This window comes from Eptesicus fuscus, chromosome 9, assembly GCF_027574615.1.
Source record: "Eptesicus fuscus isolate TK198812 chromosome 9, DD_ASM_mEF_20220401, whole genome shotgun sequence".
NCBI lineage: Eukaryota > Metazoa > Chordata > Mammalia > Chiroptera > Vespertilionidae > Eptesicus > Eptesicus fuscus.
This window is the reverse complement of record NC_072481.1, coordinates 96177953-96322131: the sequence shown is the minus strand read 5'-3', so window position 1 is coordinate 96322131 and position 144179 is coordinate 96177953. Positions and strand designations below refer to the sequence as shown.

The 144179-nt window shown below is 44.5% G+C and overlaps 1 protein-coding gene and 1 pseudogene across 6 annotated transcripts; both read left to right on the top strand.

Moving 5' to 3' along the window:
• Nucleotides 1-15503: 15503 nt before the first annotated feature.
• Nucleotides 15504-16772, top strand: LOC103297408 (elongation factor 1-gamma-like; annotated as a pseudogene).
• Nucleotides 16773-32358: 15586 nt separating this feature from the next.
• Nucleotides 32359-94953, top strand: DUSP22 (dual specificity phosphatase 22). Of its 6 annotated transcripts, XM_054721579.1 has the most exons (9): nucleotides 32392-32817; nucleotides 33194-33261; nucleotides 42624-42657; nucleotides 51688-51770; nucleotides 77432-77481; nucleotides 89814-89888; nucleotides 91990-92161; nucleotides 92639-92711; nucleotides 92800-93802. In XM_054721579.1, exons 4-9 carry the CDS (start codon nucleotides 51762-51764, stop codon nucleotides 92916-92918), a joined length of 498 nt encoding a protein of 165 aa, XP_054577554.1. In that variant the 5' UTR covers nucleotides 32392-32817; nucleotides 33194-33261; nucleotides 42624-42657; nucleotides 51688-51761; the 3' UTR covers nucleotides 92919-93802. The 6 variants fall into 6 exon arrangements, with proteins under 6 accessions (XP_054577553.1, XP_054577549.1, XP_054577550.1 ...); XM_054721574.1 differs by lacking the exon at nucleotides 33194-33261 and having other exon boundaries at nucleotides 32389-32817; XM_054721576.1 differs by lacking the exons at nucleotides 33194-33261; nucleotides 92800-93802 and adding an exon at nucleotides 94470-94953 and having other exon boundaries at nucleotides 32394-32817.
• Nucleotides 94954-144179: the final 49226 nt, after the last annotated feature.

The window sequence follows — 144179 nt, the reverse complement described above, 5'->3', positions numbered from 1 at the left end:
TTTGATTTTTTTACAGAGAAGAAGGGACAGGGACAGAGATTTAGAAACATCAATGAGAGAGAAACATTGATCAGCTGCCTCCTGCACACCTCCTACGGGGGATGTGCCCGCAACCAAGGTACATGCCCTTGACTGGAATCGAACCTGGGACCTTTCAGTCCACAGGGTGACGCTCTGTCCACTGAGGCAGACCAGTTATGGCTGTTGCTTTCTCTTGAGTTCAAAGAGCATGTTACGTTAAAGTTAAAGTTGTAAATACTTTATCTCAAGGGAAATTAGTCAAGCACTCTGAAAGTGTTTTTACTCTTAATGTGGTATACAGGGAGATATTAGAATAAGTTTAATCACTTTATCAGTCATTATTTGCATCAATGTTGTTTTTATATTACGAGTTTGTTATTGTTGTTATATCATTTTGTTATTGTTTAGTTATTAATAAAATTATGTATTATTTTCCTATACATTGTACTCATTTCCTTTTATCTCTCACACTTTTATTATGGAGAAAGGGCAAATAGCAATATTAAAATATTTCATCTAATTAATTCCCTTTCAATGTGCACAAATTTCGTGCACCGGACTACTAGTTTAATTATATAAATATAAAAAGATCTATCCAAGACACATTTTATGCATACTGTAAAAAATAAATGACAAAAAAATTATCAAGGCAGCCAGGGAAAAAAATACTGTAACCTATAAAGAAAACCTCATTAGTTATCATCATTTTTTTAATGGAAACATTACAAGCCAGAAAAAAGGGATCAGCCAAGGATAATTTATCCAGAAAAGTTATCCTTTAAATATGAAGAAGAAATGCAATCTTTCCCAGACAAATCAAAGTTGGGGGAATTTTCCTCCACAAGACCTGCATTACAAGAAATGTTGAAAGGACCGCTTCTGCTGGAAACAAAAAGACAGAAGTATGCAAAACTTTGACAGAGCAGAAAATTGTGACTTTACTTCAGAATAAGATATTAAACAATTATAACATAGAAATTAAAAGGGGGGAAGAGGCATATAAAATAACTATAAATAATGAAATTTGTTAATGAATGTATAACATTACAAAGAGATAATTTGTGACAAAATCATAAAAGGGGAAGTGGACAATAACAACATGTAGGGGTGACTGAAGATTAAAAGCAATCAGAAGAAAAACGACTATTCCATGTATGAGACATCTAACTGAAACCTAATGTAACCACAAAATAAAAATCCAGAGCTGAGACATGAAATATAAAAAGAAGAAATGGAGAAAAAAAATAACAGAAAACTGCCAAAATAAAATAGCAGAATCACCAGAGAGAAGAAAAAAATAGATATAAAGAGCAACCAAAAAACAAAAGATAAAATGACTGTAAGTTTGCATGTATCAATAATCACCATTAATGTAAATGAACTGAAATCACCTATCAAAAGACACAGAGTAGCAGGATGGATTAAAAATCAAGACCCAATTATATGTTGCCTACAGAAGGCTTATTTCAGCTCCAAAGACAAATATAGGCTCAAAGTGAAATGGTGGAAAACTCCAAGCAAATAGCATCCAGAGAAAAGTGATTGTAGCCATGCATATAAGCAACAAGATAGATTTCAAAATAAAAGGTAATAAGAGTCAAAGATGGACATTTTACAACAATGGAGAGGACAATTTATCAAGAAGACATAACACTTATCAATATATATGCAACCTAATCCTGGAACATCAAAATATATAAAGCAATTACTAACAGACCCAAAGGAAGAAACTAAAAAAGTACAATTATGATAGGGGACCTGAATATCCCAGTTATAGCAATGGACAGATCACCCAGGCAGAAAATTGATAAGGAAATACAGACCTTAAATAGCACATTAAACCATAAAGACTTAATTGATATTTTGGAATGTTCCATCCCAAAATGAAAGTATACACATTTTTCTCAAGTTCACATAGAGCATTCTCAAAGACAGACCATATTTTGGGGCACAAAACTGGACTCAACAAATTTAAGAAAACTGAAATCATACTAAGTATATTATGTAAAAAAAATGGTATGAAACTAGGAATTAACTACAAGAAGAAATATGGAAAAATTACAAGTATGTGAGGATTAAACAAAATGCTACTGAACAACTATTGGGTCAAAGAAGAAATAAAAGAAGACATCAAAATATACATAGAAACAAATGAAAATAAAAATATGTCCCAGTGCCACAAGTCCCTGCCCCCGTCCCTGCTAACCAGCTCCTGTGCTCATGAGCCTGGTTGTGACTATGACACCATTAGGACCAATTAGCATATTACCTCTTTATTATATAGATTATTATATAGATGGTGTTGACAGAAAAGCAGACACATGGACCCCTGGAACAGAATTGAGAATCCTGAAATTGCCCCACATATATTAGTACCATATATGGCATCTAATTTCCAACAAAAAAGAAAAAATACAATAGAAGAAAGTCTCCTCAATAAGTAATTTTGGGAAAATTGGAAATCCACATACAAAAGAATGAAACTAGACTTCTATCTGAAACCATACATAAAAATTAACTCAAAATGGATTAAAGATTTGAATATTAGACCTGAAATAATAAAGTACATAGAAAAAAAAACATAGGCTCTACACTTATAGACCTTGATCTCAGAGTGGTTTTGTGAACTTGACCCTAAATGGATGGGACTACATCAAACTAAAAAGCTTCTGCACAGCAAAAGAAACAGAACAAAAATGCAACCAACTGAATGGGAGAAGCTACTTCCAATCAGAGATTAATAGCTAAAATATATTAAAAACTCATATAAATCAATAACAACAAAAAACCCCCACAAATAATCCAATTTAAAAATGGGCAGAGGCCCTGAACAGACACTTCTCCCAAAACATACAAAGGGCTAGCAGATATATGAAAAGATGCTCAACATTACTAGGTACAAGGGAAATGAAAATCAAAACCACAATGAGATACCACTTCACGCCTGTTAGAATGGCTATTATCAATAAAAGAAAAAATAAATGTTAGAGAGGATGTGGAGAAAGGCAACACTTACATACTGCGGGTGGGAATGTAAATTGGTGCAGCCACTATGGAAAACAATATGGATGCTCTTCAAAAAGTTAAGAATAGAGCTACCATATGACCAGGATTCCTCTTTTGAGTATCTACCAAAAAAAATTGAAAACACTTTTTTGTAAAGATTAATGTACCCTTATGTTCATTGTAGCATCACTTCCAATAGCCAATACATGAAAATAGCCTAAGGGTTCTTTGATAACTCCTATATAATAAAAGGGTAATATGCAAATAGACCAAATAGCAGAACAACCGAACAACCAATCAAAGCGTAATATGCTAATGTTATGCTAAGGCTGCTCAACTGCTCTCTATGATGTGCACTGACCACCAGGAGGCAGACAGTCAACTGGTCGACCAGTCACTATGACATACACTGACCATCAGGGGGCAGATGCTCTGACTGGTAGGTTAGCTTGCTGCCAGGGTCTAGCTGATCGGGACTGAGCAAGATGGGCCAGACATGCCCTGGAGCCCTCCCACAGTCCCTCCCCAGCCCATCGGTGGGGTCCCTTAGCCTGGCCTGCACCCTCTTTCAATCCGGGACCCCTCGGGGGAAGTCAGAGAGCTGGTTTCAGCCCGATCCTGCAGGCCACTCCCCTTGGGAGGGCGCCAGATACAGGGCTCATGGCTGGTGAGCGCTGCTGTGGCAGCACAAGCCTCTCCCAATCAATCACGGCAGGCACAGTGGGGCCGGGATGAGCAGGAGCAGCAGGTAGGAGCTGTAGGCAGTGTTGGACTTCGTGTTTCGGCCAGATCCCTGCAGGCCACCCAGAAGGACACCACCCATGCATGAATTAGTGCACCAGACCTCTAGTAGTTATATAAAGAAGTGGTACATAAATACAATGAAATACCACTCAGCCATAAAAAAGGTTAAATATTGCCATTTGTGACAACATGGATAGATCTTGAGAATATTATGCTTAGTGAAATATCAGACGTAAAAGAACAAGTACTACATATATTATTTCACTCATAAGTGGGATAAAAAAAAAAGCAAAAAGTGAACAAACAAAATAAATAAATATAAAAATGGACTCAAATACTGACAATAAAATGGTGGTAACCACAGGCGAATGGGGTTGGGGAAGGAAGAAGAGGGTAAAGAGGATCAAATATGCATATCCTATATAATAAAAGCCTAATATGCTAAGTGTTGGGTCATCCGGTCGGCCATTCAACCAATCAAAGTGTAATATACTAATGATATGCTAAGGCCGCTCAACCACTCACTATGACATGCACTGACCACCAGGGGGCAGACAGCCGACCAGTTGACCAGTCACTATGATGTGCACTGACCACGAGGGGGCAGACACTCCAACTGGTAGGTTAGCTTGCTGCTGAGGTCAGGCTGATTGGGACTGAGCAAGATGGGCTGGACACACCCTGGAGCCCTCTTGTGGTCCCTCCTTGGACCTGACTGTGCACCAGTGGGGTCCCTCGGCCTAGCCTTTGCCCTCTCGCAATCTGGGACCCCTCAGGGGATGTTGGAGAGCTGGTTTTGGCCTGATCCCGCAGGCCAGGCCGAGGGACCCCACTGGTGCATGAATTCATGCACCGGGCCTCTCGTGATAATGTAAGTAGACTGGACTTCAGGTAGTGAGCACATAATAGACTATACAGATGTCATATTATAAAGTTGTACACCTGAAATTTATTTAATGCTATTAACCAACAAAATTCGTGCAAGGGGCTTGGCCCCCGCTGCCCGCCACGGCAGCGGGCCTCTGCCTTGGCCCCTGCACACCGTGGCTTCGTCCAGAAGGAAGGACATCTGGTCTAATTAGCATATTATGCTTTTATTATTATAGATGTTATCCTAATAAATTTAATTAGCAAATAAATTGTAAAAGTCAATGATTTTGATATTCACTAAATTGTGCAATCATCATCACAATCTAATTGTAGAACATTTGCATTACCTAAAAAAAAACAAAAAGTACCCTCAGCAGTCACTCCCCATTCTCATCATTTGATCCCCTGCCCCCAGGCAACTACTGATTTATTTTTGTTTTGTACAGATTTGCCTATTCTGGAAATTTTATATGAATTGAATTACACAATATGTATCCTTTTGTGCCTGGCTTATTTCACTTAGCATAATGTGTATAAGGTTCATCCATGCCAACGCATATATCAGAATTTCATTTTAAGGCTAAATAATCTTCCATTGTATGCTATGCTTACCTATTCATCTGTTAGTGGATATTTGGGTTATTTCCAGCTTTTGGCTATGGTGAAATCAGGGACTTGAACAAATATCTGTTCAAGTCAAGTCCCTGATTTCAAGACTTTTGTGTATATACTCAGAAGTGGAATTGCTGAATCATATGGTAATTCTATTTAATTGTTTTAGGAACTGCCATACTGTTTTCCAGTGTGTACACCTTTTTTCTTGCCTAATTGCTCTGGCTACATTATATTGTAAACTGAATGCCCCCTCCCCATCAAATTCTTATGTTGAATCCCTAATCCCCAATGTGATGGTATTTGGAGGTGGGGCTTCTGGAAAGTATTATGCTTATGAAGGTGACATCCTCTTGAATGGGATTAGTGCCCTTATAAGAAAAATCACAAGAAAGATAGTCTTTCCCTCTCTTCAGTAGGAGTAAACACAAGAAGGAGGTCATCTGCAAACTGTAGAAAGCGCTCACCAGGTACTGAATTGTCAGACACCTTGATCCTAGATTTCCCCTATACCCAATTATGAGAAATAAAGATCTGTTGTTTAAGTCACCACTTAAGGGTATTATGTTATAGTATCCCAAACTGAATAAGACAAGCCAGAGCTTTTAATGCTTTATTAAATAAAAATAGTAAAAATGAACATTCTGGTCTTGTTACTAATTTTATTTTTTTATTTTTATTGAATTTATTGGCTTGGCATTGGTTAATAAAATTATATAGGTTTCAGGTGTACAATTCTATAACACATCATCTGTATATTGTATTGTGTGTTTCTTGTTACTAATTTTAGAGGAAAGCTTTCATTTCCACACACACACACTGAATATGAGATTAGCTGTGAGTTTTTACATATGCTCGTTTTTATTTTCAATTATTTCCTTCTATTCCCAGTTTGTTACGTGTTTTTATCCTTGAAAGAGCATTTAATTTTGTCAAATGCTTTCTTCTGCATAAGTTGAGATGCTTGTTTAATATTTTGCCCCTTCATCCTGTTAATGTGGTTTATTACATGACTGATGTTCATATATTGAAGCATCTTTGCATTGCAGGAATAAATCCTACTTGGTCCTGGTGAGTAGTCTGCTGAATTCAGTTAGATAGTATTTTCTTGAAGATATTTCACATCTATATTGTAAGGAATATTCACTGTAGTTTTCTTTCTTCTAATGTTCTTGTCTGGCTTTGATATCAGGAAAATGCTGGCCTCCTAAGATGAGTTAGGAAGTGGTCCCTCATCATCAACATTTTGAGTTTGAGAATTATTGGTGTTATTTATTCTTTAAATGTTTGGCAGAATGTACTAGTGAAGCCATCTGGTCCTTGTCTTTTTTGTAGGGAAGTTTTTGATTACTGATTCAATATCTTCATTAGTTAGAGGTCTATTTAAATTTTCTATTTTTTTTTCATGATTCAGTCTTAGTAGATTTTGTGTCTCTAGGATTTTGTCCATTTTACATAGGTTATCCAATTTATTGGCATGCAGTTATTCATAGTGCCTTCTTATAATCTTTTCTATTTCTGTAGAATTGGTAGTAATGTCCCCACTTTTATTTCTGATTGTAATAATCTGAGTCTTCTCTCTTTTTGTTTTAGTCCATCTAGCTAAGATTTATCCAATTTATTGATTTCTTTGAAAAAACTAACTTTTGGCTTTATTGAGTTTTTTTTCTATTATGTTTCTATTCTCTATTTTATTTATCTATGTTTCAATCTTTATTATTTCCTTCCTTCTTCTAGCTTTGGGGTTAGTTTGTTCTTCTTTTTCTAGTTCCTTAAAATATAAATTTAGATTGTTGACTGAAGATCCTTATTTTTAATGTAAGTATTTACAGTTATAAATTTTCCTCCTTACAGTGCATTCTTTAAGTTTTGGTATGTCAATATTTTTATTTTTATTCATTCCTAAGTATTTTCTAATTTTCTTTGGATTTCCCCTTGACCTAGATACATGCCCTTGACTGGAAATCAAACCCACAACTCTTTGGTGCATGGCCAATGCTCTAACCACTGAGAAACACTGTCCATGGCACTCCCTCATTTAAAAAAAAATCATTATTGTTGAGAGTATTATTTAAGTCCCCTTAGCCCCATTGACCTCTTCCAGCCTGCTCCTGCCCCCCACCGCAGGCCCTCACCACCCCATTTTCTATGTCCATGCATTATGCATATATGTATACAAGTTAATTTGTTGATCTCTTCCTGCCCACCCTCCCCTGCCTTCCCTCTGAGGTTCTGCTTCTATGTCTCTGGGCCTATTTTTGTTCATCAGTTTACTTTGTTCATTATATTCCACTTATGAGTGAGATCATGTGATACTTACCTTTCTCTGACTGGCTTATTTTGATTAGCAAAATACTCTCCAGGTCCATCCATGCTATTGTAAATAGTAAGAGTTCTTTCTTTTTTACGGCTGCAAAGCATTCCATTTGTAAATGTACCGCAGTTTTTTTTATCTGCTCATCTGCTGATGAACACTTACTCTGTTTCCAGATCTTAGCTATTTTAAATTGCATTCCTAAGAACATAAGGGTGCATATATTCTTTCTGATGAGTGTTTTGGGTTTCTTGGGATATGTTCCTAAAAGTGGGATCACTGGATCAAGTGAAAGTTCCATTTTTATTTTTTTGAGTAACACAGGCCATGGTTCAAGTTTCTGCATAATACCTTCTTTGGAAACTCACACTAGCTTAATACAAGTGAAACACCCACTTCAAATTGATATGTTGTATGTAGGACATCCACTGCATCTTCACTACACAGTGAGCATCAACAGTTTCATCCCAGGTTTTCACTTTCTAAGCACAGATCTTGCTGTGATTGTGGAGATGGTTGTCGAGTACCTGATTCCCTCCCAGAAACTCTGGCTATTGTTAATGCAGTGCCCTGATTTGCTTTGGATGAACAGTGAATTTTAAGCTCTCTCCTGGATGCTACCCTTACCTCCGTGATTGGAGACAATGCTGTGAAAGATCTTTCATCTTGCTTGGTAGCAGTGTTCTTTTGGCGGCCAACATGACTCTAGTACTCTGAGTTACAACACGCAATACTGAAAACCATTACTTGGTATGAAATATAACGTGTATCCTTAAAATTACATTTTAGCCAACAACTTTAAGCTCCTATAACCAGAGTATCCAGACTGTGGGATGGGGATAAACAAAAGAAACGAAAGGTATAGTTTTTGACTACATTCTAGCTTCAGAGACTGAATTTACAAACTGCAGATGCTTGTGGAACAATTTCTCAATGAGTGCAGATTCTTGTTAAACCATTTGTATGACTATATATCATGTTGCAATAGCTTAAGAGATAACAGAATTCGGTGGAGTTAATTGGGGAAAACTTGAAAAAGCATCATTAATCCAGATTTGAAGGAGACCAGACTTTGGACAAGTGGAAGAGTGAGCATTTTCTTGGCCTATATCTCTTCCCTCTTTGTCTTGTTTAAAAAGTATTTTAAAACTTAATCCTATATTATTTTGTCCTCTGACAACTGAGGTCTGATTATAATTAAATTAATAACATTCTAACAAAGAATCTCTGACAAGAAAAGGAAAATATTTGTCCAATGATGTCAAATAAGTGAAGAAAATAGGAAGTAGGGCCTACAATGTCTGGAGATACTTTCTGCCTGACAAGAGTTAGCTCTTTGCTCATGTGTCCCATTCCCTCACAGCAGCACTTGGCCTTGACACTTAGAATTCGCTGCAGGAAGTGTCGCCCACTTGCAGCACATGAGCTGAGGCAGCTAGGGTTGAACCTCAGAACTGAGCTGAGTCTTCCAACACATCATGAGCCACATCACAAGACCTCTGCAGTCCTTGGTACCACTTTCTACAGAGCTTCAAAGCTTGGAACCCTTAAGGGTAGGCATTCTCTTCTGTGCTCCTGGGGCTATCTGGGTCCTAGTCCCAAGTTCCTGTCTTCAAGAAGCAGCTACCTTAAATCCTAAACCATGCTCTGTACTCACCAGCGGCTCCCACACTCCTCTGTGTTGGGAAATAAAACACCTAGTCCTTGCTTTCTGTTTTTTCCCTAAGCCACTTCAGTGGGTCCACAAAAGAATTGGTAGGGCAGTGAGAACGGCTATACGTGAGTACTAACGTGAACTTTCCAGAGCCCGGGAACCGCTCTTGTGCTTGTCAAAGCGCCCTAACTGGAGGCCTTTTGGACTGCAGATGCAGCCTAGGGAGAACTAGAGAGGCAGCAGGCCACTGTGAGGCTATTGGTCTTGGACGTGTATGGGCATGCTTTGCTTTGATGGCAAATACCTCCTTCTCTCATACACTCAAAAACACTGAGTCATGTATCCAACTTCTTCACTTAAGGGAAGTATTCCATTGGGTTCACTTTTTTCATATCATTGATTTGCTGTTCAGGCACGAAAACTTTTACATCATTTTTAACAAACTCTTTAGATTGCATTACAAATTTTCCTGCCTTCTTAAACAGAAAGTATGTATTGAACGTGATTTTAACATTGGATTAATGACTCAAGGTCATCAGCTATTACCACTAGTAAAATCATGCAATTTACAGTTTACCCCAGGAAAAGGGCATGCGTTCTTTTTGTAGGCAGTCACTCAGGATCAAAGTGCATCAAGAGTCATGTGCAGAACTGTTCAGGTAGAACTTGGGGAATGCCATGAAATACTTGCATAATTAATTCTATTACATGAACAAGCAGTTTACTAATGAAAATGTTGTATATGTTCAGGTCAGTTTTTAAAAACAGAAAAAAAAAATTGCTCTGGCAGGTATGACTCCGTGGTTGGAGCATTGGTCGTGCAGTAAGGGATAGCAGGTTCTATTCCCTGTCAAGGGCGTGTACCTGGGTTGCAGATTCAATCACCAGCCCCAGTCAGGGTGCATGCAGGAGGCAACCAATTGGTGTGTCTCTCTCACACTGATGTTTCTCTCTGTCTTCCACTGTCCCTAAAAATCAATGGAAAAATATCCTTGAGTGAGGATTAACAACAACAAAAAATTTAAATACAGGAAATCTTATCCATTAACTTCTTTTTCTGGGTGAAAAACAAACAAACCAAATGCATCATGTTCTTGTAGCTTTTAAACACCTTGCCCATAGGGTCAGGATTTGGGAACCACTCTATTAGTGTATTGAACAGATCAGTCCCATTTGTAAACAAACGGCCTCATCATGTAAAAAAGGAATGTTCCGTGCTGTCTCTTCAGCTTGCTTGTGGGCACTTCTAGAGCAAGGACCATGTCATACTCCTTTTTGCATCCCTGACACAGTGCGTGAGACATCATAAATACTAAATAAATATGGTTGAATAAATGATGATTAGTGTTATTTATGGATTAGGGAAGCATGTACCTATCTAAGTAAGCTATAAAAAGTATTGAATATTTACTATAAATATATATTAACATAAAAAATAACTCAGAAGGTCTGTGTAACCCTGGAAGACTATCACCTCTATGAAAATTATCCATTTTGGATTCTGTAGAGCAATTAGAAAAATGAGTTATTTTGAGATTTGAAGAAAGTGTTCTTTCTATCGTCACTTTGTTCAACAGTAAAACTTTATTTTCAGTGTCTCTGCTCTATATTGTTTACATTTTTGAGGATTTTTAAAAAATCCTCTACAATCTGTAAATAATGTGTATATTTTTTAAAGCATCTCAGTTTGAAAAGACAAGGTTAAACTTCATCTTTTTTTAAATTTCTTTATTGGTTAAGGTATTACATGCATCCTATTCCCCCACCCCCCCCAACTCATACCCTCACACCCCTGTTGTCTGTGTCCATTGGTTAGGCTTATATGCATGCATACAAGTCCTTTGCTTGATCTCTCCCCCTTACTCCCACCCTCCTCTACCTTCCCTCTGAGGTTTGACTTTCTGGTCGATGTTTCTCTGTCTCTGGATCTGTTTTTGTTGATCAGTTTATGTTGTTCATTATATTCCACAAATGAGTGAGATCATGTGATGTTTATATTTCTCTGATTGGCTTATTTCACTTAGCATAATGCTCTCCAGTTCTATCCATGCTGCTGCAAATGTTAAGAACTCCTTCTTTTTTACCACAGTGTAGTATTCCATTGTATAGATGTACCACAGTTTTTTAATCCACTCATCTGCTGATGGGCACTTAGGCTGTTTCCAAATCTTAGCTATTGTAAATTGTGCTGCTATGAACATAGGGGTGCATATATCTTTTCTGATTGGTGTTTCTGTTTTCTTGGGATATATTCCTAGATGTGGGATCTCTGGGTCAAATGGGAGTTCCATTTTTAGTTTTTTGAGGAAACTCCATACTGTTCTCCACAGTGGCTGCACCAGTCTGCATCCCCACCAGCAGTGCATGAGGGTTCCTTTTTCTCCACATCCTCGCCAGCACTTGTCGTTTGTTGATTTGTTGATGATAGCCATTCTGAGAGGTGTGAGATGGTACCTCATTGTCGTTTTGATTTGCATCTCTCGGATGATTAGTGACTTTGAGCTTGTTTTCATATGTCTCTTGGGAGTGCACTGGCCACCAGGGGGCAGCTCCTGCATTGAGCGTCTGCCCCCTGGTGGTCAGTGTGCATCATAGCGACCGGTCATTCCTCCATTTGGTCGATTTGCATATTAGCCTTTTATTATATAGGATAATGAACATATTATGTATTCATTTTAGGTGTACAACATAATTATTTGATATATGTGTACGTTGTGAAATGATCACTACAGTAAGTTTAGTGTATATCTTTCACCATACATAATTACAATTTTTATTGTGATGAGAAATTTTAATCTACTCTCTTAGAACTTTAAAATATGCAATACAGTATTTTTTCACTATACTCACCATGTTATACATTATATCCCCAGAACTTATTTACTTTATAACTGGAAGTTGGTACCTTTTGACCACCTTCACTCATTTCTTCCATCTCGATTCTCTGTTTCTATGAATTCTGTCTTTTAGATTCTACATATATGTAAGATCACACAGTATTTGTTTTTGTCTGACTTGTTTCACTTATACCCTCAAGGTCCACCCATGTTGTTACAAAAGGTAAAATTCCTACTTTTTTAATGGCTGAATGATATTCCATTTTATATATATGAATATATTCTTTAACTATTTATCCATCGGTGAACACTTAGGTTGTTTTCATGTCTTGGCTATTTTTAAAATGCTACAGTGAACATGGCAGTGCAACTATCTTTTCAAGATAGTAATTTTATTTACTTCAGATATATACTCAGAAGTAGAATTGCTCAATCATATGGTATTTCTATTATTATTTTTTTTAGAAACTTCTATGCTGTTTTCCAATTTACATTCCCATCAACAGTACACAAAGGTTCCTTTTCTTTACATCCATCATTTATTTCTTGTTCTTTTTATAGCAAACATGCTAACATAGGTGAGGTGATATCTCATTGTGGTCTTAATTTGCATTTCCCTAATGACTAGTGATATTGAACATATTTTCATGTTGGCCATCTGTATGTCTTCTTTGAAAACACGTCTATTTTCTCCCCTACAACTAAAAGAATATTCAGTAATTGAAGAATTTAGGTTCATAAAATTAAACCTGTATAGACTCTTAATTAAAAATAAAATATGCTTTCCCAAAATTTTTGAATATATGCCTGGCTGCACCCACTGTTATTGTTTCTTTGTTAGTCCATACTCTAAGAATTCAATGACACTTCTCTATTGCTTTCTGTTGTTCTTTGGAATTAGATCTGATGTATGGTTCCTCTTTGTTGCTTCCTCCACCAACTCAGATGAACTCAGTCAAGCAAAGACTAATATTTAGCAAATATTCTTTTAGCAGAATTAGAATCACAGTAGATGTCTATAAATGTAAGTATATGAAATAAAAAACAGTTCTAAAAAACAGTGATTTTATTAATCCCTTCAACAAGTGGAAACTTTGTTAATACTATTAAATTTAAAAGTTTTATTATTCAAAAATAGTTGTGGAGTTGTACTGTGATATCCTTTAACAAAACACCATATAGTGATTAAGTATGCATAATCCAGAAAGAGCTCACATTGGAGTAAAGGTTAAATGTTGGTGCTCTGAAGTTGAACTGACTGAGTATAAATGCCACTCCTTCCACTTACTCAGCATGAGATTAGCGGGACTTACCCTCTTTTAACTTCAGGTTTTGACTCGTTAAAATGGGACTATTGTACTTGACTCATGGGACCATAAGCATTAAATAAGTTAATATATTTAAGTACTTAGAAGAGTTTTGCCCATAGTAAATACTTAATAAATACTATTATTTGTTATTATTCAATGAACATCTTATGAAAAACATATTTTAAGTGGATCTATCTTCAATAAATTTTATTGTCCTGAATTGATGACTATTCCATTTTACATTTGGACATCATTAAGACATGTTACCAAACCAATATCTTTCTTATAGGTTAGGAAGCTTTTTGCTGCAAGTGACATAAGACTCAACTAAATATGCTTAAACCATAAGGATATTTATTCTTTATTCAACAATGATAGTTCCTTTGCCTTTTCATATAAGCTTTATAAGCAGCTTACTGATTTCTACAAAGACTTCTTCAGGGATAAAAGGGATTATGTTAAATTTATAGATCAACTTGGGTAAAATTTGACATTATGGCAATATTGGGTCTTTCACTTCAGGAATGTGGTATACCTCTCTATTTATTTAAGTACTAGAGGCCGGGTTCATGAAATTAGTGCATGGGGGTGTGTGTCCCTCAGCCCAGCCTGTACCCTCTCCAATCTGGGACCCCTCGAGGGATGTCCGACTGCCCGTAGGATCGGGCCTAAACAGACAGTTGGACATCCCTCTCACAATCCAGGACTGCTGGCTCTCAACTGATCACCTGCCTGCCTTCCTGATTTCCCCTAACCGCTTCTGCCTGCCCACCTGATCACCCCCTAACCACTCCCCTGCCAGCCTGATTGATGCCTAACTGCTCCCATGCCAGCCAGTTTGCCCCTAACTGCCCTCCTCCGCAGGCCTGGTCACCCCTAACTGCCCTCCCCTGCAGGCCTGGTCACCCCTAACTGCCATCCCCTACAGGCCTGGTCACCCCTAACTGCCCTCCCCTGCAGGCCTGGTCACCCCCAACTGCTCTCCCCTGCAGACCTGGGTCCACCCAACTGCCCTTCCCTACAGGCCCGGTCACCCCCAACTTCCCTCCTCTGCCAGCCTGGTCACCCCTAACTGCCCTCCCCTGCAGGCTTGATTGCCCCCAACTGCCCTCCCTTGCAGACCTGGTCCCTCCCAACTACCCTCCCCTGCTGGCCATCTTGTGTCTACACGGGGGCAGCCATCTTTGACCACATGGGGGCAGCCATCTTGTGTGTTGGAGTGATGATCAATTTGCATATTATTCTTTCATTATATAGGATTAGATAGGATAGAGGCCTGGTGCATGGGTGAGGGCCAGCTGGTTTGCCCTGAAGGGTGTCCCAGATCAGGGTGGGGGTTCCCTTGGGGTGTGGGGTGGCCTGGGCGAGGGGCCTGTGGTGGTTTGCAGGCTGGCCACGCCCCCCGGAGACCCAAGTGGAGGCCCTGGTATCTGGGATTTATTTACCTTCTATAATTGAAACTTTGTAGCTTGAGCAGAGCCAAGCCTCCTGCTCGCTCTGTGGCTGCAGCCATTTTTGTTGGGATTTATTTATCTTCTATAATTGAAACTTGGTAGCCTTGAGTGGAGGCCAAGGCAGGCCAGGGCTGCAGAAACTTGGCTTCCTCCATTGCCGGGGGCAACTCAAGCCTCTTGCTCTCTCCAGCTCTGTGGCTGCCGCCATTTTTGTTGGGATTTATTTATCTTCTATAATTGAAACTTTGTAGCCTTCAGCGGAGGCCAAGGCAGGCCAGGGCAGGTGGAAAGCTTAGCTTCCTCCATTGCCGGGGAAACCCAAGCCTCCTGCTCTCTCCATGGCTGCAGCCATCTTGGTTGGGTTAATTTGCATACTTGCTCCTGATTGGCTGATGGGCGTGGCTTGTGGGTATAGTGGAGGTATAGTCAATTTGCATATTACTCTTTTATTATATAGAATTATATGATTTCTCTCATCACTGTTTTGTTCATTTTAAATATACAGAGCTAGCACATATTTTATTAGATGTACACCTAAGTATTTATTGTTTATTGGTGCTACTGTAAAGGGTACTATTTTTAAAGTTTTAATTTCCACTTTTTCACTGCTATTTTATAAAAAGCAATTGATATTTTATATAATCCTGTTTTCTGTGGGCTTATTCACTTATAGCTTTTCTCTGCGGAATCACCATGGTGGCTGGGACCCTGTACACATATCCTGAAAACTGGAGGGCCTCCAAGGGGCTCAGGTCCGGGACCTCCCCGCACAACCTCACTTGCACTTTAGCCAAACCAACCGCGCCCCTGAATTTCTCCACAAGTTTCCTGTAGGCAAGGTTCCAGTATTTGAAGGTGACAATGGATTCTGTGTGTTCGAGAGCAATACCATTGCCTACTACGTGAGCAATGAGGACCTGCGGGGAAGTGGTCCAGAAGCAGCAGTCCAGGTGGTACAGTGGGTGAGCTTTGCTGATAGTGATATATTGCCCCCAGCCAGAACCTGGATGTTCCCTCCTTGGACATCATGCACTACAACAAGTAGGCTACAGAGACCGCAAAGGAGGACATGAGGGGAATTCTGGGGCTGCTGGATGCTCACTTGAAGACAAGGATCTTTCTGGTGGGCGAACATGTGACACTGGTTGACATCACAGTTGTCTGCACCCTGTTGTGGCTCTATAAACAGGTTATGGAGCCGTCTTTCTGCCAGGCCTTCCCCAAAACCAACTGCTGGTTCATCACCTGCATTAACGAACCCCAGTTTCGTGCTGTCTTGGAGGAGGTGAAACTCTATAAGAAGGCCCAGTTTGATGTTAAAAAGTTTGCAGAGAGCTAGCCTAAAAAGGACACCCCTCGGAAGGAGAAAGGACCTTGGGAGGAGAAGCAGAAACCCCAGGCTGAGTGGAAAAAGGAGAAAAGGGCAGCTGCTCCCGCTCCCAAGGGGAGGATGGACGAGTGTGAGCAGGCGCTGGCTGCTGAGCCGAAGGCCAAGGACCCCTTTGCACACCTGCCAAAGAGTGCCTTTGTGTTGGATGAATGCAAGCGCAAGTACTCCAATTTGGGAGCACTTTGATAAATACGGCTGGTGGTACTCTGAGTACCGCTTCCCTGAAGAGCTCACCCAGACCTTCATGAGTTGCAACCTCATCACTGGAATGTTCCAGCGGTTGGACAAGCTGAGGAAGAATGCCTTTGCCAGTATCATCCTCTTTGAAACCAACAATAGCAGCTCCATTTCTGGAGTCTGGGTCTTCCGTGGTCAGGAGCTTGCCTTTTCCGCTGAGTCCAGACTGGCAGGTGTACTATAAGTCATACACATGGCGGAAACGATCCGGAAACCATCCTGGCAGCATGGAGACCCAGACGCTGGTGCGAGATGACTTTTGCTGGGAGGGGGCCTTCCAGCATTTGGGCAAAACCTTCAATCAGGGCAAGATCTTCAAGTGAACATCTTTTGCCATGCCTAGCTGCCTGCACCCATCCTTCAGGAAGATGGGGGTCATTAAAGGAAACTGAACATTGAAAAAACAAATTCGCTTATTAGTTCCAGCAATTTTTTTTGTATATGAAATGTTCTATGTAGGTAATCATGTCATATTCAAGCAGAGACAGTTGTATTTATTTTAAATCTGTCTTTCCTCCCCCCGGAATTTTAGTATGATGCTGAATAGGATTGCTGAGAGTGGACATCCTTGCCTGTCCATGATCTTAAAGAGACAACATTTGCTTTTTCACCTTTAAGTATGATGTTAGCAGCAGGTATTCAATAGATTCTCAAGTTGAGGAAGTTCCCTTGTATTCCTAGTTTTCTGAGAGTTTTATCAGGAATATTTTTTTAAAAATTCTGGAACTATCCAGAAGGTCCTTATTTTCTTTAGTCTATTGGCATGGTGAATTATTTTGATTTCTAATACTGAACCAACATTGCATTTATGGGGTAAATATCAGTTGGTAATGATTTATTATACTTTTCAAATATCAGTGGATTTGATTTGTTAGGATTTTGTTCAGGATTTTTCATTTATATTCATAATAAAATTGATCCATAGTTTTCTTTCCTTGTATTGTCTTTGGTTTGGTACCAAAGCAATGTAGGCGTCACAGAGTGTGTTGAGAAGTGTTCTCTGTTTTCCAGAACACTCTGTGTAAACCTGGTACTGCTTCTTTGTTAAATGTCTGAGATATATGCCTATGGAGCTTCCTGAGCCTGAGATTTTTTTTGGAAAAATTTTAAACTTATTTTTTGTGGTAAAATATACAATTTTAACAATTTAAATGTACAATTTAGTTAATAAACTTACATATAAATATATAACAAAAACTAAGTACATCCACAACATTGTACAACCATCACTACTATTTCCATTACTTTTATCATCCCCAATAACTCCTGATTCCTTCCTTCTCCCAGTCTCTAGTAAATTTTATCCTACTATGAATTTGCCTATTTTCTGTACCTCATATAAATGGAATCATACAATATTTATCCTTCTGTTCTGACTTATTTCACTTAGCATAATGTTTTTAAGGTTCACTCATGTGTCAGAATTTTCTTCCTTTTTAAGACTGAATAATATTCCACTATATATATATATATATATCCTGAGTGGCCAGATTATTATGATCTCTGAACGCATAATAATCTGGCCACTCAGCAGTGTGTCAGTGTGTGTGTGTGTGTGTGTGTGTGTGTGTGTGTGTGTGTGTGTGTATACATGTTAGAGGCCCAGTGCATGAATTCATGCATGGGTGGGTCTGGCCAGCTGACCTGCCTGCTGGTTGAACTCCTGGTCAAGGGGACAATTTGCATATTAGCCTTTTATTATATAGGATATACACTGAGTGGCCGGATTATTATATGTTCAGAGATCATATTAATCTGGCCACTCAGTGTGTGTGTGTGTGTGTGTGTGTGTGTGTGTATACACCATATTTTGTCTATTCATTTATCTATTGATAACATATGGTTGTTTCTACCTTTTAACTATTGTGAGTAATGCTGCAATGAACCTTGGTGTACAGGTATCTGAGTTATTGTTGTCACTTCTTTTGTATATATATATATAGTCAGGTATACAGCATTTGTTCCTAGAAATAAGATGACCTTTATTCTAGGTAGTTAATTCAGGGAACTGAGTCAATCTGGTCAGGAGCTGAATTGTATTTGGGTTAGGGTTACCTTCAGTGGACCACTGGCTTCAAATTTCTCTGATATCACATTGCACTTAGGGTGGGAGTTTAGGTCCCGGAGAGTATTGCTTAATGTGTCTGCTGTATTCTCAGCTTTGGGTCTTCCATGTGCTCTTACACCACAGACAGATTTTCTCTCCATGTTCTTGTCTACCACTCCCAGTGGCAGACTGTTGTTGCTTTGTTACTTAGTGCTTGCTATCTTTGGGGTGGGAAACAGAAGAATTCCTTATTGTCATAGTCTAGCTTCAGTCTCAGGCAAGCAGGCCCTGTGTGCCTGGGATTTCAGGGTTGAGCTTTCTTTCCCCTTCTTCTCATGGAGTAAAATTCTTCTGTATAGTATATTTTTTCAGGTCTTGTGTAGGTATAATTGTCAGATAAAACCCAATTAAGCCCTAGCCAGGTGGCTCAGTTGGTTGGAGCATGTCCCATGCACTGGAGGGTCACAGGTTCAATTCCCAGTCATGGCACATACCTAGGTTGTGGGTTCGATCCCTGGTCAGGGCACATATGGGAGGCAACCAGTCAATGTTTCTCACATTGATGTTCTCTCTCTAAAAATCAATACAAGCACATCCTCTGTTGATGATTTAAAAAATAAAACTCAATTAAATACAAATTTTACATAAATAACAAATAATCTTTTACACATTAGTTTGTCCCAAATATTGCACAAATATTTTTTTGTTTGTTTGAAATGCAAATTAAACTGTATTTTTGTTAAATCTGGTAACCCTATGCATTGGACTTTCTTGTCCTCTACCAGTGGTATGAGATTTCTATGGTAATGGTAGAGTATCCTGGGCCAGGTATGTCTTCAATCCCTCTCCCAAAGATAGAGGGTTTTTAGTATTAATCCTCCCTTACCACCATACATGTTCACCTGTGCCCTAGGACTGATGGTATTTCTTGCCCCTCTCCAGGTGACTTAGAGCATTAGTTCCTTGGGGGAAAAGAGTCAGGTGGGACTCCTAACTTTCCTGTTATGGCAGCACTCCTCTTCTCCATGCCTGCAATACCATAGGGGGCTTTCTCCAGTCTCCTGCCCTCCCTACCCTTCAACTGCACCTAAGGGAATCTGGTGAAAGTCTCTGGGGAAGAACCTATAGGTTCTCCTCATGTCAGTCAGATGCTTCTCACACTAGCTCATACTTGACTCCTAGCAATGTGTTAAAATGTTTTAGCTCTTACCTGCTTGTGTGGTACCCAGCTTCTTTTCCTGCCATGTTCTACCATTGGTGGGCAAGTGTTTATATCTTGTCACTCCTTGAAAGGATCTGCCTTTCCTTGAATTTGGAGCTATTTAGTTAAACTATGAACTTAGGTCTCTCTTGCCAAAATGCCTTTGTGTCTGTAACACCCTCTTTGACACTGTGCCTCATCCAGGCTTCATTGTCTGGCTGATGACTGCACCCTCAGGAATGTACCCTGTGCTGGTGGCTTCCCGCTAGGCAGCCCTGAGCGTGAAAGCTGGCTTAGCCATTTACTTACCTATTTGAGACTAATTTTCTTACCTGTGAAAAGGGGAGAATAATATCAATATTCCTCCTTCTAGTTCTAGGAGGAACTAGAAATCTATAATAAAAGCGTAATATTCTAATTATACCAGATGCCCTTCCAGACCAAGCCACTGCGGGCTGGGGCCAAGGCAGAGGCAGAGGCCCTTGGCTGTGGCAGCGGGTGGGGACCCAGGCAGAGGCAGAGGCAGAGGCCCCCGGCTGCTGAGGCCGGGGCCGAGGCAGAGGCAGCGGTGGCAGAGGCCAAGCCCCTTGCACAAATTTCATGCATCGGGCCTCTAGTAATAAATAAAAAAGGTCTAGGCCCTGGCCAGCATTGCTCAGTGGTCAGCATGTTGGCCTGTGAACCAAAGGGTCATGGGTTTGATTCTGGTCAAGGGAACGTACCTGGGTTGCAGGTTCAATCTCAGGACATGGTCCAGGGTGTGCAGGAGGCAAGCAATCTATGTGTCTTCCTCACGTGGATGTTCCTCTCCCTCTCTCTCTCTCTCCTCTCTCTCTCTCTCTCTCTCTCTCTCTCTCTCTCTCTCTCTCTCTCTTCACATCCCTCCTTTCCACTCTCTCTAAAAAAATCAATGGAAAAAATATCCTTGGATGATGATTAACAAAAAACAAATAAATAAACAAAAAACTGGCACCAGGTGTTAGACCCGTAGAGTCAGATCAGATCTGGTTCAACAACCTCGGTATTTGAGTTCTGGCTAAGAGAGAATTCAGAGCCAAGACTCACACTATAAGATAACGTTTATTTAGAAAGTTGCAGAGGTAGAAAAAGTGAGCTGTAGAATAGGTTTAGGAAACAAGTTAGAGGTGAAAGAAGGAAGAGCTTAGGAGAGAGAGGCAAGGAAAACGCACATGGGGGAAGGGTGGTGGAGAAAGACACAGGTGTGCTCCATAGAGAGAGCTGTGCTGGGTCCTCCATCCTAAGGACTTTTACGGGTGGGGATTTTAAGGGAGGACCCAGGGAAGGATCTCAACCACTTTCCAGGTATGTCCTTTCAGGATCGTGGTCAGTGCCAAAGTAGGGGGTTAATATTCAATGCAGCTGGTCCTGAGGTCAGCCATAGTGTCGCCTGTCTGGTTTTGCTGCTCTTCTGGGCCTATAGCTCCAACACAACTGAGGTCTACATGTTATCTCTAGGGATTAATGCTTAAGGGAGTGGTCCTACAAGGGTTTGTATAGGCATCATATGAGGCTATTCTCCTGCCTCTTGTTCCCCCATCTAAAGGACTATCCCACATGCCAGGGGAGGAAAGATCAAGGGGGGGTCCAAACCACAGGACCAGTGATATGAAAGGTCAGAGAAAAGGTCATCCTGGGGATGAGGTCCTTGTTTTTTCAGTTTTGCCCATTGCTTGGCACCTGGAGCTTCCACCCTGGTGACATTCCATAACTGGCCTATTGCCCTGCTCTGCTCATGCCTGTCTGACTGCCAACCATATTTGTGCCACTGCTCACAGATATTTGTGCCACTGCTCACAGACTTCTCTCTGAGTTCCCTTAGCCACTTCCTCTCCTGTCCCCCACATTTATCATACAGTATGGCAACTATCTACCTCCCTACACCTAAAACAGTTGTTGCCCTCCTTGCCTTTGGTTGGATTCTCATCCAGCTTTCTCAGGATGAATGCTCAAAATATATACTATATCATGGTATTGACCCACCCAAATAAAATCAGCTCAGAGTAGGAGCAGGGTTAAAGTCCTGAAGGCTTTGAGATGTGCTGAGGGTTGACCTTCTAGTTGCTGGATAGTGAGAAAGTGAGGATAATCTAGAGGAGGGGCCTAAGTAATAAGGGGGGAACCTGGAATAGCAAATATTTTCTGATACTGTTGATCTCGGTGGCTCTAAGAAAATCATTTAAGGTTTTGGTGCCTCAATTGCCAAATGGCTTGGATTAGAATATTATGGTCTTTAAATGTACTTCAAGTTCTGCAATTCGATTTTGTTCAAAATATGCCAAATCTGATTTGCTGATTTAGCTCATTAGCAACCATCTATCTCAGTGGCCGGCAAACTCATTCATCCACAGAGCCAGATATCAACAGTACAATGATCGAAATTCCTTTTGAGAGCCAAATTTTTTAAACTTAAACTTCTTCTAATGCCACTTCTTCAAAATACACTCGCCCAGGCCATGGTATTTTGTGGAAGAGCCACACTCAAGGGGCCAAAGAGCCGCATGTGGCTTGCGAGCCGCAGTTTGCCAACCATGGACCTAGGACAAGTAAAGTTAAAAAATAAACCTTATTTCAGATTAATTTAAATTGGCTAATTGAAATAAGTGAATATTCAAGAAAACTTAATTGTACTGGACAAAAACCTGTTCCTGAAGTATTAAATAAAAATTTTTTATTGATAGTTCATCTCATAGTAAAATTGCCTAACATGCAATGAATCCAAAGCAGTCATATTTTTGTGCAAAAAATTAAAATTAGGTTATCAAGACTGCATTGTAAAAATTTCCAAAAGCCTCCTAATATTTAAATAAAGAAAGGGGGGATAGTAGAGTAATATCCCGTAAGAAATAATATTCTGTAAGTAAAATACATCAAGAAATTTTTTACTTTGAAAATTAATTTTCATTTATAATGCTAACAGCAAGACACCTATGAAAAGTCACATGGTGTCAAAATAAGCCAAAGGAAAATCATTTGGACAAAAATAAAAAAGGATCCCAAGTCTAATGTATAGAAAAGATTCCTTTATTAACCTTTGGTCAAGAAAATGTTTGTATATTTCCAGAAAAGCCCATGTGGATTCCTGCAACAGCGGATCCCAGAGAGAAACTGACTGGATTGCTCTAGCCATGAAGACAAGAGGAGAAACAGTCCAGAGATGGAAGACACTGAAGATGCCTTGCTATGCTAGCAGTCAGCAGCTGTGCGTCACTGCAGGTTGCCCAGGACAAAACCAGAGAGGGTCGGACCTGCATTGCCACCGTTTGTCCACCATCCGGAACTAGCATATCATTGCTGAAATATACACATAAGGAACTGTTGGACATTGAAATTAGGACTCAAAAAACTGTTGGCCCGGAAAGAAACTTACTACAGACTGATTCATTTGCCTCTCAGCATAACCACTATTGCTTGTCTCATTTTTGTTCTTATATGTTTATTTCTAGTCTGCAGATGCAAGATTTTTTAAGGAAAAAAATGGGGGAGATGTTGGAAGCTGTCCATTGTCTTCACTAGCAGAGAGGTATGGACAAGGAACCCAGAAGGCTGGTCAACCTTGAAGCTCTGAAAGGTCAGAGCCAACCACCCACTGTTTAGTTGAGACAATGGTAGCTAAAGCAACTTCCACCTTTTAGTTTTGTGTAAATCCTTGCTGATTGGCTATTATTGGAATTGCCTGCCTAAGGGCTATGGGTGTATCCCACATACTGAATAAAAGGGATAGCAAGGCCAGAGCAGGTGGAGTCCTTCCTCTTGAGCTGGGCTCCCATCTGGCCCCCAATATTTCCAAATTAATATTTTCTAGCCTCCTCTAGAGCCCGAACCCTGAACCTGAACCCTGAACCACACGGGACATGGCGGGGACACTCACAACTGGCAGCCCAATGTGGGGTACTCGCACATGTGATCTCTTCAATTAAATAGTATAAGGAAATCTATTAGGCTTTCCTGGTTATTTTGAAATAATTTCTAAGGAAAATATTCAAGTGGAAGATATTCAAATCTTAAAATTTGGGGAGAGATCAAACTGTATTTTTCTCCAGGGAGAAATACTGACAGTGACTCCTCTTCAGCCAGTATTTCCCTTCTGGAAAGTGTCAATTTCACACTCCAACCCTTTGGACCCTTTTGGGGAGAGAATAGCTCCTACTTCCTGCTGGAACTGCCTGCCCTGCCCAGCAATGGGAGCACCTGCTCCTTCCCAACAATGCATTCAGGGAACTATCCTATGTAATAAAACCCTAATATGCAAATCAACCGAACAGCAGAGAGACCTGTGGAATGACAGGTCGCTATGACATGCACTGACCACCAGGCAGCTCCTGCGTTGAGCATCTGCCCCTGCAGAGGAAGGCCACCTGCAGCAGCAATTGGGGGGCAGAGCCGGTCAGTGGGTGGTGCCAGGCCACCAGCCAAGGCAGGTGCCAGTGGGGATCCCCAATCACCTGGCCTGCTGGTCTCCCCACAGATGGCTCTGATTGCCGGCCAGGCCTAGGGACCTTATCATATATATTGGGAACAGTCTCTTAGATTTAAAAATTAAAACCTGGCAAGGCTTCTCTAACACTGAAAAAACAGGATGATGCAAGCAATGACATATATTGATTCTGGCTTGCACATTTTGTGGTCAGCCCTGATTCTTACACTTATAACTGTGTGACAAAGCCAATTACTCAACTTCTCTCTGCTTCAGTTTTTCCACCCATAAAATGGGGAAAATGGTACTACTGCCTCAGAAGGATCATGTCATGTACTACTTTTTATAATCAGGGCAAAAAAATGTAGCTGCCCATACAACAGCAAGATGCCTTTCACCTGTGTGAAAAGTATGGTCACTGGTGCATGCAGTGTCCTGGATTGCAAGAGAGATGTTCAATTGCCGGTTTAGACCCAACATCCCCCGAGGAGTCCCAGATTGCGAGAGGATGCAGGCCGGGCTGAGCGACCTCACATCCCCAACCCCATGCACGATTTTCCTGCATCGGGCCTCTAGTGTGTAAATAAAGAGGAAGGCACTTAAATCAACATTAAATTTTTCTTCCATTTTAAAACCAGGGAAGTCCTGGGTAAACTGGGACACTTTGGTCACCCACATAATAGATATTTTATAACAAGTCAGAGATCAAATTGTTTCCTCTTTTTATGCAATGACTAAATAGCTTAGAAATAAGAAATTCTACAAATTTTAAAAAGAATATAAGGTGGTTGGCCCTAGTTGGTTTGGCTCAGCCTGCAGACCAAAGGTAGAGTATCAGCCTGCAGACCAAAGGGTCCTGGGTTAGATTCTGGTCAAGGGCACATACCTCAGTTGCAGGCTCCTCCCCAGCCCAGGCCCTGGTCAGGGCTCATGAGGAAGCAACCAATAGATGTGTTTCTCTCACATTGATGTTTCTCTCTGTATTTCTCTCTCTTCCACTCTCCCTAAAAGTCAATGGAAATATATCCTCTAGTGAGGATTAACGAGAAGAAAAGAAAAGAAAAGAAAAGAAAAGAAAAGAAAAGAAAAGAAAAGAAAAGAAAAGAAAAGAAAAGAAAAGGAAAGGAAAGGAAAGGAAAGGAAAGGAAAGGAAAGGAAAGGAAAGGAAGGGAAGGGAAGGGAAGGGAAGGGAAGGGAAGGGAAGGGAAGGGAAGGGAAGGGAAGGGAAGGGAAGGGAAGGAAAGGAAAGGAAAGGAAAGGAAAGGAAAGGAAAGGAAAGGAAAGGAAAGGAAAGGAAAGGAAAGGAAAGGAAAGGAAAGGAAAGGAAAGGAAAGGAAAGGAAAGGAAAGGAAAGGAAAGGAAAGGAAAGGAAAGGGAAAGGAAAGGGAAAGGAAAGGGAAAGGAAAGGAAAGGAAAGGAAAGGAAAGGAAAGGAAAGGAAAGGAAAGGAAAGGAAAGGAAAGGAAAGGAAAGGAAAGGAAAGGAAAGGAACGGAAAGGAACGGAAAGGAAAGGAAAGGAAAGGAAAGGAAAGGAAAGGAAAGGAAAGGAAAGGAAAGGAAAGGAAAGGAAAGGAAAGGAAAAGAAAAGAGAAGAGAAGAGAAGAAAGGGAAAGAAAAGAAAGAGAAAGAAAAGAAAAAGGAGGTGATTGATGCAAACAAAGACTATATATCTAATTATTATCTCAAATTTGTGAAACAGTTACGCTTAATTGATAACTAGAAGAGAGATGGTCTGATTTAGAGTATTTTTGCGAACCACTTGCTCAGACATTTTATTTCTGCAGCTCTAGCTGTGACAATTAGATATGTAATTCCAGCAATCAGAATCAACACTTACACTAACTCAGAAGATCTAGAGTTGCTATGACTCGAGAAAAACACACACATACCTTTTTACTAAATAGAAGCTTCATCCATGGCTTAAATCAAATAACCACAATGCAGAGAGCTTCCTGGTTCACTTGCTTAATTGTTTTGACTGCAACAAAAATTGTGAGATTTTTAAAAACAGAAGTTCATTATAAAGTGTACATCTTTTAAAAGGCATTGCAGTAAGTAAAGATGTCCACATATCACACTGTCTTATATGTCTATCATTCTACCCATGCATAGCACTTGCTCATGTTGGGCTGCCAGACAAGACCTCAACAAACAATAGGGGGGATTGTCATTTAAGTCATCAGTTCTTCTGTCAATAGAGACAGAGATCTCATACCATCTTCAAGACAAAATGTGCCTTTGATCAGGAAAAAGCACCTTCATGTGCCCTTTAATTACAAAAGGTAAAATAAGCACTCACTTGTATTTTGAGCAGAATGTTTTTAGGTTGAGACGCTCTTTTAGTCTGTCTAGTAGGCAAGTTCTGGCTCAGCCTTTCTGCCCATCTTAGGGTTTGTTGGATATATGAGATCTGAAAGAGAGATATACCCTAACTTTCTGTGAACCAAACATAATTTGTGCTGAAATCACTTGTCATCTTTGCGGTTGTTCTGGTGTTACTGTTTGCAGAGATCTGTAGGGAAGCTCTGTCTAGAAAGGGCACACAGGTATGACTAAGGTGGCAAGTAGTATAGGTCACTGGCACATACAGGGTGTCAGTCTTTAATAATCACATAGCTCTGGATGAGACGACTTGTCTGGACAGGGGCAGTATTTAATAATCACAAGTGCTCTGGTCTGGATAAGAAAGAAGATGACCCTGGTCTATTGACTAGCCTAAGAAGCACTTTATTTATGATGGCTTTCTCATAATGATCAATGACTAATCAAAATAATGATAAATATTAACAAGTGTAAAACCCAATGGTGTTAAATAATGACACCATTATGTCACATGAAATGGACTTCCCCTCTCACCAGTCTTGGGGCATTCCATTCTCTGAGGAAACCCCCTTCTCCCTGTGCCCCCTACCCAGACCAGTTTAAAGTCTTCGTATCTATTTCAATTTGTTTTACAAAAATGGGTGAAAGACAAACAAAACTTCACTAGGGAACACTTTAAAAGAACATCAGCCGATGCGTGTTAGTTTCTCTAAGGAGGGCTGCCCTTGACCAGTCAATGCTCAAATGCTCAGCGCTGGGGCTTCCCTTGCCATTTCCCCTTGTCTTCACTTCTGGGCTGCTGGGCCCCTGCAGGCATTTGAAGAAGCAGAAGTAGGCCTCTAAAAGAGCAGCTGGCCGCGCAGGTGTAAATGCAGACAGATGAGGCCCTCCAACCAGGAATATCCCACTCCATACTAGATTGCAGGCCACATGGTCACTTTAAATAAGGTTTTATACAGATTTGGAGACTATGAACATGGAACTATATAGAAGGCAACTGGTAAGGGCTCCTAGGTGTGTTTCTTTGTGCCCAGGTGAATTAAGGTAAGAAAGCAAGGCCCAAATTGTATCTTTACCAGTCCTGTCACACCTAAATAAAAAAGATGGTTATTTTACTGAGTCTGAAAGAAGTGGTTCAGATTTTGGCAGCTGTTTTGAGCTCGGATCACAAACCATGACATTTTTTTGTTTTGTTTTTTAAGCCATGAAAAGTTTTAAAGGACCTGTTTATTATCTCTGGTAGACCTTCCTTGGCAGAGATAGGAAAATACATAGGTCAAGTGAAACCATTCCAGACAAGGAAAATAGCCCACCTACAAGATGGATGTCCATAAGCCAGGAATGGTTTTACTTGACCTATGCATTTTCTTTTTTAATATATTTTATTGATTTTTTTACAGAGAGGAAGAGAGAGGGATAGAGAGTCAGAAACATCGATGTGAGAGAAACATCGATCAGCTGCCTCCTGCACACCCCCCTACTGGGGATGTGCCCACAACCAAGGTATATGCCCTTGACCGGAATCGAACCCTGGGACCCTTGAGTCCGCAGGCCGACGCTCTATCCACTGAGCCAAACCAGTCAGGGCTGACCTATGTATTTTCTTAACCAAAGATCAAAAACAGCATGATGTCAAGGGCAGAGCTACTGAAAGTACTGAGCTCTGCCAACTACAGCTATGGCTGCAATCAAGGAGCATTCAGCAATACGTGACAGCACTGTGTGCAAAGACTGACCTCTCTCTTTCTCTCTCTTTCTCTCTCTCTCTCCTCCTCTCTCTCTCTCTCTCTCTCTCTCTCTCTCTCTCTCTCACACACACACACACACACACACACACACACACACACCAGCATATACTGCATCTGCTTAAAAAAACAAAGGACAATAGAACTTCGGTCACTCCTAGATGACGGAGCCATCCCACATGGAAATTGCATTGTTCTAGAAAAGGAAGACAGGTAGGTAGACACAGTGTCGATGGAGTAATTGGCCTATAAAAAAGGATTCATTATTTGTGAACCTCACACCTGGACAAATGCAGTAACCTCCCAGTTGTATTTTCTTTCCTTCATGAACAAACATCTGAAAGTTTCTCCACATTGCAGGAACTGGTTTAGGTGTTGGGTATTAAGACAGATGATAATTGGTCCTACCTACCCTAATGAAGCTATGACTTTGGAAACCAAATGTACTGACAATACACAGGCATACATGTTATGACCTGTAGGCTGACAATTGTGTCACCTTCCACCCAATTTTTGGGGACCAGGGCTCTAACTTCCCCTTTGCCTGATCCCCTGCTCTATAATTTGCCTAATAATTCCATTCTTCCCAGGCTGGCCTTGCCTCTGCCAACCCTCCCAGAAGTTCTACATGCTGACAGACTTCATTGACTCCCAACTAAATGCCTGCTAGCATATATCCATTTACCTCCTCCCAGATTCTCCAACCCTGTATCTCTGCCCTAACAGCCTACCTAGATACCCACTTGCTGTTCTTCTCTGATGCCAGTCTCCAGATTTTTGTGCTCTGAGATTTGAGCTCCCCAAACCTCTTAAGTGTAAAGAAGAAACCAAGTTCGTAATCAGAAGACTGCTTGGAGGCTGAAATCAGTGGCCATCTAGAGGCTGAGGTCACTGAGGGCCCACACTCATGGTCAGCTGTTCTGCATGACCTGCAGCAGTCCCCTGGATATCCTCTTTCTAGACATTCTGGAGAAACAGAAGATGCTTTGTGCTTCCATCTGGTAGTTCTAGATGCCACCATTATTCTTCTCTTCACAATTCATGAGGTTCTAGTTCTCTTCTACTTTCAGTCATGCTTTGGTTAGGTTAGCTCTTCATTTTAACTTCTTGTTCTTAATTTGTTTTATATTGGACAGTGTGACCTAAGAATTCTGCAAAGAACTAACATTATCAGTGTAGATTTAACTGGTTATCAAGGGAGAAAAAGAAGAAGGAAAGAATGACAAAGAAAGAAAGATATTTCATTTCTGTGCCTTTATTATACAGGTAATAGTGGCAGGAAGTACATTTTGCTCTCTGAAGGCTGAAGACATTTCTGATGGTCATAGCCGAGGGGTGCTACTGTCAAATGGTAGCAGAGGCCAGGAATACTGCTAAATAGCCTACAGTGCACAGGACAGCCCCACAACAAAAATTAATCACCCAGCCCAAAATGTCAGCAGTGTTAAAGGTTGAGAATCTCTAGATTACAGTATGTTCAAAAGGCCAAGGAAGATTATATAACTACTTCTCACTTGGGCAGTTCACCTCAGTTCTCTGAAATTATCCATGACACCTGATGACTTGGCTGACTTTAATGGTTAAGCTTCTGCTTGTGGATATCACACACTCTCACCTTAAAGTTCAAAGAATTGCTCACTAACCAGCCCTTAACCACATGTGTATGAACCAGCTGGCCCACATGACTAACAGACCATTTCTCACTGGGCACAAAGGAAGGCTTATTTAGGAGTTGTTGCCAACGTCTGTGGTGTTTAGTGTGCTGAGAGACAGAAAAATGGCAGGAAGGAAAGTGGATGCAAAAATCTTACATGGAGTGAAATTCTACTAAGCTTATCATGCCTTAAAAACTTTATGAGAGAATGCAAATAGATTCTCCTTTAGATGTGAAGCATGCCAGCATTGACTGGGAGTTTGCTTCCTTCCCTTCTTCCTATCATCAGGAGCTATAAAAGGAGGAGGAAAGGAATGGAGCTTGGAAGTGGGCAGGCCATTGGGTCAACAGGAGAGCTTCCGCTCTGAGGTGGCACTACGGAAAGAGAAAAAAATGAGGACATGTTGCCAAATTGGATTAGACTTTCCCTTTTCTTTTTTAGTCATAGAAAATGCAAGACTTGACAAACTGATAATAACTGTTACAATGGAGGGAGGTGGTGTGAGGTCTAGAACAGAATGAAGGAGAGACAGTCTTTTATGGAGACTCCCCCACCACACACACAAAATAATATTAAAAACCTGACTCTTCTGATTTATGTTAATGGTCTTCTCTTTTCTTATTTAACCAAAAACAATAAAAATTGAGAAAGTGAAATCTAAAATGGAGAATCTGAGCATGTGGATATTACAGAGCTATACTAAATGCAGGCCAGAGTGCCAACATTGGCTGTTAAAAGATAGCCTGGCAGGTTCTGAGTCTAGGAGAAACTGTTAAGCAGGTGATCTGAGCTAGAGAAATAAGTTTGTCAAGAACTGAATAGGAGAAAGGACATGTTCCAAATGAATGATTAAAAAAATAAAATTGGGTATGCTTTTGTCATTTATAGACAAGTACCGATTTATGAACTGGTTGTGTTCTCAAAAGTTCAAATGGCTATGGCAGCAACAACAGACAAGTAGAGTGGAGGGAAACAGAAGCAGTTCACTGATTGCTGAAAAGGACCTTCAAAACTTCATAGTCCAATGCTTATATTAAGGAGGAAGAAAATGGTTCAGAAAAGTTGATCATCTTGCCTAACATCACTCTGAGATTTAGGAACAAAGGTGGGTCTTGGGATTCCCCAAGCAGTCCACTAATCATGCTGTGTTGTCTACAAGAAGGAAGCCAGTAAAAATAACTATGGTGAGGAGCAGAGGAGTAAGAGGTGGGCTGCCCAGATGACTGGGAGACAGGAGGGAGAAGAGGAAGTGAAGGTGGTAGGAAAGGAACACTCAGAAACAAGGGGCAGGAAGTGCGATGCCTGATCTGGGTCCCATCTTACCTAAAGTAAACAATTTGGGTGCATTCTGAGTAGTGGCTTCCTACATGTGGACGTTTGGTTTCACAGAAGATGTGGCATACAAGGAAAGAAACGGCCAAGATAGAGTCTACAAGTTTTCAAAATGTCAGCATTTCTCACTGCTGCTTTCTGAACCCCCTGAAATTCATTAATTTATTCAACAAATATTTACGGAAGCCCCTATCTGTGCCAGGTGCTGTGCCAGGCCAGGTGACTATAGTAGTAAGACTGGCAAGGTACAGTTCCTTTGGAGTTTGTTTTCTAGTGAGACAGATAAAATGTGAGCCAATCAATATGATGATGTCCCATTGTTAAGTGGTATGAAGAAAACACTACGGGATTAATATGGTAGTGACTGGAGTAGCTACTAGTAGATTGGATGGTCAGGAAAAGCCTCTTTGAGGTGACACTTGGTGACATGCCCAGAGATTAAGATTGAGACGTCTAGGTAGAGAGCACAGCCCACACAAAGGCCCAAGTGCTGATCCGTCCTGGTAGGCAGGTTTGAGGAGCCCCCAGAAAGCCCATGCGGCTGGAACTGGTGAGCAGGGGGAGTAGATGAAATGCGGTCACGGGTGAGCTCAGCCACATCAGACTGCTGCGTGTGTTCATTTAACAAATATTTATTAAGCACCTAGTGTGCCCAAGGCATTGGTGAGCATCCAGACATGGAACTGAGAAACCCCCGTCTCAAGGATTCTGTCCCCAGGGAAGAAGTTCAAGTCTAGTGAGGGTGACCGAATATTCAAAACAACTTTGCTACGGCCGGGGACGCACTAGATGCACAGAGCCGCGGCCTGAGGTCAGAGATGCGGCCGGCCATCTCCTCCCCCCGGAGAGGGAGGTAGGGCCATTCCGGAGATGAGTAACCGAGCCCACCTTTCCTCAACGGGCGCGCCTTCTCGGTCCCCGTGGGTGGGGGCGGGCCACAGAAATCCCCAGGCCGGGCTGGGGCCGCCGCGCGGTGATGAGCACCTGATTCACCGAGCCGGTCCCGGCGGGGCGACGGCTGCTCGGAACCGCCCCGCCCCCGCCCCCGCCCCGCGCGGTGTCCCGGGGCAGAGGCTGGCGGAAGTCGGGGTGACTCTGCCCTCCCGGGCGGCCCGTGACGCTCGGCCGGGTGGGGCACGCCTGCGCGACCCCCGCCCCGCCCCCGCCCGCCGGCTGGCGAGGGGACGCGCTTGCGCGCTCGAGGCCGCCGCCCGCCGGAGCCGCGGCCCGCGCCCCTCCCCCGCCGGCCACCGGAGCCCGACCACAATCCCAGGGAGCCGGCGGGCGGGGGCGAGGGCCTCCCTCGGGGCGGACGGGCTGAGCGGCACCAGTTCCCGGCTGGGACGCCGCTGCTCTGCCCGGCCGAGCCGGGAAGTCCGGGGCGGACGAGCGGAAACCCCAGGGTCCGGCCGGGCCGGGAGCCAGCCGCGCCGCCGGACGTCCCAGATTCCCGTTGTTGTTGTTGTTGGTAGTCAGTGCACGAAATTCCTCCCCAGCGCCTCCTCCCTCCCGCCCCACCTGCTCCGCGGCCTCCCGGCCCCGCCACTAGGGAGCCTGCGCCCTCAGAGCCCGGGTGTCGGAGCGGGTGCCGGAGCGCGCATCCGGCCGCCATGGGGAATGGGATGAACAAGGTAACGTGTCTGCCTCTCGCTCACGCAGGTTTCGCCTCCCCCTCTCGGCCTCCCTGCGGCGGGCGCGCCGGGCTCCCCACACGTGCCTCCCGCGGAGGGGGAGGCGGGCGGTGCCCGGGGCGGCGCCGGGCCCCCGGCATTTGGGGGCGTCCCTGTGGGCCCGCTTCCGGCGCGCAGCCCCCGCCTGCGGGTAGACGGCCTGCGCACCCTCCGCCGTGCGGGTCGCGGTTCCGCTCCCCCGCCCCCCAGCCGCCGAGCTCGGGCGCGGCGGTCCTCCTCCCTCTCTCCCCCCCCCGGCTCCGGAGGCGTCCTCACGGTGTCGTTAGAAAACCGGTCGATAGGGGTCTTCTAGCCTCTAACCTCCTTTTCTCCGCAGGTTTTGTTTATTTTTCGTGTGCACAGACCAGTCCTGTGGACCGAGAATTGACGGGCCCGCGTCCTCAGGTGTTTTAAACGCCCCGTGTAGGGCGGGGCGACGGGTGGGAGCGCGGAGCAGATCTGCTGGATTCTGGGTTGGGTGGCTGCGGCTCCGAGGCCCACCCGTGGGCTGGCGGACTGCGGGTCGTGCCCGCTGGAAACCCGTGCAGCGCGGCTCTCTTCTCTAGCCCGGCCGCCACCGCCTGCCCGCGCTTCTTCCCGGCTGGGGGCTGGTTTTGTCCCTCTCCTGCCACTGGTGGGCAGTGGCAGGAGAGGTGCAAGCTCTTCCGCTGAGAGTGGCCTGGGATGTATGTATTCGTGTTAAAGGTTTTGTGATCTGGTACTGGGGGGTTAAAGGAAAGATTTACAAAGACTTTTTTAAAGCCCTCAACAAGTACAAATTCACAGGTCTGTGAAATGGTCCTGGATCGGAGAGTAGCTTCTGGCCTGCTGCTCCTTCCCCATTGAATCCCACTCACTCACTCACTTCTCCACATGCATTCAGCACTCACGTTCGGTGGATGTAACAATGTGGCTTTCTTTTTTTATTTGTCTCAGCACTGGGGTCAGCAATGACCTGGTTCCTTTAGCTGGAGTGTCAAAGGTGGGGTAGGGAGTGCTAGGTGACAAGGTGGGGAAGGAGACTTACAGTAGAAGTAGCCCTGTGTACCCTCTTAACTCCACCTGCCCGCATTGTTTCTTGTGTTCTGCAGATCCAGCTGATGAAAGAACTGTATGTTTTGGGCTTGCATATCTGAGGGGTTTTTGGTAACCAGAATTGTATTCATTGTGTGATGTTTTTGTTGGGGGTTGGGGGAGTGGATGGTGGGGTAGTGATCAAATTTGGAAACAGACTATTTGGCTTTTGGATAACCACTTGCCCTATGTCCCCATTAGTACTGGAATTCATCGGCACCATGCATGAGTCTTCCGCTAATTAAATCAACACAGAACAACAGTAAAGCCACTTGCACAAGTTTGTGGGCCCTGTCTGCTTTCCCATTAACTGGGGTCATGCCTCGGCTTTCCTTCGGTTCTTTCAACAGTATTTCCCACTTACCTGGCTTACTCTCCAGTTCTTTCAGCATTTCATTTATCACATTTATATTATAACTCAAAAGAACATATTTCAAAATACAAATGATTGCCCAAGAGTTCAAAATTTCAGGCTTTTCAGCAAAAAGTCATATTATAAATTTACCCTTCAAAGGAAGTAATAGATTACTTGATGATGTTATTATCCTAACCATCTTGTGTTGTAAATAGAACCACTATCTCCAATGTAGAGATGGAGAAACATACAGATTTAGAAACATCCGTAATTCAACAAATAGTTATTGTGTACTTGCTATTATAGTCAGGTGCTGTGCTAGTTGAGCGGGTGGGGTGAAAGTGTGATGGTAATGACACAGACAGAACCTTCAGTGTAGACCAGCGATTGCCCAATAGAAATATGTGAGCCAAGTATTTAATCTAGATTTTTTTAGTAGCCACATTAAAAAAGTAAACAGAAACAGGTCAAATTAAAGTTAGTAATATATTTTATTTAACTGAAATATATTCAGAATTTTGTCATTTCAACATGTATCCATTATATAAAATTATATATAGAATGGTTTACAGTTTTATGTACTACGTCTTCAAAGTCTGGTGTAGATTTTATACGTAAATCACATCTCATTTTAAGTACTCAGCCATTGTGGCTAATGGCTGCTGTATTACACAACATGGGTGTGTATGTGTGTGTAAGTGAGAGAGAGAAAGAGAGAGAAGGCCCGCATAAACACAGGGTGGGGAGGAATACAAGCTCCAGGATGAGATAGTAGGCAATTTCAGGAGCATGGGGTAGGTAGATGTGATGAGAGAAGGCTTGAAGTATCATTTAGGCCAGGCCAAGGATCCTGCTTGGGTAGAGATGTTTAAGCTGAGATCAGAATGAATTGCTCAAAGTTACAAGGTTAGTTAGTGGCAAAGTAGGTTGCTGGAAGCCAGAAATTAAAAGCCTTAACTAGAGTTTGTTCATGTCTTATTGTGTGACTTGGAATTAGGCTTCATATTTTCCCTGTCTATAAAAAAAAAAAAGGTTGATTTGCAGGATCAGTGGAATTATTATAAGGTGCTAACCATAGAAATGCTTTTCTAAGCACTTTTATGAGTAATATATAATGCCCTTCAAACTGAAAACGTAATTTACAGTACGTGTGTCCTGAGGTTACTGGGACAAGATTTCTTTCCAGTCTGTCAAGTTAGTCATCCTTGACCAAAGAAAACTTATGAACTAAACAATGCAGATTCCATTCTGACTGCTTGGAGTTTTTACTTATATTTCAAGCCCTCGGGAGGATCTTATCCATATGTTCCAGTCTCGGGGAGAGCATCATGCCCATCTCAGTTAGGTGTACACAGTGTGTTACACAGAGAGTATAAGGGAGAAAGGCTTTGTTCTGGCCAATTGAAGATGATGAGGAAATACAGAAAGAGAACACAGCAATTGTGATTTATTCTTTTTTTGGCCTCATATGTGCCTGCAGTTTATAAAATCTAAGCCTCACTACAGCCTGTCTTTTCCTTTTTGTACAGTGGAAATGGAGACTGGGAGAGATGAAGTAGCATGATTAAGGTCCTACCAAATGCAACGAAGTGGCAGGACTGAGTTTGGAACCCAGTTCCCACTGATTTTGAAGATAAGAGAAGCCTTTCCTTTGACCTGGGATGTCAGTTCAGTCCAAATGAATTCTAAAGGTAGTGAAAAAAATAACTTGAGAAAGCTTCCCAGAGTTCCAAATTAATTGCAAAATAGGAAAGCCACCTCCTCTCTTTCTTCATGTTTGACATTGATAAAGCAAAAGGAGAGAAAGGGAGGCAACTAAAACTATCATTTCATTCCTTTTTGTGCAATTCCCAAATAGATTCTCTGAACTGGTCAAAATTATAATTACTAATGGGCTTATTGTATGCCAGGGCAAGTCTTGAGACTTTACCTCTGATCCTCACCACAGCGCTGCACAGTAGATACTGTTATTTGTATTCCTGTTTTACAGATGAGGCACACAGAGTTTAAGTGACCAGCCCAAAGTTACCCATCTGGTGAGTGGCAGAGCCTGGACTCTAAGCCAGATGATTGAGTTCATAGCCATAACACAGAGTGCCTCTGTGCTGCTAAAAGGGTCAGACTAGTAAATGTCTCTTTTGAGGATTGGAGTTAAACTAAATAGGCGATTGCATGCAAATATCATGTTTCTTTGGAGCCTTTGCAAACTCCTAATTGACTCAAAGTTCTCTCAAGTGTCTAAACCCCCCAATCTTTTGGGGAGGACCTATAAAGAAAATGACTATCTCATTATCATCTTATTAGTCTTAAGTAGTACTATAATACCCCATTAAAAACAAATATCCAGTTTTTCTAGCCAGCATTATATTGGAGAAACGGGCCCAAATGGGTCTCCAAATGTATGTTTTTATCTTGATCAACCTGAACTAATGACCTAGAAGTGGGCTAATATGTTACCATCTTAGGGTAGGAGCTGAGAGCATCTTCTGGCTCTGGTTGATGTCTTTTCGCCCACTGACTGAATGGTTGGCTCAATTCATCCAGCACCCAGCTGCCCAGTCTGGTAGCTTCTTCCTTCCTCTCACTCTGCTCTGTGTCCTCTAAAAGCAACCTTCCGGGTGAAAAGGGATGTTGTCCCAGTATTTCATGGGAAACTTGCTTATGGTAATAGGAGGCAAACACTTCAATGAGTGCATCACTTTTAGATGAGAAGCCCACATTGTAAAAGAAAGAGGGACAAGCTACTAGAAAGCCTGACTTAACGTGTCTCCCACTCTGCTGCTTCATGCTGCAATCTTGAGCAAGTTACTGAATGTTTCTTTTCTTTTTCCTTTCAGTTTTTTCTTTTATTTCAAGAAAAACAATTTTAAATATAATACTGTTACATGCAATAAACATTAATATCTCAAGAAAAAATGATTTTAAATATGATGTTACATGCAATAACCACCAATTATTCAAGAAAAATTATCTTACATATAATATTACATACAATAAACAGTAATATTTCAAGAATAAAAGGATTTTAAGTATAATAATATTACCAAAACTGTACTAATATAGTATATCACAAAAGTTGTAGGAAATATTAAAAATCTGCAAATAACAGGATTACTTCTATTATATTCTAGTATATTTTTCCCCTCTGGCTCTATTTTTGTTCTTCAGTTTATGTTATTCATTATATTCCACAAATGAGTGAGATCATATGATATTTATCTTTCTCTGACTGGCTTGTTTCACTTAGCATGATGCTCTCCACGTCCATCCATGCTGTTGCAAATGGCAAGAGTTCCTTCTTTTTTTACTGTGAATGTTTCTGAGCTTTCTTTTCTCTATCTCCCTTGATTCATAGGGATGGTGGGTAGCTTATCTAGTCTCCTATTTGCTCTAAAATGAGTTTAATAATACTTCCCCCAGTTTCTGCCCAGATTCTTGAGAGAAGCAAATGAGAATTGATTAGAAGACATTTTTACAAACTGTAAAGTGCAAATCTGCACTTGAATTTGGCACATCAGTAGTTACAGTAGTGATGGCATCTGCCTTGGATATGGTCGTCCCCTGTGGTAGCATAGCTCTTTTCTCCTTAGGAAGATAAAGTAGTACAGTTGCTAAAGGATATAGTTCAAGGGGAAATAGCTCAGGGGCTATGCCCCCAAGGCAGAGACCAGGGTTTCCCGGCCTCTGCAGTATTGCGTTTGAGCTGCAGCATTCTTTGTTGTGGGGACTGTCTTGTGCACTATGTAGGAGGTTTAACACTATCCCAGGCCTCCACCCACTAGATGCCAGTAGTCCCCTTCCTACATGTGACAACTAAAAATGTGCCCAGGTATTACTACTAGATGTCCCCTGGAGGGCCAGATCATCCCTCATTGAGAACCACTTACTTAGGGTTCTTCACTCAGAATCTCCTGATGCCTGTGTTATCTGGAACCCAGTCATTCTTAAAAGGCCAAAGAGGGCCTAAGAGGTAGAGAAGCACTGTTTAGTATGGGAAGGAGCTAGAAGGTCAGACATCTTTGTGCTGTTAGATGCTGCAGTTTCCACATGGCGGCACCTGACTTCACTTCCTTCATAATCTATTCAGTTGTCCATTTACCTAGTCATCAAATTATGTTATTGAATACCTGCTATCGTCCAGGCACTGTTTTAGACCCTGTAGTGGGAAATAATGTGCTGTCCAAGTTGGTCCGAAGCAAATCACAGAGAGGACTCCCTCTGTGGGAGGCAAGTGCACTGTGAGTGGCACCCCTGTACCGCTGTGTCTGTGGGGCTGATGGACAGACGGCGCTGTGTTGGTGGTCTCTATCTTCTCTACACTACCTGCACATTTTCTCTTTTCAGCATTGCAGATTCATTTCATATCGAAGGAACAGATGCTTAAGGCCTGTAAGTGCACACAAGAGTATTCTCAGATTCTTCCTTTTGTACGTGCAAACTGGTTAAGTTCTTAGCCTCATGGCATTAAGAAAGTCTGTGACATTTAACCCTTTAGGAATCCCCCAGAGTTCTCCCCCTCACCCGTGGCTTTAAAATTCAGAAAGTCCTTTCTGACCTAGGGAGAATTATAAGCTTCCTTCACCCCCATTACCTTGTACTACTGCTTGATCAGGAATTTTCTCCCTTATATCTGTTTGGGTTGTGGTCTTAGATTCCATGGCATCCTGAAATACTAAGAAATGTTTAAAAAGTAGACTCAAAATATTTCCTGCCTTAGAAACAGTATCCTTTTGTGCTTAAGATCATTCTTGCAGCTAAGGATTTGATTTTATGCATTTCTGTGTGAATAGTGTTAGTAAGGTGTGGATGAGAACAATATTGATCAAGGGGAGCCATCAACCGTGGAAAATTTTTAGCATGGTCTCAAAGTATTACTGCAGAAGGAGACTACCTTTCATTACCTATCTCCAGACAGTCCTTTAACAAAAGTAAGAATCTTTTGACCAGCAGTGTCAGCATCTTCCTTCAGTGATTATCTCTTCATGTGCCAGACTCAGTGGCAGGCTTTTGGGACACAGCAGGGCACAAGACCCTGTTTCAAGGTCAATCAGAAAAGTAAGCAAAAAAATAATTTTAGGTCTTGATAAATGCAATGAAGAAAATGAAAGGTGACATAGTAGAGGTGTTAGGGAGTTCGGTGGTCATGAAAGACCTCCCCAGGAGTTGTCATCTCATAGGACACCTAAGTAACAAGGAACCACCTAGGTCCGTGGTCGGCAAACTGCGGCTTGCGAGCCACATGCGGCTCTTTGGCCCCTTGAGTGTGACTCTTCCACAAACTACCAGGGCCTGGGCGAGTCTATCTTGAAGAAGTGGCGTTAGAAGAAGTTTAAGTTTAAAAAATTTGGCTCTCAAAAGAAATTTTAATCGTTGTGCTGTTGATATTTGCCTCTGTTGACTAATGAGTTTGCCGACCACTGGCCTAGGTGAACAATAGGGAAAGGATATCCTTGGCAAAGGGAAGGAACAGTTATTTCCAAGGCCCAAAGGTGATTAGGACCAATTCTGAACTTATTCTTTGAGAGTCATAGAATATTCCCAAGTTGCATTTACTATTTTCCTTGATCTGTCCTTACTGCCTACCAGGTGTGAGTTCACTGTCCATGCTGTCCCAGATGAATTCTCACGCCTTCCCTGGGCTCCTCTACAAGCATCTGTCTGCTGGAAAATTATTTTGTTTCACTTTGTCTCCTTTTTTGAACTTAGGGTTTATTAGTAACAATAATATTGGGGAAATAAGGTCAAATTTTTTGATTTTTAAGTTTGAATTACAGTCTTAAGTATGATTTGTATAGAAATTTAAATATTTATGGCCTTTTATTCCCCTAGAAAACAAAAATGGAATTTTTCTCCCTGCCAGTGGTCAATCCTCCAGCCGTCCTTGATCTTGTTTTGTAATTTTATGTGGCAGAAACTGCAGAAACTGAGATTGAGCAATTTGCTTTTTATTTCCAGCCCTTGAAACTCTAGCTTACTCTTCTGGTCTGGAAAATTGAGTTAAAAGTTTACTGACATAACTCTGTTCTCTCCTTATATTACTTAAAAAGATTTTAACTGAATACAGAATGTGCATCTTAAATGACTTTAGTAAGTTGGCTTCTTGATTTTAGTAAGCTCAGATCTCTGCCTTTGCCAGCTCTAGCCCTCAGGGTGCTGCTTTCCTCAGCCCAGCCCCAGTGCCCCAGCCTGGTTCACTGACCCCAGACGGAAACCAGCCAGGGCAGAAAGGGACAAAATTTGATCTCACAGGTTTCATTCACCATTTGTTTTCATATCTCTCCTTTCCTTGCTTTGACTCTCCCACCCTATTCATAGTGTTTATTTGCTCATTGAAAAAAAACATTTACTAGTACTTGAGTACCTACCAATCTAGGGGAAACCAGTTGAGTTTAGAGAAAACATATTCACACATATGATGCAGGCAGCAGGTAAATTAGACTGTTGTGGGCAGCAGTCAGCCTGCACTTGTGTTTTACTTATCTATCGCAATGTTTAAGATTGTTTTTCTTAATGTAGTTGACTGTGTTTGAAAATTGGGTTGTTTCCCATAAAACCTGGATGCTGGGTTGGGGGGCCTGGCCTATGTCTTCCTTGGAGGGGAAGATGGGGGGAGGTGCTAGGCATAGGGCAGAGGCTGTAGACATGGCAACCTCGGTCCTTGCAAGTCTCACTTGCTGAGGTGTCATATGTAGGTGTCGTCCTGATAGCTACTTGGAGCCCTAAGAAGATCTTAATCTGAAATATCACATGGTGAGCTTTGCACCTTGGAGGTAGGTTGAGGAATCTTTGGAGTTGCCAAGTCCAGAGGTAGGGAGATGTCTAGGAAGCTATTGCAGTAAGTCAGAGGGGAGGGCTGAGGAGTGGAAGGAAGTGCTAAGTGGAGTCCAGAGGAGGGAGGAGTCTCCGGTCAGTAACCTCCAACTGGTCCTTGGAGTACCGGTGGGGATGCTGCTTTCAGGGTGGGTAGGACTTTGCTAGTTGGTGACTTGCCTGATGGTCTGTGAAACTTATTTGCATTTGTGTATTTTTTCTGGATTAAAAGGCCTACATCAGGGTCTGTGGTCTCAACAAAAGAACCCAAATGTGGCTGCTTTGTATAGAGTAGGTCAGGCCCTACTGTCGTTGGTGCATATGCCATCGGTTTTTAGCAAGGCAGATGCCCAATAAAATCCATGCCCTGAAGAGCATCACTGGGTGCTGCTTTCAGATCTCTTAGTGGAAGTGAGCAAAAAATAGGGAGTGTGGAGCAGAGCCGGGTACAGGGTAGTGGTGCTGACATGAGGGTGTTGCTTGGGCACTGGGGATCTGTAGGGAAGTGTCATCAAGACCTGTGTGCTGTGTGCACTGGGAAATCTGTCTGGTACTGTAGCTTCTGCAGCAGTGTCCCTAATTGGACTTTAGAGTTTCCATGCAATGTATTGGAAAGACAGGGATGATTTTCTGGTTTCGTATTTTGCAAAGTGTGAAAAATAAGTCCCCGTTCTCATCTCAGATCTACTGAATCATTTTATATGGGGGCTGGGGCTGAGGGCTTGTCCAGAAATTTGAATTTTTAACAGATTCTGGTGGATAGTTTGGTTTGAAAACACTGTCTTAGGAGAAGCAGACATTTAGGAGCAAATGTATATTCTTAATTAACTTGCCCATTTAGACAGTCCATTCATTCATTTAGCAATTTTTTGTTGAAAGATAATCATGGGCCAAGCCCTGAGCCAGGAGCTGGGTGTGCAGCTGTGAGTGACAGGATGTGTTTGCTGCCCAGAAAGTTTTCCAGCCCAGCAGTGGGCACAGACCTTCACCTTGTAGTGCCCCTGTGATAGCGTCACTACAAGGAGAGCACAGCAGACTGTGGGCACTGAAGCAAGGTCTACTCCAGACTTGGGGATCAGGACAGGACTCCTTTGGGCATGAGTCATAGCTGCCTAACAGTGGGAACAGCATGCACAAAGGCCTCAGACAGCAGAGGGCAGGTTTGCTAGAGCTGTGAGAGAAGCCTTGTATGTGCAGCAGGTGTAGAGGGTGTGTGTAGAGTATACTGAGAAAAGGAGGAGTCATGGAGAATCCTGGTCTTTCAAGGTCCACGAATCGATGGGCACCAACATGCGACCATCAATAGGTTATTTGGGCAGGCTTACTATTGGCCATGGGAAGGCAAGAGCCTGGAGACAGGGATGCTCACTTGTGTGTGATGTCCATCTAGGGAGGTGCTGGGAGTGGATGTGGCAGGTGACAAGCCTGCGCTGTGCTCCAGCTACTCTGCTGAGGGTTCAGCCTCTACGCAAAACACTGTCAGTTTTAGGTCCCTAACACTCACATCTGGTCTGTGTCTCTTCCCTAGATCCTGCCTGGCCTGTATATTGGCAACTTCAAAGGTGAGTTCTCTTTTCTTTTGTATTATTGTGGTAAAATATGTATAATGTAAAATATGCCATTTTAACAATTTGTAAGTGTACAATTCAGTGGCATTAACTACATTCACATTGCTTGTAACCATCACCACCATCCTTCTCCAGAACCGTTTGATTTCCCCAACTGGAAGTTAGTACTTTTAATACCCACTTAGTACTAATGATAGTACCCATTAGACACTACCTCCTTCTCCCCACCCCAGCCCCTGGTAACTACCATTCTACTCTGTGTCTATGAATCTGACTACTCTAGGGGCCTCACATGAGTGAAATCATGCAGTATTTGTCCTTTTGTGTCTGGCTGGTTTCACTTGGCATAATGTCCTTAAGGTGCATCTATGCTGTAGCATGTGTCAGAATTGTCTTCCTTTTTAAGGCTGAATAATATTCCATTTTATGTATATACCACATTTTGTTTATTCATTCATCTATTGATGGACATTTGGGTGTTTCCACCCAAAGGTAAGTTTGCTTTTTAAGAGGTCAGCTTTAGCCTTCTCACCCATGATCGAAACAAGGTGTAAACTTGGTTTATTCAAAGTCTGGTCTGGAGGTGGCCACCACTTGTGCTAGACCCCTTATGGACTGGACCCTCATCCTCATGCTGGACCTCGTGGCCAGTGTTGACTGAGTGGTATGAGCTTGCAAGTTCCAATTGGACCTCTTACCTTCATTTTAATTCTGTACACATGTTTGAACATGATATAAAGAAGATGGCTGAAAGACTCATTTAGCAGCCATGTAATGTATTTATAATCTTTTATCATTTTTTTCTAGTTATTAATAAATTTTTAGAAACCGTTCTTTTTAATCACCTGGGAAAAGAGGCAATTTTATCTTTAGCAGATTATTCTCATCTTGTATTGACATTACTTTTTATACATTTTTCTGCTGCTTATTTAATACTAGAGGCCCGGTGCATGAAAATTCATGCACTGGAGGGAGTGTCCCTCAGCACAGCCTGTCCCCTCTCACAGTCTGGGAGCACTCAGGGGCAGGAGGCAACCCGGCGATCAGGGGAAGGTGACGCCCCCATCACACCTCTCCTGCTGCCACTGCAGGTAGTGCAAGCCTCAGCTGGCCCTGTTTACCTGAGCCTCAGGTGGCCCTGGGCAGCTGGGGAGCTGCTGTCTGAGGCTTGCCTGCTCCTTGGGCCCACCCTAGGTGGCTGGACAGCCGCCATCCGAGGCTTGCCTGTGCTTTAGATGTCGGCTGAGGCTTACCTGCACCTCAGGTATCAGCTGGGCAGCCACCATCCGAGGCTTGCCTGCACCTCGGGCTGGCCCTAGGCGGCTGAAGGGCTGAGGGCGGGTCCGGCCACACTGTGCGCCTGCCGCCCCGAAAGGACTGTGGGACTCCGGCGGGGCTGAGGGGACTGGGTGCCGTCATCTTGTGGCTATGGGCGCCACCATCTTTGTGATGGCATGATGGTCAATTTGCATATTCCCTCTTTATTAGATAGGATGTGTTTGATTTGCTGTCAGCTATTGACTTTTTATTTTTAGCTTATCTGTCTCAGAATGTTCTGTGGTCACAGAGGTGAGTAGAAACCCAAGGAGCCAAGTGAATGATGGCAAACAGATTTTTGATTTCCAGGGAGGGCTGGGTACCCATGCTGTGTGACACTGAGTGAATTTAGTGAAAACTGGTTCCTGAGCATGGAGACAGGGTGTGCTGAACAGGAGAGAATACACAGAGGAAACCTGCAGAAACCAGCCAGCCTTGTTGGGCTGAGAGCCAACTTTCATCATAGGATCTGAGACTCCACCCTCCTCAAGCAGGACAGCACACACTGCTGTCAGTTTCTGGTTGTTGCCTAAATTCATGAGTTCAGAATCAAGTTGATTGTAAAAACAACCTGTATGATTTCTCTGCATAATAATTATTCCTCTTTTTCCCAGAAAGCTCCCAGCTTTGCTAGTTCCCTCAAAGAGAATTTAGCACAGGAAGCTGACAGCTAGCTGCTAATTGCTACTAGAACTCATTAAAAATAGTACTGGAGTTCCTAAATCAGTGAGCTTTGTAGTTTGGGAAAAGCACCAAGTGGTAGGGAGGTGCTCAGTAAAGTCCAGAATACACAGAGGAAACCTGCAGTTTCCAATCCATTAAAGAGCCAGTATCTTTAGGGGTTTATTTATGAGTTATTATTAACTGCTTTCATGGGGAGAAAGAATGTCTTCGAGTTTGAATCAGAGTTTAGGATAAATTCTTAGAAGTAGAATTATTAAGTGAAGTGTTTACAAATTAAAAATTGTAGCCCTACCCCAGTGGTCGGCAAACTCATTAGTCAACAGAGCCAAATATCAACAGTACAACGATTAAAATTTCTTTTGAGAGCCAAATTTTTTAAACTTAAAACTTCTAACGCCACTTCTTCAAAATAGACTCGCCCAGGCCATGGTATTTTATGGAAGAGCCACACTCAAGGGGCCAAAGAGCCGCATGTGGCTCGCGAGCCGCAATTTGCCAACCACGGCCCTAGCCGATTTGGCTCGCTCAGTGGATAGAGCATCAGCCTGCGGACTGAAACCTGGGTTGCGGGCTTGATCCCCAATAGGGGGCGTGCAGGAGACAGCTAATCAATGATTCTCATCATTTGATGTTTATATCTCTCACTCTCCCTTCCTCTCTAAAATCAATAAAAACATTTTAAAAAATTGTAATAAATACCAACCAAATTAAATACTTCTGCCAACAGTTTGTGAGAGTTTTATCCTTACACATAGAAGGTTACTTTCTTATAAAGGGACATTATGCACAACTTTAAGGAAAGATTTAACACTCTTTTTGTTCTAAAATCTGTACCTATTTTCTGAATATTCAGTGACATAGGAATCCTTCATGGTTCCAGGATTCTTGCTATGTGGGTTTCACCCATTAGAGAGTTCTGCAGCAACCACACTGTCTTTGTTCAGGCGGTGATGCTTTGTTGTTGCCATCAGCTATTCTAACATTAGTATGTGGTTGTGTTTTATTTTTATTATTATTTTTAAAATTTCTTTATTGATTAAGGTGTTACATATGTGTCCTTACTCCCCCATTACTTCCCCTATTCCCCCCCGTCATGCCCTCACCCCTCTGTTGTCTGTGTCCATTGGTTAGGCTTATATGCATGCATACAAGTCCTTTGGTTGATCTGTGGTTGTGTTTTATTCACATATTAATTCACCAAGCATTTCTTAAACACTCACCAAGTGTCAGGCTTATCTACACAAGAAGCTGGGAAGAAGTGTTGTGTCCATATAGTTGCTTGTGAATTTACTCATTTATTCCACACACTTATTGCAAGGCCCTGTGCTAGGAGTCTGATGTGGATACGTATCCTGGTCCTCGAGCATGTACTGAGCAGGGGAACAGGTCCTGCAGAGTTGATCTTGTCTTGGATTTCAGCTATCCCACAGCCCATGAGCCAGATGTTTGCCCTCGACACTTTAAGCAACCTCTGTGTGAGACCGGATGATAACCTCGGCCCTGGGGCTGTGGTGAGGGCTGAGCCAGACAGTGCAGCAGAAGCACCCATTTCATGCCTGGTATGTAGCAGTTCCACCAGGGGCAGGCTCCTCACCCTCCTCGTCTGGAAATGGGAGCCATACACCTCCTGTGGGCAAACATCTGCTGTGGGAAGGATATAGCTGTTCCTAGCACCCACCCCATGCCAGGCGTGCAGTAGGTGCTGATGAGATTACATAGCAAGTGTGGAGCCCCAGGTGAGAGGATTGTGGTTTCTCTAGGATACTGTCCAACTGCCATCTGTGCTTTAGCATGACATCTCATTTAGTCATTTTTTTATCTTTTTGAATTACAAATAATGTATGCGTACTACACCCAATCACCAGTATAGAAATGTTTAAAGAAAAATTAATGGAATTCCTTTTTACTCTCTCAGAGATCTTTATTTTTCAGAGTGTATGGATTAACACCACTCCTCAGGTCTTAGTCCTGGTGGCCATTGTTGTGTTTTTCAACATCATTCCTAGCAGGCCATTGTCTCCTCCAGTCCACCATCTAATGCTCTTCTGTACTACTCCCTCCCCTCCTCTCCCCTCCCCTCCCCTCCCTCCCTCCCGCGCTCCCTCCCTCCCTCGCGTGCTCCCTTCCTTCCTTCCTTCCTTCCTTCCTTCCTTCCTTCCTTCCTTCCTTCCTTCCTTCCTTCCAGTAGAATCCTCTGCATGTCACACTGCAACTTCCTTTTTTTTTTTTTTCTTTTTAACTTTGCAATGATTTACAAACAATTTCCCTGCACCTGGTGATTTTTCCGCCTAGAGAAAAACCCACAGACAAACCTGGCTTCTGGATCCCAGTCTTTGATGAGAGCCTCTCATTTGAGAAACCTGTAACTGGCAGCTGGCTCTGCCCAGACACGAGGCAGGAAGTAGAAAATTCAAAGATCCGCTTCTCCCTAGGCCAAGAGGGTGGGGTTAGCTGCTTCCTCACAACTTAGCAAGTGCAAAAGTGAATGTCAGCAGACACAGGAAGCCCTCATTGTTTGAAGATGTGCACAGAAATCCAGAAAAGTGGGAAACAAACTCGGGCTCTGTGTGTGCAGGTGATGTGTGTGGGCACGTCTGCGGTGTCAGAGCTTTTGTTCAGTAAGAATTGCTGTGGTTCCTGTCTGAACAACCAGACTGAGATGGTGAGCTTCTGATGGGTCCCTGCGGTGGGCACTGTCAGCTTAGCCTTGGGGAGCTGGGTGTGGAGCACAAAGCGAGAGCTGGGAATCAGATCTCTTTGAAGTAACTGTGCATTTGGAAACATTCAGATGTGATGGACACTGAAGCCCATACCACAACCTTTGGACTTAATCTGGTCATGATGATGATAATAATAATGACAACAATACCATTGATCACATACCAGCCAAGCACTGTTCTCAGCATTTTATATCATTTAGTACTTCCAGCAACCCTTTGAGGTGGTACTCTTGCCATTTTCCTACATTATAGGTGAGAAGAGTAAAGCACAGAAAAACTTGCCCAAGCTCAGGACCAGTAAATGTCAGAGTCAGGAGTGGTAGAGAAGGGAAAAGGTAGAAACTGCCCCATTTTGACCCCCAATCCAGGTTGGAGATAGATCTACTTAAAGGTTGAACCCACTAACAGTTAATTTATAACTAGAAGTTATTACAGTGCATAGTAATTTGTAACTAGAAGTCTTTCAGTTTTACAATGTGAAGCATAACTGCAAATGGATTGGAATCTCTTGCCCATCACTCAGCAGATTCTCAGCTTGGGAGGCAGAAGTTGTTTTGGAAATAACTTTGAACATGGCTTGGGCTTCGGTGTCAGAGCAGAAGGGATTTGGTCTCTTTATAGCAGAGACCTTCCTTCTCCCCTCCTGCCCCCCTCACCCTGCATGGCCATCCTTTTGAGTTCACAAACAGTGCAGCAGGTGCTTTGAGTATTGAATAGGCATTGCCAAAGAAGTTCTTTCCTCCCAAGTGTATGTTTTTCTTGACCATTTGTGTTGCTAGTGTTAATTTCTAATGCTTTGAGTATATTTTTGTTAATTTTATTCAGAAGAAATTCTGCTTGACTTTGTTGGACTAGCTTATTTCCCATAGCCATTCTGGCATCACCACATCCTGGGACTTTTTACCCCGTCCATCTTCTGTGTCAGTATAGAGTGCTAACTTTCCTTCCTGAGGAAGCATGGGGCTGTCACTTTGCCCTTTAGGACAGCATCTTATAGGAATCCACCTGCTCCCTCCATGAGGTCCACCCAGTGATGGGTGGAGTTTTCCTCCCAGTGAGGCAGGGAACATTCAGTAGCAGAGAAGACTATGTTGGGTGTTTCTGTTTTAGTGCTCCCATTGTGTGAAAGTGACAGTTCCTCTTCAGAAGGCCTGCTAAAGCAGACCTGGTGGGAGGGAAGAGTGTCGGAGATGGGGAGGGTAAAGGGAGACAGGCGACAAGGAGTCAGGGCCAAAGGGGATGGTGGCAGAGAGAGGAAAAGAACATGGTTAGCTGTTTTTCACCAATAAGGGGCTGTCTGTTCATTTACTTATTAATGCAAGTTCCATTGAATTTTGTGAACAGTATTTTTAAATTTTTGTCTTCTTTCATTATAAAAAAATGTAGACTTATCAGTTAAAATAAAATTTAAAAATCCAAACATGAGCCCTGGCTGGATAGCTCATTTGGTTAGAGCATTATCCAAAATGCCAAGGTAGCGGGTTCAATCCTCATCAAGGCACATATAAGAAGCAACCAGTGAGTGCATAAATAAGTGGAACAAGAAGTTGATGTTTCTCTCTCTCTTTTCTCCCCTTCCTCTCTCTTCATCTTGGTCTCTCTCTCTCAAATCAACAAAATAAAAAATAAAATAAAACCCAAACATGATGGAAATGTTAGAATGAAAAATTCCCAAAACCTCCTATCCTGAGATAACCATTGTCAGCACATTTTCCTGTAGACTTTTTTCCATTTGAATTCTAAACTGTAATCTTCCCGTTGATTTTATTAATACCGACTTGCTGTGTTTGTGATGACAAGTGTCTGTGAATTGTTTTCTAGCTTAGAAATGGCACCGACATACTGCAGTGCGGCAGGGGCCCCATGTAAAGTGCACACAGCCTTCCTTCCGGCGTTCTTATTCCAGGGTAGGCTGTGACTATGCAGGTGTGAGGGGGCCTGGGAGCCTGCATTTCCAGCATGCTTCCAGGTGATGCCTACCTTCTGCTTGACAGGCCCCGGTTTGAGCAGCACAGGACTGAGTCCTGCACCTCCAGGCTACGCATGTGCATGTCAGTGAGCTGATAACCCCCTGGTCAGAGCCTCACAGCTGCATTCGTAGCTCATTCCGTAGTTTAGGCAGCCACCCAGAACCATCAACAACACGGAGTCCTGAGGAATAAAAGGTTCAGTGTCATCAGTAGCTTTGATGAAACATTTTGTGCACTCTCAAGCTGATGGGCATAGCCTGTGCTTAGGGAAAGGGTAACAGTGTGGGTGTTGCTTTAAGGAAAGAAAAAGCACAGAGCAAAAGGAGCATAGTCCTGCAGGAACTGCCATTTTCTTTGGAGTCAGTGTCTTATTTGTGGTGTTGAGTGGTCTTCTGTATGCAAATATGTGTAATCTTATTCCCAAACCACTTTTTTTATTGTTCATCTTAATCTGTGTTACAAAGGTATATTTACGGGGTGATGAAAATGTTCTAAAGTTAGATTGTGGTGATGATTAAAAAACTCTGCATATGCTAAAACCCTTGAGTTGTATACTTTAAAAGGGTGAATTTTATGGCACATGAATGGTCCCAGTAAAGCTGTTTTTAAAAAGACAAAAACTATATTTAAACAAATATTGACCATTAAATCCAAATCTTGGGCAGGATCAGAATCTGGAAGCGCCTGCCCTCGCGTGTGCTGAGCTTGCCTTAAAGAGCCCATCTCCCCTGCCTTTCTGTCTGTCTCCTCAGGGAACACTGGATGCTCTAGTTGCTCTTGTTTCTCTTGTAGATTCACAAATGCACTAGTGACGACTGGAAAACCACATTTTGGTGAGAATGTGGAGCTGGCAGCCGGTGGATCCCGAATGGTTCCAGTTCCTGCCTAATTCAGAGCTCACTGAGGGCTGCACCTTGGTGATAGAGAGCTGGGTGGGAGGGTCAGAATGGAGTCCTGTGTGTGTGAGGGAGATGGCTGCTGTGCATATCTGAATTTGAAGCTTGAGATGGCTAGAGCAGTGAAGAGAGTCTTAAAACCAATATTTTAATATTACTTTTAAAGTTTTTTTTTTCTTTCTTTAAGAGTGGTGCATGCTCATTGCAGAATATTTACAACAGTATTCTTAGGTTTTGTTCCATCATCAAGGCTCATTAGAAATGCATTTTCCTCAGCCCTGTCTTGGACCTTGAATTAAGTTGGAGCCCAGGAATCTGCCTTTTTAACAAGCAACCCCTCCCCCCCCCCGCCCCCTCCCCCCCACAATAGTTCATAAGCATGTTAAACTTTTAGAAAATATATAAAAAAGAAAAAAATGAAAACACTTGTAATTACCTCTCTTAAAGATGACCACTTTTGGGGCTAATTCTTTACAGCAGTTTTACCCACCTAGGTGTGTCTATCTTTATGTGTTTTTACAAATTTTATTTATATTGTATTTATAGTTTTGTACCTGTTTTACCCTCTGTTTAACATTATATCCTGAGCATTTTCCCATGTCATTAAATATTCTCCAGAAACTTGATAATTAAACAGTTTACTTTCAGTCTGTTTTACCCTCTATCATTTTAAAAAGCTCAGCCCGGGGCCAGGACAGAGGCAAGTGACCACCTTATTTCTTGCTGGACCTGTTTCATAAATTAGAGATGTGTTTCAAAGTGGTGAAATCGATGCAGTCTTTATTCTACATTGGAAAGTAATGTAATGGGTGTCTCCTTGGTTTCATATGCAGATAATTTAATAGCCGACTCATAACTTAGGGACAATTCTGTTTAGCATTTCTAGAAAATGTTCCATTTTTACTTTTGCCCTAAAGTGAACCTATGTAAACCACAGTCTTGTCTGCATGTCTGGACCCATTCCTACTTTTGACATCAAGGCAGGGTCATCTCTGGCAGGTTCCTATTTTTTTACACAGTAGTGAGTCTTTTGTGATTAATTTTAACTTGGATTATTAATCATTAAAAGGTAATTTTAATACATTTTAAACATCTTTAGTGTTAATGTGTTTTATTGGGTCTACAATTTGACAATTATCACCTACAAAATGATCTCATGGGTTCACTTCCTTTAAACAGCAGTATTCATGATCACCGTGTTTATCTATCTTATTACCTTTCCATCTTCTGAGCCAGTCAGAAATAAACATAGTTATCTGCAAAACACATAAAAGAGATAGCCCTCTAGTCCCTAGACCTAGATTATTTTGGGTATGGTTAATTATGAAGTTTCAAGAAAGAAAGATGTAAGTCATTTTGGGGGCGTTTTCTGGCTAGACTTGAGGAGGAATCACTTGCAGAGAGTAATGACATGCCCATCTTTTTCTTCTGTGACAGATGCCAGAGATGCAGAACAGTTGAGCAGGAACAAGGTGACCCACATCCTGTCTGTCCATGATAGTGCCAGACCCATGTTAGAGGTAAGAACGTGTGCTGGGGTGCAAGGGACACCCGTGTGCTCCTGTGGTTGCTGTTGTGCTCAGGGGACTACATCCACAGCCTGCCTATGGAATGTGGAGGATGTGTTGTTCCCATTGTCTCCTGCTGCATTCCCAGCTTGGCTTTCTTGACTATGTACCAAAGATAAGTTGATGCTGCACTGATTTCCCTCTGGGTTTAAAGGACATTTCAGAACCATTTCATTCCTTTCAACATTATCTCCAATTTTAGAATCCAAAAGAATCTGGGCTGCTCATTTCCTAGTTGTTGTTTTTTCCCCGCTTAAGCTCAATATGTACCATTTGCATTTGGGAATAAAAGATAATGGGAGATAAGTCGTCACTGGAGATTTCCCAAGGCTCCTCTGGTACAGAGGCTGTCAGTGTAGAAGCTGTTGTGTATTTGGTTTTCAAGTAAACAAGGTGTGTTGGCCTGTACATTAATTCCCAAACCATCTTCAGTGTTACCCCAATGGACTGTTTGAGCTGTTGTCCAGGAGCTAAATCTGTTTGTCTGTTAGCCTTGGCAGAGCCCAAGTTACCTCTTTTTAGGAAAGTGATGCATCTGTGGTTGTAATGTGTATTGTGTTTTTCTGTTGTAGGGTAGGGTGTTGGAGAAAGAAATAATCCTAGTTCAAGTTGTTTTCATTTAAATTCATATTATATAAGAATAGATCATACACTTTTATTGTTAATCTACTTTCCTTAGCCATTAGAGCTGCCCGATTAGAGTTAGTATAAAACAAATGAGGACATGGAGGAAGAAGTGATTTTGTCAAATGTTGTATTGACAACTGTAGGTGGTAAGCAGCTCGGACCATTTCTTGAGATCTGTGAGCTGGCACTTCTGTTTTAGCTCATACTTCTTGTTAAGGTGCAATAATTTGTGTGGCAGCAAAATTTCATTGAAAAACACAACAATAGCACATCATTTTGGGGGAATATAACAGTTCCATTTTTTCATCTATGAATGATAGTTTGTATTTAAGCATAGCCAGGCTATGGCCACCATCATAAGTTAAACATAAACAGTCATGATTGATTTCCTCTTAAATCATAACATGAGACTTGAGGTTTCCTTTATTTAATGAATGACATAGATGTCCTTCCCTCCTCACCCTCCAATCCCCCCTCCTGACTTGATGCTTCATTTAGCGGAGCATGTTGTCCTTGTCATGTATGAACATGGCCCTTGACCTGTCCCATTGTAGCTCCTGCTAGATACAAGATCTGCAAGTGTTAGAATTAATGAGCTCCAGCCCCAATATTTTACACATGGGGAAATGAAGGGCTAGTGAAACAGGTGGGATTTTAGCCCAGTGTAGAGACCACTGTTTGCGTAAAATCCTCAGAGCTGTGGATAACTGTGTTCCCATCAATAATATACTGCATATTTCTTTTTAGTCCCTACATATCTCAGTCTAACTTCACAAGTAATTCATGAATACATTCTTATAAAAAAAATAGAACAATAGCCTCTCTGATGTAACAACTGCTCACATTAAGTTATTGGAATAGAGGAGTTTCACCGGGAGGGATCAGATGGTTCAGACCTTTGGTTAGCCCCCGCCTGATGCCCATGGCAGCTTCTGTCTTAAATTGCAGCTCTAGTTCCAGAAGCCACACTCTCACCAGCCTGGGCTAGGTCAGGGATATTAACTTGTTTGGAGTAGGTAGGGAATTAACAGATAGATTTGATTCTTGAGCAGCCCTATGTTTTTCTGGTCCTGATCCCTAGAGTGAAATAAGGACAGAGATGAAGGTGAAAGGGCAGATTGTGTGCAGGGCCGAGCAGCTGCCATGAGCTGCTCCCAGCCTGATGAGGGGCCCTAATAGAGAGTCGAGGGGAAAGAATGAGAGAGAAGGGAGGTGGACCTACTTCATTTTCTAAGAGCTTCAAAACCATGCATGTTTATCTTATGATCCCTGACTAGTCTGGGGTGGGGCTGGAAGAGGGAGGTAGTTACTATCTAATATAGAAAGGTTTCAGCCCTGTCGCTTCCACACAGGAGTTCCGTGAGTCTTGCTGTTGTATAGCTGTCTGGATTGGGCAGTGCACTTTGGGTAGTTTCCAACAAACATCTGAGTGGGTTTAAAAACACTGGGTGCTTAGCATCACTTAGCAAGGGATTTTGGAATCTTGAGGTCTGCTCTAAGTGAGAAAGGGCAGTCCTATTGTTCAGCGAGGTTTCTAAAACAGAAGTCAGAGGTCAGGGGCTTCCTGAGGATTCTCAGAGGATAGGCTGTCAGACATTAGGCCTGGAATGTGATGCTTTGCAAAAAATAAATAAGTTTAGGGAATTTAACACCCCTCTGGAAGATTCACGGTGTGTTGACAGAAAAACGGTCCCAGGTTCCGCATTGAAGAAACACATTAGCCAGTCTCTCTGAGCAGGGACCTGATACCATCTGTGGAACTATGTTCTGCTGAATATGGTCATGGGAATCCAGAGTCAGGAGGACCCTGGAAAGGGCCTGCAGCCCCACGAGTCTGGGTGAGTCTCCTGGGCAAGTGGGTGTTCATAGGAATGCTCGGACACCTGAGAAGCCAAGAGGACTAGCGTCAAGGACGTGGTGCCAAACCTGATCTCGTTGCTAATGGAGACTGCCGGAGGATGGGTTTCTGTGACATCTTGGTACAGAAGAGATAGACAGAATGGAAGATTGCACAGTTTTTGTGCCTATTATAGCCTCTTAGGTGTAATCTGTTGTAATACCTGATCAATAATGGTACTATAAAGTGTACCCACCATGAAAGAACTCATGAATATGCTGATGATGTCCTTAGTTATTATGCACTTACTGATTTTATTTAGGAAAGACTCTAAGGAATTTGGTTGATTTTAGTGAGATTAGATCTGATTTTCCATTATTTGGATAATTGTTGGGGGGTTCCCACATGGCATTAGCAGGGTCTCCCACTCTTCCTAGCAACCTGATAGGGGGACGAAAATGAAAGACGCCGTTCTCGACTGGCTGGGCCTGACCCTGGTCCTGGAGTGCAGCAACTTGTCTCTGGTGTTTCTGTGCTGGATGCGATAAAGTTCTCCATCCTCTGAACCAGGAAGCCAGATGTTCAGCTAAAGGGAAGAGGTCTGGTCAGCTAAGGGGAAGAGGTCTGAGGCTTCAATTATTATCTCTCCTGAAGAGTATCTGAGGAGTAGATCTTTCGGAATGAAGACTCTTAGAAACTTGGGCACCTCCATACTCACTCAAGTCAGCCCTAAACTAACAGGAGATGCTGAAGAGCTCTGGCTCCCATTTTCATGCCTGCTGCACAGGGTCCTGGAGATGACCTACTTGATCCTGTCACTGCGAGCAAGAAGCTAAAATTCAGAGATGTGCAGGGATTTGTTCTTGATCCCACAGCTGGTATATGGCTTTGTGGAAACCTGGATCTTCTCTCAGGTTTTCCAGTGGGCTTCCCTGCCATCGTTCTCTGGTAGCATAACTGGTGCCCCTGACTTTGCCAACAGTATTGGTAGATGTTGCCACATCAGCTTGGGAAAGGGTTTTACCATTTGTGTCTTGGTTAACAGTGTATGAAAGTATGTTTCCCCAGACTACCACCACCACCACCACCGAGTCTTATTCTTCTTTACTTTTTTATTAGCAATATTTTTGTTTTTTATTATTGCCTCAAGTGCCTTCCTCACATTGTTGAGTCTTTTGTCCAGACATTGAATGCAGGGAGTTAATGATTTATTCATTTCTTGAGCTCCTACTACATACCAGCCCCAGGGTAGGTGCAGGAGATAACAGAAGTAAATCTCAGTATCTGCCCTGGTGAAGCCCTTAGTGTATAAAGAGGATATGTATTATGGTTATTTTATAAATATCCTAACTAATAAAAGAGTAATATGCAAATTGACCATCACTCCAACACAAGATGGCCGCCCCCATGTCGTCAAAGATGGCTGCCCCCATGTGGACACAAGGTGGCCGCCACAAGATGGCCTGCAGGGGAGGGCAGTTGTGGGCCATCGGGACAGCAGGGGAGAGCAGTTAGGGGTGACCAGGCCTGCAGGGGAAGGCAGTTGGGGTCAACCAGGCCGGCAGGGGAGGGCAGTTGGGGGCAACCAGGCCTGCAGGGGAGGGCAGTTGGGGGCAACCAGGCCTGCAGGGGAGGGCAGTTGGGGGGAACCAGGCCTGCAGGGGAGGGCAGTTGGGGGGAACCAGGCCTGCAGGGGAGGGCAGTTGGAGGGGACCAGGCCTGCAGGGGAGGGCAATTTGGGGCAACCAGGTCAGCAGGGGAGGGTGGTTAGGGGTGACCAGACCTGCAGGGGAGGGCAGTTGGGGGTGACCAGGACTTCAGGGGAGGGCAGTTAGGGGTGACCAGGCCTGCAGGGGAGGGAAGTTGGGGGTGACCAGGCCAGCCGGGGAGGGCAGTTAGGGAAGACCAGGCTGGCAAGGGAGGGCAGTTAGGGGTTACCAGGCCAGCAGGGGAGCAGTTAGGCATCAATCAGGCTGGCAGGGGAGTGGTTAGGGGGTGATCAGGCTGGCAGGCAGAAGTGATTAGGGGCAATCAGACAGGCAGGCAGGCAAGCGGTTGAGAGCCAGCAGTCCTGGATTGTGAGAGGGATATCCAACTGCCCTCGAGGGGTCCCAGATTGGAGAGGGTACAGGCTGGGCTGAGGGACACACCGTCCTCTTCCCCCGTGCATGAATTTTGTGCACCTGGACTCTAGTTAATAATAATTACAGTCAGTGAAACATGAGCTCTGACTCTGGGCAGGCCTTTGGTGCTAGGAATCAAGTAGGAACTGAGGCTGTGGAAGCTCCAGAAACAAGGTTCCTCTTCTGCTGTGTGTATTTGGGGGCATGTGCAGTGACCAGGCATTTGACCAAGGCTTTGGAAGGGACTGGAAATTTGGGAAATCTGGTTGGTGGCATCTGAGCCAGGCGAGGCTAGCTGTAACAAGACATGATGCTTCTGCTGGGGCCCTAACACCACAGACCATACCTGTCTTGTCCACTCCCTAGAACTGGTGAGCCAGCAAGGCAGATGGCATCATCCCAGTGACAACTGGCTCACGTCCCCTGCCAGCAAGTGGCAGAGCCAGCAGGAAATAAATCATTGCCACATACATGGTTTCAACATGAATGAAACCCAGCCCTGTAATTATAACATACACTGTTTGCATGTGTAGGTCTTTAGTCGGAAGTGTTTTCTCATTTGTGAGCTGTGTCTTTAGCGCCTACTGATGGCTTCAGGTTTGAGGGGTGGTAAAAACTTCTGCTACAGAGACGGTGCTTTTCAAATCAGAACCTTCATATTGTTCAAAGGTGCTAAGGAAGTAATATTGAGTAATGAAAGGTTTCTCCCTTCCTCTGAAAAAAGAAACAGAACTCTTTCTAATGTAAAAGATTTCAGTGTTTGTTTCATTTTTCATTCTGGGTATTTAACCAGAACACCTGCAGGAAACAAAACTATTTTTCACTATTAACAAAAATGCTTTAAAAGGTATTCTCATTCCTTCACTGGGCTAATAGCCCAAAGAATTTTAATTTTAAAATAATGTACATTTTAGGATTAAATAGAAAAAATATTGTTTGGTAACAGTGTTTCCCATGCATTCATGTGTGGAATAGTTTACCTCCCTATATTTAAACCAGAATGTTGTATGTCTACCAGATAGGTTTGTTTTGTTTCTTTATTTTTATTGATTTCAGAGAGGAAGGGAGAGGGAGGGAGAGATAGAAACATCAGTGATGAGAGAGAATCATTGATCAGCTGCCTCCTGCATACCCTCTACTGGGGACCAAGCCCACAACCCAGGCACGAACCCTTGACTGGAATCAAACCCGGGTCTGTTCAGTCTGCAGGCCTACGCTCTATCCACTGACGCAAACTGGCTAGGGCCACATGGGTTTTTTAAGCTAAAATCAGCTTGGATATTGTTTTCCACTTTAAGTAGTGAGTTTTATATTTTTGACCATGTAAGTTGCAGTTTTTTGTTATCATTTTTTAAGAATAAGATGTTTTCATAGACATTTATTCCTGGTGATTCTGTTTTACATTTCTTTTAACACTAAAGACATTCGTTTTTGAATGTCCAGGCTCAGAATTTTCTTTTGATAGTTTATTTGCAGTTGGCCCCTTCTGGTTCTGATATTTACTGTTATCTATATGTCTGTACTGCTGTTTCGCTGACCTGTTTATTTATGAGGAAACTCACCAAGGTCAGGTATTCAGTCTGCTTAGACAGTGGTGCTGAAGGACTGAGGGCTCCTGGAGGCACCTCATTCCCCTGCTACATGTGCGCCTGGCGACCAACCCCATCTCTCTTCCTCAGAAGTTTTTTTTGTCTTCCCAAATGTAAGACAAGCCCAAGCCCAGATTTTCAAAGGCATCTATACTAATAAAAGGGTAGTATGCTAATTAGACCAGGAGACCTTCCGGACAAAGCCAGGGTAGTGGGGCCGAGGCAGAGGCGGTTAGGGGCGATCAGGCCAGGAGGGAAGGGCAGTTGGGGGTGATCAGGCCAGCGGGTGGACAGTTGGGAGCAAGCAGACCAGCAGGGGGGCAGTTTGGGGCGAGCAGGTCGGCAGTGGGGGGCAGTTGGGGGCAATCAGGACAGCAGGGGAGCAGTTGGAGGGGAGCAGGCCAGCAGGGGGGGCAGTCAAGGGCAAGCAGGCCGGCAGTGGGGGGCAGTTGGGGACGATCAGGCCGGTGGGGAGGAGGCAGTTCGGGGCGAGCAGGCCAGCATGCAGAGTGGTTAGGGGTGATCAGGCAGGCAGGCAGGTGAGTGGTTAGGAGCCAGTGGTCCTGGATTGCGAGAGGGATGTCATACCCCGAGGGGTCCCAGATTGGAGAGGGTGCAGGCTGGGTTGAGGGACACCCCCCTCCCCCCGTGCATGAATTTCGTGCACTGGGCCACTAGTTGAATTATAAGGAACTGTGCTTCTTTGTGCACTTTTTCTCTCACCCTTGTCCTGCCTGCCCAAGTATTCTCCTCCCCTCAGAGCTTAGCCAGCTCTCCTTCTGAGAAGGACATTCCCAGTGCCCTCCAACCTCAGGGCTTCATCCTTTTTTCTACAGTATTTTGGGTCTGTACTCTTGGTTGGGTTGTGAATTGTGTATGCTCTGTGACAGCTTCTTTAATATGTCAAATAGCTGCTTGACCTCTGTTTGCTCATCTAGCCCTTTGCCACCTCTGCCTGGGCTCTCGAGCTGGTCACAGGCCCGCTGCAGCAGGTGCTGCGCTGGGCCTCTTTGTTCTCCAGCAGTCAGCCTGGCTGCTTCATAGGGCCCTCTTCAGGTGCTTGCCGAGAGTAAGAGCCACATGCATTTTCAACTCCATTCCAAAGTGAGACATCCTGTCTTTGGTAATTTGTGGCTTATTGGGGGTGGGTGAGGGTTGAAGGAAGAGTTGTACAAGAATGATTTATTAATCACAAGTAACCTGTGAAGCCAGAGGGTCTGGTAACTTCAGTGCAGCTTATGAGCATTGGCAGGTCTAGATGTCCTGTTCTACAGAGCTCCTATGGCCTGTAGTTCAGGATTACCTCTTCCTAAGTTATTACCATAGAGAATCCCCTGTGCAACTTCTGTGACTTTCTGATTGATCTCTTAAGGGTCCTTCAGCTGCCTTTGGTTTGCATTAGAAGTGTGGTTATACAAGAAGGACAGTCCATCAACAACACAGTCAGGAATAATAAATTCTAAGGGTTGCCACAGCCAAGACAGCATGCTTAAGGTAGGGGCAGAGCTGGTTGAAATGTTGTCTCAGATTTCAGGGAGCGTATGGCCAGATCATGAAAAGCTGAGAGAACATTCCAGGCACAGGGGCAGTGTTCTGGCTCATGAGGAAGAGCCTTATCACCTGTGGTACTCCTCTGGTGGCCACTCAGTCAGACTGCAGGGCCTCACCCCAGCTGTGCCTTTCTACCTGGTGACCACAAAAGCCCACAGCTCTCAGAACCCTGGGTCCACCCTGTCCATGACCTCAGGTAACAGGAGCTGAGGCTACATTTCCCCTGGCATAAGCCCGGTGTCTTGTCTCATACACATAGGGATGGGCCAGGGTGTTCACTGCAGTTCTGTTTGTAATAGGAAAAGACTGCAGCCCCAACAGCCCCGCCACACACACACACACACACACACACACACACACACACACACACGTTCAGCAGAAACTAGTGGTCAGTTATGATATGCCCATATTAAGAAAGCAGTTTAAAAAGAAGAGGAGGTTTATGAGTGTGCACAGAAAAAGATGAACTGTTACACAAAAGAAGCAAGTTGTACAATAATATCTACAATATGATACCATTTAAGTAAAATTAAGTATCAATTATATATTTCTGATGTCATATAAGTGTGTAAATGCACACACATAAGGGTTTGAAAGGACCATGTCAAACTCCTAAGAATGGTGAAAAGAATTGGGATAGGCAAGGAGGGTGGCAAGGATGAGTTTCACTTTTTTTCTCTATTATTTATTTTTTATAATGGGATTATCTTCATAGTATGTTTTTTAATGAAGGAAGGTAGGGCAGGAACACAGGCAGGTGGGTGGCCACACTCTTGGTAATAATGACAGGTAATAGAACTTAATTATCACTTTTTGTGAACAATTTGGAATTGTCATGTTACTGTGTAATTGATTTGCTTAAAAATGAACAGTAAATTTAATAAAATAAAAGAAATAATGACAGGTAGATTGCTTGGCTGGAATGGGTTCTGTGTTTTATAACAGTGTTTCCCGTGGATTCATGTGTGAACGTGTGACACCAAACAAGCTACATCCTTGTCGTTCATGGTCAGTAGATACACAGCATTCATTTCAGTCACCTTAATCTTGAAAAGGAGAAGATAGTCCAAAACACAGATTTCAAATGTATAGGTTTCATTTTCAATATCAGTTATGTTCTATTTCTACTTGATTGTTTCAGTTAAAAGAGTTTCTGACCTTTTTTAGGATTCATAATCCCCCTTGTTATGTAGCTTGAAGCATTGGGCAAGATTTCCTTTGGATTGGCCATTGTTTCCAGTGTGGATGATATCAGTTATTTTGGCATCGCAAAAAATACCACAGTCAGATCAATGATGAGTACAGGACTTTGGAAACAAACCATTGTTGGGCCTGGAATGGTTTTCAGATTGACAGCTGTTTCCAGTGAGCCTCAGTTGTTTTCACCTCTCTAGGAAATTCTTTGATGCCGCCCAAATATCAGTGGCACCCATTATACCAAAGGCTTGCAGCAGCTTTCCTGTGTTGAGGTAAATTTGTTTGAAGCCAACCTCAGACTTAAATAGAAATGACTCAAATAGAAATGATTATGGTAGGTATCGAAAACTGTCTAGTAATTGCTCTTTCTCGAGTCAAGTGGTGCCTGAGCTCCTTGTGTGGGGACAGTCAAGTGCAAAAGGCAGCTCCAGCTGGCTGCTGACCCCTCGGTGACAGTCAGAAGGAGGCAGCTCCAGCTGGCTGCTGACCCCTCGGTGACAGTCAGAAGGAGGCAGCTCCAGCTGGCTGCTGACCCCTCGGTGACAGTCAGAAGGAGGCAGCTCCAGCTGGCTGCTGACCCCTCGGTGACAGTCAGAAGGAGGCAGCTCCAACTGGCTGCTGACCTCTCCCTTGGTGACAAGCTGACTTGCAAGTGGAGTTCTAAAGCCAGAATGGACTAGAAGGGGCTTGAAATCTTCTAGTACTTTCTGGATTCTAGAAAGGAATTGTTGTTTGTCTCTGAATGACAGAGATCTGTGTTAAGCTTCCTGTGCCTGACTTTCTAGAGCCCCTGTACATCAGCTGGGGACATCTCTGTAGTACTGATACTTACTGACCAGTGTCTTCATACACCTGAAGACTTCCTCAGACTGTTTCTCTAAGTCGAGAAAGACTGAGAACTGTTCCCAGACTGGTTCTCTAAATTGAGTCCCAGTTTCTTGAGCATTTCTTACTGAGCCCCGCTCTGGCCCCACCTCTCCTGATTCCCTGTGTGACCAAGTACCAATCACATTGTGTGCGATGTGCTGTGTTCCCAGAATGGGCTTACTTAGTTTGCATCCCTCTCAGTCCTCAACGGAGAATATGCCAGTGGCAGGAATAACAGGACCTCCAAACCCAGGTCCTACATGAGCTATCCTCGGGGCCACAGCTGGAGTGGTGGTAGGCATTGACAGTGGCAACTGGAGTGCCAGAAAGTGCTGCGCTGCCTGGTGTGGATGGTATGTGGAGGTTCTGTCGGTTTACACAAGATCCTCATGACCATGGGCTGGAGGGATGGGAGAGACTTTGTAAAGAGGGGTATTGAGGCAGCCTCCTAGGACAAGTATGGTTTGGTTCAGTGGAGAGTTGTGTCCCAGGATGAGCCCTTCCAAGCTGTCCAGGAAAGGGAAATAAGCTCAGAGCCACTGGGAAGTGCAGGTCACCTGCTTATAGAGTGGAGAAGGTAGCCCCTCGGTGACAGTCAGAAGGAGGCAGCTCCAGCTGGCTGGGGTGACAGCGGTGCCGTCTTCAGTTCTCTTTTTAGTTAAGTTGGGAGTTATTCCCTCAGATTCATCAAATGTTTATTGAATAACTACCTTGTAGCAGGGGCTGGGAATAAAATACAAAGAGAGGTAAGATAGGCCCAGCATTAAGAAGGGACAGGCACAGAAGTCCTTACAATAGTGCAGAGTTGCACTGCATCACATAGGGAGGGTCCCTGAGGCACCCAGGAGAAACCGGCTAACCGGTGAGGCCAGCCAGGCTTTGCCAAGGAGATGACACTTTGGTGCCATCCTAAGGATATAGGATAACAGAGGTTTTCCAAGTAGTAATGGTGAGAAGGAGCAGTTGGAGTGGGACATGGGCTCCTGGGTAATAAAAAAGCATGTGTGCGGGCGGGCAAAGGGCATGCAGCAGTGCAGGCGTGCAGTGGTAAGGTGTGTTCTGGGACTTTTTTTGAGGCGCAGAAGAGCAGGTCTGTAGGGTGGCCAGGCTGGGAAGGTAGTCCCACAGCAGATTCGGAAGGGTTTCAATTGTCAAATGGAGTCCTGTTTGTGCAAAGCAGAGACTTAGCAAAGATTTTTAAACAAAGTCAAGTGACATACTTTGGATTTCTCTTCCAGGGTTTGACTAGGGAAAGAGATAGAGTGAGGGAAATTGATATTGGGTAAGCTATTGGGAAGCTCTTACAGTACTCCTGGTCATAAGTGGTGAGGGTTTGAACTGAGGTACTGGGGAGTGGGATTTTTTTCCTAGAAGTCATTTCCACAAAGTGACACAGCAAAGTTGAAAATCAAAGGATGGAAAAAGATTCTCTAGCACACATGAACCCAAGAAAAGGTGGCATAGCAGTAGTTTTATCAGATGAATATAATTGAAAGCAAAAGAAAAGAATTGAAATAAGGGGAACAGTTCATTAAGAACTTGGGGGTGCCTTATAAAACAGTTTCAAAATATAGAAAGCCATTTCTCAAGTGGAAAATAGGAATTGTTTGTGGGTGAAATGTGGGGAGTGACGCAGGGGAGATGTTAAGGATGCCTGAGGTCACAGCTTTGAGGATTGAAAGAACAGCTGGTGCCACCAGTGGATGTGAGAGCTCCAGGAGGTGGAGACAGAGTTGAAAAAGGACTAAGCTCACTCTGGGTGAGATGCTCATGTGATACTCCCAATGAGGTAAAAATGCATGTGCAGGGCTCAGGTGAGAGATCCAGGCTGGAAATGATTTCAGCATCCTCAGCTATGCCATTGAAGTTGAGTAAAACCATGCAAGAAATGCTCCTACAGCGTGACTGGGAGAGTAGAAAATGAACAGAATGCTGGGAGGGTGAAGCATCTGGCTTTAAGTGGTGGTGTAGCATTCAGAGCACAGGACCCCATATGTTGTGTGGTGGAGACATATGGATTATTATTCCTAAGGCCATGCCCTTTTATGGTTCTAGTTAGTCTCAACTTTGTTGAGTCTGGTCCTTGTTGTTTCCTGCAGGGGCACCCCAGGACACTGAGGGGTTGGAGAGGAGAAGCTCTGAGCAGATATTCTGCAGTTCTTTGGCCACTAACCCTTAACAAGAAGTCTCTCTTGCTTGGCCATGTTCAGTGCTGTGGACAAAGGAAGTGACATCAGAGCATATCTGGAAAGCTTTAATTTTTGAAGGCGTTTAAAAGGGAGAAGCAACTTAGTGTCCAGGGAAGAACCAAGGCAAGTATCCATGGAGGGGGCCCTGGGTATCCTGGCATGCAGAGGGTTGCTGGCAGGCGCCTTGGTGAGGCCCTTCCACCGGCAGTCAGACGTTTGAGAAGTAACAAATGGTTGCTTGGCTAGGACCCAAAGCTGGTTCATGACTCTCGGTACCATCATTGTTTGTAGCCACAAGAAAAATAATGACTTGGAGGTGGTCTGGTGTACCGAAGTCTGCTTTAAGCAAGTTTGCCATCTTCAGGTGCTCATAATAATGCATTGTTGGCAGGAACTGCAGGTGGACTGTGTGCTGCCACACCTGCAGGGGAAGTGATCAGCCTGATTTTAAAAGCCATGAGCGAAGCAGTGCACCCAGCTAGTATCACCTTGGTGCTGGCTGCATAAGCAGGTCATGCCCACACTGTGCATTGACGTGTGTCCCTCGCTGTGTCTGACCCCTGGGATGTTTGGAGAACTTTGTGTGCTGGGGCCCAGCTCAGTGTTGAACCCGAGTTTGAATTGAGAAATTATTTCTCTCCTCTCAGTTATCACCACAACTAGTACAGGTGTCAAATGTCAGCATTCATTATTGAGCACAGGGCATCAGAAAACGCAGGCCACACCATAGCTGCTCCCAGCATGGGGAGAAGGGAGCGGGTGTGTGCCTGAGTCTGGACTACAGCCTCTGTCCTTTGAAGGTCAGCTTGTGGACATGCTTATCTGCTTCTCAGACTTCTCCCCAACTAAAGGGAGAAAATCTATTAAGTATATTAAGCAAGACATACAGCCACCTACCAGAGAAAGGAGATGACAAGTGGGAAAGCTGCCACGGGCCATCCCTTTATTATTTTATTAATGGCTGCAAAGGGACCACTTTTCTGACATGGTGTGAGGTGTATGAAGTTGAGCCACCGGTCTTGGAAACAGTTCCTAAGCAGAGAATCTTAGAGACTGTTTCCAAGTGTCCTGGCCTTTAGAGCAAGTGGTCAAGGCCTACCAATGGTGAGAATGGTCCGACTTGAATTTACTACTTAATGAAATACCTTGTCACAGAGACCAGCCCTGCCGCACCCAAGCAGGAGGTAGCTTCAGATCTACTGTGAATGATTGCTAACTTAACTGCATTATTTAACACCCTGAACCTACACTCTAAAGACAAAATAAATCTCATAGCTAACAAAGTAAGAATGTTTTCAAACATTTGATTTTTTTAAATGTTCTTCAAGCAAGGCTTCCCCCCTCTTCTGACAGAGCCTCTCTTGCTGCTGCTCCTGCGTTTGCAGTGAGATTGTGGTGAATGGTGTCACCCAGTCACCTCGAGGTCCTGCTGACTCCAGTGAGAGGCCTCTGGCTACTTGGTGGCCCATGCGCTCTCTCTCTCTCTCTCTCTCTCTCTCTCTCTCTCCCCTTGTAAGTTCCCCTCGCACAGGCTCTAACCAAGGTGGCCTGGGACTTCCTTCTGTACGCAGTGCAAGAGGATGCAGCTGTCAGAGTAAAAATAGCCCATTGGACTGCTTTCAATGGCAGCCGTGGGGAGAGAGGACTTGGTGAAGTGCTGCCCTTTGAAGGAAAGCCCTGGAACACTGACCAGCCAGCACTTGGAGCAGAGCAGGGAAGATGCTCCCCTCCGCTGTTGTGTTTGGGACATAGAAAACGTAGGGATTAAGTGCAATCTCTAATGACCCACCTCACCTGGGTATAGAGGTCCGGGGTCCGTCGTATTCAGGGGAAATGGAAGAGTTACTGTTCTCTGCTTTGCTTCTCTGCACCAACTCTGAGCTTTGTAACCCCTCTTGGTGGCTCACACAGGTGCCTTTATGATGTCTACCCTGTGCACATTGTTTGCCTACCCATGTCGGACTGGCCAGCTCTCTCCGGCAGCTCCCTGCTCTATGTCAGTGTTTGCTTCTTTCTAGAAACCAATTCTAGGGTCTGATCCCACATGGAGGATGTGACATTAGGCCCAAGGGATCGCAAATTTTATTTAGAAAAATCTTACGTGCTGTGAATTGTGTGTAAGTCTAAAGACAGTGGCCGTCTTCTAAGTCGACACTCGCCCTGCTGCGGATCTGTCATTTTGTGATAGTGAGGAAGTCTGCCACCTGGTCGGCTTAGCAGTCTGTGAAAGAGACTACAGTGTTTCAGTGTCATGCTGCAGCCTGGGAAGAGGGCTGTGTTGGAGAAGGAAAACCATTACGTTGCCAAGAAGGTGAGGACAGCTAGGACAGGTACACTTGTCCAGGTCTTGGAGACCTCCAGGAGAGTGCGCGTGGCTCTGGATTGGTTCTTCAGGCTCGTCTGCTTGTGGTTTTCTGTGCCTGGTGTGCGAGGTGCCATGTTTGCAGGTAACGGAGGATTGCCATCAAGGTGGAGGCCACTGACAATAACTCGCCTTCCACAGTTTACTTAGAACCCACCATCTGCTCTCAATATATTGCAGCTAGTATCCTTGTTTAACCAGTCCTATATTAGAGGAAAACCCATCGTCTCTTTCTCTCACAGAGTAGGAAGAGAACTGAGCACAATTGATGATTAAAGGTTGCAGTTCTAAGGACATGGCATGCTGTATCGGATGTTTAAATGTCAAGGGAAAATATGCACAGAATGACTCCAGTCAGCAAAATGACTTTGTGAAGTGTCACTGTCTAGACCAGGGCTTGGCACACTTTTTCTATCAAGGGCAATAAATATGTTGGGCTTTGTGGGCCTTGAGGTTTCTGTGGTGGTATCCTTGTCCCCTATAGTGTGAAAGGAGCTCAAGACAATATGTCAGTGAGCAGATGTGGCTGGGTCCCAATAAATAGGGCCCTCACTTTGCCAGCTCTGGTTCTCATAGCCAGGTGGATGGAGCATAGCTGGGACAGACCTCAGTGACTGGGCCAGTATCTTCCAGGAGCATGTGTTGGGTCCAAAGCTTGGGGCCATTTACTACACAATGTAATGCAAGTCCTGGAAATTTCTGAGCATTTTGCCTACCTTCACCTTAGTTACAACTTTCCATTGTTAATGAGACCAGTCACAGTATCCTGCTGAGACCATTTAGAGCAGTGGTTCTCAACCTTTTTAATGCCGCGACCCTTTAATACAGTTCCTCATGTTGTGACCCTGCTAGCGGTTCTCAACCTGTGGTTCGCGACCCACAGGTTGAGAACCGCTGCTGTAGAGCCTAAGACCATCGGAAAACACAGATATTTATTTACATTACGATTCATTAACAGTAGCAAAATTACAGTTATGAAGTAGCAACGATGATAATTTTATGGTTGGGGGTCACCACAACATGAGGAACTGTATTAAAGGGTCGCGGCATTAAAAAGATTGAGAACCACTGATTTAGAGCAAGTGGAAAACTAAAGACGGAGGCCTAGCCCTTTGTGACTACTTGAAGCTGCCCTGCCCGCCTGCCTGCCCAGGTGCCTCTGCCCAGCCTGGCAACAGTGCTCCTCTGCCCAGCCTGGATTGGTGTCCCTGTGCTTAAAGTTGTAACAGTGGGTCTCCCTTCCCATATATTCCTTCCTTTACTTCACAGCATTTATTGGTGATCTTTGAAGAGAGAGGTGCTAGAATATTGAAAGAAAGATGACCGAGATAGGATCTATGCACTGAAGGGATTGGGGAGCTGATGGGAGAGACTTACCATTCATGAGCAGTCGTTGTCCGCTGTGCTGGTCCCCTAGTGCCTCTGTGTTGGCTTCATGTGTGGTGTGTGCTGTGGGCACTTAGAACAGGGAGCTGGAGTGAGTCCCAGGAAAGGAGGGAGGAGGGGGAAGCCTCTGCAGAGGCAGTGGGTTACATCTGGGAGGTTTTCCTGAGGAAGTGCTACTGGGAGGAGTCCTGCAGGAGAAGAGTACTCCAGAGAGAAGTGACCACAGGAACCTGGTCGGGCGGGCGGTGGGAGGGGCAGGGGTACAAAATACAAGACGTTTGGGGAGACGCACAGGTAGGCCAGGACGCCTAGAGTTTGGTGAGCTGGGAAAAGTAGCAGGGCGAGAGCATGAATGGGGAGGTCCGGGGACAAGCTGTGGGCCAGTATTGCAGGACTTTGGAGAGGGTCTTCTTCATTTTGCAAACAGGAAGGACCCACTGGACTTTTTTTTAGCAGCCTAGATACGACCAGATGAAAATGTACCTTTGTATGTTTTACAAGGGGTATCTATGGAGTACTCTTGAAGTTTCTACTGCTGATTTCTCCTGATAATTCCTAAGCATGGGTTTTCATTCACAATAATTTTTATATGGTCATTTAGCATTAACATTAATTAAGTAATACTGTGCCATTACTTGGTTTGGAGACACTGTTGAAACTGGCCCTGCTTTCCTCATGAGTCACACTGAGTACATTAGCCAGTCCTCAGACAGAACTGAAATCATAGAAGAGGGCTTGTGGTGGTGGGTTTGAGCTGGCGCGAGCCTCCCTCGCTGTCTTCCCATAACCCACCCTTATTGGCTCGAGGAAATCGGATGTGCTGGCTGTGCCCACGTTAGCCTTACATTGAAATAGCTTGAGCAAAAATAAGCATTTGGGTCCTCATCTGTTATCTGACAAGTCAAATGTATGTCATTATTTGACTAACCTGAAAGAACTCAACAGGTGTTAGAGGTTTCTCATTTGCATTTTTTTCTCACAAAATCAAACCAAGGGCTAAATCTTGTCTCTCCACTCTGACCTTACCACCCCTCCTCAACCTATCAGGCACCACAGAGTTCTTGGAAGTTGTTATTTGTAGTAGTGTTTCCTAAACTTAGCAGGTGCAGGAAGAATCAGTGGCAAATAGGTACCGTAGGAAAATTCATCTTCAGTTTAAACCTAGACTTAAAACATGAATTATGTTGATACCTAAAGGACTGTGTTTATCCTCTGCTAATTTTCTACAATTATTTATGTGAGACTTTTGTTACAGCACAAATAGTTAAAAAGAGGGATGGCCAAGAATCTTACCCCTGGGACCTTACCTGGTTTTGTTTTTCATGCTAACTTCCAGTTCTTAGTCTACAGATACATGTTTTTGCAGATGTAATCTTTCTATAGGTATACGTTTGTATTCTACTTTTTCCCCTTAAAATGTTATTGGCTATGTGAAAAGTCTTAGATTCAGAAATAATAATCAAAATGTACATGCCAGGTTTGGGGTTTGGCTTCCATAGTTCCTTATCCGTAAACTGGGTGGGAATGTCCACATGCTTTCTCTGGAGCATGCACTCTGCGAAGAGGGGCCTCGATAAAGAAGTCTGGTCATCCAGTCCAGCCTCTGCATTCGAAAGCAATTTCAAGTTGGTGATTGCCTTCTCTGGGTTCTTCACAAGTGTGGCCAGATTACTTTTTCAGGGTCAAATTACCTTTGGGTTTATATAAAAGTCCAGGAGTAGTCAAATTCATAGAGACAGAAAAGTAGAAGGGGTGTCCAGGAGTTGGGGAAAGGAGAATGTGGGGTTAGTGTTTAATGGGTACAGAATTCCATTTGGGAAAAGGAAAATTTTGGGGAGGAATGGATGGAGATATAAATGTAAATATACTTAAGCCACTGAACTATTAAAAATGGCTAAAATGTTATGTGTATTTTATATATGTTATGTATAATTTACCACAATGAAATAAAGTGCAAAGAGTGGTTGTCTCAAGGGGGAAAGACTTTTGTTTTTGTAATAATACACTTATCCTAGGAGGATACATTCCATGACCCCGAATGGATGCCTGAAACTCTAGATTGTACAGAACACAATATATATATATATATGATATGTTTTGTCCCATCCATACATATACTTTAGGGCTTCTCCTCGACATAATCAAATTTCCAGCATCACTCCTGTTGTACTTTGGGTCCATTATGAAGTAAAATAAGGGTGAGTTGAGCACAAGCACTGCAATTCCTTGATAGGTGATCTGATAACCTAAATAGCTATCAAGTGACTGACAGGTGGGGAGCATCCACAGCATGGATGTGCTGGATGAAGGGATGATTCGCATCCCAGGTGGGATGTAGTGGACAGGCAAGATGTCATCACGCTACTCAGAAGGGCGTGCAATTTAAAGCTTATGAATTGATGGAGATGTGGAACAGACTGACATACCTTGATGTAGGGTTAGGGGGATAAGAAGAGCTAAACCAAAGAACTTATATACCTACTAAAGGCCCAGTGCGGGGGGGATGGTAGTGTCTCTCAGCCTGGCCTACACCCTCTCCAATCAAGGATTCCTCTCGCAATCCAGGACCACTGGCTCCTAACCACTCACCTGCCTGCCTGCCTGCCTGCCTGCCTTATGTCCCCAACTGCCCTCCCCTGCTGGCCTGGTCGCCCCCAACTGCCCTCCCCTGCCGGCCTGATCTCACCCCCAATGGCCCTCCCCTGCTGGCCTGGTTACCCCTAATAGCCCTCCCCTGCAGGCCTGGTCGCCCCCAACTTCCCTCCCCTGCTGGCCTGATCTCGCCCCTAACTGCTCACCCCTGCCAGCCTGATCTCGCCCCTAACTACCTTTGCCGTGGCCCCCACCACCATGGCTTTGTTTGGAAGGAAGTCGGATGTCCAGAAGATGGCCGGTTGATCTGGTCTAATTAGCATATTACCCTTTTATTAGTATAGATATGCATAGCCCATGGACATGGGCAATAGGGTGTTGAAGACCAGGGTGTGGGGAGGGGAGGTGATGGGAGGAGGGGGGAAAGGGAGAGAAATCGAAGATATCTGTAATACTGTCAACACTAAAAAATACTTTTAATATGAAAATTAATTTAAAAAACAAAAGGCTTATGAATTGTTTATTTCTGGAATCTTCCATTTAATATTTTTGGACTGTGGTTGACCGTAGGTAACTGAAACCACAGAAAGCAAAACCTCAGATAAGGAGGGGACTACTGTATAAGCTGTGGTCTTGCTTCTGGTCAGGTGTGGGATAGTCCAAATTTAAATTTGTTTTAATTTTGTGTTTCTTTTTTGTAATCAGTTTTGTTAAGAGTATTGTGAAATTATCTCTTCATAGGGTCCCTGGCTTATTTTGCTCAACTCACTAGTGGGTGTTAGATGACTAATTTTAATAAAGAGTTCTGTGTTTGGGAACTGCAAAGTCCACTTCAGCGTAACACTCTGATATCTCGTAAATGTGGTTGTCGAAGAAAAAGTGCCACTTCTCTAAGAGGACCTCTCCTATGTCCACACCCAATGCTGCTGCTGGCACTTGATGGGCTAAGATGAAAAACCAAGGTTTCCAATCGTTAGCAGCTAAAGTGACTCTTCCATTGCCAAGACGTCCTGATTCTGGCCCTTCGAAAACTCCCTCTCCTGCTACTTATATTTTCTCTTAGGTTTTGATGGGTTATTGCAGAGAATATAATTACATTCTGTAACTAGCTTGCATTAACTTTCCTGGGAGAGAGGAAACGGATTTTGAAGGGCTTTATCTTTCCTTTGAAAAGTAGAATGTCAACTGGGTTCTTGAGATGACTCTTACTTATGATGTTTCAGAAAGAAAAGACCAGTGAATTTTAGAAATTGTACTTGAAAAAGCGAGAGTTTGATCTCTTTACTAGTCCTGAAATCAGAATCTTCCCCTACTTCTAAGTCTTTGCTTGCATACCATTTTAGGTGTATTCTTTCGTTTCAGGCCCAAAGGCCAAAACTTACTTTTGGTGGTTACTATGCATGTTGAAACAGAAAACTGAACAATATTAGGACTTTTAAGAATGTGCATTTTGAAAGCTTTAACCTTTTGTTCAAGAGCCTCTGAGATACTTTCTAAAACTACTCTCAGCCACTGATGTCTAATGTTTCTTTCAAAGCCCAATACAAAAACTTCATCCGAGAGGTTTACTGGGCATATCTCACGTGACTCTTACTGTCCTGTGTTTTCCTAATCTTTTCTACATCATGTCTGCTGGTTGGTATGTTCCTTGGTATTATGAATATGCCCTGTGCATGTGGTCAGTGTGGATAAGGACTTTCCTAGAATTCTCTGCCTTTTTCCTCTCCCTAGCCCCCTCTTAGGCCATTCTCTGAACATATCAGGCCATTTAAATTGCCAAAAGAAAGGAGCTGCTCTTTCTTTTCCTTCATAGAAATCATGAGAGTATTAATGCATAGATTCAGTTTTTGGGAGGGTGTGTGAGTGTGGGGTGGGGGGTGGGGGAGGTTGTGTATTTTAATGCAGTCTTGGGCCAGCTGTCTGAACTGAAAATCTGCAACATGACATTTATTAGCTCCACAAAAGTTTAATATTAATTGGCTTTCCACCAACCACTTTTTGAAACATCATGGAAAGTACTGAGTTTTTATTTATTTATTAAGAATTTTCTTTTAAAAAGGAGATAATCAATTTTAGCTTCATGGATTTTTTTAAATATTAGAGGTAATATGAAGTAATAAATACCTAAAATGCTATGCTAATGGGAATGCTATTTTTAGAACTTAAGATTTTTTTTAGATTGTTCTAAGTTTGATATACTTTCCATAATTTAGCTGCAGACATAGACAGGATATTCTGTCCCTTATCTCTGTCTCTATGGACCTCAGTACTAGAGAATGGCCTTATTTAGGTCCAATTAAAAGGAAAATCAATTCTATATCACATTTACAGAGCCAGGTCTGTTGCTACTAGGATAATTTTAGGTTTATCCAGACTTCTCATGGTGTTGTGATCCTTCGTGCTGCCCCACTCCTGCTGCTTTCTGAATTAGTAATTAACGGCTGTGCACTGTACACATGTGCAGGCATCCAAAGCCTTTTTCAGGTACTTGATGTTCTGTAGCCTGTGGCCTCCAGGAGAGATACTTTCTGTGCTTTGTTAATGACTAAGCCAAGATAAATAGATGTTCTTGGGGACAAGCAGCTGAGCATTTCGACAGTTTTGACTCCTTTCTTTACTCATTTGCATAGGTTGTTCCCTTCTCATTGTAGATCACAGTGAGATGCATCTTAGCTGGTCCCACAGGAGCAGGCAGGCAGGAGATCGGTGTCTGCAGAGTCATGCAGCGTGCCCTTGCGCAGCGTGGCTGCAGGTCCAGCCTGGTTTCCTTGCTCACAGGGATAAGGCATGGGCGCTTGACAACATTTTCCTTCCCCTGCACTTCTTGTAAGTGTGATCTTCATATTAATAGTTTTTCACCCAGTTTTCATCATCAATAGACATTTAGTGAGTGCCTACCTACTATGTGTCAGGCACCATTCCAGGGAAGGTTAGTGTTTTATCTTTGAGAGATCCTATCTTATGTTTTATATTTCCTCTGTCCTGCCTTAACAGTATGGGGTACCCAAACTCCTGGCTGAGAGCTACTGTGTTCTTCCTTAGAAGCTTCACAGATGGGAAGCTGTACATTCCGCATCTCAATCCCAGCCAGCGAAGGAAGGGGAGGGGTACACCAAAGCGACCTCCTCCAAAGTTGCCTTGTCCCTCCTCAGACGAGCTGCCCTTTGTCATTTTCCTGCCTTGTGGGGCTGGCCTCCTTTCCTTGTACATTATGCCTAAAGGAAGCACAGTGCTTTATAACCACATTGCTGTTGGCATTTAATGCTCTAAATAAGCTAAGATTTTTTAGCCTCCCCTTCTTGCCACTTTCTTCCTTTCCTTCATTTTTTCTTTCCTCCACTATATGGACTAGGCTGACTTTAGATTCTGCTAGAATCAAGTGGCTGCCCGTCAGCATGTGTGACAGGCAAGCGTCTTCACCCTCTGTGAGGGGAACCACCTCAGCGTCCTTGATTAATTTATGTTGCTTGGACTGATCATCACAATGGAAGGGAAAGTGGGAACCTGAAAATCCACTCTTCCCTCTGGAGTATTCTGAAAGAGGTTGGAGGAAGTGTCTGGAGGAAAGAATTTCACAAGCTTCTGGGCCTGATCCATGGCCAACTCTCACTTAAAAGTAAGAAAAAAAAGTGAGTCATTTCAGTGGCGGATGTATGAAATGATCAGTGTGTGATCTACACCAACAAGCTTGTTTGGCCTCTATGGACGGAAGAATGAAATTACTTTTTTTTACAGTATAATATCCATTTCCATTGTCTTTCCCTTTAAATCACTGTGCCAATACCTGTCTGATTTTGGAGGTGCTTGGGAACTTCAGACAACTGCCTCAGTCCTTCCAGCAGAGCACAGCACCGAGTCCAGGGAAACGAGGACAGAGATAGAGGGAGCAATTGAGGACGACAAAGCCAGACATGAAGAAGGAAGAATCTGCTGGTTCGCTTTCTTCTGGCAGCTGATCCTTAATTTTTATCCTTGTTGAATTAAAGCCTGTGCAGCCTCACATGAAGTGTTCCCATCTGGACAAGCAGCGGTAAAACATGTCTTCTTCAAGGTCCAAAGGACCCTTGGTTGGGAGATATAATGATTGACTCAAATCTGGAAAAAAATATATGTATGGGAACTACGTAGGGAAATGTTTTGGGTTTTTTTTCTAGCCTCATAAAAGTAGGAGACAGGAAGGGGAATTCTCTCACTCGTGTCTTTGTGACAGACAACAGGTTTCATGCTGAGTTCGCATCAGCAGGAATGGGCTTGTTGAGAGCTTATTTATGGTCTCCTCAGAGGAGCTGGAGAAATAGAATTTCAGCTGAAATTTCCAGAACAATACCCAGACTACATCATACAACTGGCCCAGTGAGGTCTGCTGCCACCTCTGCCACCATCTGCACCTGCCAAGCAGGTGCTTTTTACCCATTCCACTCTTCCCATGTTCTGTTTCCAAATCTGCCTGCTGTGAGTTTGTCAGGTGATGGAACCCAGCCCTGAGTCTGCACCTTAAAAGCAAAGGAGGTTGAGAAATGTAGTTGGTGTGGACTTCGTATTGAGAAAGTGGGGTTTCACTATGTAAGGGAGCATCAAAATGTGGAGCTGTGCCCTGGCTGGGTTGGCTCAGTTGGTTGGAGCATCGTGCCATGCACCAAAAGTTTGCAGGTTCAATTACCAGTCTGGGCACAAACCTAGGATTTGGGTTCAATCCCCAGTTGGGATGTGTAAGGGAGGCAACCAATCAATGCTATTCATATTCATTCTCTCTCTCTCACCAATAAACATGTCCTCAGGTGAAGATTTAAAAAAAATGTGGAGCCTAACCAGCGAGGCTCAGAGGTTGAGTATTAACTATGAACCAGGAGATCATGGTTGGATTCGGTGGGGCACATGCCCAGTTTGAGAGCTCGATCCCCAGTTGCGGGGGGTGGGGGTACAAGAGGCGGCCAATCAGTGATTCTCTCTTCTCATTGACTAGAGGCCCGGTGCACGAAATTCGTGCACAGAGGGGGGTTGTCCCTCAGCCCAGCCTGTACCCTCTCCAATCTGGGACCCCTCAAGGGATGTCCGACTGCCCGTTTAGGCCCGATCGGACAGTTGGACATCCCTGTCACAATCCAGGACTGCTGGCTCCCAACTGCTTGCCTGCCTGCCTTCCTGATTGCCCCTAAATGCTTCTGCCTGTCAGCCTGATCACCCCCTAACCACTCTGCTGCCAGCCTGTTTTCCCCCAACTTCCCTCCTCTGCCGGCCTGGTCACCCCTAACTGCCCTCTCCTGCAGGGTTGATCACCTCCAACTGTCCTCCCTTGCAGGCCTGGTCCTTCTCAACTGCCCTCCCTTGCAGGCCGGGTGCCTCCCAACTGCCCTCTCCTGCTGGCCATCTTGTGGTGGCCATCTTGTGTCCACATGGGGGCATGATCTTTGACCACATGGGGGCAGCTATATTGTGTGTTGCAGTGATGATCAATCTGCATAGTACTCTTTTATTAGATAGGATAGAGGCCTGGTACAGGGATGGGGGCCAGCTGGTTTGCCCTGAAGGGTGTCCCTGATCAGGGTGGGGTTCCATTGGGGCATGGGGCGGCCTGAGCGAGGGGCCTGTGGTGGTTTTCAGGCCGGTCATGCACCCTGGCAACGCAAGCAGAGGCCCTGGTATCTGGAATTTATTTTCCTTCTACAATTGAAACTTTGTAGCCTGGAGCAGAGCCAAGCCTGGGGCTCCCTCCGAGGCCGGCCGGCAGCCATTTGTGTTGTGGTTATAATTGAAACTTTGTTGCCTTAAGCGGGTGGGCCCGGCCAGGGTGTGTGGAAAGCTTTGCTTCCCCTGTTGCCAGCGGCAACCCTGGTCTGCTCTCTCAAGCTCCATTCTGCCACCATTTGTTTGAATTTGTTTACCTTCTATAATTGAAACTTTGTAGCTTGAGTGGAGGCTTAGGCCTGCAACTGCTGGCAGAAAGCTTGGCTTCCTCTGTTACCTAGGAAACCTTGCTCTCTGTGGCTGTAGCCATCTTGGTTTGGGTTAATTTGCATACTCACTCTGATTGGATAGTGGGCGTGGCTTGTGGGCATGGCTTGTGGGTGTGTCGGAGGTATGGTCAATTTGCATATTTGTCTATTATAAAATAGGATGTTTCTATCTCTCCCTTCCTCTCTGAAATCAATACAAATATAGAGAGACATTTTTTTAAATGTGGAGCTGTGACAGGGTTTGGGGCAGCCACAAATTTAGATGTTCCTTACAAGACCACATTAGCAAGTACAGCATAGATATTCCTAATGACAGGAGTTAATAATAAAATATTAATAAACAACTACAAACTTTTCAAAAATCCTAGAAGACATTATTTTATGACTTTGTCTGCTGAGGGAACTATATTGTCTAAACTATTCTATATGCTTGTCCTTCATTTACTCTCTTACATTGGTTTTTGTTCCAGTTTCTGATGTGTTCCCACACACTTATTTCTAAAGACACAGTGGCAAGAGTCCAGGAGGTTAGGCTACCAGGAGAGGAGGCTTAAAAATGGTCCATCTAAGTCATTATGAAGCCAAGGTTGCTGAGACATCTACACTTTGTATTTTCACTTGACACTGAAGACCTTTTAAACTATACTTTAAGTCTCTCTGAAGAAAAAACAATTAAAATTTAATAAAACCGAAATTTAACCTGATTTTTATGCAGCATGAATTTACATAAAAATTTTATAGAGTTTTAATAAATTTTGATATGAAGTGTTTGTTTTTTTTCCAAACTGTTTATTCTTTTTAAAAACCTATTAGTTTAGTAAATAAGTTTTGCTTTTCAGGAAAGGAGACATAATAAATCACATTATTTCCCATGTGTAGAAACTCCTATCAGGTAGGTACATCAGTGAAATTGAAATATCCTCATACTAAATTTGATAAAGAAACTGTACCATAATGTTACAATTTTTAGATATCATGTTAAAGTTTTTACTACCAATGGATCCTAAACAAAATTGATAAAAATGAGGAACATGTAAACAAGCATCTGAGGTGAGGGCTCTGGAATTTGTACCACTTACTGGGAAGTACCCAGTTGTTTCACTCTTTGATGTCCCCCTGTCTACAAGCTGTTTCCAAACCAGAACATGAACATTTGTACACACAGTCATCATGGAGAATAATCAGGAACCTTAATTAAAGAGTTTTTCCCAGTTCCTTGGCAACAAAAGATGAGTGAAAAACTTCTCCTTTTTATTTTTTTGACCTTAGTAAATAGTTCCTTCAAATATTTTTCTATATTGAATATCATCTTTTAAATTTATTTTTTATCATTCTGCAGGGGGTTAAATACCTGTGCATTCCAGCAGCGGATTCACCATCTCAAAACCTGTAAGTTGCTGTTTTTTTCTGTATTATTTGGGGATATTAAAAATGACTAAAGGACTGCGACGTCAAATAAGGAAAGGAGAGGAGAGTCTTGGGGCCACGGGACCCTAGCTGCTGTGCACAGCTGCTGTCTCACCAGAGAGGAGGTGAGGCCCACGCAGGTGTGAGCTGCCCAGTGGGGCAGCCTGGAGCCAGAGGCGTACTTTGTTTGCTGGTGGTCTGTACAGTAACTGATGGGCAGTCTGTAAGAAGAATCTGGTTTTTAAAAAGAGGACCTCATATCAGACCATTAGCATGCTCATCCTTTCTCTAGCAGCAAACCCTTCCAGAAGCTGTGGGTTTTGTGTAAAGAGCGCATCCAATAAAAATAGACTGTAAGCACAATGCAGTCACACTTGTAATTTTGAATTTGCTGGGAGGCATATTAAAAAAGTAAAAAGAAATCGGTGACAAGAATTTTAGTAATGTTTTATTTACAATAGTATATCCAAAATACTTCATTTCAACCATGTGCTAAGTATTTTTAAATGAGATATTTTCCATCCTTTTTTTTATACTAAGTCTTCAAAATCAAGCAGGCTTTCTTTACGCTGACAGCACATCTCAATTCAGATCAGGTTTATGTCAAGTACTCCATGGCCACATGTGGTTAGTGGCCACTCCGTGGCACAGTGTATTTGTAAAGTCTGTTTGAGTCCAGTGAACAGATCTTCCTGGTTTAGGAAAGTCCAGCCCTCTGTTTCTTCACAGTTGAATACATCTTTGACACAGTTTGTCTCTATAAAGAGAAATGTGTCTTTGCTATCTTTTCCAGATAACAGCAATCACATGGAGACCCATAGGAGTAGACTTTGGTAGAATGGAGGACAGGTCTCTGGAGACCCAATGCAGTTATGGCTCTAACATTCACACTCTTTAGTTTCCAGAAGTGATCCAGAAAGGCCATGACATGGAGTAAACTTTTACTGAAACATGGATTTGAACCTTGCAGGCTGGGAGGCTAGGGGCCGAAGTAAAGCACTTAACCATTCAGTGCACTCACAGACCCCAACCTCTGCCTCTCAGGCTGGCCTTCTGCTGTTATTGGAGGTCAGATACAATAACCCTCCTAGAATTACATATTACTTCTTTTCATCAGGAAAGTTAAGAGCTACGGTAGTGTTTGTGAATTTGGGATCCCATAGGCTTGTCGGGACACATCCCTTGTGATTCTCACATTCTATTGCCTGCAAATCCTACATATCTGAAGTACAGACTGCAGAATCTTACGTGTAGGATCCCAAGTATCTAGCCTCTATAAAAGCTATCAAAGTGGAACACTAACCAACCTTGATTTTTCACTGCTGCAGAGAAGAGAAATCACAGGCTATGCAATAATTTTGTGCAATCTACCTGTTTGAGAAAAAAAATGGGGCTAGACGCAGATGGATTGATGTGGGGGAGGATGAGGGGGAGAGGTCAGGGCACAGGTGGTATAGGGTTAGATCAAGAAAGGGCAGGGGAAAATTGGAAGTGGGGGCAAATACATTCTACCCAGGGCTCATGTTTTCAAAGTGACTCTCCATATTTCCCAGGAAAAGTCAATCTTTAAGATTGGTGGAGGAAGGATTTTACTAAGACCACTAGGAAAACAGTAGTAGCTTAGGTCTGAAGGGAGGGGAAGATGCTTTAGAGAACTTCCTTGGTTACAAGTCGTGCCAAGAAACAGAAGTGGTTGGGAGGGCATGGTATGTACGGAAGGAAGTGAGCCACTGCCTTTCTCTGCGCCCACAGCAATCTTCTGCCTGTATTTTGGTGGACTGTTTTTAGAATAGTTGCTTTGCTCTTATCTCAAACTGAGGTTCTGACATACTGTTGAATTTGTCAGTACCTAATTAGCTCTCTGACTCTTTGGAAGAATCAAACTGTACCACATCTGGGCATTTGCTGTTAGGACACATGGTCACGTGTACTTTGCGCTGCCCCTCGGGGTAGCGCAGCTATGAGTCAATCGCTGGGCTTGCCAGGATGGGACCCTGACTTTCCAAATGAAGGTGGAGTAGTGAGTGTCCTGTGCTATGTGGACAAGTAAGCAGTAGACCCAAAATTAGAGGTCTCAACTTTAAAACAAGTTTCAGATACCTTGGGCAAATCAGTTCTTTCATCTGAAAAAGGCCTGCCTTGAGGATTTTTGGAGGTGAGATCATATATGTGAAAGTGTTTTCTATGAACTCTAAGAACTTTTGAAAATAAGAGGATATTACTGTGTCTTGGGAATTACAGAAAAGGTTGAAAATAGGTTTCAGTGTTCAGGCGGCCTGCTTTGTTTCCTTGGAAGGTGTGCTTGTGGACAGGTCAGGTGATAGGAGCGAGCAGCAGCTGCTTCTGGCAAAGTTAGCCCAGTCATCATCACCGTGGAGCCAGAGGGCTAACCCATAAGATTTGAATTAGGTCTTCTCTGTGCCAAATATGTACAACGATGTTGTTACAATATGTGTGGTTTGCCTCTTTAACCCTCTCCTTGTATTTGGATGAAAGCGCAGTGTGGGAGAGGAGTCTGCAGTTGGGAGTTATTGCAGCATCCATGTTTGGGGCTAATGATAGAACTGTGTAGAGAATGCACATTGCTGCTATTGGAGTGAAGTCTTACCAGAGCACAACCTCTGTTGCAATTGAAAAACTAAGGCCAGACCGTAGTTCACCAAAAGGCAGAAAAACTGGCACTCTGCTGCTGGGAGTTAGGCACACAGGCATTTGTGTGGGTCTTTAGGGAAACTTATTTTGAAATCCTTCATAATAGCAACGCTTATGCATAATAACATTTTGGGCATGATTCTATAAGTTTTTCTTACTCTAATGAAATTAGGTGGAGATTATGAAGTTAAGCTGAACTTTGAGCATACTTTGTATGTTAAGACAGCCTATGAAATAGCTTTTCTCTTTACCTGTTACAAATGTTTTATTGGAAAGCATCGCATGCCTTCTAAACCAGCGGTCGCCTAACTTTTGGACCTCACGGACCACCAGTGGTCCTCGGACCACGGGTTGGCGACCGCTGTTCTAAACAGAAGCATGCTTTCAGACTATAAGCAGACTACTAACTTACTCTTGCAGGCGGAACATTTGACTCTGTCTCATTTTGTATAGCCTGTAAATATGAGGAACATTTGAAGGCTGGAATGAACCTTCATTTCTGTATGATCAACCATTGTGGGTGGTCAGAAGACAAATAATCTTAATGCTCTTGCTAACAAAAGAGAGAGGGATCGTGTCCTTGGGTAACCCAATTAGAACTGGTAGTTCTTTAGTCCAGTCACTTGTAATTTATGATGCCTGAGAGTTCCTATATTTTTTTTCCTTTCTATAGAGGATATTGTAGTAGTAACAATCTTACCTTATAATAGACAAATATGCAAATTGACCGCACCTTCGCTACGCCCAAGCCACGCCCATCAACCACGCCCACCAGGAAACCACTGCAGGGACATTGGGGTGTGGCGGAGCCCAAGGCCGGGAAAGCCGCCCGAGGCTTTCCCGGCCTTGGGCGCCAGCGGGGTGCCTGCGCCGATCGCAGGAGACCACTGGGGGTCGGCTCCTGCGATCGGTAGCAGGGACGCTGGGTGCAGCCGAGCCCAAGGCCACTGCCCGGGGCCAAGCCTGGACCCTGAAAGAAGGCAGAAGGCGGTGGCCATAGCCAAGGCCTGGGTCCCCGGTGCCGGCAGAAAACTGGTGCAGGCAGCCAGGTGAATGAAGGTCTATTGCACGAATCTTCGTGCAAACGGGCTACTAGTAATAATAATAATAATAATGCCTAATGACCAAGACTGGTAAGGTTTTAAAATATTTTAATTGATTTTAGAGAAAGGGAAAGGGAGAGGAGGGAGAGAGAGAAAAAATCATCAGTGTGAGAGAGAAACATTCTTTGGCTGCCTCTTGTACATGACCCGACTGGGGATCGAAACTGGTGCCCTCACCAGGAATTGAATTGGTGACTCTGGGTGCATGGAACGATGCTCAACCAACTGAGCCACACCAGCCAGGGTGAGAGTCCCTATATTTAATGACAAAATAAATTCTAGAAAACTGTATTGCTTATTGTTTTAAACTTATATTTTAAAAATTATTTCCAACTTTGGATATAATTTAAGGTTTTATATCCTAAATCTTTACCCACAGATTTCTATACCGACAGGAATTCTTCTGCTAATTTTTATCTTTTGAAACATTGCTGTCACTTGGCATTCATTTGCTGCAAATCTGCTGCCCAGAAAGGTCGGTTCTCTGTCTTGGCCTCAATACTCACAGACTCCCCATCTGATCTTCCAGGAACTTGATATGCAGAAACCTGGTTTGAGATAATATTAGCACATTAAGATTTTAGCTCTGTTTCCCCAACCACCTTGCCTTGCAAAGTCAAGGCACATGAAAATTCAGATTCTCATAGTAGAGATAACCCCCTCAGACCCAGGCTGCCCGGTTTGCTTGACTTGTTACAATTAGGGACATCCTGGAGTTTGTATCAAATGCACAGCTACATGTTCTCCAAGCGGCTAATGGAGATGGGTTGGTGAATTAAGGTTTTGGAAATACTTGCTTTTGCTTTCTCTCTGTGCTTTCCTAGGGAAGCTGTTTTAACCTTACTTCTCTCACTGTAAAATAACTATCTCACACAATTTTTATAGTATTAGGTGAGATAAGTAAAAGTGTTTATGAACACTAAGCATCTGCAAAAATAAGATTTTGTTTTCTGTGTATTTAAATAAGGAGTGCTAATGTACTTTGAAAGTGAGTGGTTAGATGTATAGCAGCTTATTTTGTTCATTCTTATTTTAATGTTTATTAAGTTGGCATTTTATATGTAGACATCATCTACACTAATAAGAGAAACATGCAAATTGACCATCCCTCTGCTACACCCACCAGCCAATCAGGAGTGAGTATGCAAATTAACCCAACAAAGATGGCAGCAGCCATGGAGCTGGAGTGAGCAGGAGGCTTGGGTTGCCCCTGGCAACAGAGGAAGCCAAGCTTCCCGCCCGCCCTGGCCTCCGCTTAAGGTGGGGCTGGGGGTCTGGGTCATTGGGGGCGACCCAGGCTTCCAGCCTGCCCTGGCCTGCACTCAAGGAGGGGCTGGGGGCCTGGGTCGCTGGGGGGCATGGCCAGCCTGAAAACGGCCCTCAGCCCCTTACCCAGGCTGGCCACACCCCCATGGGGTGAGGGTCCCGCTGGGGGGCATGGCCAGCCTGAAAACAGTCATAAGCCCCTTACCCAGGCTGGCCATGCCCCCATGGGGTGAGGGTCCCCGCTGGGAGGCTTGACCAGCCTGAAAACAGCCATAAGCCCCTCACCCACGCTGGCCAGGCACCCCAGTGGGGACCCCCAGCCTGAAGGGGCTGTGGCCAGCCTGAAAACGGCCCTCAGCCCCTTACCCAGTCTGGCCAGGCACCCCAGCGGAAACCCTCACCCTGAAGGGGGTGTGGCCAGCTTGAAAACATCCCTTAGCCCCTCATCCAGGCTAGCCATTCCCCCCCAGCGGGGACCCTCACCCCCTGGGGCATGGCCAGCCTGCAAACCACCACAGGCCCCTCGCCTAGGCTGCCCCATGCCCCAAGGGAACCCCCACCCTTATCTGGGACACCCTTCAGGGCAAACCAGCGGGCCCCCACCCGTGCACCAGGCCTCTATCTATACTAATAAAAGGGTAATATGCTAATTAGACTGGGAGACCTTCCAGGAGACCTTTCAGATGTTCTTCTGGACAAAGTCATGGTGGCGGGGCTGAGGTAGAGGTGGTTAGAGGCCAAGAGGGGAGGGCAGTTGTAGGTGATCAGGCCAGGATGGGACGGCATTTGTGGGTGATCAGGCCAGTGAGGGGGGCCATTGGGGGTGATCAGGATGGTGAGGGGGGCACAGTTGGGGGTGAGCAGACCAGCAGGGGGGCCAGTTGGGGGCGAGCAGGCCATCAGTGGGGGTCAGTTGGGGGTGATCAGGACAGCAGGGGGGGGAAGTTTGGGGTAAGCAAGCCAGCAGGGGGGCAGTTGGGGGTGAGCAGGCCAGGGGAGAGGGCAGGTGGGGGTGAGCAGACCAGCAAGGGGGGCAGTCGGGGGCGAGCAGGCTGGCAGGGGGGGTAGTTGGGGGCGAGCACGCTGGCACAGGGAGCAGTTGGGGGCGAGCAGGCCGGCAGGCAGAGTGGTTAGGGGCATTCAGGCAGGCAGGCAGGTGAGCGGTTAGGAGCCAGCAGTCCCAGGTTGTGAGAGGGATGTCCGACTGCCAGTTTAGGCCCGATCCCTGTAAACCGGCAGTAGGATATCCTTCGAGGGGTCCCAGATTGGAGAGGGTGCAGGCCAGGCTGAGGGACACCCCTCCCCCCCCCCCCCCCCCCGTGCACGAATTTCGTGCATCGGGTCACTAGTTAAGGGAATAATTCTTATTTTTCATCTTCTCCTTTGGTCAAATGCAGGGAGCTTGGTCTGTGCTGGGGAGTCAGTAGCATTGTGTCATTACCGGAAAGCCTTCATGACGTCCTGGGGTTGGGGAATCAAACAGATCTCTAAAATGCTTGAGGTTCTCCTGAGGAGAAGAGGCATTAAAGTACAGAGAGCTGATATTTAAAAATTCAGTAAAACTTTCTTGCCTCATTCTACCTCCCTGTCTTTTTTTGTATTTTTATTTAATGTAGCTGATGTCCTCTGTACTGTCTCCTTATTTACATTTTTCTTTATTTTCATTATTTAAAAAACAATTTTGCAAGATAAGAGCTAAGTGGCCCTTGGTGGCCCTTCCAAACAGATGCATACACACATGAGAACTTACATACACGTGCTCACACACGGCTCCTAAGCACTTTGCAGTCCATAGGAAAGAGAAATACATGGAAAGTGTGTATTGCATTTTTCATAAGGCTTTAACTTGAACTATTTTTTAGTCTTAGACTATGCCTTTCTAGTGTTTTTAGTATTGAACTATTCTTCGTGCAATTATTTTGTACTAGATGGTACAGAGGTTTTTTTGTTTTTTTCTTGGGTCTTTTGGTTTTTTTATTTATTTTTTTATTTTTTTATTTTTTTAAAAAATATATTTTATTGATTTTTTACAGAGAAGAAGAGAGAGGGATAGAGAGTTAGAAACATTGATGAGAGAGAAACATCGATCAGCTGCCTCTTGCACGCCCCCTACTGGGGATGTGCCCGCAACCAAGGTACATGCCCTTGACCGGAATCGAACCTGGGACCCTTGAGTCCGCAGGCCGACGCTCTATCCACTGAGCCAAACCGGTTTTGGCATCTTTTGGTTTTCTTAGATTGCTTTTATCTGCCCAGCCAGTGTGGCTCAATTGGTTGAGTGTCAACCTAAGAACCAGGAGATCATAGTTTGATTCCCCACCAGGGCACATGCCCAGGTTGCAGGGTCAATCCCCAGTGTGGGGCATGCAGGAGGCAAATGATCAATGATTCTCTTTCATTATTAATGTTTCTATCTCTCTCTCCTTCTCCTTTCCTCTCTGAAATCAATAAGAATATATTTAAAAATAATAATAATATAAAAATAAAATAACCTTATCTGCCAGAACGAAAAGTAAGGTACACCCAACCTGATTGAACAATGGGCACAGGATCTGAATAGACATCTTTCCAAAGAGGACATACAGATGGCCAAAAGACATATGAAAAGACTAGAGGCCCAGTGCACGAATTCGGGTGGGGCCCGGCCAGGGGGAGGGGCTGCGGGCAGTTGGTGGGCCGGCCCTGCCCCGCCCCCTGGTCAAACTCCTAGTCGAACTTCCGGTAGAGGGGACAATTTGCATATTATCCTTTTATTGTATAGGATATTCAACATTGCTAATTATTAGGGAAATGCAAATCAAAACCACAAAGAATAGCTATTAGCAAAAAATAAATTAAATAAGAAATGCTGGGAGTGGAGGAAAGGGAACACTTGTACATTATTGGTGGAATTGTAAATTGGTACAACCATTATGGACAACAGTATAGAGTTTCCTAAAAAAATTAAGACTAGAACTACCTTATGACCCAGCAATTCTACTTCTGGGTATTTGTCCAAAGAATATGAAAACACTAATTTGAAAAGATATATATGTACCCCTATGTTTATTGCAACATTATTTGTAATAGCCAAGATACGGAAGCAACCCAAGTGTCCATCAGTAGATGAGTGGATAAAGAATATGTGGCATTTTTACACAATGGAATATGACTCAGCCTTAAAAAAGAATGAAATCTTGCCATCTGCAACAACATGACTGGACCTAGAGGGTATTGTGCTGAGTGAAATACGTCAGACAGAAAGACAAATACCACATGAGTTGGAATCTAGAAAACAAACATAGAAACAAAGTGAACAAACAAAATAAAACTAAAACAAACTCATAGATACAGAGAACAGATCTGTGGTTACCAATTGGGAATAGGTGAAAGGGATAGAGGAGATCAATTATATGGTCATGGATGGTAACTAGACTGTTTGGGAGTGATCACTTTGTAGTGCATACAGATGTCAAATTGTAATGTACAGCTGAAACATATAATAAAAATAATTTTGAAAGGAAAGAAAAATATGGTATATACATTGCCCCATTTTTTAAAATGTTGACAGTACAGGAAATATAGAAGTTGGGGAATCGCTGATATAAATGTGAATTGGCTTTATGTGTTAATGCTATGCAGTGATAGAAAAGTACTGCCAGTGCCTTTGTGGGTGCAGAATGTTCCTTCCTGCTGCTTCTGGTGGGGGTGAGAGCTTCGCGGCCTGTGCCCCAGAGGGAGGGCCCAGGCAGGGCCTGGAGGGCCTGGACTGACGTTTGCTCACCCTCCAGAGCTGGGGCCAGATAGAACACTTCTCCCATTTGCTATGGTTTTTTTAAGCATTCCTTTTTGAGGAAAAATAATCTAAGGGTGCACACACATGTTCATACTCTGTTTAGGGGAAGGAGACGCTCCCTGGCTCCTGTGGCTTTGCTGTCTGTACAGCTGCTGTGAGTAAGCCCAGCTGCCATCAAGGTGCTGGGCCATCTCTGGGTTTCAGCTCACGCAGGCAGCGTCCTCACAGGACAGGACTCCTCATGCCCACAGGGGGATCGCAGCGACCAAGACTTGTAGTCTTGGAGTACGAAGATGAACACCATATGGTGTGGCTTGGCTAGACCCACCCACCATCCTTTCTGGGAGCTCTCTGGAGGTCAGGAAAGCATGGCTGGCCCCGGTTCTGGTCTCTGGATGGAGAAGGAGGGGTTGGGGATGTGCTGGTCCACAAGGAGGCCAGCACAGACTGAGGAGGAAGAAGAGGAAGGGAACCTGGGCAATACAGCTGTGGGGTTGTTTGCTGAGCCCCATGAAGGATATCTCGGCTGAAGGATACCTCTTCCTGCCCAATGGGTTCCCTCTGGGTGGTCACCAGCAGCAGCAGCATTATTGGGTGAGTGTGGAACACGTGGCCCAGGTGTTCCTTCTGGGTGTCAGCAGCAGCAGCATTATTGGGTGAGTGTGGAACATGTGGCACAGGTGTTCCCTCTGGGTATCAACAGCAGGCATTATTGGAACATGTGCAGGCCGTGCTTTTCTTCTGAGTCAGCAGGCTGGCTTGCTTAGTGCAGAATGTCTCCCAAGTTCTTTATGTGGAAGCAAATACACAATGAGGAGCAGGAATAGGGAACCTGTGTTTATGGAAGCAGCTTGTGGTGCGATGGTGCTTCAGGCTATGTCAGAGGGTGGAGCAATATCAGGGCCAGAGTCCTGGGTATTTCCCATGTGGAGGAGGGCGTTTAATGGCCAGGGCTTGGGCTTATGTCATTAGCTTCCCTGGAAATAACCCCCCACTCCCTACAAACCAAAGCAGTAGTGAGCACGCCTGCCTCCTGGCTTTTCGTGGAAAAGGCATTTCTAGGAATGCCTGCTTGGCTTGGCCTCGTGCCTAAAGTGTCATGAGTCAAGTTTCCTGGCAGGGCTCTGAGCAGGCACTTCGTTGGCATCGTTGCGCCCCCTGGGCCAGGCGCCCTGGGCTCTGCAGGGTGCACAGGAGCCCTCGTAGGCTCCTCTGCATTTGCACTGGATACAGTCAGAGCTGGAGGAGTAAGGGTGTGGTGGGGGCAGAGTGAGGGCCCGTCCTCAGCCCCTCAGTTCCTTTACACATTGTCTCTAGGCCCTGGCAAGCTTGGATTTGCACTCTTGACCACACCCATACCCCCACCTCTTATTCTGAGATGTGACAAGGCTGCTCTTGAACCCAGGTACACTCCACAGTGCTTAAGACCTAGGTTCCATTGTGCACATAGTTTGGGACGTGCAAATATAAAAACCGGATATAATAAGGTGTTCCCACTCTGAAGTTTCAGCAAAAGGATTCGTGTGTCATCTTTGCAAGATCTTGATGATTGCCACAGCACCGACCCTGTCCCCAGACAGCAAGGCCTGCCTGCCTGGTGGAGCACTGTTAACTCCTGTGTCACTGGATGCTTTTGCAGTGCTCCCAGGCAGTCTGTGGTTTATGCACTAAGGCAGTTGTCATTTATTCCTAGGTGTGCTCTTCTCTTTTGGTTGCTTTCTTCTTCCCTGCTGTCTTATCCCAGATGCAGCTCTCCCACAAAGGACAGGCCGGACCACAGGCTCTGGCCTGGGAGGCTTCTCCAAATCCCCTAGATGTCCCAGTGTGGCTGGCCTGGTGACAAAGCGTGCACACTCCAGCTGCACCCTTGGCCACTAGCCTCCAGTCAGGGGTGGGCCTGGCTTCTGGGCTGGCTGTCCGGCTCGGATCTACAGTCAGACCTGTCCTGACTACCTGTCCTGTCTCCTACTGTGCAGTGGCCTCCAGAGGAGGACAAGACATACTGTGTAAACCACGAAGCCGATTGCAGACAGCAGCCTATAGCCACTCCTAAGCCAGAAGAGTTGGCTCCATGTGTTTAAAACTGTTGAATTAGTTGCTGATTCAGGAAGGTTGTATTTGGCTGTAGGTAGCAGAATGTCTGATTGACAGTGCTTTCAGTTATAAAGACATTTACTTACTTAACTCCCTGACCCAGAAGTCTGAAAACGGGTGCTCGGAGGCCTGTCACCTGTGGCCTCAGGCATCTGATACAGTTCTAGGCAGGGTGCTCACTTCCAGTGCCCTGGCAGGAAGCCTGGGGTGGAGATACTTTCCTTTTATCAGGAGGAAAACTTTCCCAGAAGTCTCCACCATAAGCTTTCCCTTCACTTCTCAGGCCAGAACTGAAGAGAAGGGGGGATTCTGAAGACTGGGCTCACTGCTGCCCCAGTGAAGTCAGTGCAGAGGAACATGCTCCGCCACCTGCAGAGCCTGAGGGTTTCTCTGCATGCTCCCCATTGTTGGGTTTGCTTGAGAAACGGGAGACTGAGCACTGAGCCCTCACCAGCCTGCAGCGCCTGGCCTTCGGGCTGATTTCCTCCTGGTCTCCTCACCCCATGCTTACACCCCTCCACGCAGTTCCACGGCTCCACACCCCACTCTGAGGACTCTCAGCACTAGCACTCAGATGTCAGGATTCCATCAGGAAACTTTCCTTGCCCACTTTATACCAAGCCAATCTTTGGGAGTAGAGTTGCAATGCCCTGAGTCACTTTGCAGATTTATGCCTGTCCCAGAGCGGCTAGGCACCTGCACTTAACACAACAGAACTTCTCTGCAGTCTGTGCCTGTGGCGATCATCGCGCCGCACCTGGATTTCCCCTTCTGACTAGATGCATGGCAGCAAAGCTGAGGGTCAGAAGTGAGGGTCGTGGCTTATTGTCCTAGAGAACTTTAGAGTCCATGGAGCATGTTGGCATGTAAAACATTATTCCCACTTACAGCAGAGGTTAAGGGGAGCCAAGGGGCTTTCCTGAGGCCATGCAGCCACTAAGCTGCTGAGTGGGTAGGCGTTGGAGCTGCAGTTGTCATTTCCACACAGCTCTTCTGTCACACAGATGGGACAGGAGGAGGCCGGTGTGGGAGACTTCCTGGTTATTCAGTGTCAGAAGTAAACTAGCTTATTGGACTTAGGGAGCCTGCATAACGTGGGCATCTTCCTCACCAAAGTGGCTGTGGGGTTGCCGGTGTGCTGCCGAGCATCAGGGGGCCAGACTGACCGTGGGGCTGGGCAGAAGCCACCCACCATGACCACCAGTCAGTGGCAGTAGAGAAATTCCAAGCAGCCCAGATGTGGGCAGCCCCCAGGCCTCAGCTCCCTAGGTCTCAGGGCGTGTGATGGGCGCTGACACTCAGGCAGCTCTGCCCGACAGTGTGGCCGGGAAGCTGTACGGCCGAGACCTTCTAACAAGCCTCAGGTGGACTTTTCACCATGTGTTGAGTAGATGAATGTCACTTCTCTCTTTTTCTCCCCTCAGGACAAGACATTTCAAAGAAAGTATTAAATTCATTCACGAGTGCCGGCTCCGGGGAGAGGGCTGTCTTGTCCACTGGTATGTATGCCTCTTGCCTGATAGCCGTTCAGCTTGGTCGATCCTCAGGGCTTCCCTGTGTACAGTTAATTATTTCATCTCCTAATGTTTTCTTTCCTCCCTCAAAACCTCAGACACACACCCCACTTGAGTCTCTTCTTTGTTCAACACCGTTGGCCTTTGTTGAGAGAGAACCCTAAAACTTAGGATTTTCATCTTCTTTCATCATCTTTCTTTCATTTTCAGGTAGGACTTCTGTAGGGACTGTCAGGCCCTTGGACAGCAGAGCCGTTGTGGCCAACCTCTGCCATTCCATCAGAGCAGCCTCCTTGGAGGGCACAGACTGTAGGCTCGTTCCTGAGCCCTCAGGGTCTTTCAGAGTACAGTTTCTTCCACAGAGCTGTGATTGTGTGTGTGGTGCGTAGCACTGCGTCACTGTAGTACTGTGTCACTGTAGCACCAGAGTGGCGGCTCCCTCTCCATCTAGGTTCGGCTTTGTGTGTGTTTGGCTTTGAAAGGATCTGAATAGACTTAGAATTAAGCAGTTACATTCAACTGTGCCCCTGGATTCGGCTGTACTCTGGGTGTGGATGTAGGTACACATATAGATACATGCATGTATATACGTACTGCAGAGAAAGGGCCTGGGACAGGTGGAGCTGAAGGACAGCACACGGAGCCTGGCACAGTGTGAGCTCTTCCAGAATGTCGGCTCTCACTTCACTCTCTCATTCTTCTGTCTTCGTCTGGCAGCATCACTAACCTGTGTGGGAGCCAGCAGCCAGCGTCTGGAGCCATGCTCGGTGACAGAGTGCAGGCTGAGTACCTGCCTCTCTGCCTTGAATGCAGCACGATGTTGGCCAGCAGCTCGAGTCCCTGTTGCAGCGGAGCTTTCTGGAAACACACAGTGGTGCCGCCGGGTGTGCCACTGCTGAAGTGGGAGGCAGCCCTGGTGGTAGAGGGGGTCCAGTGCACAGTGTCCACAGGGGTCATTCGTGAGAACTGTCATTTGTTCTGAGGGCCAGGAACTCGTCATGGGGGAGCAGGAACACAGATAGTTGGATTGCTTAAAAAGGGTGTTCTGCAGTTTTATAAAATTCTTGAAATAGTGTGCTTATTTATTTTACTTTTAAAAAGAGTAAGATATGTTATAAATACAAATGGTGGGTTTTGTAGCATTGTTTGCATTTTCATTAAAGCACTTTTGGGACCATAGCTGGTTTGGCTCAATGGATAAAGCATCAGCCTACGGACTGAAGGGTCCCAGGTTCGATTCTGGTCCAGGGCACATGCCTGGGTTGCTGGCTTGATCCCCTGTAGTGGGTGTGCAGGAGGCAGCTGATCAATGAATCTCTCTCATCATTGATGTTTCTATCTCTCCCTCCCTCTCCCTTACTCTCTGAAATCAATAAAAACTGTGTGTGTGTGTGTGCGCGCGCTCACATATATCACTTGAAGGAGTGCAGTTGGAGCCATTTAAAGGGCAGTTTTGAACTCCTTTCTCTACCTGGACTCTAGGGTTCCAGGTTGCAGCTCAAGAGGATGTATTTTTTAAAAGCTTTCATCATTTCTGAGATAAAGCCTTAGGGAAGAGACATCACATCAAAGTGGTTTATTAGTGTTATTACCGTATTGTTAATATTATTTATATTTAACTATCTGTAGGTCTCATAGTCTAGGAATTTGTATTTCATACAGCTGTGCAAATCTGAATATAGGCTTTTCTCAAAATGAGAAATGTGCTAAACTTCCCCATCAGAAACCGTTACTAGAACACTCCAAGTCTGACGCAGCACAGCCTTTCCTTGACCACCTTACTTTGCATATGCATTTACAATAGGTCCCCTACTCAGCCTGCTAGAGACACGTAACCCTTACTGCCCACAGAGCATACACCATGGCTGAATTTCAGAGCACGTGTGTGTGTGCTCTCAGGTCCTCTGCCTGGTTGTGTCCCTGGTTGAGGGATTTCCAGGTAGCATATTGGCTTGCTGTCCACTCTCAATCCAAGGCAGGAAGACTCTAAAATCGGGTCCATAGAGTCCTTGCTCTAAATGGATCAGAAGGTAGACTGCAGACCCTAAACCTTCCTTGCCCACGGGCCGTTCTCTTGGCCCCACAGCCTGGCCGGTGTCTCCAGGAGTGTGACTCTGGTGATCGCGTACATCATGACCGTCACTGACTTTGGCTGGGAAGATGCCCTGCACACTGTGCGTGCAGGCAGGTCCTGTGCCAACCCCAACCTGGGCTTCCAGAGACAGCTCCAGGAATTTGAGAAGCATGAAGTCCATGAGGTAACTGTGCTCCGGGGACTCGGGAGGTACGCAGCAGAACCTGGGAGTGTGTGCCTGTCTTTCCACACACTCCTGGAAGCATGGAGGTTGAAGCTGGATAGCCCCACAGAGGCCACCTGGTCCAAGGACACCTCACCTGCACCCCACATGAAGTCCTCCCTGGCCCCTTGTTCACCAGCTGCAGCCACAGTATACCACCCTTTACCATCTTCCTTGGGCCCTGTGTGCTTCATTTCTCTCCCTGGGGGTCAAGTGCCGTTTTCTAGGTTTGGCTGATGTTCATGTCCTCAAGCCAAAACCTTAAAGAAGCAGTGATTTCTCTTCTTTGACACTGCCTGGCCAACCACAAAGCTGTGACTGCCCATGCCCATGCCCATGCCCATGCCCATGTATTTCCCAGTTTGTATGTAACATGTAAAAGTCTTACATGCATGCCGGTGTGTATGTGATGTTTGCTTTTCTTTTCAACTTCTTCAGTACCGGCAATGGCTGAAGGAGGAGTATGGAGAGAGCCCTTTGAGGGACGCAGAAGAAGCCAGGAACATTCTGGGTAAATATAAAGAGCAGGGGCGCACGGAGGCCCCACCCGGCGCCTGGAGAGAGAACAGCTTTCAGGCCCTGCCTTCTCTGGCCTACAGCAACTACCCTACGGAGACCTAACACTGCGACCTGGTGCCTGCATTTCCGCCAGGCGCCCTGGTGTGCTGGGTGCCACCTCGCCTCTGAGGACAGGAGGGGCGGGTGGCGAAGAAGGTAGGGAGGGTGGCGAAGAAGGTGGATCCGGGCTCCTACCCAGGACCTCCCCAGCCCTGCCTGAGGCCCTTCTACTCTGTCTTCCCAAAACGTCTGCACTGTCTGGAGGCTGCTTGCTGCCCACACTGTCACTTGCCTCTGTGAGGGTCAGTGTGCACGTGTGTGTGTGTGTGTGTCTGCATGTGTGAGTGTGTGAACAGTGCCGAGCACTCTCAGTTCACACTGCCAGCTGCTACCACCCCCTTTCCTTTTGTCCAGTGCTCCAAGTGAGGGCTTTCCTGTCAGCATCTGCAGTGCTGCGCAGCCAGAAGCAGTCCTTGTCTGTGAGCACGCACTGAGAACTCGGGGCAGTGGCTGAAGGCAGCCGCCCCCAGAACACAGGTGGCCATGGCAGGGCAGCAGGTGGCCAGACTCCCTCTAATATGGCTTCAGGGGCCTTGAAAGGTAGTGGCGGTCAGTGTTCTGACCATTGCCTAGACTTAATGACAGTGCCCAGCCTGGACTTCCTGCTGCCTCAAGTCAGGTCCCCTTGCAGCCCATCATGTCCCCAGGTTCTGCGTGGTATTTGTTCTCTCTGGCACCCACTGCATTTTAGTCCCGTGGGGATCACTACCAATTCAGCCAAAGCTGTGTGCTCAGAATGCCCTGCGTTTCTCTTCCCCTCCAGCTTCACTCTCTCCCAACCACTTGCTGTCTCCCTCTGCAAGGGGCTCTTCCAAAGGCTTGCTCGCACCTTTAGGTATTGGGAAGAAAGAACATGTATTAGGCATTGTAGCAGTTTGCATTTAAAAATACATTTTTAAATGTGCACTTATTGAGCACCTTTGTGTATGCTGTGGATTTGATCTTTGATCTCAGCTACCTCATTAAATGTTTTTTGAAAAGGTGTTTTTCGTGGTTCCAATCAACTCTGCCTCATAGTTGAAGATGTTCGGTCGTGATTGTTTTCTGAAGGCAAAGGGAAAAGCTTCAGTGTCACTGAGCTATTTAAAGTTTCTGATTTGGGCTCCAATAATGCTTTCTGGTGGGTAAAATTCCACATTCAGGCCACGGCCAGCGGGCAGCAGAGCACCTACAGCTGCAGCGTGGGCCAGCGGGCATGCCGGCGTGCTGCAAACGTTTCTGTGCCCCAGCCTTTGTACCAGCTCCAGTGCTTCAGCGCGCGGAGCCATGGAATGGAAACCCATCCCTGGCTTCTCCTTAAGGAGGTGCTGCACTCTCTTTCTCTGATGCTGCCATACAAGGAGCCTGAGTAAGAGGTTTTCCGTGCTTTACAGGGTGTGTCGCAGGTGAGCTCTTGGGGGATGAGGACAGTGACATCTCCCAGCTCCACAGGGCCCAGGTTTTCAATAAGAAACGTGGCCATGGACTTCCCACGTACAGATGAAACAATTTGCCTATGAAGTACATTTTCCCTTAAACCAAAAAGAAATGTAAATATGTTAACTAGAAAGTATTGAAGATATCAGATTGAATGCTTAAACATATGTACGCTTATGAGCATCAAACTATATTCCTATAGGTCTTGAAATGTTGTCTTACTATTTGTTGCCAGCGCTGTTCTTTCTCCGCAGCCACACCGGGCGTTCTGAAGTACTGGGCCTTTCTCAGAAGACTGTAACGCACCTGAAGTCGGAAATGCTGCAGAGCCACCGAGTTTAGTCTGGTGCTGCCAAAAAGAAAACCTAGAGTTTAAGTGTCCAGAACTGTTTTGTGAACTTGTCTGTTTGTTGTTTTAAACGGAGTACTTGTGTAATCGTGTTGTTACATGTTGAGCACTGAGGACACTCTTTAGCGAGAGGACATGTTTTTGCCTTAATTCCAGCGCTGCGGCGATGCCTTTGACCACAATCTCGGTGCCTGGGCAGCAGTCTCGGCAGTCCTGCTGTCATCCTGACTGTAGCCTCTGGTCACGTGCTTCAATCTCCCAGCTGGCATATCTCTCTTGGTGTGTCTTACCCATGGTTTGTATTCTCCGTGGTGACATTTACCAACAGCTACACACTTTTGTTAATAAAAGGTAGTGTAGCCACATTTAACTTTGTGTTCAGAGCATCCTTCCTTAGCTAAGGCATGGGCAGCACGTGCTCCTGCCTGGGAGGGCCACGAAGCAGGTTTGGAGCCTGCTCCTCCAGCACAGATGCTGATTTTATTTTAGAGGCTATTTTCCACTGGGGGGAGCGCAGCAGGTACTAGGAAATGTGAACTAATTTCTCCATGGGAGTAAAGTCAATCCATGAAAGCAAGAAGTGCAGAAACGGGAGCTGTGTGTTGCTGCAATTTAAGTTGACTTCCTACATTGTCCTGGTTTAAATCCGGTTGGGGGGTGGGGGGTGCTGGGGTGTAACTTTTTACTTCAAGTACAGGTTTGGCTTGAACTGCAGGCAGGTGTGCATGGGCCCCAGACTACCAGCTTGCCATATGTTCCAAGTTACTCCCTCCAGTGCCTGGAAGCTCCTGACAGGGGGCTGGGCGTGCTGAGAGCTGTGTTGGGCTATTTTGGTAGCAGCCCCTGATGGGTGAGATGACATGGCATTGATTAGTTTGTAGCATAAATGTTTATTCTGACTCAGCAGGCTTGCCTAGGTGTGGCACAAGTACCTTTGAGACTTCCCAGGTGTCAAACCTCTGTTAAAATAGTACTGACACCCTAACCAGTTTGACCCAGTGGATAGAGAGTCAGCCTGCGAACTGAAGAGTCCTGGGTTCCATTCTGGTCAAGAGCACATGCCTGGGTTGCGGGCTCGATCCCCAGTAGGGGGCGTGCAGGAGGCAGCCAATCAATGATTCTCTCTCATCATTGATGTTTCTATCTCCCTCTCCCTTCCTCTCTGAAATCAATAAAAACATATTTAAAAAAAATTTTTTAAAGATAATCTTGACTATGCTTAGATGTTAGAGGCAAAGGCCTCTTCTGTGCCCTGGTCAGGTCCAGTGGTTAGGTCACACTTAAGGTGGGGGAGCAGTGGACTCCTGCTGCTCCAGAGCCTTGGTTTGTGAAGCAAGATGGTTGTGACCCAGGCAAGTTTTCATAGGCTATTTTTTCTGTCACTTACTTTTGCACAGATCCTTTCTAGCCTGAAATTCAGAACCATGACCTACAGTGAAGGTGACTTAACTGGGTCACCTGCTCTAATCTCCACTCCATCCATGTATCTGCTCATGTACTCCACTCACCTCCACTCATTCAGGTTTCTGCTCACTCCACTCACCTCCACTTCATCCAGGAATTTGCTCATTCACTCCATTCAGGTTTCTGCTCACTCACCTCCACTCCATTCGGGTATCTGTTGATAAACCCTCTCTGCCCAACGTGGTTCTTTGACCTGAATCATGTTTTTCAGAGTACCTTAATTAACCTTGAGTGTCCTCACAGTCCTCAGCAGCAGTTTTGCTTTTCCATGAGGGTGGTTTTCCACTAGTGGCTTCTTTAATATTGGGTTCTGGTTCTTTTTAGTTTTCATCTCAACAGGGAACCCCACTTTCAGTGTCTGGAACTGCTCACATCACTCAGGCAGAGACAGCTTATGAATTCTAGTGAGAGCCTATGAAATCTAGTGACAGCCCATAAATTCTAGTTATTGTGTGTGTGTACACACACAGCTGTGTTTTACTGTTTTGAGGGGGTCCTGTCTGCAACATCAAGGGGCGTGTAGCGCTCAGGTACCTGGGCACCAATGGAGAAGGCAGAGCTTGTGTTGCACAACACGAGTTGGTCACGAAGGCTGCTCTGCAAACCCGCCTCTCACCATAGAAATGGGGAACACACTGTCAAGCCCTGTGATCCACTAGACGGCTCCTCCCATCCTGACTCTGAGTTATTAATAATTTTATTAAGAATGTGCTTTCAACATGCTGTATTTATACATGTACTTAACAAGAAACCACCAAGACTTCAGAGGGAAGTTCCTCTTCCCTTTCCTTGTATTGCCAGAGAAAGGGAGAAACTGAGAAAAAAAGAAAAACTGCCTTTGACTTGTTGTGGGAGGCTTGAGCACCTCCATCCCTTCTTGGGATCTAGCAGGGGCTCCTCGGCCCAGGCTCGGGGAGTCATGTAACACCCTGGCTGTGTTTCGTTATGCATAGCTATCTTGACACTTCACTCTCGTTTCCCTACTCCCACTAAAAGCCTGTGACTATAATAACAGAGCATAATTATTTCAGCTATTATCAAAATTAGTGTTCCGTTTTGCACTTTAGGCTTTACCACCTTAATGAGTATCTGACTAAAGGTTGCAAGTGTGCCCTGTCTGTCTCTCTATCAGGAGAGAATTACCAGTGCATGTTTGAACATCTGCGAATGGGGTTTATTTTGGCTGCAGACCTCTATGCAAACTGTTGATCATAAAGAGTTAGTAGTTCCTGAAGCTTCTCGTTCAGGTCATTAGAGTTGGTGCCAAAAGAGCTATTTTAACAGGTGACTGAAAGTACTCAGCCGCTCAGTATTCTAATTGAGTGTGATGTGGAGTTTATTTAGAGGTAGAAGAAACTTTTTGTGTGGGATTTTTGTACAAAGGCCTGTTTAAGAAAACTAGGTGGGAGTTGGGGAGGGCATTGGTTTTTTGAGCTAACAGTCCCTTCTAGGAATAATGTAGATTGAGATAGCTTTTGGAAACAATGCTGATCACACCATTTGCTCATTTGCCCAGCTTGACCCAAGGAGATCACATCAGCTTACAGTGGCCTTCCCACTTAGCTGCTCAGTCCTCCAGGACACACACGTACCCAGCAGCATGCATGAATGAAGCATCACAACCAGCATGATGTTGGCCCCTCTTCACTTGAGGTCTACGTACGTCCATTGTCTTCCCCTTAGCCTCATGCACCCACCCCCAGAAGTGGCCAGAAACGGCACAAACAGGAACCGTACTTTTTGGTGAGCAGGTTTGCCTTTTGCTGCTCGGCTCTGGGTTTCCCCAAGGCCCTGGTGGGGAACCTTTTTGGAAAATAAAAATCAAAAAGACCTCTACATTTGCACTAAAGAAATGTCACCTTCTGCTTTGCAAAGGGTGTGCCCTTCGCAATGAGAGGCCCAAGTGGCACAGAACTTCCTCAGAACAGGAGTCCCTAGAGAGGCTTGTCATGTGCAGGTCAGATGTTCTGATTCTGCTTGGTTTGTGTTGAGCCACACTGATGTGGTGACCGAGGGAGAGGCAAGATGTGAGGAGGAGTGTTGCTTGACTTGGTGGTGGCTTTCATCACTCCGAAAATGAGCTGCATCCCAGCCGTCTGCCTGCTGTCACTACCTGTCTTCCGCGAGTGCCCATGGAGCAGGTGTGGGGAAGGGGCTGTGTTTAACAAGAAGGAGGCTGAAGTATTGAACCAGTGAGCAGGCGGGTAGGGGGATCACATGGCAGGCAGGCCTAGCTAAGTCCAGTTTGATCCTGGTTCTCTGGAATACCTTGGGGAAGTCCTGGAGGAGGCATCCCACACATGTGGGCAACTTCTTCTCAAGATTGGCATGAAAGAAACTCCCTGGAAGGGGTGAGCAGTGCTGGACGGCACCCTATTCGGTGGCACGGTGCTGCGTCAGAGCCAGTCTGCCTGCAGCCTTCCCTGATGGCAGTGTGTTTGTCCAGGAAGCCCCTCCTAATCCCAGAGACCTTTCATCTAGATAGCAGAACAGCCATCCCCATTCAGGTCAGCCGTAACTGAGCACTGGTGTGTGGCGGGAGCTGGCATCCAGACTTGTGGGATACATTTTAATGTTACCCCCATTTTTAGATGAAGAACCCAAATGCTAGAGATCTTGAGCATTACCTAGTCACAGAGCTAGAAAGTGGCCAGATGAGGACTGGCATCCAAGCACTCCTTTCGAAATGCCAGTACCACAGGAAGGCTTGACTAATGAAATGCTCGCAACGTTCACCAGCGTTGTTTTCTGAAGATGGGTTCCCATTAGATTGGAGGCACTTTGGCTGCCACACACACCTCTGACCGGGCATTTCTGACTAGCCTGGAGGAGCAGGCAGAGAGCGGGGTGAGCCGGGCCCCAAGAGGCCCTTCACAGGAACCCAGAATGGCCCCTGTGTGGAGTGGGTGGCATCAGTGCCTGGCCCCCTAAGCAGATGGTCTTCTGTCCTGCACGTGCAATCGTTATTCAGATTGAGGCCTCCGATGCCTGGTGAGAGTTTTACAGGAAGCGTGGGGATTGCTGTGATGAGTGTCTTCGTTTGAGTTGAATAAGGACAGAGCAGAGGAAGCAAGTGTGGACATTGAAGCAACCCAAGACTGGCAGGATGCCTCCCAACCCTCAGGGCTGAGGGGCAGGGCTGGGGAATGGGTTCCAGAACCCAGTAAGAACAGGCAAGTGCCAGGGTGCCCACACAGCAGGGTGGGTCTGTGAGCAGTATCGGAAAGGCTGGGAGAGTGGGGTACACGGGTTCACCCCATATTCACCCTGTCTGCCTCTCCTACACAGACGGGACACTGGCCAGCAGGGCAGCCTGCACACTGTGGGCTGTGTGGGGTCCAAGCAGGGGAATTGCCTTACAGCAGGAGGCCCTAGCCCTCAGCTTGGGTGTGGCAGGTGGAGGAAGTATCACTGGCTCCCAAGTGTCTGAGTGTCAACAAGCTGATACTAGAAGTTCTCCTAATGCTTTGCCCCCAAAGGTGCTATCTGGTCACTGGCTTCACCTTTAGAAAGCCTTCTAGAAACTTCCCTGCCTGCCATGCACCCCCACTAATCTGTACTTACCCATGGCCTGCGTGGAGGAATGCCAACCTGGTCCAGTGACATCTGGGCCTCTGCTAAGCACTGTGCCCCATGACAAGACCCTCGCCAAGAAAAGCAGGGGAGGCCCGTGTCCACTGCCACAGTGCCCACAGCTCACCAGGGAGCTGCTTCACGAAGTGCTTCACAGCCGCTCTGCGCAGACTGCCAGGAGAGAAGGGAAGAGCGGTGCAGGCAGCCCTGTCTTCTGAGACTTTCTAATTGAGCTGGGGAGAGGGGGCAGCACTCCTGACTATTCTGCAGGGAATAAATGTGTGCTCTGTGGAGAGTGCCCTGCTGAGTGGAGACCTTGGGAGCAGGGCAAAGGGCGTCTGGACAGAGGGTGGCATGCAAGTGAAGGTGTAGATGGGAGGGAATGCAGTGATTTGGAAGCTGCTCTCAGACCTCCCAAGGGAAGGTGAGAGAAGCTAGAGGTGGGGAGTGGAGGGGCAGGATTTACTTACTGAGGAAAGTCTTTATCCTGTAAGCTGGGAGCAGTCCTCATGCTGGACAGGCTGGAGGCAGGAGAGCAGTTTGGAGGTAGAGGGTCAGGCATCATAACCTGACTGGATGCCCTATGGGACTTCTCTAAAGACAAATCTACCCAGTGAGGTGGCCAGCACAGTTAGACAGCCATGGAGGATTGAGGAGATGCTGGTCTGCATTGTTCACCAGAAGCAGGAGCAGAGTTGGGGGCAAAAGGTTGTTGACAGGTAGCACCTGCCACAGACCAGAGTGGGCGGGGGAAGGGGGGGCGACTGGCTGAGCAGCGGGCCAGAGGCCACAGGGCAGCCCCCCCCTCCTCTTCTTGAGGAGCCTGGGGGCAGGTGTGGCTGCTGGCTCGGAGGAGGGGCCTGGGGATTGTGACTTTGTGGCCCAGAGTGGCCAGAACCCAGTCAGGGCACTCACCAGACTCACAAGTTGGCAGAGCTTGGCTGCTCCCCTGGGCACCGGGTGCTAACCTGCAACCTTGCAGACACTTCTCCACAAAGTCTCATACAGTAAGACTTCCCAAAATGCTTTACCCCCAACTCCAGCGCTGCTCTGTGTGCCTTCCAGTGCTGCTTGGTCACTGGGGTCTCTGATTTGAAGCCCCCTCTCTCCCCCTCCTCGTACTCCTCCCCTCCCCTTCCTCCTCCTCTCCCCCTTCTTCCCCTCCCCCTCCTCTTCCCTCTCTCCCCTCACCTCCCCTTCCCTCTCCCCTTCCTCCCCTTCACCTCCCCTCCACCTCTGCTCCCCCTCTCCTTCCCTTTCCCCTCGCTCCCTTCCCCTCTCCCCTCCCTCCCCTTCACCACCCCTCTACCTCTGCTCCTCTTCCCCTTCTCTCAGATTAGAGCTGGGTGCCTTGGGGAAGCAAGAAAGCAACCCCAGGAAGTAGGAAGTTTCATCTGACCCTCCTCAGCAGCCACCAAGAGTGCAATAGAGCCCCTCCACTCCCAGTACAGATGTGGAACATTTATAAAATAATGTTTAATAAATAGCTAAATGTTGGTGTATTTTTTATTACCACCACGAGCCAGCAATCCTAAAGAGCCAGTGATAAAATATGGCTCCTGCAAAAATTCTTCTGTTGACCTAAGTTCTAAGTCTGAACAATGGTGGTGTCTACAGTGGAGTATTAATAGTACACTTCAAACGTTCCTCTACATCTCCTTTAATTAACAACGTATTCTGTACCGAACAGAATGTGCAGAACCCCCAGTTGGCAGGCAGGACTGGCACATGGGGAATTTTTTTCAGTAAATTCCAGATGATGTGGAATCGGAGCTCCATGGGGCAGTTCCACCTCCAGCCCCTGTGATGTGCAGCGTAAACTGGAACCAGCTTGGTCGGCTACTTCAGTCTGGGGTTCTGTGGCCACTGCATGCTTGCCTGTCTTTACAATGTTTTGACAGTGGAGGTATTTGAAAGCCACTAGAATTGATCCCAAAGAAGCATAAACATGCTATTTGTGGAATTTGATGTAAAATGAGATTTTTATTAGTCTTTCAATCTCATTCTTTTGTTTAACACTTTTCGTAACTATTTGTATATCTGTTGCTTAACGTGAAAGAAATTTTTTAAAATTCAAATAAAACAAAAGTATTCTCTATCAATGATGAATGAAGATAGAGTGACATAAAGAGAAGTTCAGTTTTGACAATACACTTACAAATTTGCAGAAGTTAAGACTGAAAAACAACCTGCAATTCATTAATATGATAAACCAACATACATGTTTATGTTTTTTCTCATTTCCGAAAATATTAATTATTGTAATTTAAAAGAATTAGTACATGAATTTTTCTTCTTTTCACTGTTACATTTTTTTGTTCTTATTTCTATATTGTCATGATAAATAGAAAATGCCATACAAGAAGGTTTTCACAGCTTGTATTTCTTATCTATCTTCCTATCCTTTGTTTTGTTCCACAACTGTTACTGGTTGCCACACAAGTCACCTGTTATCAAATCCAATAAGTATGCATCTGTGTTTACAAGGTCACTCATGAAAACAAAACCAACTTTATGTGCTTCACTGTCTTCTTTCTGTATCAGCACCCTTTTCTTAGGAAATGCTGGAGGCCCGGGGAGCCCATCTGATTTCACTGTGGCCACTGTCATTGAGCCCTGTCCCCTATTCTAATTTGGTTTTCTCACATCTCCTGAGACTTGGCCAACTAATTTTCCCTATAGAGACAGAAGTGAAAGGATAATGAAAATTCTCTTTTCACATGTTCCTCTCATTTTTCTGGTTCTTTCTTCAAAGATAAGTGAAGGTTTGTTTATTTTCAAGGACCCTGCTGAGACAGCTGCTTTGTTTTTCCTTCCCTGTGTTCTCCAGAAGTTCCCCTTCTATCGCAAGGTTCAGCATACCACAGTCTCCACTGCACAAGATGGTGATGAGGGCTGAAGCTTCCCCTTTCTTTTTGTCAAAGAATTCCCAATTTAAATTGTGTCTTCAAACTACCAACTCCCGCCCGCCCCCGTGCCTTCCAGAGAGTCAGAATTCTAATCTATGTGCACATAATTTATTCAAAGTACCTCCTCTATTTAGTGATGGGACCTAATTTAAAATTGGTAAATTTTTTTTATTTTTTTATTGATTATGGTGTTACGTATGTGTCCTTATTCCCCCATTACACCACTATCCCCCCATGCCCTCATCCCCCTGTTGTCTGTGTCCATTGGTTAGGCTTATATGCATGCATACAAGTCCTTTGGTTGATCTCTCCCCCTTTGCCCCCACCCTCCCCTACCTTCCCTCTGAGGTTTAATGGTCTGATCGATGTTTCTCTGTCTCTGGATCTATTTTTGTTCATTAGTTTATGTTGTTCATTATATTCCATAAATGAGTGAGATCATGTGATATTTTTCTTTCTCCACCTGGGTGCCTGGCAGTGGCAGCCAGAGGGAAGCAGCCCGGGTTCCAAGTACCTGGTGGCAGCGGCCGAAGGGAAGCAGCCCGGGTCCCGGGTGCAGGAGGGAAGCCGGTCTAGGCAGGGGGCGGGGGGGGGGGGGGAGCGGGGGAAGGAAGGCCTACTCTTGCATAAATTTTTGTGCATTGGGCCTCTAGTATGCATATGAGTTCCCTGGATAATCTATCCCCACCCATCCCCACCTTCCCTCTGAAATTCGTCAGTCTATTCCATGCGTCTATGTCTCTGGATCTATTTTGTTCATTAGATTCCACATATGACTGAGATCATGTGATCTTACCTTTCTCTTACTGGCTTATTTCACTTAGCATAATGCTCTCCAGTTCCATCCATGCTGTTGCAAATGGTAAGAATTCCTTATTTTTTACCGCAGCGTAGCATTCCATTGTGTAGATGTACCTCAGTTTTTTAATCCACTCATCTGCTGTTGGGCACTTAGGCTGTTTACAAATCTTAGCTATTGTCAATTGTGCTGCTATGAACATAGGGGTGCATATGTCCTTTCTAATTGGTGTTTTTACTTTCTTGGTATATATTCCTAGAAGTGGGATCACTGGGTCAAATGGGAGTTCCATTTTTAGTTTTTTGAGGAAACTCCATACTGTTCTCCACAGTGGCTGTACTAGTCTGCATTCCCACCAGCAGTGCATGAGGGTTCCTTTTCTCCGCATCCTCACCAGCACTTGTCCTTCCTTGATTTGTTGATGATAGCCATTCTGACAGGTGTGAGATAGTATCGCATTGTCGTTTTGATTTGCATCTCTCGGATGATTAGTGACTTTGAGCATGTTTTCATATGCCTCTTGGCCTTCCTTCTGTCTTCTTTCAAAAAGTATCTATTAGGTCCATTGCCCATTTTTTGATTGGGTTGTTTATCTTCCTTTTGTTAAGTTGTATGAGTTCCCTGTACATGTTGGAGATAAAGCCCTTATCGGTGATAACATTGGCAAATATGTTCTCCCATGCAGTGGGCTTTCTTATTATTTAGTTGATATTTAGCTTATATCTTTTGCTGTACAGAAGCTTTTTATTTTGATGTAGTCCCATTTGTTTATTTTCTCTTTAGTTTCCATTGCCCTAGGACCGTGGTCGGCAAACTGCGGCTCGCAAGCCACATGCGGCTCTTTGGCCTCTTGAGTGTGGCTTTTCCACAAAATACTTTTGAAGAAGTGGCGTTAGAAGAAGTTTAAGTTTTAAAAATTTGGCTCTCAAAAGAAATTTCAATCGTTTTACTGTTGATATTTGGCTCTGTTGACTAATGAGTTTGCCGACCACTGCCTTAGGAGCAGTATCAGTGAAGGAATTGCTTCGGCATATGTCTGAGATTTTGCTGCCTATGGATTCCTCTAGTATTTTTATGGTTTTCCGTCTTATGTTTAAGTCCTTTATCCATTTTGAGTTTATTTTTGTGTTTGGGTTAAGTTGGTGGTCTAGTTTCATTTTTTTGCATGTATCTGTCCAATTTTCCCAACACCATTTATTGAAGAGACTGTCTTGATTCCATTGTATGTTCATGCCTCCTTTGTCAAATATTAATTGAGCATAGTGGCTTGGGTAGATTTCTGGGTTCTCTATTCTATTCCATTGATCTATATGTCTGTTCTTGTGCCAGTACCATGCTGTTTTGAGAACAGTAGCTTTGTAATACAGCTTGATATCTGGTATTGAGATCCCACATACTTTGTTCTTCTTTCTCAGGATTGCTGCAGCTATTCGGGGCCTCTTTTTATTCCAGATGAATTTTTGGGAAGTTCATTCTAGGTCTGTGAAATATGCCATTGGTATTTTAATGGTGAGTGCATTGAATCTATAGATTGCTTTGGGTAGTATGGACATTTTGATGATGTTGATTCTACCAATCCATGAACATGGTATATTCTTCCATCTATTTATGTCTTCCTCTATCTCTTTTTTCAGTGTCCTGTATTTTTCCACTTACAGGTCTTTTACCTCCTTAGTTAAGTTTATTCCTAGGCATCTTAATTTTTTTAGTGCGATGGTAAATGGGATTGCTTTTTTACTCTCTCTTTCTGTAAGTTCATTATTGGTGTATAGAACTGCCATAGATTTCTTGGCATTAGTTTTGTATCCTGCTACATTGCCGACTTCATTTATTAAGTCTAATAATTTTTTGATGGAGTCTTTAGGGTTTTCTATGTACAGTATCATGTCATCTGCCAATAAGGACAGTTTTACTTCTTCTTTTCCAATTTGGATGACTTTTATTTCTTCTTCTTGTCTGATCGCAATGGCTAGTACTTCCAGTACTATGTTAAATGGGAGTGGTGAGAATGGGCATCCCTGTCTCATTCCTGTTTTTAGGGGAAATGGTTTTAGTTTTTGCCCATTGAGTATGATGTTGGCTGTGGGTTTGTCATATATGGCTTTCATTATGTTGAGGTATGATCCTTCTATTCCCACGTTGCTGAGAATTTTTATCAAGAAAGGGTATTGGATTTTGTCAAATGCTTTTTCTGCATCAACTGATATGACTATGTGATTTTTATCTCTGAAATTGTTTATGTGATATATCACATTTATTGATTTGTGGATATTGTACCATCTTGCATCCCCGGGATAAATCCTATTTGGTCATGGTGTATAATCTTTCTGATATACTGCTGGATCCGATTTGCTAGAATTTTGTTGAGGATTTTGGCATCTATGTTCATGAGGGATATTGGCCTGTAATTCTCTTTCATTGTGTTGTCTTTATCTGGTTTTGGTATTAGGGTGATGCTGGCTTGGAAGTGTTCTTTCCTCTTGAATTTTTTGGAATAGTCTTAGGAGGATAGGTTTTAGTTCTTCCTTGAATGTTTGGTAAAACTCCCCTGTGAAGCTCTATGGCTCCAGGCTTTTGTTTGCTGGAAGCTTTTTGATGACTGCTTCTATTTCTTCCATAGTTATTGGCCTATTGAGATTTTTAGAATCTTTCTGATTGAGTTTTGGAAGGTTATATTTTTCTAGGAATATGTCCATTTCTTCCAGGTTGTCTAGTTTGTTAGAATAGAGTTGTTCATAGTATTTTTTAACAATCCTTTGTATTTCTGTGGTGTAAGTTATTTCACCTCTTTCATTTCTGATTTTGTTTATTCGGGTCCTCTCTCTTAGCTTCTTGGTGAGCCTGGCTAGAGGTTCATCAATGTTGTTTATTCTTTCAAAGAACAGCTCTTGGTTTCATTGCTCTTTTGTATTGTTTTTTGGGTCTGTATGTCATTTATTTCTGCTCTGATCTTTATTATTTCCTTCCTTCTACTCACTCACTCTGGGCTTTTGTTGTTGCTCTAATTCTTTAAGTTGTAGAGTTAGATGATTTATTACCATTTTTTCTTGTTTTTTGAGGTAGGCCTGTAGCGCTATAAACTTCCCTTTCAGGACTGCTTTCATTGTGTCCCATAGATTTTGGATTGTTGTGTTTTTATTGTCATTAGTTTCCTGGATGTTTTTAAAATTGCTAAATTTTTGATAATTCTCAGCCATGAACCTGCCCTTCTTCTGAGCTGAAATCACTCCGTGCAATTCTCTGACATGAGCTGCAAGTCTCTGCCAGTGCACCTTCGCCTTCAGGCAGGGCCGGAGCACAGCTGGGGTTTGCACCCTCTCCTACCATGAACTCGTGTCATGTCATTGGTCCTGCAGTGTTCTCTGCTCCTCCCTGCTTCACCTGCTGTCAGAGCCTCCCAGTGGCCTTGCTTTGTTCAGGCTGTCACTACACCCCTGGGACCAGCAAGCATGGAGACAGGGATCCCTGAAGGCCCCTGGCCCCACTCTTTCCCTCCAGATTTATAACCCAGAGCCTAGGGCACCATGCCTGTGCTCTTCACCTCACCATCTCTCTTCTTCGAGCCACCTGGCCTCCTTCTCTTTACTTGTGTTCAATGATATGAGCCGAGCCCTCTAACAGAGAACAAGCCTTCCCTACCCACCTACCCCATTTTTAGAACTATGTTCAGGACCCTCCTTGCTCCATACAGTTAGCACTCTGCGAACTGTAGAAATCTGAGCACACTGTGAAATGGTCAGAACCTGGTCTAACCCACATGAAGCCTCAGGGTTTTCACTGTCTACTCACCTCACTTGTTTCTGATCCTTCTTTAAAAATAAATGGCCCAGCTGGTGTTCCTCAGTAATTAGCACTGGGAGGTCGCTGGTTCAATTCCAGGCAGGGTGTATGCCTGAGCAGCAGGCTTGATCCCCACTGGGGATCCTGCAGGAGGCACCAGGTCAATGTTCTCCCTCATCAATGTTTCTCCCTCTCCCTTCCTCTTTCTCATGAATCAATAAAAACATTTATAAATAAATAAGTCAAATATTTTAGGACTTGAATGTTAGCCTCTTAAACTTTCTTTTATTAAGACCTTCCCACTAGCATCCTAATCTTGTTTTTGTTGTGTGTTTTTTTGCTTGTTTAGCAAAATAATAAACACAAATAAATAAACACCTCATGCTGCCATGTTCCTTTCCTTTTTCTGTGTTTAAGTCGGTCAAAATTATTGGTGCCTCCAGTCTGCTCAGCAATGGGCCAGACCCCTGCCTAGCTGAGCCCACCTGTCCACTCAAGAGTGTCGGGGCTGCCTTTGGGTGCAGAGGGAAGGCCTGCTTTAGGGTCCTCTTCTGTGAATTGCTTCTGCAGCCCCAACCAGAGCCTCTCCACCCTTTTCTGGCTTTACCAACCTCCCGTGGCTTGGATTTTTAAACTATTATATCTTTCTTATAATGTCAATGACCTTATTCTTGTCACCTTTCACTTAAATCCATGCACTTACTATCTGATAGCCTTGTTGTATTTCCTGGATTTCCTCATTCACTGCCTTTCTCACAATTTATACTCATTTCTGAGAAGAGTTTGATGCTGATGGTTTGCTGTGAAACTAGCTCTGGACAAAGTTCATGGTACCAGTTAAAACAGTTGCTCAAAGCAACTTTTCTCTCAGATTCAACTTCTGATACTGAAATTGCTCTCAGGAAAAGATAGGCACTCACACGGAGCTACCTGGCAAGGTGCCCACACCTGTGCTGATGGCCCGGCTCCCAGGCACACCCTGGTTCCTAGCTGAGGTGCCCTGGCGTCCTGCCTCGAAACCAGTGGCCAGTACATAAATGCTTTACAGCATCTTTCCTTCAGGTTTCTTGGAGAAAAGGCCAGACTGGATTTTCTGTCCATCAGCTTCTGAGATTATGAAAATTTGCACCCCACCCCAAAATAAAAGAAGTCTACAATGGAATTAAGAAACTTACTTTTTCTCGGTCAGTTCTATATGGTTGATCAAGTGTTTTCTACTTATAGAGCACTTTCACGTATATTTATTCATTTCCTAACAAACCCAGGGAATTACTAGCACCCACGCTTAGCTGCTGGCCAGAGGAACCAGGTCTAGAACTCAGGTCTGGCTCTTGCCACAGCGCTCTTTGCCCCGCACTGTGCTGGAGCCAATGGAAAACGAGCTCTTCATGTGAGCAGGCTGCCAAAATAATTTAGAAACAAAGGTTGGGGCAATTTTATCATTTGACATAGTTGGTTCTCAATGGATGAATTTATGAATTAATACAGTGGAAATAAATAGCAAAGAGGCCACAGTAAACTTCTCTGTGAGAGAAGTCTTTACATGATACATTTATGCAGGGAAAGTGCTTTCCTTGAGGACTTTGAACCTGAAATCATCTTTGAGGCACAGAGACTTGAGTTGGTTGTGTCTGGGATTCACTGGAGAGGCCTGGACAAGCCAGTGAGCAGTATCTTGGTTTGGAAGAATAGCAGGTAGAGGTGAGGTCTGCCTAGGAGAAGTACCCAGGAAGGTGCAGGTGCAGGAAGCAGCAGGAGGAGACACAGCTGCGGGGCAGGGAAGAGTGAAGTGCTCCAGGAACTCTGAGGAGGGGATTTGATCCGGGTCGGGGCAGACAGTACAGAAACAAGTGCTCAAACAGGAGGTGGGCCATGTGCACCTGGGGATCTGCGGTGGTCAGATTGAATGCTCGGTTATAGATTCTAAGAAACACAGTTCTGGATCAATGAAAGCTGTTCAGTCTTATCACTAAATCATCAGATGTAAGTTAATACTTTTAACACCATAGAGCTCATCTCCTCTTGCCCAGAGGTGAGAATTGTTTTGCCCCAAAACTTAAAAACAAAACAAATAACAACAACATCAACAAAAAACCTCATATCTCTGAGAAGTAATTGATTTTCAAAAGAAAAGTTTGATCTAGTATCCTGCTACTTTGCCAAATTCATTTATTAAATCTAGTAGTTTTTTGGTGGATAAAAAAGATGTGGTACATTTTCACAATGGAATACTATGCAGCTGTAAAAAAAAAAAAAAGGAAGGATTTCTTACCCAACTGGTGTGGCTCAGTGGTTGAGCATTGACCCACACACCAAGAGGTCACCCATTATTAGATTTCTGGTCAGGACACATGCCCAGGTTGTGGCCTCAATTCCCAGTAGGGGGCATGCAGGAGGCAGTGGACTGATGTTTCTCTCTCATCAATGTTTCTCTCCCTCTCCCTTCCTCTCTAAAATCAATAAAAACATTTAAAAAAAAGGGGGGGGATCTCTAGGGGCTAGGAGCAGTGGGGCAAATGGGGGGGAGAGATATATGTAATACTGTCAACAATAAAAATATATTTTTAAAAAGATCTCTTATCCTTTGAGATAGCATGGAGGGACCTATAGATTATTATGCTAAGTGAAATGAGCAAATTAGAGAAAGACAAGTATCCTATGACCTCACTTATATGTGGAACCTAATGATCAAAATACTGATGGGAAAAAAACAGGTCCAAAGGCATGGAAACATGGCACAGACTGAGGAATCTCAGAGGGAAGGGAGGTGGAGGGTGAAAAGAGATTAGCCAAAGAACTTATATGCATAGCCCGTGGATATACACAATAGTGCAGGGAAGGCCTGGGGAGTGCAGGGTGAAGGGATCAAGGGAGGAGGGGTGGGAACATCAGCAATACTTTCAACAATAAAGATAAATTTTTTAAAAAATGAAAAGTCTGAGTAGGACAAGAAGCAATGGGGCAATTGAAGACTAGTCACAACCATTCTAAAGAGACAGTAGGACATATCTCAGAAGGGTGAAGGTGAAGATATCCGTGGCTTTCTTACTGGAATAAACCTGGTCAAGATGTTAAATCAGCACTCTCCTCTGCTTTGATTTTTGTAAGCTTAAAACTCAAAGATTAGAAAGCAGAAAACTATAATGTTCTTCAGAAATAAAAGACAGCTCGGTGTTTTGGAAAGTAGCCTAACCAGCACCTGCTGGGTAGCAAGGATTTTGTTTTGTCCCAGCATGATCACAGAGCTTGACAGCCATCAATATGTGAAAAGAACACATCAAACTTACTTCTGAAGCTTATATGTACTTGTTTGCTAAAAAGAGGTAGGCAACACTTAAGGTAAAAAAAAAAATCAAACCACTTTGGATCTTCTCTAGTGATGCCACCTTGTATTTATTCCCTTATTCTAGGGTAAGTGTGCGTGTAAAATGTCTTTGTTGCCTGGATCCTACTCAGCAACATGTCACTGCAGAATTACGATGTGTGCATCTAACAGGACACTCGTGGGACAGATACTGTCCTGGCGGCCTCTCGGTGCCGTTGTCAGAGATGACCAGCGGACAGCAAACATTCTGCCTGCCGGACAGTGTCCAGGACACTGGTGGTGTAGTCAGGGAGAGCAGCGCCCTTCCTGCCCTCAGCCCATTTGCATATTGAGCCCCATCAGAATTATTTATCATTCCAGTGGGTTTTCCTGGAATGCTGCAGGCATTGTGGGGCCTGCTGCCTTCCTGGCTGCCTCCTGGCCCAGGTCCGGAGTGATTTTTCAGTCCTCAGTGTACTAGGCCTTAAAACCTGGACAGAATTTCTCAGAATTTCAATGTTCTCCACCATATCAGATGTAGAGTCACTAAAAAAAGAAAGCACCTTTTCTTGTGTGTGACCTTAGGGAGAAATTTGAATTATTGAAGTCATCTCTTCCATGCCCCCACAGTTCCCAGATAAAATTGGGGGACAGGGAGGGAGGACAAATTTACCATCAACACATTCCTTTGCCCAAACCTTCACCAGATTGAGGTTTTGGGATAACTTACCCAAAAGCCCCAAAGTCTAACCAACTTCTCCCTTTTCTTAGCTCCATCCGAGCTGAAGATTCTAGAATGGCTGTGAAGACTAGTCACAGACATTCTAAGTGCTGCCTTCCTTAAGGTTGTGGATTTAGCAAAGTTAGTGTGCATAACTTAAGCAGGGAAAGCTCCTTCATCCAACCTGCTAACAGACCCAAGCAGGTCATGCTCTCCTCGAAGTAAAGAGTGAACATAGGAAATATCTTTACAGTGAATCACAGCAGCTGAACATTTCCCAAGAAGCTATGTGCTTAGTAAGAGTCCACAGAAGTTTTCGGAATGGTCACACTGCTTTATTTCATGCACACCAAAGGAGAGGTTGGGTTTTTTATTTGTTTGTGTTTTTACTATGGCAGAGGTTTGAATGAGCAATGGTGGGTCTTGGGTGGTTTAAAACTCTTTTCTGGCCACATATAATGTCACCCTAGGCATGTTTCATTGTGAATTTGAATTACTTTATATACTAACACAAAGCCCAGCATGTCTTACACAGCAGTCCCCTGCGGATCACCCAGTCTCCTTCCTGGCCATGTCGAACATGGGTGACCATGCGTGCACGATATTTTCCATAGAAAGACACACACTGGCAGTGACTGAACAGCCCGTTGCGTTGCATCAGGTGCTAACAGACGTGCAGCTGTCTGGCCGGCAAAATATTGTGGGCTTGCTCTAACGGTCGTCTGGGTGATAGAAGTGGGGAATTTGATGTCTCTGTTTTCAGGAAGCTACCTCCCATAGTTGAAGGAAATCCCTGCAATTGGTTTGCCTCCAGTTTTGATTCTCTTCTTCTGTAATACATTTTACCCTCCTCATTTGTTTTTTTTTCATGTGTTTTTTAAAAACAACTTTATTAAGCTCAGATTTACATACCATAAAATTCACTCATTTGAAGTTGACAATTCGGTGATCTTTATGGCACCTACCAACGTGAAAGCTGTCACCATAATCCAGATTCAGACGTTCTCATACCCCAGCAAGATCCTCATGCCCAGGTGCAGTCAAGCCTCACTCCTGCCCCCACACTGGCAGCCACTGATCTGCTCTCTGTCTCCGCAGGCATGCCTTTTCGGGACATTTCATCTAAATGGGATCATACAGCATGTAGTCTCTTGTGTCTGGCTCCCTTCACCTAGCATAAAGTTTTTGTGATTCATCCATGGGGCAGCATGTATTGATGTTTCCTTTTTATTGAACGGCCTGGTTTTTTTTATTGGAGTTAGAGGCTGATCGAGAGTGGGTTGGACTGTGGTTCTCCTCTTGGGCTGATCTGTGGGAATCACTGGAGCCATTTGGATTGTCACAACTGAGATGGTGAGGGCTACTGACATCCCACAATGCCCAGGACAGCCCCACAGCACAGTATTATATGGCCCCGATGTCAGTGGTGCTGAAATTGAGAATCCCTGGGTTAGACTTTACTGAATTTCTACTTATCTTCAAAGTATTGTTTAAAACAAAGTGTTGTATGATGGAAATCTTCCCTTTGATTGTAATACATGCCATTGGGGTCCGATCTGTCTAATGTTATGTGTTTAAAATATGAACTCATGTGTGAAACTGATCATTTTCTTAACACTTGGGGAAATTCTAGAATCTCCTAAAATGTTATTCAGGGGGTTGCACTATCTACCAGAGAAAAAGGTGGGAGGGAAAGAGTATGCAGTTCTTGTTTCCTGGTTGATATCTCAGTACAACCTGGTTTTGAAAATTCAGCAACAGAAAAGTAGCCAACAATGTTGGATGTACACCTTATGGTTCCGGAAGCTGCAGGGACCACTGGGGAGGATTTATAATAAAAGCAGTTAATCAATTGCATTAAGTCAATTTAGCAACAAGTTGCACCATAATTTTTGTGGCTTGGGGACCAATATTATGCACTCCAGTTATATTTTGCCAGTTCATCTTCAGAATTTTGAACCTACTGTGTAACATTAGTGAATTAAGTTTACATGGGGACAAAGGTTGAAAGAAAACAGATCTAAAAACACAAAACTGAAGAGGTTCCTACTGCCTAGCATTTGCTGAAGCATAAAACCTCTCTTGGGTTGAATAAGAAGAAATCAGCCAGAATGAAAAATTTTTGTTTCCTCTGAGACCAGGGACTGGGCTGTTGAGATGCCAGAAGGTGAAAGTCTGTCCCCTGGTTCTGTGAGCTGTGTGTGGTGATGAACAGGAAGCAAAGTGCTCTATGTGGAGCTAACTGGGAGACGGACGTGATGTGAGTCACTCTACCACGCTTGGGAACCTGACAGACAGTGGGGTTTCGGCTGCCCCTGCGACTTCTCCTTGCTCTGACCCCTCTGTTGTTCCAGTGGGCAGCTCAGCCTCAGCTCGTCAGGACTCAGGCAATGATGGAGAAAGACTGGAATATGGGGAACCTGGAGTAAATATGCTGATGGGGATGGGGGGGGGGCAGCATTGGGCCTTCTGGCAGCCCTTCTACCTTTGAATGTCCTTTATCACTCCTGAGTCTCATTAGCATATCACTTTCTGTCTATAATAATTGTAAACCATTTCAAAAATATAGTGGAAGTAAACTGAGGGCAAAATACACACACACATACACACATGTGTGTGCATATGTAACACATATACACACCTGGACATTCAATGCATGCATGTACAGATGCACATATAACATGCATATATGCACACCTGGATACACATATGAACTCTACATAATACATTAAATATGTGCATACACATACATGTCTGCAGACTCTCATGCACACACATATTCCTCAGGATTACCATAGGCACTTTTTTCCCATTCATTCATCACCCACACAGAGATATTGTGTTTCTGTGTTATAGTTAAGGACTCATGCTCAATGCTCAGAGCAATTGCTCAGAGCCACACAGCTGGTATGTCATAGAACCTGGACTGAAACCAAGTTTTCTCTAAATCCAAATCTCAGAGAAAAGCAGTAGAAGAGAAAATCTTGCCTTTAAACAGCTGTAATTTCAACAATACAAAGGTCAGTGCTCGTAGAGGTAGAGAGTAGGGAGAGATGAATAGGCAGAGCACAGAAGCAGTGAAATACTCTGTATGTTATAATAATGGATATACGTATGTCATTATACATTTTTCCAAACCCACAGAATATACAAACACCAAGAGTGAACACTAATGTAAACTATGGCTTTGGGGTGATGGTGTGTCGATGTAGGTTCTGGTATAAGAAATGTTACACCTCTCTGGTGGGGGGTGTTGATGCTGGGGAAGGCTGTGTGTGAGCATGGGGGAAAAGGAAAAGGGATGAGATGTATATGGGAAATCTCTGTATCTTCCTCTTAATTTTTATGTGAACTTAAATCTGCTCTGAAAAAAAAACTAAAGTCTGTAAAAAAAGATACAGTAACTACACATGTAAGTGTTCCAACTCAGTCATTCTGACACCATTCAGAGAGTCAGCTTGGCCGGTCAAATGCCCTACCTGAACTTGAAGTTCAGAAATATGACAAATCTTAGTCTCTCTCTCTCTCTCTCTCTCTCTCTCTCTCTCTCTCTCTCTCTCTCTCTCTTTCTCTTAAAATGAAAGTAATTTTTTTCCTGAAGTTAAAAATGACATTTGCTAATTAATAAAATAGTATATATGTGTATGAAATATTTTTTGAAAGTAAAAATTACCTCTACCTCTTCACTTAGAGATAAGCAATGTTAACATCTGAATATTGCTCCTGTTATCTAGGCAGATTAGATGGGTGATATCGATGATAGATGGATAGATAGATGGATGGGTACATAGATGGATGGATAGATGATAGACGGTTGACAAGAGTCATATAAAGGATACTCTGTCATGGAGACTGTTATATAGCAGAGGCTACTTTTACTTAACAGTTTAGGTTGATATTCCCTGTCAACACATCTAATTCTATATCATCATTATAAGAGCCACACTATTCATAACTATGATCTATTTAACCTATATTCTCTCTCTCCTTTTTATCTAACACCCTCTTGGGAGAGTGGGGCAAGAGAAGTAGACATCAAAAGCCTAACATTTGATAAAGGGATCAACCAACACTGTCTGCACAAAAAAAGCTTCAGTGAGCCAAGACCCCTTAGCACGGCTGAGCCTGCTAGAGACTGGATTTGGACTAATGCCAAAGTTTGGCACCAAAACTAATACAGTGGATGCATATGATTTTGAGTCCACACTACCCCAAGAACATTCCTTCCATTCTACAGAGAAGTTCAGTCATCCTCTTGCCTCATCTGGAGGCTCAGTCACTTCTCTGAGCTTCTCCCCTCCATTCAGAAACACTGTAGGGTCTCATGCATGACATGTTTGCTTCCATCATGGTGTTGCTGCTCGGTTCTCAATGCTGGGAAGATATGTTATCTTTTTGTTTTTTTGACATTGAGATTGGAGTCAATTTTTTCAGTGTTATTCATTCACTGGACAAGTATTAACTGACCGCCTACTCTGTGTCATTCTGTCTTCCAGGTCCAGGCATACATCGCTAACAAGACAGACATGAATGTTAGTGGGAAGGGAGAGAAAGTCAACTTCCATGTAAGGAAGTTAGGGATTGCAGAGCATACAGCCTCCAATGAACATCTCGTGAACACATTTCTGCAAGCCTAAGTGATTTTCTGAGATAATTATCCAGAGTTCATCCTGGGTCAAGGGATCTGCACGTTTAAAGGCCCCTGGAAATACCAAACCAAACTATGCCCCCTATAACAGAGCAGAACAGTGAAATGTGGCTTTCCACTCCTCTCTCTCTCTCTCTCTCCCTCTTTGTCTGTCTGTCTCTCTCTCTCTCTCTCTCTCTCTCTCTCTCTCTCTCTCTCTCTCTCTCTCTCTCACACTCACACACACACACACACACACACACACACACAAAACCCATAATGGAAAGAAGGAGATGTAAATAAAGGCCTCACTCTCACTTTTAAAAAGCTATTCTAGAGATAATTATTTTGATTTTCAGTGGTGGGAGGTGTTAGAAGGGAAGTGTTTTGAGAATTGTCTTCCTGTTGTCTTCTCCCTCCAGAGCTGACTAATGGATGACACTCCCAGAACCTCAGAGAGGAGTGGCATGTTGTTTGTTGTCCTTACTTTTCCCCTTAAGCCTGTGTCTGTTCCTCCACCAGGGTGACACTGTCCCCCTAGGACAGTGGTCGGCAAACTGATTAGTCAACAGAGCCAAATATCAACAGTACTACGATTGAAATTTCTTTTGAGAGCCGAAAACCGACTTCTGCACAGAGGCCACGAAGTTTCAATCGCACTGTATGTGCGCGCCCGCACGTGGTATTTTGTGGAAGAGCCACACTCAAGGGGCCAAAGAGCCGCATGTGGCTCGCGAGCCGCAGTTTGCCGACCCCTGCCCTAGGAAATGTTTGCCACTGATGGAGGCCTGTAAAATATCAGGGGCAGGAGACTCTTAGTTCAGGAAGAAACAGCTACCTTTTAGAACGCCACCCCCAGCCCCATTCTCTGGACAGTCTGGCAATGTCTGGATGGTCCCAGGCCCCAGGCTTCTCTCTGCCTTCCAAGCCGCCTTCTCTGATCCCCTTCTCATTCTTAGGTCTTTTGGGGAGATATTTTATTTTGTAAATAAGAGGATTACATTTACTATTCTTTTTTAAATGGAACTCAGGAAATATTTATCCAGGAATCTTTAGAGACACGCAGTGGCCTAAAGTGCACATTGGTTCCACATGGTGAGATTCGTCCAGCTGCCCGGCTGGGCTGCTGTGCCTGCAGCACCGCACACTGAGCACGTGCTCTTTGTGTCTTTATACTGTGTCTTCCATAGACCACGGAGCATTTGGACAAGAGTTTCTGTTAACCCCATAATATTGTCAGAAGAACATACTTTTTATGGTCCTGAGAGGAAAGGAGGTTTATTTCATGCTTGTTCCATCACAAAGGGCGAGGCCATCACTAGAGAGGATGGTGCCACCACCTCCTCCTTCCAGCTGTTGCCTCGAGTGTTAACAAACCTGTGTCATTCAGCAGCAGATGAGTGCTGACCTCTCCTCCTTCAGACTATGGGAAACTTGCACAGGGTCACAGAATTACAAATGGTACAGCCAGGCCTCAATTTGCATGTGGCCAGGCCTCTCAGCCATGCTCTTGACCTCCCTCCACACTGGGAGAGCTCAAGTGCTGCGGGCCTAGGCAGAAATGCCCCGCAGGTTCCTGCTCTGTCCTTGGGGCCACAGGGATCCAGAGAGCACAGGGCCTTGGCCTCTGGTACAGGGATGTGCACTGGCAGGACCACATGCAGCTCAAGAGAAGCTCCTGACCACCCGCCCTTGGTGAGCTCGCATGTAGGCCACCCCCTCCCCACTAACCACCGCCCCCAGGAGCAGGTGAGGAGAGAGTTCTGGATTCTATTCTGGATTCTGTTCTAGATTCCGGAGGGGGCAAGGAGCGGGGCTGGCAGCCACCCAGAATGTTAAGCTTTTCCAGCCTTTTAAAAAATGAAATAAAAGTATACAAAGCACAATATAGCAAACAGCCAGGGTCCCACTGTGAGAATCAAGTGTACTTTTTCTATTGAAGATAAAACATTACAAATATCATTTCTGTAACCTTTAAAAAACAAGCAAAAATCTCATATATTGTTCAGAGATGCACATATAAAGGGAAGAGATAGGAGGATTACGGACCCAAGTCTCAGTCTTGGTGGCCTCTGGGGACGGTCTAGGGCAGTGATGGGCAACCTTTTGAGCTTGGTGTGTCAAACTTCACCAAAAAACTGAGCATAACTCAGGTAGTGTGTCACTTTGAGGAAAAAAACATTATTTCACAATATTTATAGTTTAAATAACATAAATGTATAATTGTTATATATAATTGTATTTAATAAACCAAAAACTAAATATTTAACTTACCTGCTTAGTGACTTCTTTGTTCATTCATCAGTCAGGTTCTTTTGTTGGTCTTGATATTATTTAGCTTGTGTGGGGTGCTGTGAACTAAGCTAGGTGAGGGGGAGGGGGAATTCTTTAACTAACCTGCCTATTAGTGACTTTTTTGTTGCTGAATTTCATTGGCTAAATCTTCAATTGAAGGTTGGTATTTTGTACACTTCAGGCCCAAGCAAGCACTACTAACTTCATCTGTCAATCTGTTTCTTTTGTTGGTTTTGATATTATTTAACGCTGAGAATAAGGCCTCTCAAAAGTATGTAGAGGGAAAAATTGTGAGTAAAGCCATTGCTATATTTTTCAGGGTGCTAAAAGTGTCTGGTAGTCGGTTCCAGGCACTCCAAATTTCCTGTTCGTAGTGGCACTCCTCTTGATTCTCCAAGCGGCACCTTTCCAGATTCTCAAGCTTTGACCTCAAGTCGACAAACACCTGAGCCCAGATACTGTCTTGAAATTCTGCAAGTTGCATCTCCAAATCATCCATTTGCATCCATTGGAAACCATTTAATTCCAAACTACTGTAGACTATACTTAATTATTTTCATGGTCTGTTATAGACTTCTAAATTGACTAAATCTATCACTAAACTGGTCAAGTAACGAGTCTAAAACATGCTGGTACTTCATATGCAAGAGTTCCATTTCATTTTGTACAGCTGCACTGGCCTTCTCAAAATACTTTGTTACTCGAGGAAAATACTTATAAGTTTTAGTTTCTACATCTCGCTTGAAAATTTTAACTTCACTTTCAAAAGCTTTTATGTATCCAAACATAACATCAATACTTTTGTCAAAACCTTGTAACTTTAAGTTCAGTTCATTAATATGAACAGAGAGATCTGTAAAAAACATCAGGGTGTTGACCTACTTATCATCATTAAGCTGAGGAAAGTTTCCCAGATCCTTATCATCAAGAAATACCTTAATTTCTTCAAAGCACTCCACAAAGCGCTCAAGAACTTTGCCTCAGCTCAGCCATCTTACATTATTGTACATCAGCAGTCCACTGTAGGTGGAATCAACCTCCAGTAAAAGTGCCGAAAATTCTCGCTTGTGAAGGGGCGAGCAGCTATTAAATTAACTATTTTTGTAACAACTGACATTAAGTCGTTTAAGTCGGTGAATCCTGCCTTGGCACATAAAGCTTCCTGATGGATAATACAATGAAAAGGCACAATCAGATGTCCAATAGCTTCTGTAAACAATTTGACAAATCCAACTTTTTCCCCCACCATATTTGGTGCCCCGTCTGTCGTCACTGACACAACTTTAGAGATATCAATGCTTAGGTCACGAAATGTTTGTATAACAACCTTACATATTTCGCTTCCTGATTTACTTGTTGACACTGATACTAACTTTATCAACTCTTCTCTCATTGTGAGACCATCAGAATATCGACCAATAATGGCCAACTGAGCATGTGATGTGACATCAGTAGTTTCATCAAGAGAGATCGAAAAATATTTACACTTCCTTATGTCTCTCTTTAATTGATGTTGTATGTTTGTGTTCGGTCTTTTATGATATTTCAACTGAGTGGTAACTAGATATTCTCTTAATAATTTCATCTTTATTCTGCATATTGTGAAATAGAACTGGTGCACATCTTAGGAGAGTTTCTTTAATAAATTCTCCCTCACTGAGCGCTTTTCCATGCTGAGCTATAGAGTGAGCAATGCTCAAACTTGCAGATGTTAAATTTGTAGAGCCTTTCATAAATTTAAGGATGGAATTAGATTGGCTCTTATAAAGGGGTAGCTGCCTGGAAATGTATTCCTTCCTTTCATCCTCACTTTTTTCCAAGAGCTGGGAATGATTAGTTTCAAAATGTCTATTTATATTCCACATTCTGCTTAACATTCCGTTTCAGTACATAGAACGCAAAATGATCTGCCATTTTTTTCTATAAAGCCATACATCTCGGCCCATGTCTCTTGAAAGGGTCGGCCACTGCTACTACCACTTCCTTTACTTAACCTTAGTTTTTTATTTTTTGGGTTCTCCATCAGGGGGGCAGAAGATAGAATTATAGATAGCTTGTTAGGCCTGCAGGCAATTAGGGGTTACTAGCCTAACTAACCACAAAATTGTGCATATAACTGTCTTTTAGGGAAGGGCAGGGTTAATAAGCAGAAATAGGGGTTAATAAGGATGCACAACAGTTATAGTGGTGAAATGGAGTCTGCACTATGGAGCAAGATGGTGTTCCTTATGTGAATTAAAATGGCTTCCGCTATTTCTAATGGCAGGAAACAACACCCATAGCATGCCACAAACCCTCGCCTCTCCCAGCCTCCCCCTCACTTATCTCAGTAATGATGGATTAGAAATCTATGACACCCCAGAACAGTAGATAATGGTTGCTGTGCTTAACTGTTATTTGGTTACTGGTAATGGCAGGGTCCCCAGAGATGTGTCCCCCGCTGCGTTCTGCTGCTCCCTGCTCTGCCGGCGGAAGTGAGGGAAAAGATCTCGGCTTAACCGGAAGTCCCACAACTAGATGCTCTGCGCCGGACTTCTGTTGTTTTGGCCTACAGACCTCCGGCACAGAGTGTCTAGTAGGGGAGGATGAAACATTTGAGACTAGAGTCTTGGAGTTAGAGTCTAACTCCAAGACTCTAGTCTCAAATGTTTCATCCTCAGGAGCAGCAAATGTTTCATCCTTGGCATGCGGCCACCTCAGCGGCCGCGTGTCATCAGAAATGGCTACGCGTGTCAGTGCTGACACGCGTGTCATAGGTTCGCCATCACTGGTCTAGGGAAAAGGGGTAAGAGACTGCAGTGTATTTGGCTCCCCACGAAGCCAGCCACATTCATACAGAATGTGTGGCCCTCTCCTGTTGCCCAGAACCATGGACTCCCTGAGAAACCACAAGGTGTGTAGGGAATGTTCTGGAAGGTTTGTGTGGTATTTGTTGCAGTCCTTTAGCTCCCAGAGGGCCGGAAGGTCTGTGTGGCCCAGGCGTCCTCAAACTACGGCCCACGGGCCACATGCAGGTGTTTTTGCCGTTTTGTTTTTTTACTTCAAAATAAGATATGTGCAGTGTGCATAGGAATTTGTTCATACTTTTTTTTAAAACTATAGTCCAGCCCTCCAACGGTCTGAGGGACAGTGAACTGGCCCCCTGTTTAAAAAGTTTGAGGACCCCTGGTGTGGCCCATGGGCAACAGGGCTGTGTTAAACATTCTGGCGGCCTTAAACACTAAACATGTGCCCTTCTTGGATGCTTCCAGGGTGCTAGCTTCCCTCCTGTGACATTTGCTGTACCTTCAGCATGCCGTGCACCCTGGGGCTTCCTTGCTTCTGCATAAGCTCACCCTCAGTTGTCCTGCTCTTCTCTCACAGGAGGAGCCTGGCCATAGGAGGGATGCTGAGCTCCTTCTCTACCAGGACGAAGCTCCTCATCCCTGAACACTCCCTGCTTCCCCCAGGCATGCTCCTTGTTGCACACACAGAAGTGCATCTGCAAAGCTCTTCTAGTACCTAACTTATCACAGTGCATCCTGCATTGTGTGTGCATGTGTGTGTGAGTGTGTGTGTGTGTGTGAGTGTCTGAGTGTTGAGGATGTGTGAGTGCATGTATGTGAGTACATGAGACTGAGAGTACGAGTGTGAGAGTGTGAGTATGAGAGTATGTGAGTGTAGGAGTGTGTGTCCCTGAGAGTGTGTGAGTGTGTGTGAGAGTGCATGAGTTCCCTGAAGCCAGGGATGGTGTCTTGCTCATCTCAGCATCTCCATCTCTCAACACACTGCCTGGCAGAAGTGTTATCAAATGAACTACTCATTCAGTGACTGTGGGGTTGGGGTGGTTCTTAGCCTGCGTACTTTTATACAACGCATCTCCATTGACAAAGAAAGACTTAAGTTCACATCTCCCATCCCCTGGGATAGGGTGAAACACATACCTACATGAGGTTCATTGTCAATGACAGAGGGTGGAAATCCACTGTAGTCATTTGCTTGGGCTGCTGTAACATACTACCACAGTCAGGGTATCTTAAACAGCAAACATTGATTTCTCACTGTTCTGGAGGCTGAAGTCCCAGATCCGGACCTGGCAGATTTTATCCCGTGAGAACTCCTCCTGAGTCCGAAATGCTGGCTTCTCGCTATGTCCTCACGTGGTAGAAGTGGCCAGGGAGCTCTCTGTGGCTTCTTTATGAGAACACTAATCCTGTTCATGAGGGCTCTGCCCTATGACCTGCTCTCCTCACTAAGGCCCCACCTCCTAATGCCATTATTTTGGGTTTAGGTGTTTAACATATGGATTTTGTGGGGACACAAACATTCAGTCTACAGCACCAATATTTCAAGTGGCCACTCTGAGAACCTCAAGGGTAGGGGCTACTTTCTTCCCCAATCTCATCAGGGGGTCCTGCAAATGTTCATTCTGGACAGGCGGCCTACCAAGTGCCTGTGCTCAGAGGAAAGGGGCTCTGCTCTTTCATTCTGCTTTCTTTGCTAATAGTTCTTTTTGGGGTTGTCTACTTAACAGCAAATCCACTTGAGGCTCTTCCAGGGCACATGGAAGCACCATTAGAACCGTCCCCATGGATCATGGAGCATGAAGGCCTCCTGAAAGACCAAAATGGGCCCTGTCACTCTTTAGGCAAAGGAGGAGTATTTTTTTTAATTTAAGATAAAAAGAAATTGAAACAGATATCCTATTGTATTTTTTGGAGACCCCTTTTGTGCTCTGCTCACTGAAAATGTAAGCACCATGTACCTGCTGTATCTCAACCTCTAGAACAGTGCTTGGCAGATGGTGGGTATTCAACATAGGCCAGTTGAAGGAGAAAAGGTATTTGGATTGAAATCACCTTTACATGGACCAAAGACTAACATGGTGGCAGGTAATCCACATTCAGGAGGAGTTCAGGGCTTTGTGGCCAGCTGTAGATGTAGGCCAGTCTCCTCTAGACTGGAGCTCTTTCTTGTCTACGATGATGGATGATCTGAGACTAAATCTTCAACTCCACAAACTGCACCCCATAAAGTCTGAACAACTTCCCTGTAAGTTAAGAAGGAGTTGTGGCCCTAGCCAGTTTGGGTCAGTGGATAGAGCATCAGCCTGCAGACTGAAGGGTCTTGGGTTCGATTCCGGTCAAGGACATGTACCTTGATTGCAGCTTGTGGCCCCAGTGGGACACAAGCAGGAGGCAACTAATCAATGTGTCTATCTCACATTGATGTCTTTCTCTGTCTCTCCCCCTCCCTTCCACTCTCTCTAAAAATCAAAGGAAAAATATCCTCGGGTGAGGATTAACAAAAAAACAAACAAACAAAAAAAAAAAACAAAAACGGAGTTGTGTAGTGGTGATGTCCAATTTGGGAGCCTTCAGATATGCGAAGTGTTTGCTAAAAATAGAACTTTGGCTGTACCTTCCCAAATAGGGATAACAATTTAGAAGTAATAGTCATGGTGGCAGTGGGAACAGAAGTGACAGCAGAAGCCACCCTTCACTGAATGCCTCCTATGAGCTGACACTGTCCTAGATAGAGTGCCATAGAACCCTAAAAAGAGCCCTTAACAGCTTCAGTTACCTTAAAATAATGTCTGAGCTCCTTGACTTGACTGACCACACCTCATCTGGGCCCACTCTGTATCCTCCAGCCACATGCCCACCAACACTCAGCCTGTATCCTTCTTTCCCTTTCTTGATGCATTCTGCCCTCTCCCCTAAGCAATTTCTATAAGAACCTGCACCCATTTTCACCTTCTCTGGGCCCCTCTAGCCCATCCCCACCCTCCTTAGGTAGGAGCATGGCCATCTAAGGTGTGCTATTTTTCTGTTATTGTGATTGTTTAATCTTTTACCTCATCTGTGGAGCTGGAAAAGAAGGTGTTCAAACAAGTATGGGGACATATCAAAAGGGCCAGGAGCAAACCAATGGAACTCCCAATGGTGAAAGTGGAGATAGATTGAGCAAAAGCATAAATGGAGACACAAACATCTTTACTGAGGGTCCCACTGAGCTGTGAGTGGCTTTGCAGGTGTCTTTAGGAGTCAGCAGCATGTCAGGGGACATCAGGACCAAAGTCAAGAACTACCAGGGGCTCTTTTGACAGCCACTCCCCAACCAGAAGCAGGCCGGAACTGCTGGGTGGGACTGCCTGGACTTGCACCCTGTGAGAAGGCAGTGACCGTTAACAAGGTGACATCTCCATGTGCCAGCAGCACTGGCACATATACAATCCCTCTACCCATAACCTGGGTGTCAGCCTGGGATGACTACCAGGCAGAAGATACGTTTCCCAGGAAGACTAAACTGCCTTCCCTTTACCTCCATGTCCTCCATCTCCCAGGGAGGTGAGGTGGGACCTGGGTACACCCCATCCTGGGATCCTAAACCATGGCTTAACTCATTATAAATACTTGTTGGAAAAGTGAAAAAATAAATTATTGTGTTTGATTCTAATCCCTGGAATGAAATCCATATCCATGGGTCTATATTGATATAAGAAATGCAAACCCAATGAAAGGAGTGAATTCATCTGTCTTGCTCACTATTTACTACTGTTTCTGGGGCCCAGCTTAGAACATGGTACATAACACATGCTTAATAAGTAAAAGTTGAACTAAGGAATTGTATTATTATCACTGCTTAACAGATGGGGAATAAAGGCTGAAAGGTTAAACTATTGCTTAAGCAAGTGCAGTTAGTGATGGGTGGAGCTGGGGTGTCTCTTTTAAACTAAGCGTTTTTGTACTATCACCTCCCAAAGGTGAGGCCAAAAACTCCATCAGCTTCCCAATTGTTATCTCTCAAAGTGAGCTGAGAGTCAGGGCTGACATTTAATGGCTGGGTTAGCTCCTGACACTTTGGCTCTCTCTCCATTGTCAGGTAAGAAAAACCATTATTTATATCTTATTAGGCCATATTCATTTCAAGAATCTTTGGGAGTCTAAACAGTGAGTCTACTTGGTTTAACGTTTCGATAATGGCAAATGGAGAGATGATTTTGGCCTATTATGTCATTCAGACTTCATTTTTGAAGTTTTAAGTTAGAATGTTTTCCCAGTAGTAAAAACAGTGATGGCCAGTTATTTTTACTATTGGGAAAACATTCTAACTAATTGAAGTTTTCAAAAATAAAGTCTGATAGGTCAAAACCATCTCTCCATTTGTCATGGGTAAATAGTGATGGAAGGAGACTTGACTTGGGGTGGTGAACACACAATACAGTGTACAGATGATGTGTTGATGGAATTGTGCACCTGAAACCCATATAATTTTGTTAACCACTGTCACCCCAATAAATGTAATAGAAAGGAAAAAAATTAAGAAAATAAAGATAACTGAATAAATGTTTAAAGTTTTTCTTTAGGTGAATTTAACAACAGCATTTAGCAGCAGTTCTAATGCATCAGACCTTGTTATTCAGTCAACCTTACTCCAAATGTTCACCTTCCGCTGTCTAGCTGAGTAGCTCACTGTCTGACTCACAATTGTTGGTTTATAAATTGTGTATGTGTGTGCAGTGAATTTGTCAGAATTCATGCCAGTTTTGCACATTGAATACCAAACTTAATGATGAAACAGTTCCTGAGATATTCTGTATAACACATCCTTGTTTTCTGGGTGTTTGAAGTGCATTCAGTTCTGTGCAGTAGATTCTGTATCTTTAAGAACTATTGTTAGAAAAATGAAGACAGATCAGATTCCTAGTTTCAGGCTCCCCAGGCTGGCAGAAGCTGGAATTGCTTCAAAGCCACCAATTCCTTCTGTGACTACTCACTAGACTCTCTGCTAAGTGATGAGAAGTCAGCAGGGAGCAAGGAGTGAGCCCATCGTGCTTGCTACTCTAACACCTGGCAAGCTCCTAAGCTGTGTCAGGTGTGTTTTGGTTGCTGTGGAAATAGCCATGACAAGACAAGCGTGGCTTCCACTCTCCTGGAGTCAGTGTCTCCACCAGAAGGTGGGGATTAAAATGCAGTCATGATTTTGAAACAGAGATTTAAAAATGTGGGGGTGGATTTCATGGAGAAGCAGTTGATTTCAGGGTTGAAGCAGGGAAAATACCAGATGAGCCTGAGACTTGTGGGGCCAGAAAATAGGGAAGTGTTTGGAAAGGAAAGAAACTTGCCAAGAGGACACAGAGTCGACATAAAGGAGCTCCCAATGGTCAGAACTGGAATAACTTGATCCACAAAATTAATGGATTCTAATCCATAAGTGAGAAGTATTAGAGTCTAATCCACTGAGTAAAATAAATATTCACTAGTGCCCAGTGATGTAAATAAACAACTAAATAAATAAATGGCAGAGATAGGGCAGCTCTCCCTTACAGAAGAATTTAAGTTAAATGTGGAAGGAGTGAGGAACATACAAGACCACCCACAGGCAAACAGCACAGTGTCAATCACTGCAGATGAGACCAACTGGCGGACATGTAAACCGCTGGCTGAGCCTGAAAAAGGAATGAGACAGTTTCATAGTCTCACCTCACTCAGAAATTGATCAGTTAGAAAGAGACAAATAGTAACTTCACAGTAAGAAACTCTGCAGCTACCTTAACCAACTGATAGGGAACCTCACCTGGAAGAAGACCTATCAGAGGAGGATGCAGTCTTATTGCTATGGGATTCCTGCCAAAAATCCATCACCTCAGTGTAATTGATAATGAGACAACATCAGACGAGTCCAAATTTTGAGACATTGTTCAAAGTAACTTATCAAAAAGTGTCAAGGGCATGAAAGGCAAGGAAGAAAAGACTGAGAAACCATTGGAGAGATTCTAGTGATCTGCTCTGCTAAAGAGCACGGAGATGAGTGTTGGGACAGAGATGCTCTTCCTCCCTGACAGGTGTCATCTGTCATCTGGAGAACTTGAGAGTGGGGTGGGATGTGTCTCTGAGGTCTGTAGGGATAAAATTAAGTATGTAAGGGGCGGGAGGGGGGAGTAAGGGGAGGAGAGGAGCATCTGAATTTGGCCAATGTAGATGGACAGTTAGGGTAGTGCAAACTCAAATTTTGTATTTTCCTCAATAACAGGTTTAAAAAAATAGCCTTATTTGAAAAAAATTGCCTGAGTTCTCTACTTTATTTTGCCTGTCTTTGTGCAGAATGTTATTTTAAGTCCCGTGAAAAATAATAAAGAAATAGAAAAAGTGACCCTTAGAACTTATTGGGGGGATAGGGTACAAGAGAAATACACAAATCAAAGATTAAAAACATGCCTATAGTAAATAGATGAAGAAAATGCGGTATATACCTGAAATGCAATACTATTACGCCTTTTAAAAAGAAGGAAATCCTGTTATTTTCAACAGCATGGCTGGATCTGGAGGCATTATGCAAAGTGAGATAAGCCAGATACAGAAAGATCAATCTTACTTACATGTAGAATCTAAAATAATCAGCCTCATAAAAGCAGAGGTAGAATGGTAATAGCCAGGGACTGGCATGCTCAGGAGCGGGGGAGGGGGGGGGAAAGGGAGGAAGGAGGCTGAGGGTGTCGGGGTAGGGTGGGGAGTGCTAGTCAGAGGGCACGGAATTTTGGTTATACGGTGAATTAGTACTGGAGACCCCCTACCAGAGGGCCTGCAGCTAGCAATGCTGCACTATGTGACTTAAATTTTACTAAGAGGATAGTTCTTACGGTAAGTGTTCTTACCACAAAACAACAGCAATGAAAGGGATGGGAGGAAATTTGGGAGGTAATGGATATATTTACAGCCCTAAGAGTGGTGATGGTTTCACAGTTGTATACTAATCCCCAAACCTGAGTTGTATATTTTACACATGTACTGCTTTTACATGTCAACCATACCTCAATCAAGTGGCTTAAATAATAAGTAAATCAATAATTAATTTTTAAAACCATGCCCATAGATATTACTTGTATTCTGAGATAGAACCTTGTGCTAAGAAAAGGAACAGCCCATTAAAGGTGAGTAGGATCAATTCAGAAAGAGGAAGTTGAAAGGTGTGGTTCAGTGGTTGAATTAGGGCTGCAAAGAGTCTTCTGGGGGAAGAGAGACCTGCCTTTTTCTGCTAGACACAAAGCACTTGAATTATTAGATGAAGGTGTGTGTGTTAGGGGTGAGAGAGGAGAATGCGGGGGCCTGATGCAGCGGGGGCCAAGCATGGCGGGGATCTCCCTTTTCCGCGTCCCACGTAGAAAGAGAGATGAACGAACCGGTTCTAAATGGAGGCAGCCAGGGATCGAGAAATATTAGAAATAAAGAAAACAAGACGCAGAAATAGATTCATGAAGCTGGGAGCTGGGTGGATCTTTCTGTGCCTGGCTGAGGCCACAGAACAGATCCAAACTGCAAAGCTGAGGCTTTATTTGTAATCAGGGACAAACAAGGCAATTGACAATGTTGTTGTAAGTTTCACTTGTTTTGGCAGCACTTGCTGCCCCTCCCACAGCCCAGGAAGGATCTAGGGATCAGTTACAGGATCAGGCTTAATTATGCTGGGAGGGGTCTGCCCTCCAAACGAACTTGTTTGTGACCCTGCCACAGGTCAGTCAGAGGCTTAACCCTATAACCGCTTCCTACACTTTTCTGCTACACACAAAGCACTTGAATTATTAGATGAAGGGGTGAGAGAGAAGCAGCAGGGAAGTTAATTTTTTGGTTGAAGAAGGCAAGATAGGCCTTTGGGCCCAATGTTAGGAGGGCAATTGACATTGTGAAGATAAATATCTTTGAAGTATTTGGTCAGATAATCAGGGTTGATTCAAAAGCATTGTGAGGCCTAAAGATTCTGAATATGAGGAAAGGAGTTCAGTTAGGTCCCCAATGTATGATGAAAGCTCCAGTTAAGGGTGCAGAATGTCCCTGAAGCCCAGGCGAGGAAGGATGCCACGGAGCAGGGAGCTGGTCAGCTTCAGCAAAGGAGCTGAGAGCCCCAGAGGCTCTGAAAGGAATGAGGACTTTGGTTTTTTGCCAGAGAATGTCATTGTGGTTTTAATAAAAGTGGTTCCTCTGAAGTAAAGACCAGAGAATTCGAGCTGCTCAACTGAAAATTTATTGAAGACAGGAACCATGCTCTACTATATCTCAGTATTTTCCTGAAATATCTAGCCCAGGATATCTGCTTTGAATTTTGACGGTGGAGTTCTATGTTTCCCTGTCAAGAGTTTCAACCCAATCCAGAAAAAGTCACCAATGTGGAAATAAGAGCAACTTGTATTAAAGACATGTTTAAGGAATACATTTTAAAGTAAGAAGGAAGTGAATAGAGGGCTTAAATAGATGGAGGGGTTGAGTAAAAGTGAAGGTCAAGAGATATTGTCATAGTATTTAACATAAATCAACATGAATTGATCATAATGTGTGCCAATCTTCTTAACAAAAACTTTAATGGTTTGATTATAATATATTTTATCCCTAAAAAAGTATAAACTTCACCGAAACCGTTTTGGCTCAGTGGATAGAGCGTCGGTCTGCGGACTGTGGGGTCCCAGGTTCGGTTCCGGTCAAGGGCATGTGCATTGGTTGCGGGCGCGTCTCCGTTGGGGTGTGTGCAAGAGGCAGCTGGTCGATGTTTCTCTCTCATCGATGTTTCTAGCTCTCTGTCCCTCTCCTTTCCTCTCTAAAATATATTTTTTTTAAAAAGTATAAACTTCAGAAAGAAAACGGAAATAAGAACAATTGATATAAATAATGTATGACCTCACCAGACATGTTGGGGTTTTCCCTGACTCTTGGGTGTTTTTCTTAGATAAAATTGTATCATGCATGCAATTTTGCATCCTGCTCTTTTCCCTTAATTTCATAAGTACTTTTCCCCAATTAACAAAAAATTTTCATAAATATAATTTCCCAACCATGTGAATGTACTAAGGTGTATTTAATTGCTTCTCAAAGATTAGGTATTTAAATTAACTCTCAGTTTTATAGTAAAAAAAGTGCCAAGATGAACATTTTTGAAGAAGGATGTCCAATGCTTTCTAGGAGTGTGTTCATTTCAGGCACATGGTTGTTGTCTCATGTGATCTCATTTCCATGGATGTGAGTTTGCTTTCTCTTTTAATGGTTATTCACTCATTTATTAGTTTATTTGAAAAACATTTATCAAGCATCCAATATGTGTAGATACAGTTGTAGGTGTGGGCGGTGCAGTGAGCAGAGATGCAGCATTAGCAATGCGGTAAGGAACAGAAGTGGGCTGCGAAGAGTCAGTGCTTTATGGAAATTGAGGCAAGCGTGAGTGTTTGAGCGTCTGGGGCAGGGGTCCCCCTGCATGGTGGTCTTCAGTAAAGGCCTGAAGGAGGGCAGAGAGCAAGCATGAAGGCAGAGAGCCTTCCAGACAGAGGGGTTGTTCATGAGGCTCAACATGTTTCTCAATAGTGATTATATTGGGCTCATTTCATAATGAAGTATGTGGCCAAGGGCTGTCCTCACTGCCCCGCTCATTCTGTTGACATCAGGTACCTCTGATAACCCCCTCACTCTCAACATGTTCATCTCTAAAATGAAAGCATAATTCCTGCTTTACTGTTCCACCTGGTTATAGTAAAAAAGGACTGAGGAATCAGTGAAGAAAGCCCACTTAGTGATGGCAGGGCAGATGGCAGGTGGCCCCTCTGCAGCTTACCACTGAACTCTGATCCAAAGTGGCACTTTTGTGGAGACCTCTGTCCTCCCCACAGTATACCCGGCTGGAGGAACAGGCTCCTGGCTGAGTGTGTGGCCCCAGGGTCCCTTCTCCAGTGGGGAGCAGAACAGCTTCATGTTTCAAAAGCAGTTTGGGAGAATAATCCTCCAAAAAGTCGCCATATTGTGAGGAAGTTTCCCAATATTTGTTTCCTCCTTTGCATTCTGCACCACACGCTGGCTGCTCCAGTACCAGTCCACTCTGCTGGGCTTTACAAGCCTAGCACAGGCCACGTTTCCTTCCCAGGCAAAGGACCTCCAGCAGGCCTTGAAGGAAGTTACCTTGAGTTGTTCCCACTAGGGCCACTCCAAAGCCCTGCTGAATGAAACCTCTTGGAGGGAAGTGATCAGAGTCCACGGTCAGAGGAAACCTAGTTCCTCCTGACCTGCACCTGCCCCCAATGCTACAAGTTTGGGTCAGGCAAATAGAGAAGCCTGCTGTTAACCACAGTATCGACTGTATTTAAGATAGTTAACGAATCCTATGCTACCTCTGTGTCTGCCAGTGCGTCCTCTATGTGCACACCCAGCCTGGTCCCCACCTATGCTGCATCCATGTGAATTCCAAGTGCTTTTTACAGGACAATCAGACCAGATCTTCCTCTGGTAACTTAAGCCCAAGTTTCCAAGTCAGGTGTATTGCCCTCCATCCTCCACATCATTACTGTCTTCATTTCCTACCGTGGCTCTCAGCATGCCTGCTGTCCCCTGCCTTGTCCTTCCGCCTGCGCCCTCCTGCACCTCCAACCCACAGTGCACCTATGGCAAAGGTCACCTTTCTGGAGCTCTAGTTGGATTGTGTCACACCCTACTCCCAAACTGGTAAAGTGCCTCCCCACTGTCCCCCTTTATCCCATCTGTGTTGTTCAACACCAGTGGTCCTCAACCCCTGAATCAAAACCCCCCACTGTCTGATGGAAATGCAGATTTCTGGGTCCACCCACTGAGTCTGAGTCTCTGGGATCACAGTGTTGTTGAAGAACCAATGTCCCGCCAATAAAGTACAAGCCCCCTAGTTGGTTTTGAGGACCTCCATGGTCTTTCCAGATGGGCTTCAATCCTCCTTTATGGCTCCTTTACCCTGAGTCCCCACCTCCATCCCAGACTATGCTTTTCTAATAACCCACAGTCACATCTCAGGACTTTGGCTACCCTGGTCTCAGCCTTTGTGACTTCAAGGTTCAGGTCAAATGTTATCTTCATGGAACTCTCTGTAGCTCCCACAATCTCACCTCCCTCTTCCATTGGTTAGAATTATGCTTCATTCCACTTTGTGCTGCTCCCGTGGGTGGGTGGCAGGTACACAGTCCAGGCCCATGACTGTGGTATCCCCTTGGTGGTGGGTTTCATGTTGTGCTCATCCTGTGTCTCCTGTGGTGTCTTGTGCTGTGCCTCACAGAAGAAAATCATGCTTTGCTGAGATTCAAGATGCAATTCCAGCTTGAAACTGATGCAAGAGAAAAGTCGTGTGCTTGCTGCCAATGTGAAAACCTTGCTTTTGTAAGCACTGCCTCCCCAAAGAAGAGGGGACCTGCAGCAGAATGTCCTACTGCCCTAGGCCATTCACAGAGCCACTCTGGAGAGGGGCATCCAAATAACACAGTAAAGTGTCCATTGCCACGTGGAACCTTGAAGAGGAAAGGACAGTACAGGGGGTGTGCGAAGTGTATTGTGCCCTCAAATCACATAAGATCGGCCAAGAGGTCCCATATGTGCTTACATCTGAGAGACCTGGTCACACAGTAGGGTTCACAACCCCTGGAAAAGTCGGTGCCTCCTGTGGTTATAGTATTGCACATCGAGACATCTTCCTCAACCAGACAAATGGAAAACTGGACAGAAATCTCTCAGACAGGAGAGCTGCGAGGGTGGGGGTTGTGGTGGGGCAGGCACCCATAGAGTTCACAGAACCTCCTCACAAAATACCAGGGAGCCGTGTATCTGCAAAGGCCAGGAGAGTGCCCACATAACTGAGGTCTGTGCCAGATAATCCAGTACTTCAAAAATAGATTTTTTCAGAAAATTATTCACTTGCTTAATGCAAAAAACCCCCACAGTGAATATACACTCATCAATTGGGTGTTTTAACATGGGAATCAAAATAAACACCCTCTAGAACTTAACTTTGCTGATAAACCCTGAACTTGATTTTCAAAAGGAAGAAAACTTGAAGGAATTAAGAAAAGTCTATGGGAATATTGATTTCTAATTTATAAAGATGGAGGCACAGAAGAATGTGTTAGAGGAACTTTCATTTCAACCAATACACAAAGAAGCCAAAAAATAGTAAAATTTACCCAAAAGAGGGATGACATATTAATTCCTAAGACAAAAAGTTCATATAAATCACAAATTGGCAAAATGCAATATTTTTAAGCCTCCCCAAAGTTCCATGTAAGTCACCGGGATGAGCATGTGTAGGTACAACCTTCGAGAATTCATTTATGACTGTGACTCCATTGTCGGGGACTGTAGAGTGACACACTTATGGTTCAAGACAAAAGCAAAATATGTCTGCCCAAGATGCTCAATCAACATAGTCACAGTGCGGGCCTCTGAGGCCTCACTCCGTGTGAGCTGATCCTTCCTGCACCTGACAGACACCAGCTGAAGACAGACTCCATCCAGAAAGCATATGAGCAGGCCAGTCCACAGGCTGACTCACTGCCTACTGGCTCCAAACGATGACTTTGCAAAAAGTTGAAAGAAGAGGCACACTTCAGAAGAGAAGGAGATTTCTGAAAGGAGTTCCAAAACAGACATTTCTGTATAAACTGGATAAAGGACACAGGTTATTAAAAAATTACTGAAGGCCTCCTGTGAGCTGGGTTCCCAGGAGGTGACTCAGGAGTCCAACAGCCTATACGGCCCTTCCCAGAAGAGGCCCTGGTAATGGGAGCTGCCCACAGAGTGTATGTGTGTGTGTGTGTGTGTGTATATATATATATATATATATATATATATATATATATATCTCACTGGAGGCCTCAGACATTCCCAAGCAGAACCTGTCCTCTTACAACTCCCTGCTGTTCACCTGAAATCTCTGATCTGCTGCTGTCAGAGGCCTTATGAAAAACAGCCTGGATACATATGCCTTTCCAGAGTGCCCACACATCTTGTGTGATCCCAGACTGTCCCTCTTAAATGAATGCCACCAGCACAACCTGCCCACTCCCACAGCCATGAGTGCCTTCGCTGGTCTCATTACCCTGCTTATATGCCCTTTCAGAACTTGGAAGGGCTGGGATGAAATGGCCAGGCAAAGCCCAAAACACAAATCAAACACAAAGCACACAGGCCTTACTCTGCAATGGGCGCCTGGAAGGAGACAGGACAAGCATCACGTGAGTGCCTCCAGTTATTCCCCTTTCATTCGTTCTGCCACATTCACAAGTTGCAAACCCAGACAGAAACCTCCTCTAAGGCAGGACAGTCACGTCTCATGCCTTATCTTCCCAGTAAGGGAGGGGGGTGGAGTGAGAGGCAGGTGAGGCAAAGCCCTGGGACGTTGTGGACTGTGAGGAGTACATTAGGGAGCAAACATGGTGGGGGCATAAGCTGGATGGTGCAAATACAAGCCAGACCAAGTCTGTGTGGCTCTGCTTTCTCGGGACCACCTGAGTGAGGGGATAATCCTGGGTGGGGACTGGTAGAAAGGCTGGGTGAAGTCAGAGGCTCAGGAGCTGCAGGCATCAACAAGGCCAGTGGCTGAGGGCTGTCCTCATGTCCCACCCATTCTGTTGACACCGGCACTATAAGAACTCCCTCAGGATCAAGTTTATCTCTAAAGTGGAGTCACAATGGCTGCTTCACTTTCCCATTGGGTTACACTGGAAAATGACTGAGGAAACTAGCGTCAACGGTGTCACAAAACCTCTCGGAAACATCAAAAACAAGGCCTATGCCACCAGCTGGCTGCTGTCGGTGGACAAGCTCAGGAAGGGCAACATTCTGAGCCGCAGTCAGAACATGTGGGCCAGCAGGCCTGGCTTCCGAACCAGATGGGGCAGGCGGAACCCCTGGACAGAATCAGAAGGTTCTTGGAAGACCAGCCTTTTGTTTCAGTTCAGAGATCCAAAGCGGAAACTAATGGCACATCAAACTGTTAGAGATGTCCATTTCATAGCCTGGTGCTTTGCAGGGCAGGTGGAAAATGTATATATGATCCCCTGCCCAAGCCCAGGCCAGGCGCCACCCCTGGTCTCACCCTGGCTTGTCTGCCTGTCTGCCATTGCCCAAGGTTCCCCAACCCAGAACACTCTCTCCCTGTTCCACCTGGAAAAGCCCAGCTCTCCCATCAAAGTTCTGCTCAAAAAGTACTTTTCCTATTAAATCCACTTGCAAATGCCCAGCAGCCTTGCCACAGTGCTTGGTTCTGAGAGCAATGCCTGCAGCCTTTATCCTTTATCTCACTGACAGGGGCAATGGCCTCTAATGTGTCCATCCTGTCCACCAGTCTGAGGGGAGCTGGCCTGACACATCACACTAAAAGGAACAAGATGGTGAACTGATCGGATAAAACCCTGAGGCCCAGAGGAGGGTGCGCCACACTGGGTCCCTGGGGCCCATGCTGGGAGGCACCACCCAGATCACATTGAGGCAAGAAGGACTGATTTCCTGGCTGCTAAAGTGCTGCAGGAAGGCCTGAGACTTTGGCTCCCCTGGACTCAGAGCTGGAAGAAGGGGCCCTGTGGAGGGTCAGCACTTTCCCCACTCAGAAATCCACAGAGGCTTCTCTTTTGCAGGATAGCAGGTGCCCCTCAGGCTCTGCCCATTGCATCTCTGGCTGGCCACAAAACCAGGGTCGAGTTACCATGTAGCCTGGCCACGGGTATGCAGAGCTCTCTAAGGCAACAAAGAAACAGGGCCCAGGAGGACCCACAGCACCTACCCACACTTGGGGGCCTGTCTTCTAAAAGTGCTGGGTTAGAGAGAAATAAGATGGCAATGTAGGTAAATGCCGTTACTTGCCGCCTCCCACAACCACATCAAAATTACAACTACTAGGTGTAGCGGTTAATAATGCAGATTTTTTTCAATAGACGGAGTTACACATATGTTGATATACAGTATATGCGATTTGATATGTATGCTATTTTGTTGTATTGACAACAAGCTTCAAAACTTCATATGTCAAATTTTCTGAAGGTGTTAACATCATAGATATTTTTACACTTAAAAATGTCAAATTTCATGCCAAAAAAGGGCATTTGTGGGAAGTTTTAATTCATTACTTTATTTTGAAGAAAAGTGCTGCTGAATACTTCGGGAAGGTTATGGTGAACATGCTCTATCTCAATATAATTGTCAACGCTGGTTTAAATGCTTTAAAAGTGATGATTTCGATGTGAAAGACAAAGAACGTCTAGGTCAACCGAAAAAAGTTTGAAGACCAACAATTATAAGAATTATTGGATGAAGATGCGTGTCAAACACAAAAACAACTTGAAGAAAGATTAAATGTTGCTCAGCAAACAATTTCCAATCGTTTACAAGCAATGGGAAAGATTTTAAAGGAAGAAGAATGGGTGCCACATCAACTGAACGAAAGACAAATGGAAAAACCGAAAACTCATCAGTAAAATGTTGCTTCAGTGGCACGAAAGAAAGTCTTTTTTGCATCAAATTGTGACTGGCGATAAAAAGTGGATTTATTTTGAGAATCCCAAATGCACAAAATAACAGGTTGATCCAGGTCAACCATCAACATCGACTGCAAGGCCAAATCGCTTCAGAAAGAAGACAATGCTCTGCGTTTGGTGGGACCAGGAAGGTGTGGTGTATTATGAGCTTCTAAAACCAGGTGAAACCATTAATACTGATGACTACTGACAACAAATAATCAATTTGAACCACGCTTTGGTTGTGAAACCACCAGAATGTGCCCAAAGATATTGTAAGTAATTTTGCTTCATGATAACACACCATCACACACTTCAAAACCAGTGAAAGACATGTTAAAAGATCTTTCCTGGGAAGTATTAACCCAACCGTTATATTCACCAGACCTTGCTCCTTCAGATTAGCACTTGTTCCAATCGATGGCACATGCACTTTCTGAGCAGCACTTCAAAACATGTGAAAAAGTGGAAAATTGGGTCTCTGAATGGTTTGCCTCAAAACAAGAGAAGTTCTATTGGGATGGTATCCACAAATTACCTCAAAGATGGGGGAAAGGTGTAGCTAGCAATGGACATTACTTTGAATAAAGCACTTTTGATGTTTCTCTTGAAATTATTGTGCTTTTTCTTTGATTACAAAATCCACATTATTAATCAGTACACCTAGTAAAATGCAGAATAACCATCATTCAGAACTGCCTGAAAGCTGCCTAAAACTAGAGAAGTAAAGAAGAAAGTTGAGACTAGTAGGAGGGGCAGGGGGGCAAAGGCGCAGAATGGGTTGGTTTGACACCCACATGTGCCATTTTTTTAATCAGGAGGGATATCTCCAAGGCCTCCCATGAGAAACAAGGGAGTCCCAGCTCCACATCAGCCCCCCAGCCCAGGGTTCCAGAGCTTGGAAGAGAAGTCCCTTTAACTTCAGGTTGTAAAAACCAGCAGGGATTGTGGCTGAATGACATAGAGGCTGCTGGAGTCCCAGGTGTTGCTTTTAAAGGGTCCACACACAAACATACAAGGTCCCGCTTCCTCTGAGCTCCAGCACCAGGTGGTGGCTTTTGGGGAATCCAAGGACATATGGGAAGGAACTGGATTGTCTGGCATTGGGGCAAGAACTCAGGAGCAGCTTTCTCCCAGACAAGGATGCTCGCAGGGGTCTCATTGTTCCTGTGCTGGGTCCTCCACTGTTACAGAGCTAACTAGCAGCCATATCTGAGTTTCCAACAACATGGCCCACACTATTTGCTCCACCCTGGTGATTTCCTGAGACTCTGCCCCATCCAACTTGCAGCCCTACCCAAGCTGTTTGCAACTGCTTTTCCATATGAATGGCCTTTCCTGGCTCAGGTTTCAGACTTTGCTAAAATCTCTTAAACAAGCAGCAGCTAGAGTCAGTGTGCCCCAAATCTATCAATAAAAGGCCCAAGACCCAGCACTAGCACCAGCCTGCCTTGCTCACAGCTGGTCTTCACCTGGGCACTTCCTAGCCCAATACAAGTAGCAGCCATCTGCAGATCTCTCTGTAGCTCCTGCCAGGTGACCCCAGGCACTGGTGGACTTTGCACCTCCTGGGACACCCATAGCCAGTGCACCTGGTGGACAGCTTCAGACCACACCAGATTACAAATCTACACATCCACAAGTGACACACTCAAGGGGAAGACTCAGTGAGCACCAAAGCCCTACTGAAGCAAATCCTGCTCCATAGGGATGTCTCCTGCACAGCAGCTCTTCCATTGTAGTTAGAGCTGGTCTTCTCAGCCAGTTGGCCTGGAGGTCAACTCCTCCCAGTGACACCAACAGCAATCAAGGCTCAACTACAACAAGACTGTGCACACAGCCCACACAGGGCTGCACCTAGCGTGCCCAGCTCAGGTGACTGGAGAGGCTGAGCCACTGGGCCCTACAGGACACCTACTACACAAGGCCACTCTACAAATTCCAGGAGACATAGCAGCTCTACTTAATATATAGAAAGAAATACAAGGAAGCAGACAACATGCGGACACAAAGAAACATGTCACAAATGAAAGAAAAGAAGAAATCTCCAGAAAAATAATTAAATGAACTGGAAGCAAGCAAACTACTAGATACAGAGTTCAAAATAATGGTTATAAGGGTGCTCAAGGATGATAATTTCAAAGAACTTAGTGAGAATTTCAATGATCTTAGTGAGAATTTCAAGGAAATTAGTGAGAACATCAAAGATGTGAAAAGGGACCAGTCAGAAATAAAGGAAACACTAACAGAAATGAAGAATAATTTACAAGGAATCTACAGTAGAGTAGAGGATGCCAAGAATCAAATCAGTGATTTAGAATATGAGGAAACAAAAACCACACAACCAGAAGAGAAAAAATAATACAAAAATATGCAGATAGTGTAAGGAGCCTCTGGGACAACTTCAAATGTACCAGCATTCAATCATGGAGAAGGAGAAGGATAGAGCAAGATATTGAAAACCTATTTGAAGAAATAATGACAGAAAACTTTCCCTACCTGGTGACAGAAATACACTTACAAGTCCAGTAAGTGCAGAGGGTCCCAAACAAGACAAACCCAAAGAGGCCCACACCAAACACATCATAATTAAAATGCCAAGGGTTAAAGACAAAGAGAGAAGCTTAAAAGCAGTAAGAGAAAAGCAGTTAGTTACCTACAAGGGAGTGCCCATATGACTGTCAGCTGATTTTTCAATAGAAATTTTGCAGGCCAGAATGGAATGACAATAAATACTCAAAGTGATGAACAGCAAGGACCTACAACGAAGATTACTCTACCCAACAAAGTTATCAATTATAACTGAAGGTCACATAAAGAGCTTCACAGATAAGAAAAAGCTAAAGGAGTTCAGCACCACCAAACTAGTATTACATGAAATGTTGAAGAGTATTCTTTAAGAAGAGGAAGAAGAGATAAATAATATGAACATTAAAATGGCAATAAATATATATCTATCAACAATTAAATCTAAAAATCAAAATAAACAAACAAGAAATCTAATAAATAAAATAAACTGATGAATGAAATAGAATCAGAGGTATGGAAACATGGAACAGACTGATGAATCTCAGAAGGAAGGGGGAGGGAGAGGGAAGAGATTAACCAAAGGTCTTATATGCATACTAGAGGCCTGGTGCATGAAAATTCATGCACTGGAGGGGGAGTCCCTCAGCCAAGCCTGCCCCCTCTCACAGTCCGCGAGCCCTCAGGAGTGGGAGGCAACCCGGCGATCAGGGAAGGTGACGCCCCATCACACCTCTGCTGCTGCCACTGCCGGAAGTGCAAGCCTCAGCCAGCCCTGGTTACCTGAGCCTTGGGCGGCCCTGAGTGGCTGGGCAGCTGCCATCCAAGGCTTGCCTGTGCCTTGGGCCAGCCCTGGGGACTGGGGGGCTGAAGGGACTGGGGGACTCCGGAGGCAGGTGCCCTAGCAGGGCTGAGGAGGCTGGGTGCCACCATCTTGTGGGTGTGGGCACCGCCATCTTTGAGGGTGGGGCAGTCAATTAGCATATTCCCTCCTTATTGGCTGTGGGAACCACCATCTTTGCGACAGCGTGAGGGTAAATTAGCATATTTCCTCTTTATTAGATAGGATATGCATTACCTATGGGCACAGACAATAGGGCGGTGAAGGCCTGGGGTGGGGCAGGAACTGTGTGGAGGTGGGCAAAGTGGGGATAAAGGATGGCCATCTGAAATACTCTCAACAATAAAGATTTTAAAAAACAAAAATAAAAGTGCTGGGTTAAGGGGCTGTGGGTGACCTGCTGATAAAAGAGGCAGGACTGCACATCCAGCAAGACCCCAGGACAAGATGGAAACACACAGGACAGGCAGCCAAAGGGTGGAATTAGGAGCAGCCCCATCATCCTCCCAGAAACCTCTGGTGAGCGTGTGCCTCTCACCTCTGCAAAGTTGGGCTCTGCAAGGTAAGGGGTCCTGGTTCCAAAGGGACACAGTGAGAGTGCCCCTGAGGTCCAAGCCATGGCAGCCATCTGAGGGGCTCCTGAGGCAGGCGTCAGGTGAGAGGTCACCATCTTGACCTGCTCACCAGGAGATGTGGGGTAGAGTGGAGTGACTCAGCAGGCCCCTCTAATGCTCCCTTGTGTAGTTTTGATGGCAAATAGCAATTAGGGGTGCAGCATGCTGGGCCAGTAACGGCATGGTGACCAGGGGTTCGAAGCCCTCAAGGATGAAGGTTTAGGTCTGGCCACCAAGTCAGCCACTAGCCCAGCAGAGTTGCTGGCCAAACATGAAGGGTCTGGAAAGGAAAGAGAAGCACATTAATCCATTTCAGTTGGGGTTCTGAGACCAGCAACAGTGGTTGGGCTGTAATTTGCCCACTAACCTTCCTCTTCTAAGTTTCCTGCGGGACAGGATTGCCAAATAAAATACAGGATGCCCAGTAAAAATTAATTTCAAATAAACAATGATTAGTTTCTTTAGTGTAAGCATGTCTGTAATATTACATGGAACATAACCACACTAAAAATATGTACTCATTGTTTATCTGGACTTCAAACCTACCTGGGAATTCCATATTTTTATTTTCTGAACCTGACAACCTTACTCCAGGAAGAGAAACCACTGGCAGCCTGGAGTGATCCCAAGACCTAAAAGAGGAAGTGGATCAAAATAGAGGAGTGGACTTGGGTGATGCTGTCATTCACTGTTCATATCCTCACTGTGTGTGAGCGCCCCCTGCCACGCCCACCCCCACCCTACTCCCTGCTCTGGGGCTGTCCTGGGAGATGGTGCTCAGCAGACACCCCTGTTGGGAGGTGGCTCCAGCTGAAGAAAACTACCTTGCCAATCCATGCCACCTTCGGAGGGCTGCCTGTACTTGTGATGGGTGACCCCATCTTTTCACCCGAGTGCGGAGCAGCTTCTTCCCACTCCAGAGCTCTATGCAGGCTGACTGCGGCCTTTCTGGTAGGACATCGCATCTCAGTGCCCAATCCTGCTTCCTTCCCCTGACTCCACTGGTATTTGACCTGAGAGTACTCCATAATAAACACCCCACTTAGAGGCTGAGGGAGGAGAGATCACATCACAGCCCTGTGCCCAAAAGCATGTCCTCAGAGGCAAGACACATTGGTTTTCAGAGCTCATTGCTTTGAGGCATTCAGCATTTTTAGATGCTACGGTTCAAAAATGATCAAGAAACAGTTTTGCGTTTCTACATGTAAGGAAGCAAAGGAACAGTGTCTCAAAGGAACCACATCACCTACCTACCATCAACCTGGATGTTGGAATGTCATCCCAAACATCCCCTTTCTACTTCCCCATAAACCTGTCCTCCTCCAGATTTCTTCATTTAGGGTCCTGGTTACACCATTTCCCTAACCTCTGAGCTTAGAAACTCTCCAGTGATCTTTGACTCCCACTCAATGCACCCTGTCCACCCTGCCCTGTGTACACTCTTCCTTCCATCCTCTAATCATTCCTCCATCCACCCCTTCCCCTGCCTCTTACCTGAGTCCTCCTAGGACTCTTGGCCTTTCTTTTCTATTTTTTTTTTAATTTTTAGTTTTTAATTGATTTTTAGAGAGAGAGAGAGGGAGAGAGCAGCATCAATGTGGAAGTGAAACATGAATTGGCCTCCTCCTACACGCCCCCTACTGGGGATCAAGCACACAACCCGGGCATGTGCCCTGACCAGGAATCGAACCAGCAACCTTTCAGTGCACAGGATGATATGATACCCAACCAACTGAGCCACAGCAGCCAGTACTCTTGGCCTTTCTTTTCTCTCCTACTTCCATTCACTACAGCCAGGCACCTCTTCCTTTGGTACAATTCTTACCTTGTAACAGGGGAATATGAGTCATGGTGATAGAAGGCTTAAAGAATCAGCATATGGTTTTCCCTGTATCCTTTCTCTGTGCCCTGGGACCAGGAACATTCTAGATAGATGCTGCTTTGCCAGCCTGCATGCTCAGAGTGGTATGACCAGTAGTGAATGGCTCGTGTGAACAAGAAGGAGCTCTGTGTGACTGGAAGCCCCTGAGGTTTGGAGCACTGTGAAAGTTAGTTGCTAATAACCCTGTTGCTAGTAACCTTTCCTAAGGTACACTGGACCATCCAGAGTGCCCCCGAGTCTCAGAAGTAATGTTCACATGTGACAAGGGATGCTCTGTTGTTTTACAGTGTTCAACTGGAAAGACGGTTCATGAACTTTGGAATAACCCAGCACTATGCACTGCTACCCAGGGGAGGAGTCAGAAAAAGCTATCTGCTTTTCACCTACTGCTTCAATTTTCAGAAAATTGCCCAAAGTTATTGCAAACCATTTGCATTTTTGTTGGCTTGGCAAAGGGAGTTGGCAATATCCAATAATCCCTTGTTAAAAGCCACGTCACTATTTATGTAGAGAACACAAATGTTACAAGGAGACTTCTTAGAAAGCTGGCAAGAAGAGGAGGCCAAACGGGAACAGTTGTTTGTAAACAAAGGGATAGGAGACCACATTGCCTCAGTGTCTTTGACTTGGGGACTTTTTATTACATAACTAGAGGCCCAGTGCGCGAAATCGTGCGAGACCCAAACCCGCCCTGTGTGAGCCACAGGATTCCAGAACCACCCTGCACGAGCCGTGGGCCCCGCTTCCACCGCGCCAACCCCGCCAACCCTGCCAACCCCGAGTGAGCCCCACCAGCCCCATGTGAGCCCCGCCAGCCCCACACAGCCCCACCAGCCCCGCACATGCCCTGCCAGCCCCGCGTGAGCCCTGCCTCACTGCACGAGCCGTGAGTCCCGGCCCAAGAGAGGTGCTCCATGCACCTCCTGGTGACCTGTCGTTTGGTCGTTCTGCTGTTACAGCATCACGACCACAGGCCTTTTATAATATAGATTGATTAAAACGACAAGTCCCTGTCCTGTAAGCTTGGAGTGGGTTTTACTCCCTGCCTTGGAAGAAGCCATGCATCTTAGCTCTGCACCCCAAACAGAGTTCTCGAACTAATCCTGAACAGTCTCACTGGGAGCATTCCTGCTGCAGCTCTGCAGTCTTTCACTGAAGAAACTCAGAGCACTATGAAAGTTAAGTCAGAAAAGTGTGTGCAGCTCTGCAAACGAAAAGGAAAAATCCAGGTTTATGTGCCCTGTTGCTAGTACCAAAGAATTTATCACTTTACAAAGAAACTTGAACTCAATTCCTTTAAAATTGGGGTGTAGTGTGAGCACTTAACATGCAATTTCATTTCCACAGTATTCCATCTTAACTCCTCACCTGTATAATCAGCTTACAAGGTTAGATTTTTAAAAGAGGGTTAAATATTCAAGTGTAGTGTTGGGGAAGCAGCACCCATGTCCTCCAATTTCCTTAAAGTGAACACAGTTTCATGAAGAAGAATAAGTGAAGACAAGTGGCTTTAAAAAAAATGCAGCTTTTCTTACTCTGAATTTACCATAACCAAAAAGGCCACTGGGCTGCCATTGATGGTTCTAAGTCAGAGCAGAAAGAAGGAAACACATCTCAGTGGTGTGAGGGGAATGGAATGCCACCTCCAGACCACAGGCCTGCACTCAGAGGCTGATTCTGAAATACGAAAGCAACAGGTATCCAAATACCTGTGGACTGAGAGAAACACAGGTGGGCAGAATGTATCCTTGAACAAGACATTTGGACCCCAGTGGACCTCTTTGATCTCTTTCATTATCTGTAATGTTGAGCTGAATATTGCCTGCACTGTCCACCAACAGTTTTGGTTGGGAGATCAAATGAAATAAGGCTTATGATGCTCCCCTAAATGTTGAACCACATCATAATGGTAATAAACCTGGTTTATTGAACATTTAGCACATTTCAGGCATGTGCTAAGCATCATTTCATTATCACAGCACATTAGGAGGCAAAAAAGACATGA

Bases quoted from the DNA above. Each gene is read 5' to 3' on its own strand.
- DUSP22 (XM_054721574.1), top strand. From the start codon at position 32,797: ATGGGGAATGGGATGAACAAG. The intron at 51,771-77,431 runs GTAAGAACGTGT...ATCATTCTGCAG, and splicing joins GTGCCAGACCCATGTTAGAG to GGGGTTAAATACCTGTGCAT. The intron at 77,482-89,813 runs GTAAGTTGCTGT...TTCTCCCCTCAG, and splicing joins GATTCACCATCTCAAAACCT to GACAAGACATTTCAAAGAAA.